This window comes from Aquarana catesbeiana, linkage group LG02 (genome assembly GCF_042186555.1).
Source record: "Aquarana catesbeiana isolate 2022-GZ linkage group LG02, ASM4218655v1, whole genome shotgun sequence".
Taxonomy (NCBI): domain Eukaryota; kingdom Metazoa; phylum Chordata; class Amphibia; order Anura; family Ranidae; genus Aquarana; species Aquarana catesbeiana.
Window position 1 is genome coordinate 161,687,976 of NC_133325.1, and position 144,179 is coordinate 161,832,154.

The following is a 144,179-nucleotide window of genomic DNA, read 5'->3' on the forward strand; positions in this document are numbered from 1 at the left end:
GGCGGAAATGCAGGACCTGGGATACCGAGTAGGGTGTGGGAACCAGAGACCAGAGCCAGCCAAGGTAGAGGCAGTAGCTAACTGGCCCACACCCCGTACTAAGACCCAGGTATTAGCCTTCTTGGGGACTGCAGGGTACCACCGGCGTTTTGTCCCTGATTATAGGGCTATCGCCAAGCCCCTGACTGACCTGACGAAAAATAATTCACCTAGGCAGGTCCTGTGATCTCCAGCTTGTGAAGCCGCGTTTCTAGCCCTCAAGCAAGCACTTGTAAATGCCCCTGTCTTGGCTGCCCCAGTACCCAACAAACGTTTCCTTGTCCACACAGACGCTTCCATGTTTGGACTGTGGGCTGTGCTGAGCCAAATCGGGGAGGATGGAAGAGAATACCCTGTCCCCTATCTGAGCAGAAAGCTATTACCCCGGGAAGTGAGCTATGCAGCAGTGGAGAAGGAGTGCTTGGCCCTGGTCTGGGTCCTTAAAAAGTTGAACCCTTATTTGTATGGACAGGAATTTTCATTAGTCACCGACCACAACCCATTGGTCTGGCTTATCCGGGTCTCAGGAGACAATGGCAGGTTGCTGTGGTGGAGCTTAGCCCTGCAACCTTACAATTTCACCATCAGCTACCGACCCGGTAAGCAAAATAGCAATGCTGATGGGTTGTCCCGGCAAACAGACGTCACTCCGGCCTCCTAGTTCCGGACATCCCCAAGTTGACCCGAGAAGGATCAAGCCGGGTCTGCCGGAGTGTTCCACAAGGAGGGAGGGAGCCATGTGACGGGAGTCACTAATAGGGGCACAGGGTGAATGAGAACCCCACTATGATCTGTGCTAGTCAGACTCATTGCTCTATATATGTATATATAGTGTGTGCTGTCTCATCCTGTTGTGGACTCTTTCCTGTGATGGTTGGGGTGTGACTGTATTCTAATGTCTATTGTGGCTGTCTGCCTCAACTATTATGGTCTTGCTGTGAGGAAAGAGAGAGGGGGGATTCCTCCAGCAGCCCCCCTGTTAAGACTGTTTACTGATGAGAAGTTAAGCACACCTGACCTGTGTGTCCATTGTTATTGGACAGTTTAACTCGCCCTGTTTTCCAAGGGTGGGGGGAAAATGTTTTGAAGTGGGATCTGTATAACGTGTTTGAATAAAGATTCATTCCTGCTTGAACCTGAAGACAGAGAATCTTGTCTCGTATTTGGGGTAGAATTATTTGTATGGGTTCCTTGTTCGGCTGATTGAAGTGTTCGGTAGCTGCGTTTGTGTTTGGGTATTGAATGTTCTAAACGACTTTAACCCCTTTCATACTCGGGGTGTCGTTACAAGTACCCTCTCTCTCTTTCTCTTCTCAAACTACTGCTTACTATCCCTTACCCTCTCACACCAACCCTCCCTTCCTCCACTTTCCCCCCTTCCCCCCTCTACCTTCCCCCCCCTATCTGCCTCTCCCCCAATCCTTAGTCTATATCTCCTTCTCAAGACAGGGCGATGGAATTTATAAAAATAGTGTCTCTGAACGCAAGAGGCCTAAACATTCCTGAAAAGAGGCGTGTGCTCTTGAATGATTTAAAGAGCTCACATGTGGACATAGCCTTTATTCAGAAAACTAACTTTAAACATGACAAACTACCTATTCTTAAAAATAGATTCTTCCCCTTGACATGCCACTCAACTAACCCAACAGCCAAATCTAAAGGGGTTTCCATACTGCTATCCAGCAAACTACCATAGAAATTTCAGGCGGAAGTCAAAGACCCAGGGTGATGTTTTGTATTCTTGAAAGGTCTCGTAGGTGACACACAACTCACTTTGGCGACAATGTATGCCCCAAATGACCATCGGGACAGATTTATTTCACAGACCCTAGATAAACTGACGGAATTCACGGAGGGCCGGCTAATCCTGGGGGGGATTTTAATATCCCTCTACTTCCATCAGTAGATTCTTCTTCTGGACACGCTGTAATCCCTCCATCCCAGAGGAAAAGGATAGCTAAATACCTACACAAAGCCCAATTGATTGATATATGGAGACTACAACACTCGGGAGAAGGAGACTATACCTTTTACTCCTCACCGCACAAACTATACACTAGGATAGATTTTTTCTTGATCCCCCATGCTGTACGCGACTCTGCGATCGGTCATATTACATGGTCGGACCATGCCCCCATTTCCCTCAAATACACACTAGATGGGGGACACTCGATTAAGCCCAATTTCTGGTGACTAAATGAGAGTCTCCTACAGACCCCCGAGGTCCTGGCAGATGTAATGAGAGGTCTAACCCTATATTCCCAGGAAAATGACACCCAAGACTGCGACCCCGGATCCCTCTGGGAGGTTCATAAAACAGTCCACAAGGGGATACTTATTAAACATGGTGCACGCATCAAGAGAAAACGTAACGCACAGCTTTCCAAACTCCTTGGCACACTTACCTCAGCAGAATCCCGACATAAACACACCCCCACGCTGGAAATAGTGAGGTAACTGTGATCCCTACGTAAACAAATCACAGACCTACTACACTACAAAGCTAAGGCAGCACTGCAATTCTGCCAAAAGATGAATTATGAGTCTGGAAACAAATGCAGGAAGTTATTAGCGGGATCAGTTAAGGAACAAAAATCAGCGACCTACATCCCCCAAATTATATACAATTTACTGAACAGAGACCCACCCCAAGTGGATTTTAAGGAATACATACTATCCTCCCAAATGCCATCTCTACCTTTAGAAGTCCAAGGGGACCTGGATGCTCAGATCACTTTAGAGGAACTCCAGCTTGCTGTTGGAGCCATGAAACCAGGCAATGCCCCAGGCCCAGACGCTTTGGTCAATCAGGAAACAGGTCTGCCGCCCTGCCTCCTGATTGGTGGGGAGGAAGGTTAGTGTGAAAATAGCGAAAATGTATTCACTATCGTCACACAATTGAGTGGGATCAGGGCACACTCTCAGCTCCCCGAGCCCACTCTAATTTGAAGCCTATTAGAGCCTCTGGCTCTAATCAGGTGCTTCTAAAAGTACCACCCCCTCCCACCCCACCATAATAATCCTGAAAGGGCCCGGGCGCATGGATGGATGGGGGGTGGCTCCCGTGCGCCCACAGTGCATGGACCGCCATTGATACTGGTTGCTGATCCCCACTTTAAAGTGACACTAAACCTTTGTTTTTTTCTAAATTTAAATAACAAACATCTTATACTTACCTGCTTTGTGTAATGATCTTGCACAAAGAAGCCCCGATTCTCCTTTCTGGTGATCCTCTTCGGTGAGTGCAACCATGGAAAGCCACTTTCCATGGGGGCACCCTTGTGGGCTCGCTCCTGAGCCATCCAGTCTGCATCTATTGACAAGGACTGGTGTCTCGGTCCTCCCCCTGCTTCTTCGTCACAGCATTTGATTGAAATCAGCTGGAGCCAATGGCCGCCACTGCTATTAATCTGCCCAATGAGGAGAGAGACAACGACAAGGGAAAATAAGGGGGGGGGGGGCTGGTGAACTCCTGCAGCACATATGGTTTATTACTTTAACCACTTGCTTACTGAGCACCTTAACCCCCCTCCTGCCCAGACCAATTTTCTGCTTTTAGCGCTGTCACTCTTTGAATGAAAATTATGCGGTCATACAACACTGTACCCAAATGAAATTTTTATCATTTTTTCCCACAATAGCGCTTTCTTTTGGTGGTATTTGAGCACCTCTGGGTTTTTTAATTTTTTGTTCGAAATTTACAAAAAAAAAAAGCAAAACCTTTTTATATTTTGCAAACAGTTTTTCTCCTTCATTGATGTACGCTGATGAGGCTGCACTGATGGGCATTGATCAGGCTCTACTGATGGGCACTGGCGAGGTTGCATTGATGGGCACTGATGAGGCTGCACTGATGGGCACCGATAGGCTGCATTGATGGGCACTGATAAGGCGGCACTGATGGGCACTAATAGGTGGCACTGGCGGGCACTGATAGGTGGCATTGATGGGTGGCACTGATGGGTGGCACTGATGGGCGGCACTGAAGGGCATTGATAGGTGGCACTGATGGGCACTGATGGGTAGCAGTGATGGGCACTGATGGGTGGAAGTGATGGGCACTGATCGGCACTGGTAGGTGACACTGATAGGCAGCACTGCTAGGTGGCACTGATGAGGCACTGATTGGCACCACTGGTGGACATTGATAGGTGGCACTCATGGGCATTTATAGGTGGCACTGATTGCTGGCACTTATGTACTGGTGGGCACTGATTCGTGGCACTGTGGGCACTGAATCATGGCACTGGCAGGTGGCACTGGCAGGCGGTAGTGGTGGGCACATATGAGGCGGCTTCACCTCTTTCTCTTCGGGACCAATGTCCCTTCAACAGAAGCCGGTGATAGGCTTTTTTTTTCCCCTCATGCTGTCAGAGTGAGAATAAAGAAAAACGATTACCGATCTTCTGTTTACATCACGTGATCAGCTGTGATTGGCTCACAGCTGATCACGTGGTAAGGGGTCGGGACCGACCCCTTACTCCGATCTGTGATCACCCGATTCTCATTGATTCAGTGATCACGGCGGCGGGGAACGTGCAAAGGGGAGGACGTCTATTGAATGCTTCCCGGCAAAGCGGATCCATGCTGTAGCTGTCATTCGGCTATAGCGTGGATCTGAAGGGGTTAATGCATAGAATTACATACAATTACAATACAATACAATACAGGAGGAATCAGAGAGCCCTGCTCATTAGATCAAGTGAACCTTCATTCATGACCACAGCCTCTGGAGATTTTTAAGTATCAAAGTTTGTTACCATTCCACAAGCGTGTGCATTTTTAAAGTGTGACATGTTAGGTAACTATTTACTCGGTGTAACATTACTTTTCATATTTTACAAAAAAATTGGGGTATATATTGTGCTTTTTTTTTTTTTTATTATTCATTAAAGTGTATTTTAATGAAGTGTATTTTTTTTTTTTTTAAATTGCGTTTGGAAAAACCTCTGCGCAAATACTGTGTGACATAAAAAAAATTGCAACGATTGCCATTTTATTCCCAACGGTGTCTGCTAAAAAAAATATATAATGTTTCGGAGTTATAAATATTTTTCTAGCCAAATATACCTATTTAAACTTGTAAACAAAAAGTGTCAGAAAAGGCCTGGTCTTCAATTAGTTAATATTTCTTAACGAGGAACCTCACTCTGGGAAATAAATGAATAAAAAATTAAAAATCAGTTACAAATCCTGTAACTGTTGACTTTTAGGCTCGGTTCACACCTGGGCGTTTTGAATCACGAGCACCGTGATTTTAAAATGCTCTGCTAAAATGACAAATCGCACAATGCGAATTTCAGATGCCATTCATTTTAATGGCACCTAAAAACACGGTGCGGTTCTGCCGCCATTGATTTGTGAGTGTATGGTGGTTGGTAGTATGTGCAGGAGAGGAGTGTGGAGTGTATGGCGGTGGATATTATGTGCAGGAGAGGAGTGCGGATTGTATGGCGGTGGGTAGTATGTACAGGAGAGGAGTGCGGAGTGTATGGCGGTGGGTAGTATATGCAGGAGAGGAGTGCGGAGTGTATGGCGGTGGGTAGTATGTGCAGGAGAGGAGTGCAGAGTGTATGGCGGTGGGTAGTATGTGCAGGAGAGGAGTACGGATGTATGGCGGTGGGTATTATGTGCAGAAAAAGGGTGCAGAATGTATGGTGGTGGGTAGTATGTGCAGGAGGGGAGTGAGGTGTGTATGGCGGTGGGTAATATGTGCAGAAGAAGAGTGCGGAGTGTATGGCTGTGGGTATTATGTGCAGAAGAAGACTGCGGAGTGTATAACGATGGGTATTAAGCAGGTGAGGAGTGGGGAGTGTATGGAGGTGGGTATTATATGCAGGAGAGGAGTGCGGAGTGTTTGGCAGTGGGTATTATGTGCAGGAGAGGAGTGCAGAGTGTATGGCGGTGGGTATTATGTGCAGGAGAGGAGTGTCGAGTGTATGGCGGTGGATAGTATGTGCACAAGAGAAGTGCGGAGTGTATGGTGGTGGGTAGTATGTGCAGGAGAGGAGTGCGGAGTGTATGGCGGTGGGTAGTATGTGCAGGAGAGGAGTACAGATGTATGGCGGTGAGTATTATGTGCAGAAAAAGGGTGCAGAATGTATGGTGGTGGGTATTATGTGCAGGAGAGGAGTGCGGAGTGTATGGCGGTGGTTGTTATGTTCAGAAGAGGAGTGCGGAGTGTATGGTGATGGGTATTATGTACAGGAGAGGAGTGCGGAGTATATGGCAGTAGGTATTATGTGTAGGAGAGGAGTGTAGAGTTTATGGCAGTGGATAATATGTGCAGGAGAGGAGTGCGGAGTGTATGGCAGTGGGTATTAAGTGCAGGAGAGGAGGGCAGAGGAGTGGACAGTGTCAGTAGGGCAGTGGACGGTGTCAGTAGAGCAGTGGATGGTGACAGTAGTTTTTTTTTAATTATTTTAGTTTTTAGGTTTTTTTACAATTTTTTTGTATAATTTTTTACAACTTATTTTTTTAATAATGTTTTTCACCATGCTTTGGGCATGGTTGGACGGATTCAGAAGAACAGTGCCGAGTATCAATAGTTTTTTGTTTTAATTTTTTTTTTCCTATTATTTTTTAAATGTAATATTGCTAATAATTTTTTTAACAGTGCTTCTGGGTAAGGGGGGCAGTGAATGGTGTCAGTGGGACACTGGACAGTGTCAGTATAGCAGTGGGTGGTGTCAGTAGTTTTTTTAAATTTTATTTATTAATTTTTTCCAAATTTTTATTATTTTTATTTTCAATGTATTTTGAATGTATGTTTTCATTTTTTTCCATTTTTTTCAAAATGCTATTTGGATGGGGAGGGGGTTGAGACCAGTGATTGTGTCCGTAGAGCAGTGTCCGGTGTCAGTAGAGCAGTAGAGTTTTTTTACATTTTATTTTTTTATTATTTTTTACTATTTTTTCGTATTTTTTTTTTTCTTTTTGGGGGGTGTCAATAGTTTTTTTTTTTTAAATATTCTTTTTTTACAATTTAATTTTTTATACTTTTTTTACAATTTAATTTTTTAATATTTGATTTAAAAAAGCATTTCTTTTTTAATGAGCCCTGTTGGGGGGGCTTTGGTAAGATTTTGTTATTAATGGACACAGTCAGTGATCAGTGACTTTGCTCATTCAGAAAAGAAAGGGACCGGTAGATGACATATTTACTGGCCCCTTCTTCCACTCTCCATCCTGACGCATTCCCCGCAGCAGCTAGCAGGAGAGGAGAGAAGGAAAGCCAGTAGAGCTTTTGGTGGGATAAGGGGGGCCGAGGAGCACACGGGGGGGCGGAGCACGCAGGAGGCCCCAGGAAGAAAGGGAAAACCAATGGGCAGTAGGGGATGATCGGTCAGATGGGGGGGGGCAGTTACATGCACTGATCTCCCTGTATGGCTTTCCTTGAAGCACCTAAAAGCCGCGGGAGGGAGAGGAGGAGAAGCAGCTTTTTAGCAGCTTTTTAGCTTCTTCATGGAAAGCCATACAGGGAGATCGGTGCTTGTAACTGCCAACACCGTCTCACCGTCATCCCTGACTGTCAACCAAGGTACAGAACAGCAACGGGTCATCCATGGGTGCAGTGTGGGTCAGAGCACAGTGGGCCCCCCCCCCCTCGGGGCCTGTGTGCAGTGAACACCTTGCACCCATGAATGATACGCCATTGCCTCAATGGCCTGTTTCTATAAATTGTCACCCATCTGAATCATTACCACTGGAGTTCCTCCTTCCACTGAGCCCCTCATTCAGGAGCAGCAGCAACTTTGGGCCCAGCTTACACTTCTGTAAAGCCCCATCCTATTCCAAAATGGCTGTAAAATGAGAGATCTTCATCACTCACCATCCCCCCATGAAGAAAGCCCCCCCCCCCCCCCCCCGCTGCAATGTCTTTATTATTTCTTAAAGAGGAACCTCACTCTGGGAAACAAATCATTAAAAATAAGCTACAAATTCTGTAACTGTTTGACTGTTAGGCTCTTTTCACAGCTCGCCATGATTCTGCCCCTCAATTTCAAAACGCTGTGATAAAATGACAAATCGCACAGCATGAATTTCAGATTCCATCCATTTAAAAATGCTGCGCGGATCTGCTGCCATATTCAGTGATAAATGGTGCTGAAATTGCGGCTAACTGCATCGCACAAAACCTGTCACCCAAAAGACGCTCCTGATGTTTTTTTGGGGCAAGCTTCACGCAATTCTGTTTTCCGTGGCCGTAGCGTGATTTATCCACCTAAAGCAGAGTTCCACCCAATAGTGGAACTTCAGCTTATCTGATTCTTCCCCCCTCCGGTGCCACATTTGGCACCTTTCAGGGGGAGGGGGGAGTGGACACATGTCTTTGACAGGTACCCTGTCCCCTTTTCCGGGAGAACAGGCCACGGCAAAGTACGTCAGCAGCTCTGTCCCCCTCCTCCTCCCCTTCTGCCGTGAGTGAGAGAGTGGACCCCCGCTTGCACATTTTTACCTACAAGTAAGCCTACAATAAGGCTTACCTGTAGGTAAAATTATATGGTTTAGGAGATAATCACCTTGCATGCAGCCACTGACGTCAGCGGTGCTATTCGCTCTGAAGGTCCGGCGATGCCGCCGGACCTTGAAGGAAAGAGCACTCCCACCCGAATGCACTGGAGTGATGTCATCGCGGCCACTCACAGCGCCGAAGCCACAAACCTGTAAGAAACGCAGAGGAAACATGTCAGCCCCCTCAGTGGTGACCGGTAGGCGGTGTGCTCATTATGCTTTTGCCTTATAGGTTTTTATTTTTTTCAGGTCATACAACCACTTTAAGGACCTGTATTTTTTGCTAGAAAACTTATTAGAAGCCCCAAACATTATATATTTTTTTTAGCAGAGACCCTAGAGAATAAAATGGCAGTCGTTGCAATCTTTTATGTCACATGGTTTTTGCGCAGCGGTTTTTCAAACGCCATTTTTTTTTATACATTTTAATCAATTAAAAAAACAAAACATAATATATACCCCAATTTTTAGACAGTAGAATATAAAAGATGACGTGACACCGAGTAAACAAATACCTAACATGTCAGGATTTAAAACTGTGTGTGCTTGTGGAATGGAGCTAAACTATGGTACTTAAAAATCTCTGTAGCCGATGCTTTAAAAATTTCTACAGGTTACCAGTTTTGAGTTACAGAGGAGGGCTAGTGCTGGAATTCTTGCTCTCGCTCAGACGTTCACGGCAATACCTCACATGTGTGGTGAAAACACCATTTACATATGTGGGTGTGATCTGCGTATATATTCACTACTGCACATGGGGAGGGGAGTACGTTTTTTTATTCATTTTATTACATTTTTTTTATTTTTACACTGTCCCTTTAAAAAAAAATGTATTGATCACTTTTATTGCTATTGCAAGGAATGTAAACATCCCTTCCAATAACAATACAGCATTACAGGTCCTCTTTATGGAGAGATCTGGGGTCTAAAAGACTGGACCCCTCCCCATCCACCCCGATCCTGCGATCACCCGCTGTGAGATATCAGGTCGACGCTTCACCGGTCAGGGGGTCTGAAATCCCTGCGGCTTAATCTCCAAAACGTACCTCGTAAAGTTACGTATAGGAGCCATTGTAATTGGTTATAAAACGCCCGCGGCCAATCTTTATATAACCAAAGGTGTAGTGTTATTTATTTTAAGTGTTACTGCTGCCTGCTGTCCCATGTTGAAAGTCAGTGATGACCTTGACCTCTTTTGCAATGTCATCCCTGTAACCAAAATGTTGAAACTGCATAGTTCACAACATATTACAATATATACGATAAATAATGAGACAGTACATTGCACTGAGCGGATTATTTGATCTTAGTATACGCGCGTGCATCGCAGCAATCGCGGGCGTGCTGTGCTACTGGGACACGGTGCGACCTCGGAAAAGAGCCGATGACGCAGCCCTTTACCCATGTGATCAGCTGTGTCCAATCACAGCCGATACAAACAAAAAAATGCCTGTTGTCGGCTCTCCTTGCCTCACACTGACAGAGTGTAAGGAGAGGAGAGCCGATCAGCAGCATCTCCTCACAATTGAGACCTGTACAGTGCAGCCCCAACAGTGCCCAGCAATGATGCCAGCCTGTGTACATTTTCCAACTAAATCCTTCTCTCCCTCTTTCTCCTCGGTTGTCTCTCGTTTTTTGGTCCAAAATGCAACTACCAAAATGTTATGTAGCCCCCTGTTCCCAAAAATGGGGCTATAGTGTAAATTTAGTTTTTAGCTGAGCTGTAAACAGCTCAGATTGATTGTGCATAGTTCATTGGTTCTGTTCTAAACTTGACTGTGTTGTGCATTTCCCACTGTTGCCAGTAGGTGTCACTGGTACCACTGGTACTATTTATAGAAAGGGATGGACTTTTAAGCTACATTCTAGGTTACTTTGCATTTAAAATGAGGAAGAAAGTTTAGTTTTCCTGGGAGTGAGGCTTAGCTCCTAGTCAATACTGTGATACTGTTATGTGTTTCTATGTGTGTAACTTTGTGTTTTTCCAGGTAACAAAGATCTCCTATCAAGCTGCTAGAAGGGGGGCAGTTAGATAGATAGTAATGTTCCTGTAACATGTCTGATGTGAGTATACTGTTGATTAATGTTTGAAACTGTAACATTCTTCTTTACTGTCTTTCTCTTCTCCCATCCAAGTTTTTGGTTCAGATACCTACTCTCAAGCTTGAGAGTTATATTTTGTTCCTTACAGACACTGAGGACATCGTCTCCTTTGGTGGGGGGAGTGTGTAGCCCCCTGTTCCCAAAAATGGGGCTATAGTGTAAATTTAGTTTTTGGCTGAGCTGTAAACAGCTCAGATTGATTGTACATAGTTTATTGGTTCTGTTCTAAACTTGACTGTGCTATGCATTTCCCACTGTTGCCAGTAGGTGTCACTGGTACCACGGGACAGTGTGAAAATAACAACTAGGTTGAGCTATAATGAATATTCTTTTTCCGGAAACAGCCCAGTAGGAGGTTTCTGGCTGCTGTGCATTCTGGAAAGGGGTATTTATTGGACAGAGGCCATGTGTTTTAGTCAGTTCTTACCTCGTGGCCCTCCAGGCCTGAGGCTAAGTTGCTGCAAGCTCTAAAAGTAGGCCCAGAAGCCTGTCTGGGGACTACTACTCCTGAGGTGGTACTTAGGCTGTCTTGCCTGAATGGAAGAAGCCGAGCCAAGCTGAGGAGATCCAGGGGAGGACCCTTGCTGGAGAGAGCCAGGATGAAGGCTGGTCTCTCAGAGTGTCTGGTGACTCGGTGGGAGGACACATCTACATCTAAACTACCCTCACAGTATCGCCAGGTGGCTTAAAGGTTCTGGTACGGTGAAGCTGCTCTACGATCTAATCAAGGTAATACGCTCCTGTCTGCTAAGTTTGTGAGAGACACTTATCCATGCATCTACTGGCTGCTAAGTCTGTGAGAGAGGCTTATCCAGGCACTTACTGGTTGCTAGGTTTGTGTGAGAGACCTACCCAGGTATTCAAGATCTGCTAGAAGAAAAGCTGTTTTGTCCTTCGATTCAAGGAGTCTGTAAGTGATATGCTAGAAAGGGTATCTGAAACCTCCCCTCAACCCCTTTCCTACAACCTTTATCAAGTTCTAATTAAAGCATTGAAAAATACCTAAAGTGACTGGGGCCCACATTTGTTCTAACTTCCCATTATAGCCATGGACTCAGCCCTGGGGCGAATGTAAGCCCGCTCCCTTTATCTGGAGGTACCCTCTTTGCTCCCAGTATACCCAGGGGGGTGCTACAGTTATGCTGCACTAAACCAATTTTCTAGCCTCTAAATTGAAAGAATGAAGCAAAACTAAAAGTATAAGAGTTGACGTCCCTATGACGAAACGCGTAGGGCGTGGCCTATTTTGACGCTTTTGCATCATCTCCCAGAGGATCACCAACTTAAATCTGACGCTCTCCTGTTTTGATGACATTTGGTTGCCTATTATAAACTGCTTAAATGTGAGTACCATTCTGTCATCTGCATTCAATAAAGAGTGTTTTATGGTTTTACCGTATGGAATCTCCTCTTTCTTCTCTTATGCCTAAAACGTCACCGTGACCCAGAAACAGCCTGTGGATTGCCGCACAGTGGCATACACTGTGACTGCGCATTACCCCCGCAGGGGTTAAAGAAGCTGCCTAAAACGTCACCGTGACCCAGAAACAGCCTGTGGATTGCCGCACAGTGGCATACACTGTGACTGCGCATTACCCCCGCAGGGGTTAAAGAAGCTGGTGAGTGTCCGCATGATCACAAGACACGAGCACCTGGTCACCAAGATTAATACAAATACCTGCCTTGTTTTACAAAGATGTCAAGTTTTTCACTTAAGTTGCACTGAGCACTAGTCACGATTTAATTATTCAGCAATGTTATGTTTGTCAAAGACTTTTAAATCAATCACTATATGGGGTTTTTATGCGGATGGAATAGTTTTGGCTAAAGTCATTTTTTGATTTCATCCCCTGTTCCCCTTCCCCCTCCCCCAATTCAAAGGGGGCCAACCTAGCCGTTAAATTTGCTATATGCGATTTTGTTTATATTTTGTTTATAATTTACATGCGACTTTACATGTGGGATTTGGCTACACACGACTTATAAAGTATTTTTTAAACTAGGACAACGTTACACCTACACACTCCAAAGGAGGTCACTTTGCTGTTTTATGTTTGGTTTTATTTTCGTTGAATTATTTATTTACAATTTTGGTCTATACTTTATATGCGACTTTACATATGGGATTTGGCTACACACGATTTACCAAGTATTTCTATGAATTAGGACAGCGCCACACTCACACACTAACCCTTCACATAAGAGAAAGTAGAAGTGAAAGAAAGAACTTGTAAGTCTGGTTATTTATTTTTGATGGTCCATGAAACTGGGGGTGTGGTAGAGTTAAGTGGTACGTGTTCCTTTTTCTAATCCCAGAAACTTAGGAGTTAAGGGCACAGCTTTGCATAGTCTTTGTATAAATCCAGTCCTAGCTAGGGTTACTTGTTCTATGAAGATGTAACATCTAAATAAATGAAACCTAGAGGAACATATAATATTATATTTTCTAGAGCTATTTACTTTGGTTTTTAACAGTTTGGGTTTTGATTTGAGTTTCTATTATAATTACTTGCAGATCTACAGTTTATTTTCATTAGTCTTTTATTGATCGTGGTTCTAATATGTTAAATAGTAAAACAAAGTTAGTACACATTCCACATTGTAGTTAAACTGGTAAGGTAAGAGCAAGGAAACGCCTTAAAATGAGTAAGCATTAACTTCTGTGTTTAAAATTGCCAGTAACCCCGGAACAGTCTGAGCTAGACATACACCGCCTTTGAACAATATATAAGGTACGTACTAGACCTTCAACTCAGTGTCTGCTATCAGCATCCAGAATTCTTTTGTATATGCTAAGTGAAGAACAAAACGCGTTATAATGAAAACTCTGGGAGTAAAAGAGTTTATGCTTCCACATAACCAGCAGTTAGCAAACAGTTCCTGGAATGATTATTCCGGTCGAGTAGTTGCAATACAAATATTTAAGCAATTGCAGTTCCTTGTTTCTTAAGAAACACAAAGGCAAATATAATAATTAGAGTAATATGAAAAAAGTTTCTGTTTATCAAATAATATACTTAACCACTTGAAGACCAGGCCTTTTCTGGCACTTTTTTTTACATGTAACAATCAGTATCTTTTGCTAGAAAATTACTTAGAACCCCCAAACATATATTTTTTAAAGCAGAGGCCCTAGAGAATAAATTGGTGAGTTTTACAATTTTCTATGTCAGACGGTATTTGCGTAGAAACGGTGACAAACAACGTAAATTTTATTATGTACAGGCGACGCTTTAAAATCCTTTTTTTATTACACTGTCTCATTTTTTTTATCATTTTTATTGCTGTCACAAGGAAGGTAAACATCCTCCTTATGGAGAGATCTGGGGTCTATAAGACCCCAGATCCCTCCTCTGCCCATAAAAGCATTTGATCACATCAAGATCAGTGTGTTTGAATGCTTTTGATTTTGGGAAATGGCGCTTTTTCAGGTAAACTGGAAGTGATGTCAGGTGTGACTTCTGCAAACAGCAGTGAGCTAATCACAAGAATTTTGAAAGTTTTAGAAAATTATGAATGTTATTATAGCTGTTTGCATCACCACTGAAAATTGTTTATTTCCTGTTCAGGTGACAATGCTGCAATTGAAAGATACCTGGCTCTGACTCTAATCCTTTCCTACACTATCTGGCTAGAGTTCTGCTTTGAATTACAACATGGCTGCAAATGCAGACATTTTAAATGTTGAATCATTTCATTGCAAAAAGTGGATTTTTTTTTAGTTATGTTAGAACCCAGTTAAATATATTTTAAAGTATGACTGCACTTTTATCAAACTCCAGCTACTTCAGCTAATACATATATGCTTATTAGCGGGGTGTCACTTACACAATTTGTTCGCTTACATCTTTATTACCAAATTGAGGACTTGAGGGGAGTTCAATAAACTGGAATGTAAGGGGATGTTAAGGTTCACACCTTTAGATGAACATGATAGCAGTGAGCAAGAATCTTCTCCGGAGAGGAAGAACATTGCCCCTTGATTGGGTGACTTTGGTTAACAGACTTTTGGCACATTTGACTCAATTGACCTCCAGGGACAGTGCATTCATACTGTATACAGTGGGAAATATACCTTGACATGTAAACCAGGTCTTGCATGATCCTTCATAGGGCAGACTTATGGAAGCACTGAAGAAACTGAGCCATCAGTGCTCTGTACTCCCTGCTATGAAATACAGAGACACCTGGAGGCACCTTTCATGCAGCAAAGTAAGCTTGAATATATACCTATGCCTGCTGTGTGATTAGCATTCAAAAGGAGACACTGGTGATTCAAGAGGGTTGACAGAGGCTGATTATTAGCTTAAATGTACAGACCTTGTCATAACGGAAAATGCTGATACATCAACTTTCCCATGAACAGTTCCATTCCTGATCTTCTTACCATATAGTAAGTGCAGCTTTTTTGGCTAATGTCTTTGATCTGGTTGTCCATCAAACAGGGCTTGCTACTAGAGTCCTAAAGAAGCATCTTGCACATTAACATTACAATCTGCTCTTAATATTTGTACATTTTGAAGCCGAAAACTGTCTCTGCTTCAGAAAATGCAATTTAAAACATAACCTTGCTACAATATCCCACAAAGGCACATACCAAAGAATCCAATTAAAATGTACAAAACCACTACCCTATATTTAGAAGCAGCATAGAATTCTGTTTGAGCATAAAACAATTACCCTCAATGCTCTAATCAATGTCTTTGTGGCCTTTAGCAATCACCCATAAAGAAAGGATTAAAATGGAAAGTCATCATATGAACTAATTGAGAATGACTTCCGTGAATATTTTGTTTCTGATTTGAAATTTTTGATGCACTTACTTTGCAAGGCTGTAAAATACATTAACCACTTATAAAAGTGACTTTTAAAGGAATGGTGCTAGGTAGATGCATAGTTTGTGTCCACACCCAAAGAAGAAAGCTTTATCTTCTGAGAAAGTACTCTGTAAACTTTATGTGTTGTGTTACGTACTGTAAAAATGTAAAAGGTCATGAAACAAAGTGCACAATTTTGGGCCACCCCACAATTAAAAAAAAAATCTGAACATATACAATACTTATGTCCACTTCCCTAAATGGTTTGCTTTTCCCATGCAGGGTACAGTAACAGATTCATTTAAATGGCCAACTTCCTTCTTCACCACCTATTGCTTATGTTCGCATTGCTTGGCTTACTGAAGCAAACTGAAATACTTGAGACTTCTGGATATGGTGGAGCATTGAACCGTCTCACCTTCCTCCCATAATGCAGCGTCAAGAGACTGACCAGGCTGAGAAAGTGAACCGATCGACCTTAACTTTGTATAGGGATTTTTTATTTGCTCTGCTAGGAAACAGGAAGTTGGTATAAGCAGCGTGTGTGTGTGTGTGTGTGTGTGTGTGTGTGTGCGGAAGGGGGCCTTTAAGTGAAGCTGTTACTTTACCCTGCATGTTTATTTTAACACGGGCCAGACCAGGCACAGACAACTAGATGTGGGTGTGTAGTTTTTGGAGATCAATGTATTCATATGTTAGTTCCATGTCAACTTTGAAGTTTGAGGCTAAATTGTGAATATTTTATATTCACAGGTCCAAACATATATACTATACATTTGGAAAAAAACAAAGTAGGGTGTTCAGATTAGTGCAGCACCAACCTCATATTTACATTCATCCTGTGCAAGCTAACAAACCTTTTAACTGTAGAACATTCACAATTCAAGACCTAATCCCTTCCAAGCTTTTTTATACAACTTCCACTGTTCTTCTCTACCCCATCACTGACCCTCTTTTTGGTATGATGTAAATATCTATATAAATAAATGTAGTATTTAACTTAGACGTGGGAAAATGATATTGCCCACAGCATTGATTCTATTTTCCAGGTTAATCCAGGAATAGGATTGACAATGATTATTATTGGCAGAAGGACTGATTTGTGGTTTTGCAGTTTCTATTTTTTTTTCAGATGGTGTCCAATGTAGGTGCCTGTAAAGGCATAAAATATGTATTTTTTTTAATATTAAGTATTGATGATCTGGCGTTTTTTTAATCTGAAATTTTGGACATAGCATAGACATGTCCTTTTTCATTAAATAGTATCCTTTCCAGTGGAGCTGGGGGGTATGCTTATTTTAATTCATTGCAGTACGATTCCCTACACATACCACAGACCTGCTATTAAAGGAAAACCTATTCTGGGAGAAATATAGGCTTCCACTGCTGACCTTCTGAAAATATGATTTGTCTGGTAGTCAGTGGCTTCAATACTGTCTTATCAAGAGACTTGATGATTTTAATTTTAATTTAGTCTACCTGGCTATCATTTTTATCCTATGGCTTCACTACTTGGTGAGCCACTGACTCAAAAAAAAAAGGATTTACCTAATGAATTCACAGCTTTTGATATGCATAATTGCTAAGGATAAGTGCTTTAGAAGGTACTGATACCACATTACTGTAATAGCTAGGTAAATAGAATTTCCAGAAGAGGCCAGTAATGGCAGCCTCCATTTTCCTCTCAATACAGACATCCTTTAAAAACCCATCATCTTTGGATTCCTTGTGAACAATTGACTATGCACCAACATCCTGGACACACATGTAGCATATAATAAAGAAAAAAATGTGCAGCTCTTAGATAATTATATACTGTATATAACACCAAACGTTTTATCATAAAGGGATGTAACTAAATAACAAAAAAATGTTCATATATACAGTATCTCACAAAAGTGAGTACACCCCTCACATTTTTGTAAATATTTTATTATATCGTTTTATGTGACAACACTAAAGTAATGATACTTTGCTACATTGTAAGGTAGTGAGTGTACAGCTTGTATAACAGTGTTAATTTGCTGTCTCCTCAAAATAACTCAACAGACAGCCATTAATGACTTAACCGCTGGCAACAAAAGTGAGTACACCCCTAAGTGAAAATGTCCAAATTTGGCACAATTAGCCATTTTCCCTCCCCGTTGTTATGTGATTTATTAGTGTTACAAAGTCTCAGGTGTGAATAGGGAGCAGGTGTGTTAAATTTGGTGTTATCGTGCTCACTCTCTCATACTGGTCACTAGAAGTTCAACATGGCACCTCATGGCAAAGAACTCTGAGCATCTGAAAACAAGAATTGCTGCTACATAAAGATGGCCAAGGCTATAAGAAGATTGCCAGGACCCTGAAACTGAGCTGCAGCACGGTAGCGAAGACCATACAGTGGTTTAACAGGACAGGTTCCACTCAGAACAGGCCTTGTCATTGTTGACCAAAGAAGTTGAGTGCACGTGCTCAGCATCATATCCAGAGGTTGTCTTTGAGAAATAGACGTATGAGTGCTGCCAGCATTGCTGCAGAGGTTGAAGGGGTGGGGGGTCAGCGTGTCAGTGCTCAGACCATACGCCGCACACTGCATCAAATTGGTCTGCATGGCTGTCGTCCCAGAAGGAAGCCTCTTTTAAAGATGATGCACAAGAAAGCCCGCAAACAGTTTGCTAAAGACAAGCAGACTAAGGACATGGATTACTGGAACCAAGTCCTGTGGTCTAATGAGACAAAGATGAACTTATTTGGTTCAGATGGTGTCAAGTGTGTGTGGTGGCAACCAGGTAAGAAGTACAAAGACAAGCGTATCTTGCCTACAGTCAAGCATGGTGGTGGGAGTGTCATGGTTTGGGGCTGCATGAGTGCTGCCAGCACTGGGGAGCTACAGTTCATTGAGGGAACCATGAATGCCAACATGTACTGTGAATACAGAATAAGAGCATGATCCCCTCCCTTCAGAGGCTGGGCAGCAGGGCAGTAATCCAACATGATAACGACCCCCAAACACACCTCTAAGATGACCACTGCCTTGCTAAGGGTAAGCTGAGGGTAAAGGTGATGGACTAGCCAAACATGTCTCCAGACCAAAACCCTATTGAGCATCTGTGGGGCATCCTCAAATGTAAGGTGGAGGAGCGCAAGGTCTCAACATCCACCAGCTTCGTGATGTCATCATGGAGAAGTGGAAGAGGACTCCAGTGGCAACCCGTGAAGCTCTGGTGAACTCCATGCCCAAGAGGGTTAAGGCAGTGCTGAAAAAACATGGTGGCCACACAAAATATTGACACTTTGGGCCCAATTTGGACATTTTCACTTAGGGGTGTACTCACTTTTGTTGCCAGCAGTTTAGACATTATTGGCATTGTGTTGAGTAATTTTGAGGGGGCAGCAAATTTACACTGTTATACAAGCTGTACACTCACTACTTTACATTGTAGCAAAGTGTTATTTCTTCAGTGTTGTCACATGAAAAGATATAATAAAATATTTACAAAAACGTGAGGGGTGTACTCACTTTTGTGAGATACTGTAAGTGGCACTCTTAACTAGTGATAGTCCTTAGTGATCTATAAGTCTCTCTGGACAACTCCAACAAAGTGCTTCAATGTGTCCCACCACTAATCCAATGCACTCACCAGAAAGTGATGCTGTACAAGTCATAGGCACAAAACTGGGCTCAAAGGTATCAACCAGATTTAATGATGTAACCCTGGGGACAGACTCCCAGGAGTGATGGCCTTCTGGAGATGAGAACCACCAGGTTAATAGCCTTTGAGAACAGCAGATGGATGGCAGGACTTTGTGGAATGCATACTCACCGAGGCAAAGAGACTGATAATAGTGTAGTATTTTTAAAAAGGGAATATTTGTGTACAAAGCGGATGTAAACCCTCACATTTTTTTTAAATTAAGACTCATATCTGTTACAGCAGAGGATGTCATTTCATCTGTGAAAAGTCTTGCCACAAAGAGTTAATCCAGCTCTCAGCAATCCTCTTATCTTTCTTTAGTAAGATAAAAACAGACACACAGAGAAATAGGTGTCCATTTCTTACCCCTTGCTGTGACTGACAGGTGATTTCCTTATCTCATGCACCAGTGTGAGAGAGGCATTCTGTGTACTTCACACCCCCCTTTCTTCTCCATCTCTCCCGGGATTGGGTGCTCCACACCTCAGCATGATTGGGCATGCTGAAGTCATGTGGTGACTTTCCTGGGTTTTGACTGGATGTTAGTGATCATGGGGCATAATCCACGAGACCAGCAGAAGTTCTGTGTAAGAAATATTGATGCCTGGCCAAGGGGAGTGTAGAGGTGAGCGGGGAGTCTACTGACATCACGACTTCACCCACCGAGCCCTGGACAACAGACCTGCCCACAGAATCCGGAGTATTGCAGGGCTCCAAACAGCTAAAGGGGAGATATTTGACAGGTAAGCATACATGCAGGAGACATGTATATCCTTATAGATCAGCACTATGGAAGCAATTTAGAAATTATGAGAGCGGGTTTACATCCACTTTAAAGTGTTACTAAACCCACAACAGTAAAATCAGGCTGTATATGCAGTAAAGCATGCTTGTTATACTCACTATGGAACCTACGAGGTTAATTCTCTGCATTGTGCAAAAAAGGCTGTTTGATCCTGTCATCTCTGAACCTCCCCTTCGTCCACTGTCCCCAATCCATCTCCTGATAAGACAAAGCTTTTGGAGTCACTCTGCACATGCTCAGTTTTGTGTGTATTACTAGAAAGTTTTTTCTTTCTTGGGAGGGTGCATGTGATCGGCACAGGGCCAGTCAGCACTGTCCAGACAGAGGGTCAGGGGCCATGCAGCCTCACAGGACAGTGAGAGTAAAATGAAAATGAATATATTGATCGAATGCTATATACCGCTGATGAAAAAATGTATTTAGCAGTATATATTTACTAAACTAATTGGATTTCCATGTTCTGAGTACTGTGGAAGACCAGATTTAGTGACTGCAGGGTCCTGGGTTTAGTAACACTTTAAATTAAATCTCAAAGGTAAAACACCACTGTGTGCTGAACCATTAAAATGGTGTAATGCCCAGATCAAATAGCTGTGCAAAGATTAAAGCAGCATATAGGCATAGTGAATAAGCACTAAAACACAGCAGTCCACACTAAAAGGACAATTTCCTATTAAGGGAGTATCCAGTGAAAAAAATCACCACAGGTGTATCCCACCATCAATATAATGTGCTCTTCAGATCAAATGGTTGCACAAAAATGTGAACAGCAAGTAAGCACCATACAAATCACCAGGTCCCCATGATGTGCACCAATACTAGTATAATGTGCTCACCAAATCAGATGGCTACACAAAAATTTGAACAGCAAGTAGGCATCAGCGATCCACACTTTTTAGGGATGGTCCCCTTTAAGGAAAAATCCTCACACGGTGGCACCAACCAGGTATGCAATATACAGCAGCATCAAAGGATAATGGGACTGTATGGGACAAATGCTCGCCAAAGACAGAGCCAAGATGAAGGTATATAGTGTAGTATTTAATGGGAATGTGGATAAAAACAGGTACAAACAACAATATCCAGAACTTACAGCTAAGGCAACTGCAAACAACACCATGGGGCAGCAATGACGTTAGCACTCTTTCTCCACCCAACTAGTTTCACGCTCTAGCACATCCTCCCTTGGTCAAAGGGTTCTGAATTGTAAGTATTGTATATATATATATATATATATATATATATATATATATATATATATATATATATATATATCTATTATACAGATCCCAATAAAGGTAATTGGAGCCATAAGCTGTGTCCATTTTGTTGAAGAACGGCAGCCATTTTTCATGAGATCTCATATAGTAAATAGTGGCCATTTTGTTGAAGTAAAGGTGGCCATTTCCCATGGATCAGCTCACAAAATGAAAGTTCTTATCTATAGATCTATAAATAAAGAGCATATTAAATAGGGCATTAGCTAGTGCACCCCAATGGGAAATACATTTAAAAGAGCTAATAAAAGTCCTGGGTGGCTTAACTCCAATGTAAAAATGCGTATAAAAGCAAAGGAGAAGGAAGGCTGAGGGATTATCATCAGCAGTCCAACTTTATAAAGAATGCAACAAGAAACTCAGTCAAGTAATTGCCAGACCATTGTTCCTAATGTAGCGGTACCCTTGTAAGGGCTGCTGATTTGGTTACTAGCATCCGCTAGTTATTCTTAAATAACGGGGGGCGGGGTCACCGGGTGACGCACGGTGACTTGACGGGACTTCCCTGTGACGTCACGGGGAATGCCACAGGGAAGTCCTGTCATGTCCCGTGCGTCAGAGGGGGCGGGGTCACCGGGTGGCCCGCCCCCCGTTATTTAAGAACCGTCAGACGAGGAAACGCCGTCACACAGCGGGAGCCTCCCTCCATGCCAGCATGGATGCGGAGCGGCCCGGAGAAGAAAATGAAGAAGAGAAGAAGAGAAGAAGGAAGAAGAGAAGAGGATGAAGAAGAAGATGAAGAGAAGAGAAGAGCGGGAGCCTCCCCCCATGCCATGGGTGCGGAGCGGCCCGAGGAGAAGAAGATAGAAGACGCCGCGGAGGAGATGCTGGACGAGAACGCCGGAGGAAGAACCAGAAGAGCCAGAAGAACCAGAAGAAGAAGAAGATGAAGGAAGATAGAAGAAAGAAGAAGCATTTAAATAAAGGAATTGTCAAAAACTGTCTCTTGTCATTTTTAACATTTTTGACAGTTTTTTAGTGAAATGGTAGGGGTAAGTACCCCCTTACCATTTCACACAGGGGGGGGCCGGGATCTGGGGGTCCCCTTGTTAAAGGGGGCTTCCAGATTCCGATAAGCCCCCCGCGCGCAGACCCCCACAACCACCGGCCAGGGTTGTGGGGATGAGGCCCTTGTCCTCATCAACATGGGGACAATGTGTTTTGGGGGGATACCCCAAAGCACCCTCCCAATGTTGAGGGCATGTGGCCTGGTACGGTTCAGGAGGGGGGGCCGCACTCTCGTCCCCCCTCTTTTCCTGCGGCCTGCCAGGTTGCATGCTCGGATAAGGGTCTGGTATGGATTTTTGGGGGGACCCCATGCCATTTTTTTTTTTGGTGCGGGGTTCCCCTTAAAATCCATACCAGACCTGAAGGGTCTGGTATGGAATTTAGGGGGAACCCCACGTCATTTTTTTTTTTTTAATTTTGGCCGGGGTTCCCCTTAATATCCATACCAGACCTGAAGGGCCGGGTATGGAATTTAGGGGGACTCCCATGTCATTTTTTTTTTTTAATTTTGGTTCGGGGTTTCCCTGTGGGGAATTCCCATGCCGTTTTTATCAATGAACTTCTATGTGTATTGTCGGCAATGCAATAGCCGCGGGTAGTTTTAAATGGGTTTTTTCCTTCGAAATGTCATTTTGCTGTCAGACTGTTCTAAACACGGGAAACATGCGCCCCTTTACAGGCATACTATAGACACTCCCCAGGTACGAAATTTAAAGGGATATTACACTTTTATTGTTTGACTTTAAGCATTATTAAAATCACTGCTCCTGAAAAAACGGCCGTTTTTAAAATTTTTTTTTGCATTGATCCATGTCCCCTGGGGCAGGACCCGGGTCCCCAAACACTTTTTATGACAATAACTTGCATATAAGCCTTTAAAATTAGCACTTTTGATTTCTCCCATAGACTTTTAAAGGGTGTTCTGCGGCATTCGAATTTGCCACGAACACCCCAAATAGTTAGCTGTTCGGCGAACTTGCGAACAGCTAATGTTCGAGTCGAACATGAGTTAGACTCGAACTCGAAGCTCATCCCTAGTCCTGAGTTAGAAAAATACTACTCTAGCACCTACCTTTAAGTAGAGGGTGCTACATTCACCCCCCACTAAAATCACAACTGTCCTCAGTTGTAGGAAAAAATACATTGAAAAACACCTCCTTAATTAAGGAGGAAAGGCATCTCATATCTAAACAGTTGGATGGGGAAAAGGAAACAAGGGATAACATTTGTATAAAAGTACAAAATGACACATATACACTGTTAATCATACATTTGCAGAAATTATACATCCTGACTGCAGATCCCTGCAACTATCAGTTACATACAAGCGGAACCAGAGCATTGCTCCCTTAAGAGCAATATTCTGCTTACCACAGGTCTTCATTTGTTCCAACGGTGAGGATAGACTGCCGTCACATCTCAGGGTTTTCCTAAAAGAAGACATAACAACACAACTAACTAAACAGACTAATTGAAAATCAAACACTTTACCAAACAGAGGGAGTTATCATCTTCTGTCTGGTAACAGAACAACTTAAAGGACCAAATTTGGCATGTGGTTACCTGCCAGGATTGTCACCCCCTCAAAAGGAGTCTAAGAGACCTCCTGCAGAGTGCAAACTGAGCAGACACGCCAGTAGTAAGACACATATGCCCGTAGGCCAATAAATATTCTGTTTGGCTCCTGAACAGAAGTCCTTTTTTTTTTTTTTTTTTAGAATAGAGGCTCCAATACAACTGAGTCCTTCTTTAAAGCAAATGTAGCAAAGGGATTGAGCAGTGACAGCACACCCTAGTGTCCATGACTTGGTCCATGTCAGGCACCCTGAGTGGCAAATCTCCTGCAAGGACAGTCATTAGGGGAAAGCCCACCCTAACCCAGCTGCCCTCTTGCAGTCAAATATGGGTAAAACATTAACACATCTGTGGCTACACAACAGTAGTCCTGGCTTTTGCTGCGTACACACGATCGGACTTCTCGTCGGAAAAAGATATGACGCCTTTTCCGACGGGATTCCGCTCAAGTTTTCCTTGCATACACACGGTCACGCAAAAGTTCGCTGAACTTACGACCATCAAGAACACGGTGACGTACAACACTACGACGAGCCGAGAAAATCAAGTTCAATGCTTCCAAGCATGCGTTGAATTGTTTCCGAGCATGCGTAGGAATTTTGCACGTCGGAATTGCCACAGACGATCGCATTTTCGGATAGGACCTTTTTCCGACCGAAAAATTGAGAGCATGCTCTCAATTTTTTGCTGGCTGTAATTCGGCCAGCAAAAGTCTAATGGAGCATACACACGATCGCATTTTCTGACGAAAAACTCTCATTGGTCCTTTGGGGGCCGAAATTCCGATCGTGTGTGCATTACAGATAAAACCTTGGGTACGGCAATCTCTTCCAACTGTCCCCGTTGCTTCTTACAGAAATAGAGTAGCTTCTGGTGTTCTGCCCTGCCGTCTGCACCAACACTTTGTCTTTATAGATGGCCCTCCCGAGCTTCCACTCTTTGAGAATGTCCTTAAACCGGACCCATACTTCACTGTCCGGTGTCTGCTTGGGTTTTGGAACATGTAGATAGGCCCAGACCATGTCCTTCTCCCACTGCTCCCGGGTGTTCTCCACTACCTCCATGACATGGTCTGGAACATAAGGATTAACCAGACCTCACTCCTGGGCAACTTGCCTCTGAACTTCCCCTTGGAATCGGGATAACCTAGGCAGTTCTTTAGGCCACCCACGGCCAGGAAGGACACAAGCATCAGGGGATCTGATGACCCATTGTTGATATGTTGAGCTTTTGGTAATAGCACTGGGCGAACTGGCAGAAAGTCTAAAGTGTGGTACTGGGAGTTTGGGTGAACTTAAAGATCCCTCCGGTGCTCCGTTGGAAGCTCCAGCTGAGATAGGGCTCTCTAAAATCCAGGCTTCCTCATCGCTTAATGAGATCTCTTCCGGGGATGACCACTCAAAGAGATTTTCCATGGACCCGTACTTTTCCAGTACTTCAGGTGACCCCCAGTCCACAGCCCGGCCCTTGTTCACCCTGTCCGGCTCACCCTAAGGGATCCCCCTCCTGCAACTTAGGCTCCTTCCGGACAGGCACGACTTACTCCTGGCCGGCTCCTCAGGGGTTTCTTCCAGAGACTGCCCACTGACACTGACAGCCTCTGGGTCCCTGTCCAGGCTACAGGCTTCCCCGACATTTCCTACCTTGTCCTCCAATATCTCCCATTCAACCGAATTAGACAGGAACTCCTTCACTGCTAAAGCATGGCCCTCTTCGGCCCTCCGGGTCACCTGGACTTGCGGCAGACAAAGTCCGGTAATGAGACTGGCGGAATAATATTGGACCTCCTGCTGTATTGGTCCCAGACGAGTCAACTGAGCTCCACAATATCCACAACGTGCCCAGGCACTAACTCTGACTGTAGGCCTGCGACATCCTGGACAAAGCATGAACAGTCTTTCCACCCCTCCGATTACTCCTAGCGCCAGGCCACCGGTGAGCTCCAGCTGGAAACCGGTGTCTATTAGTACCCGGTCCTGCACTTCAGGTAACCACTGCATGGCAGGTGCGCTCTGAACACCCTCCGCCATCCTTCTCCGCCTCGTGTCTGGGCATAGCATGCTGAAGACTTGTTAATTCTCTCCTCCAGGGCATGGTTCCACCCCCCACTTGTTGGTTCAGCGTGCGAGGAACTGTAACCATACATTTTCGAAGTGCTCCCCAGCGACTGCTGGCGGCAGGCACTGTTGAATTGCAGGCTAACTTGGCAGCAGTCACCATACACAGAAAAAAATGTCTCCATTGTGATGTCAAACTGTAAGAGACCAACTCCCTGCAGTCCCCGTCCACGACACCCCCTTGTGTCCATGTTACTAAGGGCAACAGCGACAACCACAATCTCTCTCCACACTTTCAACCATGTTAGCAGAATAATTAGGCAATTTGCAAACAATGTGCAGTGTCCACGCCGTACACACGCCAGACACATTTGTAATCCAAAAGGCACGATGCCCGCTGTGGTTGCCACATATGACAGCACATGATTACAGTCACTGAATTGCTGGATTCGTTACTGTTGTGAGTGTCCATTGGTCCAACTTAGTGCAGGAGGCGCGCAGGCTGCGCTGATCCTGGACGTTTTCCATGGGCAACAACACTTGGTAACAGACTGGTTTTGGTTGCTAGGGGTAACGGCCAGCAGGTTAACTGTGAAGGCAGATCTCGGTGGGACCTCCATTTGTAGCACTACCCTCGTAAGGGCTGCTGATTTGGTTAATAGCATCCGCTAATCACCCTGCTGCCAACCCCCCCATTCAGTACTTTGAAGACAATAAACAGTCATTTTGCTTCATTTTGTTGCTTTTATTGTGGGGTACAACTTGGATAGAAGAAAAAGGGAATATGAGATGCCCATGATACAGCACATTCTTGAAATTACTCGTGGCCTTGGCCTTGTAACTTTGTATTTCTGTGCATTAACTTCTTTACTGACTGTTGCTTCTTATCTTTGTACAAATCCTTTACTGTGTAGCTACTGAGTTACTAGCTACACTTCTAAAAGAACAAAAGGAACCACTCTGAATAATTCCCATTGGTAAACCGGAATGATATTGTCCTATGAGTCAAAGAACCAGAGGTGCACACAGCTTCCCTCTCCAGCTTCTATGAAACGGACAGTCACCCAGTCTTTGGAAGGTATCACCAATGTGCTAACCAGGCCAGAGACGACACGGCATCTCTCCCCGCTGACCTGACACATGGCAATAAACAGAATACGGTACTGATTCCAGCCAGTCCATCACTAACAATGCTGTGTTCCCCGACCACAGCATTCTACACTGCTCTGACAAATTTCTCTTCTTCTGTTACACTGACCTTCTCCTCCAGAACAGTTCTGTGTCCCCGGTCAAAGAACGCTGCTCCACTTCCTCCGCTTGACTGCTACTTCGTCTGCTTGATATTCTTTACAACAAAGTCCTGTGTTCCCCGGTCACAGCAGCGTGATGTATTCCACAAAGTTGAAGATCCTTATCTTTAGCTCTTTCCCAGCGGTTCCTCTATCCCTCCTCCACGCCCGCCGCAACCCCCTTGTGGGGATGCGCGGAACAGCACCTCAACACTCCATGCTGTCTTTTTGCTCCACAGAACTCCTCCTTGGAAGCATGTGTCCCCAGCTTATATGAGAGGCCTGCCGCCTGCCAATGCAAGTTAATGATTGGTCAGGGCTCCTAGCATGAGCTGCCTGCCACTCAGATCTCAAGTCCAACCTCTCTTACAGAACTATCCTTCTGAAAGCAAAGAAGGCTAGAAAAATACTACTCTAGCACCTACCTTTAGGTAGAGGGTGCTACACTAATTTTTACTACTGACTGGAATGGTACCAGCTGATTGGAGAAAAGGCAATGTAGCACCAATATTTAAAAAATTGCCAAGATACATCCCTAGGAATTACAGACCAGTTAGCCTAACATCAATTGTATGCAAGCTCTTGGAGGGGATGATAAAGGACGATATACAAGATTTTAGTAATGGCAACGGTATCATTAGCAGTAATCAGCATGGATTCATGTAGAAGTATTCTTGCCAAACCAATCTATTAACCTTCTATGAGGAGGTGAGCTGCCCTCTAGATAAAGGAAGGCCCATAGACGTGGTGTATCTAGGTTTTGCAAAAGCATTTCATACAGTTCCCCATAAACGTTTGGTGTAGAAAGTAAGGTCAGTTGGAATGGACCATAGGGTGAGTACATGGATTGAAAACTGGCTACAGAGGCAAGTTCAGAGGGTAGTGAAAAATAGGGAGTACTCGGAATGGGCAGGGGTGGAAAGTGGGGTCCCCCAGGGTTCTGTTCCGGGACCAATCCTATTTAATTTATTCATAAACGACCTAGAGGATGGGATAAACAGTTCAATCTCTGTATTTGTGGACGATACTAAGCTAAGCAGGGCAAAAACTTCTCCGCAGGATGTGGAAACCTTGCAAGAAGATCTGAACAAATTAATGGGGTGGGCAACTACATGGCAAATGAGGTTTAATGTGTAAAAATGTAAAATAATGCATTTGAGTGGCAAAAATATGAATGCAATCTACTCACTGGGGGGGGGGGGAGACTCTGGGGGAAATCTAGGATGGAAAAGAAAGGACCTGGGAGTCCTAGTAGATGACAGGCTCAGCAATGGCATGCAAGCTGCTGCAAGCAAAGCAAACATAATATTGGCATGCATTAAAAAGGGGATTAACTCCAGAGATAAAACGATAATTCTCCCACTCTACAAGACTTTGGTCAGGCCGCACCTGGAGTATGCCGTCCAATTCTGTGCACCAGTACTCAGGAAGGATGTGCTGGAACTGGAGAGGGTCCAGAGAAGGGCAACAAAACTAATAAATGGTCTGGAGGACATTAGTTATAAGGATAGGTTGGGAGCACTGAACTTGTTCTCTCCCTTGAGAGAGGATATGATTTCAATGTACAAATTCCGTACTGGTGACCCCACAATAGGGATAAAACTTTTCTGCATAAGGGAATATAATAAGACACGCGGCCATTCACTAAAATTAGAAGAGAAACGGTTTACCCTTAACCACTTGCCGCCTGCCCACTGTCAAATGATGGCGGGGTGGTGCGGCTCTCGTTCTGGGTGGACGTCATATGACGGCCCTCCAGAACGACTGCTCTTGCGCGCCCTGCCGTGATCGGTGGTGTGGTGTGTCAGTCTGTGCCGATCGGCTGCTCTCCTGACGGGGGGCTGTGCTGATTGTTTATTAGCGGAGCCCACCCTTGCATACCCACCCAGGACCACCGGGATGCCGCCAGGACCACCAGAGATTGCCGCCACATTGGACCACCAGGTATGCCACCCTAGACCACCAGGCAAATGCCAATCAGTGCCCATCCCCAATGCCTGCCAGTGCCATCAGTGATGCCCATCAATGCCATCTATTAGTGGCACATATCAGTGCCCATCAGTTCCACGTATCAGTGCCCAGCAGTGCCAATCAGTGCCGCCTATCAGTGCTCAGCAGTGCCGCCTATCCGTGCCACCCATAAGTACCCATCATGCAGCCTTTCAGTGCCCATCAGTGTCACCTATCAGTGCCCACCAGTGCCACCCATGAGTGCCCATCAGTGCCGCCTATCAATGCCAATCAGTGCTGCATATCAGTGCCACCCATCAGTGTCGCCTACCAGTGCCCATCAGTGCCGCCTTTCAGTGCCCATCGTCAGTGCCCATCAGTGCCACCTCATTGGTGCCACCTCATCGGTGCCACCTTATCAGTGCCCGTCAGTGCCGCCTTATTAGTGCCCATCAGTGAAGGAAAAAATTTACTTATTTACAAAATTTTATAACAGAAACAAAAGAAAAACTTTTTTTTTTTCAAAATTTTAGGTCTTTTTTTATTTGTTTAGCAAAAAATAAAAAACACAGAGGTGATCAAATACCACCAAAAGAAAGCTCTATTTGTGGTAACAAAATGATAAAAATTCTGTTTGGATACAGTGTAGCATGACCACGCAATTGTCATTCAAACAGCGACCACGCTGAAAATTGGCTTGGGCAGGAAGGGGGTGTAAGTGCCTGGTATTGAAGTAGTTAAACTGCGTAGAGGATTATTTACTGTAAGAGCGGTGAGGATGTGGAATTCCCTTCCACAGGCAGTGGTTTCAGCAGGGAGCATTGATAATTTCAAAAAACTATTAGATATGCACCTGAATGACCACAACATACAGGGATATACAATGTAATACTGACATAAAATCACACACATAGGTTGGACTTGATGCACTTGTGTCTTTTTTCAACCTCGCCTACTATGTAACTATGTAATTATAAATAGTGGCCATTTTCTTGTAGTCTTATTGGCCATTTTAACACAGATGCATTGATATCTCCTATATAGGAGATATAGCGGAAATCAAAGAACAAGTTCAAAGGTCATAATATAATGGGACTACATGGATCGATAGATAGACTCAGATATTGTTAAATTAAATATCGTTAAATTAAAGGTATACGTATTTTATTATAAGGTAAAAATGACAGTTAAAATCAATATCCATTTAATTGTACTTACACAACATTACCACCATCAGCCCTAAATAGGCGGCATATATGTGTGTGGGTCCCCACACACACTCTGTGTTGACATGTCATGTTAATCCAACAAAAACGAATCAAGATCTCATGGATCCGTCCAATAGCATATATATAATAATATAATAATAATAATATATATATATATATATATATATATATATATATATATATATATATATATATATATAATATAATAATAATATAATATATATATATAATAGAATCCACATATAAACATATATATTAAAAAAATCCTTTATAAAATTGGCTCCAAATACCAAAATGCATACCTTAAAACATCCCTACAAAAAATAGGAACATGAAATTATATATATAAAAAATGCATATAACACCTGAAAATGGAAATCTAAAATGAATATGAAATTAAATAAAAATGAATTGTTGTTGGATACCAAACAATCAAGATGTTAACCACTAGAATGGCATATGAATCTTAACTAGTATGTATAAAGCAGTTGATATCTAATTCAATGTCCCAGTGGTGCAGAGGTTTTCAATTGGTATATCCAGTATGTTTCTAGTCTGGAAACCTGCCTTGTCTTATTAGAACTTCTCCAGTGCGGATCTATTTTATCTATAGCACAAAAACTCGAACCTCTAGGATTCTTGTGGTGGCACCTTCTGAAGTGAGCTGAGAGGCTGTTCTTTAGAGTCGAATATGTTTTATTATCATTAACAAAATAAGATCACAGAAGTATTAGTCAGATGTCAATAACAAGAATAGTACAAGGCATGTCACATTTCCATTATATAACATAAAGTTACGTCAACCAGAATATAAATACCCAACCATCCAATAAAAGCAGATGGTAATAATCTGTTCAAGGAGACATGCAGCCTAATCTGGTCAAAGGATATAACATTGGACTGTGAAGTAAGAAATTATATTCATAATAAAGAAGGAGGGAAAAGAAAAGTAGGGGGAAGACAGGGAAATGGAAGAGAGGACAGGGGTAAAGGTAAGGGGGGATTGGGGCAGACCCTGGTGCAACAAAACCTGTAGGGAGTAGTTAGGATGGATGTCCGGGAGGACCTTGGGATGTCAACAAGGTTTTCAGGAAGTCCGATGCAGAGTAGTCAATCCATAGGAGCCATAAAATCTTAAATTTATCAAAAGTATCATTATCTAGGGCTATCATCTCCTCCATGCGCATGATGTCATTGACCGTAGAAACCCATAAGGCCAGGGGGGACTAGTGGTAGTTTTCCAAAATAGGGGTATAATCTGTCTGGCAGCCGTAATAAGGTATGTTTCTGTGAGGCTATGGAGCCAGGGAGCATGGATAGTAAAGCTATTTCTGGGGAGGGCTACAGAGGCCGGTCATATAGACTGCTATATACGGAGAAAACCTGGGACCATATGGGCTGAATGAATGTACAATCCCACCATATATGCAAATAACTTCCATCTGCTGATCCGCATCTCCAACATGAGGGAGGTACAGATGGAAATATTTTGTGGAGAGATTGAGGATCCCTGTACCATCAGGAAAGAAGTTTGAAGCTTTTCTCTTGGTTATAGCAAGATATTGAAGACTTGTGCGTGATATAGTATGACTTTTGCCAGTCCACTAAGCGAAGTTCCCTACCCAGATCTGTGGACCACTTCCTGGTGTAAGAGGGGGGTTGAGCATGTAATAGTGCGTGTAGCAACGTGTAAATGGTAGAGAGTAAGAGAGGCTGTTCTTTAAAACCACGTGAGATATTGTAAACATGCTCCTTAATGCTGACCATACATTATACTATTTTCCTTTAGATTTACCAAAACCACATAATAAGAGGTCAAACCTAAACACTTTCAATTTGTATGCTATCAGGCAGGCCCTTGCACTATATAGTTGAAGGTAAATCTAATGGAAAATGAATAAGAAAATTGTATAATGTAAAACTAGCTTAAATCTGTCTCTTAGTCTATGTGTTGTCTTCCCTATATATTGTTTCCCACAAGGACAAGTGAGTAAATATACAACATGTTTTGTATTACATGTAAGGAAATGGTTAATATCATAATCCTTTCCTATACTATTAGATTTAAATTTCTCCACTTTCTTGACCTTGGTACCTCCTACTTTACACATCAACTTTTTTTGGAGGAAATCTTACCACAGGAATCACTGATTGCAGGTAGCAAGGTACCATGGGATATGTAGTCCTTAGATCTACCCACTTGACCTCCAAAAAATGTTACCACCTCCATGATCAGGGCATTTTTTGCTATTCAGCTGTGTGCTCCTTTAACTGGTAATTGCTTAGTCATGCAACACTGTACGCAAATTAAAATGTTATCAGTTTTTTCACACAATTAGAGTTTTCTTTTGGTGGTATTTAATCACCACTGGGTTTTCTTATTTTTTGCTATATAAATGTAAAAATATCGAAAAAAACTATAAACTTTTCCTACTTTTCTGTTATAAAACATATTCAATAAAATCAAATTTCTTCATAAATGTAAGCCAAAATGTATTCTGCTACATGTAAACGCAAGGAAAGGGAAAGTGGCGCTGTTCATAGGTGCAAACTTAGATAAATCATATGATAAAAGATATATAATATATATATGGAAAGGGTATAGATATGACCTATTGTGATAGGCAATGTAAATACTCCTATTAAAGTGAAATGTGCATCCAAAAATAGAAAATAAATAATAAACAATTATGTGAAATTCCACTCATTTCTAAAAATTGTAAAAAAAAAATATCAAAAGTCCATAAACAATCGTGCAAAAATTATGTAAAAATGAACATACCATGTGTTGTATCCAAAAATACACCTAAAGTGACATGTGCTATTTCCAAGCATAAATTCGTCCCAAAAAATATCACGACTAATATATCAAAAAGAAAATAAATTCTGATAAGATGTGTCCAATCAAAAGCAAATAACAGTCTGTGAAAAAAGTGATCTGTGCAAAAAATTAAGGTGACTTTTGCAGGGAGAACAAGGTGCAAAAAATAAGGTGGCTTTTGCAGGAAGAATAAGGTGACTTTGCAGTGCTCCCCTCCTTCTTCAGTGTCCCCCTCTTATGTTTGCACTCACCAGAGCGCCTCACCCCTGCAGGGGTAACAGGCATAATAGTTGTATCCAGATGGTGGTGTCCCCCTTGGTGGGATTTTCCTCGGGTAACACACCTCTGTGATGATCTTCAGTCTCTTTCCACCTCAATAATGCGGTTTAAAATGGACATCCACCTATTTGCTCTCACAGGCCAGCGTTGTCTGTATTTCCCTGTGTTGGCTCTCTGCCTGGGAAACACAGACAACAGTGGTAAATTAGGGGCCTCGGCTTATATTCGGATCGACCTATACTCGAATATATGGTATATTATATGTATTCTGCTACATGTCTTTGATGCAAAATTGGTAAATTTTGGTTTGTGTAAAAGTTTTAGCGTCTACAAATTATGGTATGTACTGTATATATTTGAAAATTGATTACTCCTGATGTACTGAGGACCTTGTTTCTTAAGGCCCTAAAATGCCAGGACAGTACAAATGCTCAAATTACCCCTTTAAGGAAAGTAGACAGTCCAAGGTATTTAGTAAGAGCCATGGCGAGTTTTTTGAAGGTGTCATTTTTTGTCACAGTTTCTTGGAAAATGAAGAAATTAGATAACATTTGTCTTTTTTTCACAATTTTTTTTACATAGTGTCACCAGTGCAGTACAGCATCACCCTATGACTGGTGAAATACTTTTTTTTATTCAATTTAAAAATATATATTTATATTATTTTAAGAGTTTTTTCTTTTTTTTACATTTTTATATCCTGTCATCAGAGTAGTTTAGTGTCACCATAGCGACACTGTACTACTCTGGGGGGATGATTAGGGATTTTTCTTTTACACTAATATTGCTTATAACAGTGATGATAACTGTTATAAGCGATAGTTTTAGCTGCCATTCATGATAGCTTGTGATCTATGATTGGCTACAGCTAATCACATGATATAGGGTGCTGTGATTTGCCCGGATGCCTATTGTGCAGAGTATTTATTAAATTAAGCATTGGAAGCTTGTTGTATGCAGCAGTAGCTTTGTTTTTATGGAAGATTAGCAATAAATGTCTTAAAACATGAGAAACATGAACAGGAAACAGGAATATACAAGTACATGCACTGAGATAGAAAATACATCCTATTATATAATAGAAAACATGAACTATACACTATAATACTACAGCGCCACCTGCTGCATAGATAGGTATAATGCATACAGTGTTGTCAGTTTATTAACAACTTTACATTACATGTTGTTCTTCCAACAGCATCATGTAATAACTGTGGGCTAATCACAGAATCACAATAGCAAGCAAAACAGTCATAAATGGAAGCTGACATTCTAATCATGTGATCGCTATGATCAATCATAGCGATCACATGATACCCCAGCTGCTCGCAGTGGCTGTGTCTTGAGCACCATGATCTTCTGTGCCACAGGATCGAGCTGCTGTGCACCCCAGGTGCGCCAATGCACATGTGGTCAACGATGTACAAGTAGGTTGCTGAGCCTGCAGCAGGTGGGGCAACAAGTGGTTAAAAGTAAACAGCAGTGGAGAAGCTGCAAACCTTACAGGGAATCCAGGAAGTTGTGGAAAGAGATGGCCAGCAGACAGGCAGCACTCACAACAAGCGTATACAAGTTTGTCAAAAATAACTATTGTTTGTATTGTTATTACAATGCTGGTGTTCTAAAATGAAAGTGTATGCTGTAACCATTAATTCCCTTTAGTATTTATGTCAGCTTTTTAAATATGGGGACTTCCCATCTGCTGCTAGAACAAAATCAAATTGGGCTGAGCACTTTTCTGCTATTCTCAGCCTTCCTCAAAATGAGTGGAGATTGTGACATCGTCCTCTCACCTTTCCATGGCAGCCAATCATAGAATGCTTTGTATTCATTGATAAAAATACAAGGTTTCCTGTACACCCGACTTGATTTTCTTCTGGCAGCAGAAGGGAAGTCCCTGTACTGCTTCCAGAACAAAGAGTTGCATACCGTATGCAAACTGGTATATCAAATGTGTGGCACTAAAGAATAAAATAAATGAAATAACTATAAAACTAATATACATGTGTAGCACAAATACAATAAATAACCAGAAAATATATCCTGTGATGCAAAGGTAATTAATAAATGTCCAAAAAGATATATAAATAAAGTGCACATGCTCCGTGTATTGCAAACAAAACCTTAACCACTTAATCCCCGGACCATTTGGCTGGCCAAAAACCAGAGCACTTTTTGCGATTCGGCACTGCGTCGCTTTAACTGACATTGGTATTTGATCACCTCTGAGGTTTTTATTTTTTGCGCTATAAACAAAAAAAGCGACAATTTTGAAAAAAAGCAATATTTTTTTACTTTTTGCTATAATAAATATCCCCAAAAAATATATGAAAAAACATGTTTTTTCCTCAGTTTAGGCCGATACGTATTCTTCTACATATTTTTGGTAAAAAAACGTAATAAGCGTTTATTGATTGGTTTGCTCAAAAGTTATAGCGTCTACAAAATAGGGGATAGTTTTATGGCATTTTTATTAATATTTTTTTTTTTTGCTAGTAATGGCGGCGATCAACGATTTTTATTGTGACTGCGACATTATGGAGGACACATCGGACACTTTTGTCGCTATTTTGGGACCATTCAGATTTATACAGCGATCAGTGCAATTAAAAATGCATTGATAACTGTGTAAATGTGACTGACAGTGAAGGGGTTAACTAGGAGGGAGCGCTGCAGGGGTTAAGTGTGTCCTAGGGATGTGTTCTAACTGTGGGGGGGGTGGGCTATGTGTGACACAACACTGATCACCGATCCCAATTACAGGGAGAGGAAGAAAGGGGAAATGCTGATGTAAACAAACATTTCCCTGTTCTTCCTCTCCATGAGGCGATCGCGGGTATCCCGCAGACATCGAGTACGTGGGACCCGCGAGCACACTCACGGAGCTCACGGCAGGGTTGAACGCGTGCTGCCGGCGGTGCGCACATGACCACACGGTCGGCAAATTTAAAGGGATGTACCTGTACGCCCATTTGGCTGTCCATGCCATTCTGCCGACGTATATGTACATGTGGCGGTCGGCAAGTGGTTAATAATATAATATTTCAAAAGTCCATTATGAAAACATAAGACATAAAACGTGATGATGGTGATGATATCTTCATGCAATGTGCACATACCCTCCACCAGATGTGCCCTCACCTTAAGGGCTTTATATAAAAGCCTGTGATAAATATTATTATCAGCTTGAAAAGATCCTCCTATGATTCCTCTTTCCTGTGGTGACTAATTTTGGAATAAATGCTGATACTAGGATCACTCCTTTCTCCTGATTAAAATGCAGATCAACAGCCACTGCTTCCTTCTGGCTATCAGCAGTCTTCTCATATATAACACATGTAGAAAACAATAGAAGCTTGCAATAGTGTGATAACTTTTAAAACAGGTTTATTGCAACTTAAATTCCACATAGATTTACACTCACATTTTTCATAATAAAAACACTCCTTGATATACTTATAGACAGAGGGGTGATAACATCACCTAGAGACCAAATCTGCAGCCCCGGTTCCCGGCGTTCACCCTGTCCTAAGCCTGTGCTGCAAGAGACTCCTTGCTTAGTTCCTCGTCAGCCGATCAAGCTCCTCCTACCGGTTTCGTCACAATCTCGTGACTTCCCAGTCACGCTGGAAATAGCCTCTTCTAAGCGCCTGAAAGCCACCTCCCTTTCATTCAAGTGTGTCTTTTCACACTGGGGCGGTGCGTTTGCGGGACGCTCCGAAAAGTCCTGCAAGCAGCCTCTTTGGGGCGGTTTGGGATAGTTTGCGCTGTATTTAGCTCTCCCAAAATGCCCTGCCCATGGGAATGAATGGGCAGTGCTTTCAAATCACCTGAAAAGCGATTTGAAAGTGCTGCGAAACTGGAGTTTTCAACCCCTTCTTTGGGGTCCAGCAGCCAAAAAGTGCTGTTTAAACAGCGCTAAAGCGCCGCTAAAACGAGCAGCACTTTAACGCTAATGTGGCCGCGGCCCCAGCGTGAAAGGGGTCTAAGGAATCAGTACAGATTTGTATGAGTCCTTAGGGCACTTGCACACAGCCGTATATTAGGGAATGTAGCTGTACAGCGTAAATTACTCCTGTAATTGTGTCGCAAATATGTATGGATGTATTATTGTGAACGCAAAATTTTGTGCTCATGAAAAAACATTTATATGTGTAAACATAAGTACCGGCATTTATGAGCGTATAGCTGTGTACAGCGTACTCTGCAATACATGTCTATAAAAATAATTACGCAGGAGCTGTGGATCCAGGGTGCCGCAAATACAGATGTACAGTATCTCACAAAAGTGAATACACCCCTCACATTTTTGTAAATATTTTATTATATCGTTTCATGTGACAACACTGAAGAACTGACACTTTGATACAATGTAAAGTAGTGAGTGTACAGCTTGTATAACAGTGTAAATTTGCTGTCCCCCTACACCCCTAAGTGAAAATGTCCGAATTGGGCCCAATTAGCCATTTTCCCTCCCCGGGGTCATGTGACTTGTTAGTGTCACAAGGTCTCAGATGTGGGGAGCAGGTGTGCTAAATTTGGTGTTTTCGCTCACTCTCTCATACTGGTGACTGGAAGTTCAACATGGCACCTCATGGCAAAGAACTCCCTGAGGAGCTAAAAAAAGAATAGTTGCTCTACATAAAGATGGCCTAGGCTATAAGAAGATTGCCAAGACCCTGAAACTGAGCTGCAGCATGGTGGCCGAGACCATACAGTGGTTTAACAGGACAGGTCTCACTCAGAACAGGCCTCGCCCTGGTTCGAACAAAGAAGTTGAGTACACATGCTCAGCATCATATCCAGAGGTTGTCTTTGGGAAAAAGATGAGTGCTGCCAGCATTGCTGCAAAGGTTGAAGGGGTGAGGGGTCAGCCTGTCAGTACTCAGACCATAAACCACACACTGCATCAAATTTGTCTGCATGGCTGTCATGCCAGTAGGAAGCCTCTAAAGATGATACACAAGAAAGCCTGCAAACAGTTTGCTGAAGACAAGCAGACTAAGGACATGGATTACTGGAACCATGTCCTGTGGTCTGATGAGGCCAAGATAAACTTATTTGGTTCAGAGCATGATCCCCACCCTTCGGAGTCTGGGCCGCAGGGCAGTATTCCAACATGATAACCCCAAACACACCTCCAAGACGATCACTGCCTTGCTAAAGAAGCTGAGGGTAAAGGTGATGAACTGGCCAAGCATGTCTCCAGACCTAAACCCTATTGAGCATCTGTGGGGCATCCTCAAACAGAAGACGGAGGAGCGCAAGGTCTCTAACATCCACCAGCTCTGTGATGTCATCATGGAGGAGTGGAAGAGGACTCCAGTGGCGACCTGTGAAGCTCTGGTGAACTCCATGCCCAAAAGTGTTAAGGCAATTTTGGAAAATAATGGTGGCCACACAAAATATTGACACTTTGGGCCCAATTTGGACATTTTCACTTAGGGGTGTACTCACTTTTATTGCCAGCGGTTTAGACATTAACAGGGCTTTTTTTCAGCGGGAACGCAGGGGAACGCAGTTCCGGCACCTCCAGCACTGAATGTATGTAATAGCATGGGGTGTGGGGTGTGCTGGAGGATCAATTGATGCTGGCTGCTGAAAGATCTGTTGTTGCTGCTGGGGGGGGTCTAATGTTGCTTGGATGGATATTTTGTTACTGGGTGTGATACTTTGTTGTGGGTAGTTGCTGCAGGGAATCTATTGTTGTTGGGGTGGAGTCCATTGTTGCTGGGGGAGTCTATTGTTGTGTGGGGATCTATTGCTGGGATTCTATTTTTGCTGACTGCAGGGGATCTATTTTACTGCTTTTTAATCATCAACATGTTCCATATAAATGATTTAGCACCACAAAACAATACTTGGTTCTGTATTCTCTAAAAGGGGCAGTACTGGTAGGTGGGTAGGGGGGTGGAATCAAGGGACGGTGGTCAGAGGTGAGTAAGGGGCAGAGACAAGGGGTGACTCAGGCAGAGGGAGTTCCTGCACCTATTCTCTGAGAAAAAAAGCCCTGGACATTAATGGCTGTGTGTTGAGTTATTTTGAGGGGATAACAACTTTACACTGTTATACAAGCTGTACACTCACTACTTTACATTGTAGCAAAGTGTAATTTCTTCAGTGTTGTCACATGAAAAGATATAATAAAATATTTTCAAAAATGTGAGGGGTGTACTCACTTTTGTGAGATACTGTATTTTACTCTGTACAGCCTTATGCTCTAACATATGGCCATGTGCAAGAACCCAAAATGGTATAATTTGTACTTTGCATATGTGTGTTTAGGTGCATTCAGTTGGGGTACATTTACAGAAAACAGAATTCTGTGTGTCCAACAGCAGATTTGATATTCTGAGGACCCTTTCACACCGAACGCAGTTGGCTGTAGTTTGATACATTTGAACTGCACTCCAACTGCATAGACAGCCCAAAATCAAGGTAATCCTATGGGCACAGTTCACACCATTGTAGTGCAGTTCAGCGCATTTAAAAAAAAAGTAGGGCATGCTGCATTTTCCACATCTCAAATGCAGGGAACGCACTACAAACGCGCTTCAAACACACAGCACCCACACCGCACAGCGCCTCTTTAAGCCAAGAAAGCCAAGCCCAAAAATGAATAGAAAAATGCACTGCGAACACAGTGCTAATTGCAGCGCAAAATACATGCAAAACGTATTCAAGAGCACGTTAAGTGTGCTTCAAATGCATGTAAACATGCAGCCAAAGTAAGTTGTGGGCAGTTTCTGGAGTGAATGGGCCCTTAAGGTGTCTAAACACATGTAAACATATGTAAATGCAATTACATTTAAACACGAGAGAGCTGGATCTGGGAAGTACTGTTTCGCCAGTCGTTTCTCCTGCGTTTAAATAAACCAAACACCAGAAGTAGTGTGACTTAAGCATTTGAACATGAACATATGCAATTCTGCTGTCATAAGTGACCTGACAATGAGCTTTTAATGTGCACCAAGTTTAGGGAGCCTGTAATGATGTAATGTAAACACTTTGCTTTCCAGAATGATGTAATCCGGAAGCAGCCGGGCAGAGAAGGGTTACAGGTGGGTGTGGTGGAGGGAGGCTGATTAATGCCGCTCTGCACCTGTCCCATTATTGTGTGTTTGCTGCTCAACCTGTGCTGTGTGCTAGGAGGACTAGGAGATTGTGCTGTGTACTAGGGGGACATTGGCTGGTGAGTATCTGGAGGAACACTGACTGGCCCCCCAGGCTGGGCAATGTTTATGCTTAAAGTACCATGACTTGTGTGTGGGTGTGCGTCCAGGTATGTATGTGTGGATGTTATTATAGAACAATGGTGCTGCAGCTGTACTCCCTCCTGTGTGTAAGTTATATGATATGCAAAGAAGGTCTCATTTTACTAAACTACCTGATGTGATTAGCCGCAGCGAGCAACAACACCAGTTTTCTAGACTATGGAGATGGTGGTGACCTCTTTGAGGCTCCATTCTCACCAGCCTCCTGCGCTTGGTTTATTTAAAAACAGAAGAAACGATCTGGGAAGTATAAACACGTTCTGCTTCCCAGATCAAGTTCCCCTGCATTTGCATGTGTTTTGATGCGTTCAGAGTAGAGTATTTAAAGTGGAGTTCCACCCAAAAATGGAACTTCTGCTGACCCCCTAACATGCCACATTTGGCGTGTGTGTGTATGTGTGTATATATATATATATATATATATATATATATATATATATATATATATATATATATATATATATATATATATATATATATATATATATATATATATATATATATATATAAAATTTCTCTCTCATTAAATTTTTTTTATTTATTTGGAGGTGTTGGGAGCGGACACCCTCCCAGCTCCCACTTCCTCACGGCAACACCAGAAGGGAGATCACCTCTCCCTCCCTCCCCTCCTCTTGGCAATCATCTGGGACATGTTGCGGCTTGTGGGTGTGAAGCCACAGCCGGGCGCCCACACAGTTACAATGCCGGTGCCACAGAGAGGAGGGGTTTCATTCCCCCAACCCCCTTGGCGTGCATTGCTGGACCCTGGGACAGGTAAGTGTCCGATTTATTAGAAGTCGGCAGCTGCAGTATTTGTAGCTGCTGACTTTTTTTTTATTTTTGCAGAGCTCTGCTTTAACTTGTCTCTAGATGGACCGATTTCTGTTGTCTCAAAATGCAGCTAAACTGAATGCACCAAAAAAAAAAAAAAAATGTATACCACTAAAAACCTTTTAAATTTATGGATGTTTTCTTGCCAGTGTAAACAAGGCCTCAATTGATGATCTTGCCTGGTAAGTGTCCTATAGAGCAAAATTTAAAAGGGACTGTTTCTAAGTCTTTCAAATCCTTAAAGTGTTAATCCCAAAAGCAAACCCTTTCTATAGTGCAGCTTGTTAACTTAGATGTGATGGCCGCATTCATAATTTTTTTTTTTTTTTTTTTTTGTAAAACCTTGGATCGCAAGCATAATTCATTCCGGAAGCATGCTTGTAATCCAAAGCACTTGTATATCAAAGCGAATTTCCCCATAAGAAATGATGGACACTCAGATGATTCGTTCCACAACCATTTATTCATAGGTCCTTCAGTTTATAGTCCATCTAAAAAGATTATAGCAACGTGACCAGGTTGTGTAAAAATAACATGTCCACCCACAAGGGGATTAGAAGCAAAATTTCAGGAGTTACAGTGTAGAGGAGAGGCGCCTCTAAGACCCCTTTCACAATGAGGCGTTTTTCAGGTGCTACAGCGCTAAAAATAGCGCCTGTAAAAAGCCTCAGCAGCAAACCCAGTGTGAAAGCCTGAGTGCTGGCAGGGCGTCACAAAAAGTCCTGCCAGCAGCTTCTTTGCAGCTGTGGAGGAGCGATGAATACACTGCTCCTGCCCATTGAAAACAATGGGGCAGCGCCGTGAAAGCTCCGCTGCATTTTGTGGGCGGATTTAACCCCTTTTCGGCTGCTAGCAGGGGTTAAAACCGCCCCGCTAGCGGCCGAATAGCACCGGTAAAGCGGTGCTAAAAATAGCGCCGCTTTACCGCTAATGCCTGGGGCGGCTCAGAGTGAAAGGGGTCTTAGAGTAGCAATATGGTTTAATGAAGGTACAAAATTTAGCAACTCGCGTGGTTGATTAAAAGAGGCACATCTAAGTATGCAAACCTCTGGGGAAAATATGTCCACATAGACGGTCCTCCGCACCGCCGGCTCACCACTGTCGGTCTGCAATCATGACCGGGAAGACTACCCTGCAGTAGACCGATCTGAAAGTGTGGAAAAGATGACTGGGTGGAAAGTCTATGTGGACTGCTTTACCCCAGATGCCTGCATACTAATCGTCAAGCATGTGAGTTGCTAAATGTTGTACCTTCATTAAACGTAACCATAGTGCTACACTTGGAGGCACTTCTCTTTTATACTAAGTTGATGCTACTTGTATATCAAGTCAAAATGTTTTAAAAAAACATTTTTGCTTGTCTTGCAAAATGCTCTGAAACCAAGGTTTTACGATAGATCGATATTGCATACCTTTCTGTCACAGTGACAGGACACCAGAACAACTTGTGTGAATCCCAGCAGCAAAAGCATAGCAATAAAGACCAGGCAAAGGTTCTAACCCTTCTCAGTTCTATCTAAAGCAATCGAGGGGAAGAAGAGTTTAGATATGCTTTACATTAAACCAAACTTTTTCTCCTACATCTATTGTTTAAAAATAATTCTATTGGGTGGGTGAGGGGGGAAGAGAGACAAGTGGTGTGATATGGTTGTGATGTGTGTATGTCTAAATATTGTAGATGGACACTTACAGCAGAATTTCTAGTCAACATATGGAGACTGCATGACATTGTTTTGATCCTGGACACAGAATACCCTGCATTCAGGATCGCATCTGTGTACATTGCTTGTTGCTAAAAGGGGATGTGCGTATAATAACACAAATGGTATCGGGATGCCTGTCTTTACGCGCACATGAACTTTAATAGCATCCCAGACTTTTGGCCCGTACACACGATCCGAATATTGTATGAAAACTGTCGTCCGAGGAAGAATCGTATGATTTTTGGATCGTGTGTACACTACTTTCGACAGCCAATCACGACAGTTCATCCGATATTATTCGATCGGACATGCATGAAAATTTTCCTCGTACGATTTCAGATCATACGATTTTCATTCAGCCGGTATAATTGTCGCCCGAAAATACAATACAAATGCATTACAACACATGACATCACTTCTAAATATATATATATATTTTTTTTTTGTCATACGAGACTTTATTTACCTATTCAATTTCTACTTGTGACTATTAAGCGAAAAAGGTAATACGATCTGTCGTACGATATATGGATCATGTGTACGGGCCATTAGTCTATACGGTTTAATATTGAGTTGACCCACCCTTTGCAGCTTCAATTCTTCTGGGAAGGATGTCCACAAGGTTTAGGAGTGTCTATGGGACCATTTGACCATTCTTCCAGAAGCGCATTTGTGAGGTCAGGCACTGATGTTGGACGACAAGGCCTGGCTCACATTCTCTGCTCTAATTGATCCCAAAGGTGTTCTACCAGGTTGAGGTCAGGACTCTGTGCCAGTCAGTCAAGTTCCTTCACCCCAAACTTACTCCTCCATGTCTTTATGGACCTTGTTTTTGTGCACTGGTGCGCAGTCATGTTGGAACAGGAAGGGGCCATCCCCAAATTGTTCCCACAAAATTAGGAGCATGAAATTGTCAAAAATGTCTTGGTATGCTGACGCCTTAAGAGTTCCTTCACTGGAACTAAGGGACCAAGCCCAACCTCTGTAACACAACCTCACATCATAATCTCCCCCCCACACTTTTGGCAATATCATGTGGATGAGTGAGTTTGGGGTGGAGGAACTTGACTGGCCTGCACAGAGTCCTGAACTCAACCCGGTAGAACACCTTTGGGATGAATTAGCGCAGACACTGCGAGCCAGGCCTTCTCACTCAACATCAGTGTCTGACCAAACAAATGCACTTCTGTAAGAAACATTCCTGTGGGCAGTCTTTGAAAAGGAATTGAAGCTGTTATAGCAGTGAAGGGTGGGCCAACTCTATATTGAACCCTACAGACTTAAGACTGGCATGCCATTAAAGTTTGTGTGTAAAATGCAGGTGCCCCAATACTTTTGACAAATGTAATTGTCATTCTGTCAGTATAGAAGACATGGATCCTGTGTTCTGTAAAGCGGAAACGCTGCTCCATGACTTCTACTAGTAAAGGCACCTCCCCCCACTACACTGAAACATTAGCTAGGCACATGGTTTAACCCGATGTTAACCCCTTCCCTGCCAGTGTTAGTACAGTGACAGTGCATATTTTTAGCACTGATCACTGTAATATCACTATTCCCCAAAAAAGTGTCAAGTGTCTGATTTTTGTCTGCTGCAATATTGCAGTCCCGCTTTAAGTTGAGATTGCGGCCATTACTGGTTTAACCACTTGCTTACTGGGCACGTAAACCCTCCTGTCCAGACCAATTTTCAGCTTTCAATGCTCACACTTTGAATGACAATTACTCAGTCATGCAACACTCTACCCAAAAAATGATTTTTTTGTCCTTGTTTCCATATAAATAGAGCTTTCTTTTGGTGGTATTTGATCACCTCTGGGTTTTTTATTTTTTTGCGCTATAAATGAAAAAAGACCGAAAATTTTGAAATAAACACTTTTCTTAATTTCTGTAATAAAACTTAGCAAATTGTTAATTTTTCTTCATACATTTTGGCCACAATTTATACTGCTACACATCTTTGGTAAAAATAACCCAAAATTAGTGTATATTTGGTCTGTGTGAAAGTTTGAGTCTACAAGCTATGGTGCAAATCATAAAAAATGTATCACATCTGATGTACTGGTGGCCCATCTCATTTCTTGAGACCCTAACAAGCCAGGAAAGTACAAATGACCCCTTTTTGGAAAGTAGACCTTTCAAGGTATTAAGAGGCATGGTGAGTTATTTGAAGTTGTAATTTTTTCCCACAATTCTTTGCAATATTAAGATTTTTATTTTATTTTTTCACAAAATTGGCATTGTAATAGCTTATTTCTCTCACATGGCATGTGCATACCACAAATGACACCCCAAAATACATTCTGCTGCTCCTCCTGAGTATAACGATACCACATGTGTGGTATTTTTTCACTGCCTGGGCACATACAGAGGCCCAACATGCAGGGAGCGCCATCAGGTGTTCTAGGAGCATAAATTACACATCACATTTCTCAACCACCTATTACACTTTTGAAGGCCCTGGAGCACCAGGACAATAGAAACACCCACAAAATGAGTATGGCGATACCATGTGTGTCAGACTTCTACACAGCCTGACCACATACAGAGATCCAACATGCAAGGAACACCCTCAGGTGTTCCAGGGACACATAGCATGCACATACCAAGAATTACACCCCAAAATACATTATGCTGAGCAAAGTGTAAACAAAAGATTACCTGTGGTTTTAGCGCAGTTGTACACAGGAGGATAGTACTGGTCCAGGCAGCGGGCAGGGATACTGTCCATATACAGTCCAGGGTCAGTGCAGGCAGAGATATTGTCAGAAGTGTCATAAATATTGGTCCTGGTAGTAGGCATGAACATGTGGTGTGGTCAGCGCAACAGGCAGGGACATAATTGCAGTAAGTCCTACAGGCAGCAGTAGGGCCTCATTCAGGACAGAATGGGGACAGGGGTAGAGGCTTCTCCCACCCAAATCTCTTTGAAGCCTCCGAGTCTCCAGACCCTAATCTAGGAATGAGAAAACAAAAAATTGTTTTCTTCATCCAGAAAAACAATTCTGGAGCCCCTCACATATGTGAGACCCCTGTGTTGAATCCCACTAGTCCAGTTGCAGGGTACAAGATCAGTCAAAGAGGCAGGCAAATATCATGGTCAAACAGTCCAAGGTCAGCTCCAGATCAGGCAGAGGTATGTACAGAATTGTTTGGCAGAAGCATGGTCGAATAACAACCCAGGGTCAGTTACAGAGCAGGCAGTGGCATAAGGGTTGTGAAGGTGTGTGAAGGCAGGAACTGAGGATTACGTTACCATACTTTACTAATAATTTATTGACGTATGGTAACGGCGAAAACATTCACCTATGCAGAGGCCTGGTTCGGAAGGGCATTGGGCACAGTAATAAGAGGTCTCTTCTGACTCCTGCTCTGGTACACACCTTACTTTTTTTTTTTTTTGGTCTGGGAGGGAGTCTATCTGGAAAGTGGCGTTCGGAGAGTCGACTAAGAACATCTGATCGGATGGTTTCTGGGGGGCCGTTCGGGAATATAAGGGCAGTGTAAATTTCCTCCTGGTAGCCCAAGGAAGCGTTTGGAGTTTTGGGTAGAGTTGCGGTAAATTACATATGAGTTGTATATGGCCAATTGAAAAAAATAAATTGCGACTTTCTTATACCAATGGTATGTCCGTCTTGTGGCAAGGTATGGTTCCAACATTTGGTCATTGAAGTCGACTCCCCCCATGAACAAATTGTATTCATAAACTCATTTTGGTTTTTGGATGGGGCCATTTCTTCTAGGGATTTCCACGAAGGTGTCATTGTGGATTGAAGACAACATGTAGACATCTCTTCTGTCCCTCCACTTCACTGCCAAAATCTCCTTGTTCCGCAGACTTGCCATTTCTCCTTTCCTCAACCGCTTATTGACAAGACTTTGAGGAAAGCCCTTCCGGTTCCTTTTTACGGTGCCACATGCAGGCGTCTTCTTCCGGTGAAGGTTGTGGAACAGGGGCAGAGATGTGTAGAAGTTGTCTACATACAGGTGGTAGCCTTTTTCCAGTAGGGGGTATATCAGGTCCCAAACAATTTTCCCGCTTGATCCCAAGTAGTCTGGGCAATTAGGGGGTTGCAGCTGGGTGTCCTTCCCTTTGTACACTTTGAAGGCATACATGTACCCTGTGACTCGGTCACATAATTTGTATACCTTCACCCCATAGCGGGCCCTTTTGATGGGAATAAATTGTTTGATTTTAAGCCTGCCACTAAATTTAACAAGGGACTCACCCACACATATATCTTGGTCCGGGGTAAACAGCTGGGGGAATACTTAAGAAAAATTTAATATTGGCCGAATTTTGAGAAGCCTATCATAATTTGGGTCATTTTGGGGAGGGCACTGGGTGTTATCATTGAAATGAAGGAACCTCATTATCATTTGGTATCTGGTTCTGGACATTACCTTGGAGAAGATTGGCATGGGGTGGGTTGACCAATAGGAATTCAAGGTGTGTGTGTGTTTGTTTGTGGTTTTTTTTTTTTTTTTTTTTTTTTTTTTTTTTTTTTTTTTTTGTGAGGCCTAAAAAAACCTTCAACTCCTCCTCCACCGTTAGGTCTCTCCATTCGTAGGGACAGGCATAATAAGACGTTGGATTATTTAAAATAAATTGCTGTGCATAAAGGTTGCACTGGGCCACAATTGTTGATAGCATGTCCTCTGTAAAAATTAAATCAAAAAAATTGATTGGGGAAAAATTTTCCGTGTCCACCTGGACTCCTGGCTGGGCAGTGAAAGGGGGAATGTTGGCTTCTCCTGAATTAGGAGAAAGCCACAAGGGGTTTTGAAGGGCATAGGGAAGGCTGGCATGGGTCCTTGGCCTTTCTTGCGGAGGCACTGCGGTGCTGGTGGATGGCACTGCCTCCTCACTAGAACGCCTTCGTTTGGCGGGCCGAATATCTTCCTCCTCTGAGTCACTCAGTGTTCCACTACTGAGGACTGGCTCATAATTGACGTCCGACTCAGAATCGGAGTTTGAAATGGAATCCGAACAAGAGAGCTCCCCGTTGCTCTCGTCGGCCTGGGAAAGAATATGGTATGCCTCCTCGGAGGAAAAGACTCTCTTTTTGACATGCTTGCTGGTGATGATGCGACTTCACAGGTGTGTGCTAAGCCTGCTCTGATGAGGTGGCACTGATTGCACAGATGTGCACTGAGGTGGCACAGATGGGGACTGATTTATGGCAGATGGGCACTGATTGCACTGATGAGGCGGCACTGATGGGCACAGGTGGGCACCAATGAGGTGGCACAGGTGGGCACTGATTGCAGATGTGCACAGATGTCTGGACACTGATCACCAATGGCGCAGGTGGTCACCGATTGGCGCAGGTGGGCACTGATTGGCACAGATCCCACTGCACTGTTTGGGCACTATTTGATCACTTTTACCACACTAAAATATGATGTAAAACTCACTGAAGGCACAGATCACTGCAGCTATCCTCTCTCTCCTCACACACGGTCTCTCTGTGAGGAGAGAGAGAGACGGCAATGAGAGATGATCTCATATGTTTACATTTGAGATCATCTCTCATTGGCACCGGCGATCGCGCTGTAAATGGCCGCTGTGATTGGCCAGTTTACCGCAATCTGACTGGCTGTGTCCACATGAGCGCGCACGGGGAACGAGGAAAGGGGAGGACGTCCTATGACGGCCTCCCGGAGATTGAGGTCCGCGCTGTAGCCGTCATTCGGCTATGGCCCGGACCTCAAGTGGTTAAAAAAAATGAATAAAAATATCCCATAGTTTTGTAGATGCTATAACTTTTGGTTTAAAAGAAAGTAGCAGAATACATAATTGCCTACATTGAAGAAATTTGATTTTTCTACTTTTATTGGATGTATTTTTGAGCAGAAAGTAAAAAATTGTTGGTTGTACTTTTTCTAGTATAAAAGGTGATCAAATGGCATCAAAAGAAAAAAAAGGACATGCATTTTATTTGGGTACAGTTGTCAAAGTAACAGTGCTGTATTGCAAAAAAAGGGCCTAGGAATGAAGGGGGTAAATCTTCTGGAGGTGAAGTGGTTAAGGTGCACTCCACTAGTTGTTTGTGCCTCTTGGGCTTTTCAACTCCAGGTATAAAAAGGACCAGGGAGCAGAGGGTGGCTGGGAGAACATTCTGCCAGTTCTGATGGTACTATCAGAATAGATCCCAGAAGAACCAACTATCCCCAGGTTCCTCAGATTCATCCCTAGGGCAATAGTAAAGTTGTTCCAAGTGTTGTATGTCTGGCTCTGGAAAGCCATTGTGTGACAGCAGGTGAGGACTGTTTCCACACACTAGTGATACAGGCTCTAGCAATTTTTAGAAGATGTTAAAGAAGCAATTTTATGGTATAATTTCCTGGATAGAGGAGTCAGGTTCAAGAGGACAATAGCTGGGTTGTCCGAGAGATGGATGTGGAAGTAATTTGATTATTCCAAAGACCTGCTGCCAGAAAGGGTGTACAACCCAAGTGCTGCACCAGTTTTGTGGGCAGCATTAGGTTGTTCCTACTATCGCAACTTTTCCATGCAACAGATTTGTGTACTTGGTGCTAAAAGGTTACATGATTTTGTTGCCTGCACCAAAATTTGTTGTGCTGGGGAACGAGAGAATTCTAAAGTGTCTGCTAATGATTTGGGTATTTGAATTCATTTTTTTTCAGACCAAAAATGCATATACAGTATTGTCATGTGTTGTAAGAATGCAGTTTGAAAAAAAAAAAAAAAAAAAAAATTGTTTTTGTGCATTCTGTAGCCAGCAGTGGGTTGTAGTCAGCCAAACTTCTCAACAGAAGTATTCCTAATAGCAAAGTTGTTGTGGGGTGTTTTTTTTTTTTTTTTTTTTTTTTATTGTAAAGCTAGGTATGCAGGGGAAGTTTTTTGTGTGATATAGATAGAGCTATCTATCTATCTATCTATCTATCTCGTATTCCCTCCAGCCTAGGCTGTCCTATTTAGAAACCCCCCTGAAAAAACAGACCCTCCATTATCCAAGTGGAATTCAGTTGGTGCAGTAGTGTCTTCTTTTAGAGGTTATCAGGACAGCCCTGTCCAGCCATGGAATGGGTACTGCATGTCAATTGTTAGGCATGTGCTGTATAAAAGTCATGAGAAGGGCTTCTGAATTGAATTAGTCCAGTATGAAGACAAGCATTATTAAGGTGCAGCTATTCTATTAAATTACTTGGTAAACCTATTTAGAGTCCAAGTAGCTTTGAAGTGGCAATTCTGTCATCTAGGAAAAAAAATCTGTTTTTGCTGTGTTTTATTGGGTACTTGTCTTGATTAGCTAGTTTAAGTTAGAATTACAGTGGGTGTAACCATGCACACTCTAGCTTTTACAAAGACATTTTTAAGGGAAATAACACTCCTCCTCAGGACAACCATAAATCCAGGATACTACAGTTGGGCAAGAACTATTAAAAAAAAAAAAAAAAATACCCATGAGAATTAAGGGGGGTGGTTAATTGCTCACAGGTGCCTATATAACTGTGTGTAGGACTCATTCTGAGCCTGCTCAGTCTGAGGCTGTGGAACTTGGTCCAAGTGGTGAGTTAAAAACCAGAGTTTAAAACCGGAGGTTATAACAGGGGTCATAGTACCTGTGTAGTGTGAGTACCTGAGTGTTTTCTGAGTAGTGTGTGTGGATCGTTAGTACTTGTGTATTGTGTACTGTATACTTGAGTATTGCGAGTGCACGTAGGTCTGTGAGTACCTGGGTATTGTCTTGTTGTGTACCTGTGTATTGTCTTGAGTATTAGTGCCAGGAAGCTAGCTGTTAGGTAATTTGGACAGGGTAAAATCCCCAAATCCTCACTAAATTTAATAGGTACGATACCCGGCGGGTGTGGAGAAACGACTCTTTGTACATCTTGCTGCATGTATGCGTTCCTTGATCATCCGATCGAGGGCGAATACTGCTGTGCAAAATGTAAGCACATTGTTTCCCTGGAAGCCCAGGATCTGAATCTGGGGAAGCAACTGTCAGCACTGAGAAGTCCCTCCATACTAAAGGAGAGCCAGGAACGTACACGGCAGGGGCCAGCACAGAAGCGGGTGGAGACAAAGAGGTGCAGGCACTAGCAAAGAGTAGATTGGTGACAGTCAGGAGGGGTAGAGGGGGAAGTGCCAGGGAGGCCGATCCAGGACTGGAGCATCCCAATAAGTACACTCCATTGAGTAACGTTGGTGAAACCAGTCAGGGACCAGCACTGCTGGAGCTGAGGGACTCTCCTAGCTGCCGGGGGAAGAACTCCTCCAGTGAGAGTGGGGGGGCAGCAAAGGGAAAGGAAAGACAGATTCTGGTGGTAGGGGACTCAATTCTTAGAAGGACAGAGGGCAATCTGTAACCAAGACCTGAAGCGCCGAACAGTATGTTGTCTACCGGGCGCTCGGCTTCGGCACATCACGGATCTTGTGGACAGATTACTGGGAGGGGCTGGGGAAGACCCGGCTGTCATGGTGCACGTTGGCACCAATGACAAAGTCAGAGGCAGATGGAGTGTCCTAAAGAACGATTTTAGGGACTTGGGAGCTAAATTAAGGAAAAGGACCTCCAAGGTAGTATTCTCAGGAATACTACCGGTACATCGAGCCACACCAGAAAGGCAGAGGGAGATTAGGGAAGTAAACAAGTGGCTGAAGAGCTGGTGTAGTAAGGAGGGGTTTGGGTTCCTGGAGGACTGGGCTGACTTCTCAGTCGGTAACTGGTACTATAGAAGGGACGGACTGCACCTAAATGAGGAGGGTGCAGATCTGCTGGGAATGAAGATGGCCAAAAACTTAGAGGGGTTTTTAAACTAGGCGATTGGGGGGGTCCAGAGACAGAGATAGCCAACGCGGAAGATATTCCAGAGGGTAGTATTGGGGGCATTAGTGGTAGGTTAACCAAAGCACAAAAACACAAGGTGAGTATAGTAGCAAGTCCTAGTTGCAATCTCGAAACACCCAATACGAGGACAATATGCGACCGGTCTAAACTATGTGGCATGTTCACCAATGCCAGGCGCATGGCGGACAAGATGGGTGAACTAGAGATACTGTTGTACGAGGAGGATTTGGATTTTGTGGGAATTTCAGAGACCTGGTTCAACAGCTCTCATGATTGGCTGGCAAACATTCAAGGGTATACCTTATACCGCAAGGATAGAGAGGGTAAAAAAGGGGGAGGGGTATGCCTATATATCAAGAATAATGTACAAGCGAATGTGAGAGATGACATCACTGAGGGAGCTAGAGAGGAGGTGGAATCCTTATGGGTAGAGCTCCAAAGGGATGAAGCTAAGGGGAAAATAATACTGGGAGTATGCTATAGGCCCCCTAACCTGAGGGAGGAAGTGGAGACGGATCTCCTATCACAAATTGGATTAGCAGCAAGGATGGGAAGTGTTATCATATTGGGGGATTTTAATTATCCAGACATAGACTGGGCGGAGGGAACCGCACATTCATTTAAGGCTCGCCAGTTCCTTAATGTCTTGCAGGACAATTTTATGGGTCAGATGGTAGACGCACCAACTAGAAATAAAACATTACTGGATCTACTGATAACCAACAATACAGACCTGATCACGGATGTGGTAATACGGGTCAATTTAGGTAACAGCGATCACAGGTCAATTAGTTTCAGTATAAATCACACAAATGGGAAACGTGAAGGGAACACAGACACTGAATTTCAAAAGAGCCAACTTCCCTAAACTACAAACCTTGCTAAAAGGCATAAATTGGGATAAAATATTAGGAACAAAGAATACGGAGGAGAGATGGGTTTGCTTTAAGAGCATATTAAATAAGGGCATTAGCCAATGTATCCCATTGGGTAATTTAAAAGAGCGAACAAAAATCCTGGGTGGCTTAACTCCAATGTAAAAATGCATATAAAAGCAAAGGAGAAGGCCTTCAAAAAATACAAGGTTGAGGGATCATCCTCAGCATTCAGACTTTATAAAGAATGCAACAAGAAATGTAAGGGTGCAATTAGGACGGCTAAGATAGAACATGAAAGACACATAGCGGAGGAGAGCAAAAAAAATCCCAAGAAATTCTTTAAGTATGTAAACAGTAAAAAAGGGAGGACAGACCATATTGGGCCCCATAAAGAATGAGGAAGGACATCTGGTTACAAAGGATGGGGAGATGGTGAAGGTATTGAATTTATTCTTCTCCTCAGTCTTCACGAGTGAATCGGGGGGCTTCAGTAACCAAAACTGCAGTGTTTATCCTCATGACAAAACACAGGAAGCACCTCCATGGTTAACAGAGGACAGAATTAAAATTAGACTTGAGAAACTTAACATTAATAAATCACCGGGACCAGATGGCTTGCATCCGAGGGTACTTGGGCAACTCAGTCAAGTGATTGCCAGACCGTTGTTCCTAATTTTTACAGACAGTCTACTGACTGGAGTGGTATCAGCTGATTGGAGAAAAGCCAATGTAGCACCAATATTTAAAAAGGGCCCAAAATACATCCCTGGGAATTACAGACCAGTTAGCCCAACATCAACAGTATGTAAACTCTTGGAGGGGATAAGGGACTATATACAAGATTTTAGTAATAAGAACGGTATCATTAGCAGTAATCGGCATGGATTCATGAAGAATCGTTCTTGCCAAACCAAACTATTAACCTTCTATGAGGAGGTGAGTTGCCATCTAGATAAAGGAAGGCCCGTAGACGTGGTGTATCTGGATTTTGCAAAAGCATTTGACACAGTTCCCCATAAACGTTTACTGTACAAAATAAGGTCCGTTGGCATGGACCATAGGGTGAGTACATGGATTGAAAACTGGCTACAAGGGCGAGTTCAGAGGGTGGTGATAAATGGGGAGTACTCAGAATGGTCAGGGGTGGGTAGTGGGGTTCCCCAGGGTTCTGTGCTGGGACCAATCCTATTTAATTTGTTTATAAACGACCTGGAGGATGGGATAACCAGTTCAATCTCTGTATTTGCAGACGATACTAAGCTAAGCAGGGCAATGACTTCTCCGCAGGATGTGGAAACCTTGCAAAAAGACCTGAACAAATTAATGGGGTGGGCGACTACATGGCAAATGAGGTTCAATGTAGAAAAATGTAAAATAATGCATTTGGGTGGCAAAAATATGAATGCAATCTATACACTGGGGGGAGAACCTCCTGGGGGAATCTAGGATGGAAAAGGACCTGGGGGTCCTAGTAGATAGGCTCAGCAATGGCATGCAATGCCAAGCTGCTGCTAACAAAGCAAACAGAATATTGGCATGCATTAAAAGGGGGATCAATGCCAGAGATAAAACGATAATTCTCCCACTCTCTACAAGGCTCTGGTCCGGCCGCACCTGGAGTATGCTGTCCAGTTCTGGGCACCAGTCCTCAGGAAGGATGTACTGGAAATGGAGCGAGTACAAAGAAGGGCAACAAAGCTAATAAAGGGTCTGGTGGATCTTAGTTATGAGGAAAGGTTGCGAGCACTGAACTTATTCTCTCTGGAGAAGAGACGCTTGAGAGGGGATATGATTTCAATTTACAAATACTGTACCGGTGACCCCACAATAGGGATAAAACTTTTTCGCAGAAGAGAGTTTAGTAAGACTCGTGGCCACTCATTACAATTAGAAGAAAAGAGGTTTAACCTTAAACTACGTAGAGGGTTCTTTACTGTAAGAGCGGCAAGGATGTGGAATTCCCTTCCACAGGTGGTGGTCTCAGCGGGGAGCATTGATAGCTTCAAGAAACTATTAGATAATCACCTGAATGACCGCAACATACAGGGATATACAATGTAATACTGACACATAATCACACACATAGGTTGGACTTGATGGACTTGTGTCTTTTTTTTCAACCTCGCCTACTATGTAATTTTATCTGGATATCGATTTTTTTTTTTTTTTTTTTTAAAAAGCCGGGGAGGGGTTAGGTAATGGTATTGACACACAAGGTATCTCGATATAACTTGTACAGGCCAAAATTCAGTCCCTATAATAATTGTTTGGAGGGTTTTGAAGTGCTTGGTTATTGCTTTAATAAGATTTACCTTGAACTGGTGCCATCTTTTTCCAGCATCACATACAGTTGTGGCTAAAGGTTTTCATAAAATCACAGGAATTGGCATGGATATGGAAAATGACTAGGCCAAAAAACTACCCTGGAATGTTTGGATTTGGTACAGACAAACAAGGTGACCCATACAGGTTAAAATGTCAATTAAAGGTTAATTTTCCACATCTGTGGATTTTTAAATTGCAATTGATGTCTGTATAATATGTATAAATAGTCAATGAGTTTGTTAGCTCTCACATGGCTGCACTGAGCCATGGGGAGCAGAAAATGATTTTTAAAAGACCTGCGTAATAAGGTAATAAAGATGGCAATGTGTATAATAAAAAGATATCCAAAGTCTTGATAATGCCAGTTGGTACTGTTCAATCACAGTTTAGGAAGTGGGAAAATTCAGGGATCTCTTGATGCTAAGGTCAGGTAGACAAAGATTGCAGCTACAACTGCCAGGAGAATTGTTTGATGCAAAGAAAACCCCACAGGTAACCTCAGGAGAAATGAATGCTACTCTGGAAAAATGTGGCACAATACAACACTTGCTCAAAAATGAGCTGCATGGTCGTGTTGCCAGAAAGCAGCCTTTACTGCACCAATGCCACAAAAAACCTGGTTACAATATGCCCAACAACACCTTGACGTGCCTCACAGCTTCTGGCACACTATAATCTGGAATGGTAAAGGCACAGGGAATCTTGTGAAAATTAATGGCAAGATGAATGCAACATGTTAGAAAATACTGGCAGACAATTTGCATCCTCAAGGAAAGAGGTGGATGGGATACTCTTGGACTTTCTAGCATGACCATGACCCTAAGCACAGGGCCAAGTTGACCCTCCAGTGGTTACAGCAGAAAAAAAAAAAATGAGGCTCTGGAGTGGCTATCAGTCTTCTGACCTTAAGATCCACAAGCCACTTTGGGGAAGTCTCAAAGGTTCAATGTGAACTGTCCTTTAGTCACCTTGTCATTCTGTTGCACTTTTTTTGTTTCTTTGATTTGAACAAATGTGCATTTTGTGTGGGGGGGTTTTTTTTTTTTTTTTTTTTTTTTTTTTTTCCCCCTCATTCACATTGGGCCGATTTGACATACCAGATCGGGGCCTATTGCCGGCAACAGCACCGTCCAAATTGGTTTGACGCTGACTTTGCAGCGCCGCATCGATTCCCACAAGTAGTTACTGCACTACTTTTGGCAACTTTGGGGGCGATTTCAATATTCATCTGTGCATGAACCCCCACAGATGTCTGTCAAATTACCCCCGAAGTCAGACTAAAATGCCAGTTTGAAATTGTGCAAGTTCAGCAGTACCCGCATGATTTCAAACCCTCATTCAGTGTGAACCTAAGCTTATGCTCCTGTGTTTGAAAGATTTCATGTCTGAATTGTGAAAAATAAGACACTCCAACCATACTTGCGAAACACGAGCTGTTACGGAGGTAGAGGCATGTATCCATTGGCTGCCGGTCGTGTTAAAAAAGGAACCCCCAGCTACTGAAAGCATCATGTACATGCATACAAGAGGTAGTTTTGGTTTCAGGCACCACAAAGTGGTATTAAAGCAGACCTGCTTTGCCTTGTATGAACAAATCCCTGACTGCTTTAGCCATCTGATTCCCAACATGCGGCCTGCTAGCCCTCTGCATGTGCCCCATGGGTTTTAAGTACTGTAGAGAGAGAGAGAGTGGCAGCAGAGTGCCAGGTGCTGGTATGTCCTGTGTTCCAGCACTCGAGACTAAGAGCATGTACTGTGAGAGGATTAAAATCCTGGTGGAAAGGAAGCACAGTCCCAGTGTGTAATCGGATAAGTGATCAATATTTGGAGGTTGGTTAATGTTCATTGCCATGGCCATCAATGAGGGGTTATTTTACTCCAACATCTTTTATTTTAAATTGTGATACACTGCAAAAAAAAAGTGTAGCAGGGTCTTTGGTGCCACTAAGCTGGAACCAACATGCAGAGTAGGAGTTTAGATGCCAAAGGCTGCATGATCATTCCAGATTAAATTTTTTTTTTTTTTTTATTTCTTGGAGTTGAGAGGGATTAAAACTCCTGTCAGGGTTTTTATTGCTGTGTGTGCCTCTGTTATGGAGATTATCCCTCTCTAATTGTCCTGCTTACCATTATCCTTGAACATGAAAGTACCAAACTTTACGTTGTTCCCAGCAAAGCCATAGATTACAAATTTATTCCAATAGGGACACTAGTTCTGGTGATTCTGTTAATTTGCAGGGATTTCCTGTTTTGGCTGTGGGACAGGAAGTGAAGGAAAATCTCCCAATGGGACACGGTTAAAAATAAAAATAAAAAAAATCTGACTAGTTATAACCCTCCCTTACTCAATCCTAAATTGGGGGGATGCTTATAGTTCACAAATTCAAATCCTAAACTTTCTATAGTGGGGGGGGAAAAAAATCACTGATATTTTGTTTCTCTCCTAACCACTTCTTCATGTAGGTTAACCTCTGCAAAAGGACTGCCTTCCCTTCAACATGGCACTTGCAACTACAGCAGATTTTGCCACAGGTAAGGATGGCTTTCAGACTGAAAACCTTGTTCAGTTGTGTATATGGAGTGCATAACGGTATGCATTATGACATTTCATAGACCTTAGTAGGGGCCTGTACTAAGGAGCTTTTTGTTTTCTTCAAGTGGGCTTTGCATCCTGTACAATGTAAATTGAATGTAAAACTCAAAGTAGGTCAACTACACCTGTCGCATTTTGAATGATCTCTGAAGCATCTAAAACTGTCATTGACACAAGTCGAAAGCCCATTAGTACAGGCCCGAAGACTGTTCATAGTAGCATTGTATAAAAGCAGATTCTTAAATATTTAATTTTCCCCACTCAGACAATCCCCCACCAGTTGTGACAGCAACAGCAAGCTCTGCTGACATGGATGTTGATGCATCAGTAATTGCAGGTAATTGCAGACAGACTATCATTATAAGGTGTTTTATTTTTCCCAACACTGTTCTTTTCTGGTGTTCCAAAAGATGCACAAGAGGGAAATGTTAAATGCTTTTTTTAATATGAAAGGTAATCTGCATAGTGCCCACTTCAAACTTGTACAATGGTGACCTGACCAAAAAATGGGCCAAAAAAAATATGGCTTGCAGTACTTGGTTTTGACAGGTACCCAGCTCCCACTTCCACCCACGCTGCCTAGGCAGCTCCTCCTCTCCCCCTTGCAATCTTCTGGGACATGTCGCAGGTCCCAGAAGATTGCTCGGCCATTCAGGACAGCGCAATGCAACTGCTTGTGGCTTCACACACCTGGTGATGCCTGTGGAGAGGCTTTGGGCGGCTGGACCATGGGACAGAGGTGTGTGTTTTTTTTATTAAGTCAGCCGCTACACTTTTCTTCTCCTCTGCCCCCCCGTAGCTGCAGACTTTTTTAATAAACTGAAAAACAAGTGGAACTCCACTTTAGGGTAAAAGTATGTACACACAAAATAACTTAACAGTTAAGTCTACTGTTAGTTTAGTAGGTCCTTTTTTTTTCTGGGTGGATGTGTATTTGGCAAAGCTGAGGCCTTTCATAATGTGAACTCTGTAACTCCCACTTAATAAACACATTGCTGGTTTTATTTCGCATGTCCAATATTGTAAAGACTTGTTAATATGATGGTATATTATTTATTTATTTTTTTTATACAGGTGTGATAGCTGCTGTGTTCATAACCATCCTCGTGCTGCTGGCACTGATTGCAGTCTATTTGTACAAACACAAAGGCAGTTACCGTACCAATGAGACAGTAGAAGAGGGAGAAGCAGATAAGGCTTTACAAGAAAAGAGTGATCCCAGTGAGGAAAAGCAAGAATACTTTATGTGATTTGCACCAACTGCTGACTGTTACAAAAAAGAAAATGTGTAATTCTGTTCAAGAGACTAATGGCAAATTATTTATTTTGTGCACACCTACTTTTCTGGAAAATCCCAAAATCTTTTGCTACCTTTTCAGGAACTGATGCATCATTTGTAGCAAAAAAGGTCCTTTCAGTTAATCCTAGGACATATGCCTTTACCAAAACAAACGCTGCTATGGCATAACAGAAGAAATTTTTTTTTTTTTTCTCTGGCGCGCTCTGTAACCTTTACTGAAATAGGTGTTGGCCTTAGTTTAGTAGCAATATGTTGGGACAATTTATAGAATCTACAGTGATTATAGGTTTTAGTATGAATGACCTTTTGCTAAATAAACTTTTTTTTTAAGTGTGTGGTTTTTGTTTGGGGCAGATTAACACTTAGAGAAAATTTTAAATGTAATTGTTGGATGTAAACCTTTTTAGTATAGTAATTTTAGGGAGCATGGAATAGGTATAATCCTATGTATGTAGATGATAAAGTCCATAAAAAAAAAAAATGCCAACAGGATAAAGTGCTGGGTGCTTCACAACAGAAACATTCCAAAGGTGCTCCTGAAGATAAGCAAATGACTTCTTACCAAAACGAATGGATCTTGAGAGACAGAGCGTGTACTCAATCTCTAAGGTGGTAACTTCAGACAGTATGTCCCCATGCCGTGAATCGAATGGAATCCAGTCAAGTTAACCTCCTTGGATCCCAGTCTGTAAAACCATATGGCCACTTGCTGATTCAGCAGAATCCACAGCCAGCTTATCTGAACAATTTCCACCATCTGTACTGCACTTCTGCCTCTCTCCCAGAGCTGAAATGAAATTTAACTGTTTAGCACGAGATCACTCCAACCGATAACACGAGTGGGAACATACTGTCTGTGAAGTTACCATGGGTGCAGGCTGATTGTGATCTTTGTAATCGAGATTACAGAGGAGGCCATCTGCTTATATTCAAGAACACCTTTTTCCACTCTGGAGCACCGTTTTGGAATGCTTCCATTGTGAAGCACCCAGCACTTTATCCTGTTGGCATTTTTTTTTTTTTTTTTCTTTTCAATAGACTTTATATATCAATTGCATTTACACTTTTGATGTTTATTGCATGGTATTTTTAGCACTTGCGCTTAAATATATACTCACACTCCAAATTAGAATATCATCAAAGTTAATGTATTTCAGTTCAAAAAGTAAAACTTGAATATTTTATACAGCTATGATATCTACGGTGTGGCTCTCGTTTTGGGACGATGGCGTCCCAGAATGGCTGCTTGACCCCTGATCTCTGTAAAGAGCTGCATCTGCGGCTCTTTAACCATGTGATCGAAAGTGTCCAATCACAGCTGGTCCCATATAAACACGGAGATGGCGGTAGTCGGCCTGACAGTGTGTGGAGAGGAGAGCCGATCAGCGGCATCTCCATGCAGGGTGACATCTAGGAATGTAATCGGGGCACTGATGATCAGTGCCCTGATTACAATGTAGAAATACAGCGTCACCAATCAGTGCCCACCAATGATGCCAGTCAGTGCTACCTCATCAGCGCAGGCAAAAAATTACTTAGTTACAAAATTTACTGACAGAAAAAAGTAAAACGTATTATTTATTTATTTTTTTTACAAAAAAACCCAGCAGTGATTAAATACCACCAAAAGAAAGCTCTATTTTTGTGTGAAGAAAATGATAAATTTGTTTGGGTACAGTGTAGCACGACCACACAATTGTCATTCAAAGTGCAGCAGTGCAGAAACATGGCTTTGACAGGAAGGGGGTGTAAGTGCCCTGTAGGTAAGTGGTTAACTGCATGCCGATATACGTTGGCAGAATGGCGCTGGTGGGCAAAAGGGCGTACAGGTACATCCCCTTTAAGAAGCGGTGCTGCTGGTGCGTGCCCGCTTTGTTGACTGTGGGTCCCTCTATGTCCACCGGGTGAACAGAGAGGGACCTACGTTGACTGTGGGTCCCTCTATGTCCACCGGGTGCCCACGATCGTGTCACGGAGAGGTAGAACAGGGAGATGCCTTTGTAAACAAAGCATTTTGCCTAGTGAAAGGACAGCGTTCACTGCTCTGTCAGCGAGAGCAGTGATCGCTGTCGTGTGTTGTAGTCCCCCCCCCCACTTAGAATCACTCTCTAGGACACACTTAACCCCTTCATCGCCCCCCTAGTGGTTACTCCCTTCACTGCCAGTGTCATTTATGCTGGCCATATACTATACGAAAAATTGTCCGAACCCATTTTCGAAAAACGAACGTTCGGCCGTGACCGCAAACGATTGTGTCATCATGAAATGACCGATAAATCGTTCAGTGGACATGAATAATTTTTTTTGTTCTTTTTTTTTTTTTTTTTTAAACATATACCTAGTGCAGACAGTTCGGACGGGAAACACATTAACCTTTCAATTTATCAATCGTTCGGCATAAAATTTCCAACCTTGACCTTAGGTTTTTCGGCTCAAAAACGTCCCAGCGATTATCGATTTTGTGCCCATTAACTGGCCGAAAAAACGAACGGTCTAAATAACGGATTTTTGGCCAATTTTTCGTATAGTGTATGGCCGGCATTACACAGTAATCAATGCATTTTTATAGCACTGATCGCTGTATAAATGACAATGGTCTCAAAATAGTGTAAAAAAAAATGTCCAATGTGTCCACCATAATGTCGCAGTCCCGATAAAGATCGCCGTCATTACTAATAAAAAAATAATGAAAAATGCCATAAAACTATCCCCTATTTTGTAGACACTATAACTTTTGCGCAAACCAATCAATATACGCTTATAGGGAAAAAAATTTTTATATATAGTTTTGGGGGATATTTATTATAGCAAAAAGTAAAAAATAATGCTTTTTTTTTTTTTTTCAAAATTGTTGCTTTTTTTGTTTATAGCGCAAAAATTAAAAACTGCAGAAGTGATCAAATACCACCAAAAGAAAGCTCTATTTGTGGAGAAAAAAAGGATGTCAATTTTGTTTGGGTACAACATCGCACGCCCGCGCAATTGTCAGCTAAAGCGACGCAGTGCCAAATTGCAAAAAGTGCTCTGGTCAGGAAGGGGGTAAATCCTTCTGGGGCTGAAGTGGTTAAAGAATATTTAACCACTTGCAGGTACTGAAAACCTAAAATGCAGTATCTTGGAAAATTAAGCCCAAAAAATTTAAATACAGAAATGTTGGCTTACTGAAAAGTAAGTCTGTATACAGTATAGTATGCACTATACTAATACTTGGTCACCAACACCAGCAGATGACATGGCTCCCCAAATCATCATAGACTGTAGAAAATTTTGCATTTCATTTGGAAATCCAGGTCCCAGCGTGGAGAGGCACTGAATCCAAGTTGCGTGAGGTCCAGTATGAAGTTTCCACAGTCGGTGATGTTTTGGGGAACCATGTCATCTGCTGGTGTTGGTCCATTGTGTTTTATCAAGTCCAAAGTCAGCGTAGCCCTTTACCAGGAAATTTTAGAACACTTCATGCTGCCCTCTGCTGATCAGCTTTATGGAGAGGCTGATTTCATTTCCAGCAGGACTTGGCACCTGCCCACACTGCCAAAAGTACCAATACCTGGTTTATTGATCATGGTATCACTGTGCTTGACATAAACTCGCTTGACATAAACCCCAAAGAGAATCTGTGGGGTATCGTCAAGAGGATGAGACAACAGACCCAACAATGCAGATGAGCTGAAGGCCGCTTTTAAAGCAACCTGGGCTTTCATAAAACCTCAGCAGTGCCACAGGCTGATCACCTCCATGCTATGCCACATTGATGCAGTATTTCATGCAAAAGGAACCCTGATCAAGTATTGGTATAGTGCATACTATACCGTACACAGACTTACTGTTCAGTAAGACAACATGTCTGTATTAAATTTTAGGCTTATGTAATAGTCTACATTTTCTGAGATACTGAATTTTGGGTTTTCACTAACTGTAAACCATAATCATCAAAATTAAAAAGGAAAATTTAAAGGAATATTGCACGGTTTTCACATTATTTTATTGCTTTTCATAAATGATTATTGATGGGATTGATTCAGTGTTGACTGCCACATTTAAATGAACAGTGCACCATTTTATATTTGTATTGTTTTATCCCACATCCAGGATTTGAGTTGCAGCAGTTTCGCAGGGGCCTAGCCTGAATCATTTTTGGTTTTGAATTTGAGGAGCATGCCATTTTGGTGTCAAGAAATATCACACTCCCAAAGTGTTTAGCTGCACTGTTGTGTTTAAAATTCATTAGCCTACGTGTTACACTAAATGATAACCTTTATTCTTAAAAAGTTTAGCTGGACATACTGGTAACTCTATTTCTAGTGGTCTTTCAGGAGAGCCTATGAGCTATGGAGCTGCTCCCAGCAGGTCAGGAGATCCTCCAGGCCCTCTCCTCACACAAGAAATGAAAGGGGTTTTTTGGGGGGGTTTTTTGTGCAGTTCTGCCTAACAGGACAGGAACTTGGCTGTCCCAGAAGACTACCATAAATAGTTACTGACAGGGCTTTTTTCTTCTTCTTGGAAGAACCATGACCTCCCCCTGTGTAACAGTGGGAGGGTCTTAATGGGGAATTAATAAATACATGGAGTGTATTACACACGTGGTGCAGAGAGCAGCGTTTAGAAATGCATATTTCACAGGCCAGTTTGCAATCCCCCCCTACACACACACACACACTTTTCCAGTACAGGGCTCTCCCCTTGTCCCCAAATCCTCTTTCCCACCTACAGAGTATCAGAGAGAGGGACTGCTACAAAAGAGCAGATATGACCTAAAAGTAGGGGTACAATCATAAGTGGGGAGGGGGGGCATTAGTGCTAAGTTGGGTGACAATGTCCTAATTTAAGGAGATGAGTAATTGATGCTAAGAGTGGGAAGACATGAGATCTTTCTTCTAAATGAGGGGAGACCAGGAACCCTGGTGCTGAGGGGAGGGGGTATTGGTGCTAAGTGTGGGGAGAGGGGGACCATTGGTGCTACATGTGGAGAGTGGAGAGCCATTGGTGCAAAGTGGGGGACACTGGGGACAAGTGTGGAGAGAGAGAGGTGCTAAGTGTGTGTGTGTGTGTGTGTGGGGGGGTAATCTGTGTGTATCTATGCAGTGTACCCTATGTGACTGTACTGAACATGCTGAGTGTCACATACCACAGTGCACTTGGTCAGGTTGGAACTATTCTGGAGTTTACAGGCAGTACACCAGTCCCTGGAACAGCAGAGCTCTGAGCAGGAGCAGCATGCTGCACGGTCTGGAGGCAGCACAGTGTCCCAGGACCGACAGCCAATAGGAAACCAGGTAAGTGTGTCTGCACTTCTTGTGTGGATATGGAGAGAGACAAAGCTCACAGTGCTGACTTTGCAGTGCTGGAGATGAATAGTAGCAGTAGAATGCAGGGCTAGGACAGGCTGTATAGTATGCATTATGAGATAAAAGGGGTAAATCTGATATGAGACAGAAGTCCGTGTACTCAGAACAGCAACCACACTGAAGAATACATTACTACCTCGCTCTCTCCTCTGCTGTTATGTGCAGAGTAGGAGGGGTTTTGTGCGCCACCAGAAGAGGAGTGCTGTCACTGGTAAACAGAGAATTTGGGCTTCTCTGTTCATAAGTGACAGTACTGAGTGAGGGGCAAGAGGTGGTGGAAAGGAGTTCCGCCAAGTTCCAGTTGACAAAAAGTCCCGGTTATTGGAAAGTCTATCTATGGTTACCCCCAGTTGTCTTCCAGGACCACCTATGAGAGGACAAACAAGAGCTTACCAGACTGGGAGGGAGGAAAGGAAAACCACTGCCTGGAGGACTTCCTCCAAAATGCTTGATCTTGGCTAGACAAGAAGGCCAAATGCTATTGATGTGTAAACATGGAAAATTTTCTGCAGCCTTTTCTGCCCCGGAAGCTGCCAATGCTTGTGGAGTGAGCATTTACAATGCAGCTGAGTCACTGTACATGAACTTGCAGCTTCCATTATACTAATTTCAATGCATTGAGCCAGAAATAATTTGGAGTTTGCAGGCACTTGTGGCTGCCTGCAAACACAAACAAAGCATCCGATACAGGAAAGTTTCTTGGCGCTTCCAGGTAAGCTAACTGACATGATTTAATATCTAAAAATCTGAATATTTTCCTTCTATTTAGATAGTTTGAAGACAGAACTTTGATCCACCATGAACTGACAACCCCCAAAATGGTGAACTAAATAGCGGCGCTAAAATACATGAACTAAGTGCATCAAATGAATGATTACAATCTAATCAACATAAGAGATGTGAAACTAGTGAAAAATAGGTGATATATAACCTAAAACACAGTGCATAAAAATAAATATCCTGATAATTAAAAATGAAGTGAAAAACTGATCAAATATGTGAATACGTGATCCAAAAAAAATTTTTTTTAGAGTCCTTTAGAGTGAACAACCAAAAAGTATAAATATATGGACCAAGCCCATCAAAAGATCCAAAGATGGTTAAAGAAAATGTTGCTGTGTAAAGTCTGTGATATGATATAGTGAAGACCTTCGACTAAATAAATCTTCCACCACACCTCTGTGTCCGTGATTTCACTCCCCTTTAGAGGACAAACTCACCAGCTTCTTTGCCTTACACTCTCGTGTTCGGCTAGAACGCTTTAACCCACACAGAAGGGGGTAAATAATGACCTCTGATATTCCAGCACTAGCATCCAGGGTATTCACCAATAATACTCTCTCCACATGTAAAAAAGAAGTGCTCCAAATAGTGTGATACCGTAATAGGTTTATTATAAAATCATATAAAACTCTTCCACCATTAAACTCACATCTTAAAAGATCACATCAAGCAGAGAAAATAATCACAGCAAAATACCACATCAAGGAAACTTCAAACGGAAAAATCAGCTTGTTGCGCTCACGGCAGACCCAAGGAGTGCAATAGTCGGTGACAACCTCACCCGTTCCTCGGAGCCGACCCCCAACTTCCTAGTGTGGCGTGCCACGTCACAGCGTATTGCATCACACGTAATCGATTGCCGTACAGCCACGCCCCGACATGTTTCGTCACAAGGACTTAATCATGGGATTGGCTGTACGGTTAGGCAATCTCCCCCTTTATACGATCCGCTCTCATTACGGGCGGACGTAGCTCCATTGCGCTTGCGCCCTCATCCTGTCCTCGCTCGCGCAACACACGGACATTACATTGCAGCATAGCATTAGACACAAGCATGGAGAACTATCTAAATAAAAAATAACCATTGGTGTGAACTGATTATTTATCATATACTGTGAATATATTAAACTGTCATATCATCAAAGGTAAGGCGGACAATCAAATTATCCATTCGATAAAATCAAATAATTTAAAACAATTAAAACTGAGCATTACCTCACTCTTTAGATAAATGATTGGAAGTACAAGTAAAACTGAAAATATGGCAAACACCACTCAGAGTCTGCCTAAACACCCAAAACCTCAAAGTATATTTACCCCGAGCTGAGTGTCCCATACATAGCCTGAAAGGGAAAAGAGGAGAAGGGGCGTGAGCAATGGGAATCCAATAGGTATCCCAGGGTTGACGATCCCCCTATAGCATCCTCCCCCCTCCTTTCCTTATTGTGAGATGCCACACTTCATACAGGAGAGAGGGTAGGCTCTAGCTACAGACCAAAGTGTACACAAATCCAATATCCTGGCTGTGTCAGTCTCTTGGCTCCCCACTCATATATACTATACAGAGAAAATCCTAAAGAGGATCTCTAACTTCTAGAAGGGAAAAAGGTCAATAATTATTGATAAAGCAATTAAGGTCTAATTCTATATTTAGGCCTCTACGAAAAAGGCATTTCAAAAGGAAAATCCACCGAGTTTCTCGTTGGGATAAGTCCCTCACCCGGTTTGATCCCCTCCAAGCCAGGTAAACAACATCAATCCCACAAAACTGTAGCAGACTGGGGTGCTGGTTATGTTTTTCTTTGAAGTGAAGGGACACGCTATGATATTTATATCCATTTTTTATATTGGTTAAATGATCAGAGATGCGTACTTTTAAAAGTCTCTTAGTACGTCCCACGTAAAATAATCTGCAGGGACACCACATAAGATATACGACATACGATGAGTTGCAAGTAATGAATTCCCTTATTTCAAAGGTTTCATTTTCATGAGTAGTGATCTTCTTCATGCCCCTATTAATTGTCCTCACCGTTCTGCAGCAAATACACTCCAGCATGAGGATGCATCTCTATCGTTAAATTGGGCATTGAGTAGAAGGGATGATATCCCTGACATGCAGAAACGTTTCTTGGGACAGGCCTTGGACTTCTGCATGTCGCACAATTATTTTTGGTGGAATGACCATTTCTTTTCACAGCAGGTTGGCGTGGCTATGGGAGCGAAATAAGCTCCCAGCCTTGCCAACCTGTTTATGGCGGAATGGGAAGACAGATATGTCTTTAGCAGACAACTACCCCAACTGAAACTCTACCGCAGATTCATAGATGACCTCCTGCTCATTTGGGAGGGTTCTGAGGAATCTGTGGTTGAGTTTTTGGGGTATTTGAACACCAATAGAAATAATATCAAATTGGAGTTTCAGATTAGTGACAAATGCGTTAACTTTTTGGATGTGATGATTGAAAGGAGAGGTGATTCTTTAGGCACGTGTGTGTACTTCAAATCGTTGGATCGAAATATCTTCTTATCCATCAGGAGTGGTCACCACCCTGCTTGGATTAAGAACATCCCTAAGGGACAGATGCTAAGTGTCCGTCGAAATTGCACTGAACAGGAGGATTATTTCTCTCAGGCAAATGTATTGAAGGAAAGGTTCCTACAAAAGGGGTACCAGGAAAACACCTTAAATGAGGTTATAGAACAAGTTGCCAATATCCCAAGGGAACAATGCTTGAAGAATAGAGAGTGTGTCACATCTAATGAGCAACACCAGTGGGGGGTTATATCGAGTTTCCATTGTCAATATGAAGAAATTGACATGATCTTGGTACATTCTATGTAGAGATCGACATCTGGGTGAGGTCTTACCAGAACAACCCAAATTTATTTATAGACGTGCCCCCAGTTTTGGAGACAGGGTAGTGAAAAAGATTCTGGATCCACCTAGCCAACCCTCAATAAAAATAGATTTAAAGGGATTTTTTCCTGTGCAGGAAGTGTATTTGCTGTAGAACGGTGAGGACAATTAATAGGGGCATGAAGAAGATCACTACTCATCAAAATGAAACCTTTGAAATAAGGGAATTCATTACTTGCAACTCATCGTATGTCGTGTATCTTTTGTGGTGTCCCTGAGGATTATTTTACGTGGGACGTACTGAGAGACTTTTAAAAGTACGCATCTCTGAACATTTAACCAATATAAAAAATGGATATAAATATCATAGCGTGTCCCTTCACTTCAAAGAAAAACATAACCAGGACACCAGTCTGCTACAGTTTTGTGGGATTGATGTTGTTTACCCAGCTTGAAGGGGATTAAACCGGGTGAGGGACTTATCCCAACAAGAAACTCGGTGGATTTTCCTTTTGAAATGCCTTTTTCCTAGAGGCCTAAATATAGAATTAGACCTTAATTGCTTTATCAATAATTATTGACCTTTAGGAGTTTCTCTGTATAGTATATATGAGTGGGGAGCCAAGAGACTGACACAGCCAGGATATTGGATTTGTGTACACTTTGATCTGTAGCTAGAGCCTACCCTCTCTCCTATATGAAGTGTGGCATCTCACAATAAGGAATGGAGGGGGGAGGATGCTATAGGGGGATTGTCAACCCTGGGATACCTTTTGGATTCCCATTGCTCACGCCTCTTCTCCCCTTTTCCCTTTCAGGCTATGTATGGGACACTCAGCTTGGGGTAAATATACTTTGAGTTTTTGGGTGTTTAGGCAGACTCTGAGTGGTGTTTGCCATATTTTCAGTTTTACTTGTATTTCCAATCATTTATCTAAAGAGTGAGGTAATGCTCAGTTTTAATTGTTTTAAATGATTTGATTTTATCGAATGGATAATTTGATTGTCCGCCTTACCTTTGATGATATGACAGATTAATATATTCAGAGTATATGATAAATAATCAGTTCACACCAATGGTTATTTTTTATTTAGATAGTTCTCCATGCTTGTGTCTAATGCTATGCTGCAATGTAATGTCCGTGTGTTGCACGAGCGAGGACACGGTGAGTGCACAAGCGCAATGGAGCTACGTCCACCCGTAATGAGAGTGGATCGTATAAAGGGGGAGATTACCTAGCCGTACAGCCAATCCCATGATTAAGTCCTTGTGACGAAACATGTCGGGGCGTGGCTGTACGGCAATCGATTACGTGTGACGCAATACGCTGTGACGTGGCACGCCGCACTAGGAAATTGGGGGTCGGCTCCGAGGAACGGGTGAGGTTGTCACCGACTATTGCACTCCTTGGGTCCGCCTTGACCGCAACACGCTGATTTTTCCGTTTGAAGTTTCCTTGATGTGGTATTTTGCTGTGATTATTTTCTCTGCCTGATGTAATCTTTTAAGATGTGAGTTTAATGGTGGAAGAGTTTTATATGATTTTATAATAAACCTATTACGGTATCACACTATTTGGAGCACTTCTTTTTTACATGTGGAGAGAGTATTATTGGTGAATACCCTGGTTGCTAGTGCTGTAATATCGGAGGTCATTATTTACCCCCTTCTTTGTGGGTTAAAGCGATCTAGCTGAACACGAGAGTGTAAGGCAAAGACAGCTGGTGAGTTTGTCCTCTAAAGGGGAGGGAAATCACGAACACAGAGGTGTGGTGGAAGATTTATTTAGTCGAAGGTCTTCACTATATCACGTCACGGACTTTACACAGCAACATTTTCTTTAACCATCTTTGGATCTTTTGATGGGCTTGGTCCATATATTTATACTTTTTGGTTGTTCACGCTAAAGGACTCTAAAAAAAATTTTTTTATGGATCACGTATTCACATATTTGATCAGTTTTTCACTTCATTTTTAATTATCAGGATATTTATTTTTATGCACTGTGTTTTAGGTTAAATATCACCTATTTTTCACTAGTTTCACATCTCTTATGTTGATTAAATTGCAATCATTCATTTGATGCACTTAGTTCATGTATTTTAGTGCCGCTATTTGCTTCACCATTTTGGGGGTTGTCAGTTCATGGTGGATCAAATTTCTGTCTTCATACTCACTCACACTAAGTGGCTGCTTTATTTATGCAGGTTTGATAGTTCCATGAGCGCAGTGTTGGGAATATAGGAGTGGGCGGTTTTCCTGTATACCCAATTTTGTATTTTTATTTAGATAGTTTGTTACAGAAGGTAATACAAGGTCATGTGGAACATGGATGCAACCTTGCCACAATCCCCAGGGTCCGCCTTCAGAATTACCTCATCCTCTAAGACTTTACAAAAAAGATTCTTGTAATTCAAGGATTCTACAAGTTGATGTAATCGCTACCAGAAAGACTGTTTTCAGTGTTAGATACCTTAAGGAGACTTCAGCTAGTGGCTTGAAGGGGGATTCAATGACACCTCTCAAGACTAGTGACACGTCCCACCTCAGACATCCTATACATTTGATCGGCCTGGATAAAGCTTTTGAAAAATATGAACCAAGTGGATCTTACACCATCAATCTTTTGAAAAAACACACTAATGGCTGCTACCTGTACTTCTATAGTGCTTAGGAAAAGGCTCTTGTCTGCCCAGTCTGGAAGAGTATCAAGGGAAAACTTGTCCTCTTTAGATTTCCACAAATTGAACTTCTTCCACACTTTACCATATATAGTTCTTGTCACTAGTTTACGACTATCAATCAGGGTCTTTACAAATTGGCTTTCAGGATCTCTTCCTCAGAAACCAGTATAGTAATGCCGCGTACACACGGGCGGACTTTTCGACGGACTGGGTCCAGGGGACTTTTCAACGGACATTCTGATGGATTTTCGAATGAACGGACTTGTCCACACATGATCAACCAAAGTCTGACAGATTCGTACGTGATGACGTACGACCGGACTAAAATAAGGAAGTTCATAGCCAGTAGCCAATAGCTGTCCTAGCGTCGGTTTTAGTCCGTTGGACTAGCATACAGACGAGTGGATTTTTCAACCGGACTTGAGTCCGTCGGAAAGATTTGAAACATGTTTTATTTCTAGGTCCGTCAGACTTTTGGGGAAAAAAAGTCAGCTGGAGCCCACACACGGTCGAATTGTCCGACGGAGTCCGGTCCGCCGGACCTAGTCCCTCGAAAAGTCCACTCGTGTGTACGCGGAATAAGTGTATACTAGTCCTTGTGAAATTGGGTTCTTGCTGGGCATTTCCTGTATCCATGGAGGAACATTTACCAGTGATGGAAGAAACAAAAACCATGCTCTCTTTGGCCAAAAGGGAGCAATCAAGATCAAACCTATGGACAAGTCAAGATAGAAGCTTGATGGGAGGAAATGCATAGCTTAAATTGCCATTAATTCATCAGTGTCATCATCAGTGTCCACTGAGAGGGTCTGAATCATACCAGTTCAGAGAAAAGTATGACCCTCAGGGCCATCTTTAAGGCAGGGCAAAAGGGGCAGCTGCCCTGGGCCCTGTCATTGTTGTGGGGCCCAAAGCAACTACCCCAGTTTAAATTCCCTTGTCCCATGCTGTGTCCTGATATCTCAGTTTGAAGTGCAGCTACTAATGCTGCCCAGCTCTGCTTTATTGTTGTGTACAAATGACTCACCTGCAGACCCTGTGTTTACATGTAAATAACCGGCATTCATATGTAAATAGCAGCATTCATATATAAATAGCTGCATCCGGCAGCATAGATATGTTAATAAAGGCGGCATTCATATGTATATCATGCCCCCTGCAGTGAGGTGATGATGTGCTATAACCTCTAATCAGTGAGCAGTATTACTGTACAGTAGTCTCTAGCAACCAATCAACAAGCAGAAATCATGTGCTGTAACCTCTAGCAACCAGTAAGTAAGTGGTAATGATACACTGTAAACTCTGGCAACTAAACGCAATCACTGCCTGATCTGATACAGTAAACTGATTTTAAGTCTAGCTTCTATTTATTATATATCTCAGAGCAGGTGGAGAGCGAAATTCTATGGGAGGGCCCAAGAAAACTTTTGCCCAGGGTCCAATCAATATTAAAGATGGCCCTGATGACCCTGTATTACTTATCAAGTGAGGTAAAATACCTTGCCCCTGGGCCCGTTTAAGGCCCCTGCAAGGCGTAGGAATAATCAAAAATCAAAAAAGCCAAGAAAAGGAGAAGGATAAAATCCAATCTGTTTCTTCTACGATGAGGGGATAAAATGGCAGTGCTATCCCAACGCATTCTGATGTGTTTCAGCCCATGCAGGCCTTAGTCATAACCATGGTTATGACTAAGGCCTGCTTTGCCTTTTCCTGACAGGCAAACTTCCCCCTTTGGGAACCCCCACAATCCACCAGACTGGAAAGTAATTCTGGACTTAGGGCCCATTCTCCCTGACAAATTTATTGGCAACTCAAGAAATATGTTAAATAGTTTTGACCTCCTTTAAAATGTATCACTGACAGAGGCCAGATTTCTCTCTGTCCAAGAAAAGAAATGTTTCTGCTACTGACATCAGGGAGGGACTCCTTATGCTTCCTTATTTGTTTGTAATTGTAAGTAATTGGTGGCATTATCCAATTAGGATCTGATGATCTCTGGTTCTCAAAACACTAAAAGTTGCTCTTGCCACTGTTCTTGCTCAGTTCTCTTCAGTTGGAGGATGTTCTCAGCTCTGTTCAGGACCACTCCCCCTGGGCTACCCTGGACCCCAGATGGGCCCTCCAGCCCCCAGTGCTAACATCTGGCATAAGCTTCAGGTCTAAAGAAGACATTTTGAAAGATTTGAACTATTTGAGGGCTGTACCTGCTTGTCCAGAGAATTCTGCTCCCTTTCTCAGGAGAAACCACTGAAAAAAATCTGTTGCAGGCATGCCCACAGGACTGCAGGAATGCCTGTGCCCATGATTCTGAGAGCTGACATAATGCTACTTCTAGAAAGAAAGTTTGTGCTAGATCGATTTTCCCATTCTTCTCTTCTGGAAGAAAAAAAATATTTTCCAAGGAATGCTGAACAAAACCCAGAAATTGAATCCCTTGAGAGGGATTTAGATCCAAATTTTTCAAGGTTTACCAACCATTCCAAGTTCTTTAACTGGTGCTGGATGTACTGAGTATCCTTGTTCAGCTGAGTCTTCGAGAAGGCTGTCAACTGGAGTTTGTCTAAGTAAGGCATCATTGTGATGGAATATAAACTTAGTGGAGTAAGGGCTTCCTACAGAATTTTGGCATAAATCCTTGCTGCTGAATATAGGCCAAATGGAAGAGCCCTGCATTGAAAATGGTGCACTACGCCAACAAATTTCTGAGAACAGTCCCTGATTGGAACATGAAGGTAGGTGTCCCTTAAAGTGGTTGTAAACCTGCCGGCATCCTGTATAAAAGTATTAACCACTTCAGCCCCGGAAGGCTTTACCCACTTCCTGAACAGGCCATTTTTTGCGATACAGCACTGCATCACTTTAACTGACAATTGCGCGGTCGTTGGATGCTGTACCCAAATAAAATTGATGTCCTTTTTTTTCCCCACAAATAGAGCTTTCTGGTGGTATTTGATCATCTCTGCGTTTTTTATTTTTTGCACTATAAACAAAAAAAGACCCACAATTTTGAAAAAAAAAATCTATATTTTTTACTTTCTGCTATAATACATATCCAGAAAATTAAAAAAAAAGAATTCTTCATCAATTTAGGCCAACAATATGTATTCTTCTACATTTTTTTGGTAATGAAAATCCCAATAAGCGTATATTGATTGGTTTGTACAAAAGTTATAGCGTCCAGTGGCGGCTGGTGCTCAAATTTTTTTTTTTGGGGGGGGGGGGGGGGGCGAAAACAAACTGAAAAATTAAACTGTTAGTAGCGTAGGACTGTAAATAGCCATTTATCAGGTGATTATGTATCATTACTTTTGGATAAAACTGTGCCAATCAATTGCAGCCTCACTGTGCCCCTCACAGTAGGCCAATCACATCCACATTTCTAGTGAAAGAAAATGATTAAAGGTGTGCTCATCAGAGCCTCCTTTTACATCAGCTGTCCCAGAGTCCCCCTTTACAGCAGGTGCCCCCCTTTATATCAGGTGTCCCAATCAGAGTCCCCCTTTACAACAGGTGTACCCATCAGCATCTCCCTATAAATCAGGTGTCCCCCATCAGAGTCTTCCTTTACATTAATGTCACCATCAGAGCCCCCCTTTACATTAGATGTTACCATCAGAGTCCTCCTTTACATTAGATGTCCTCATCAGAGTCCCCTTTTACATTAGGTGTCCCCATCAGAGTTTTCCTTTACATTAGATGTCACCATCAGAGCCCAACTTTACATTAGATGTCACCATCAGAGTCCTCCTTTACATTAGATGTCCCCATCAGAGTCCTCCTTTACATTAGATGTTACCATCAGAGTCCCCCTTTACATTAGATGTTCCGATCAGAGTGCTCCTTTACATTAGATATCACCATCGGAGTCCCCCTTACATTAGATGTCCCCACTGGAGTCCCCCTTTACATTAGATGTCCTCATCAGATGCTCCCTTTACATAAGATGTCCCCATCAGTCCCCCTTTACAGCAGATATCATCATCAGAGTCCCCTTTACATTAGATGTCCCCATCAGAGTCCTCCTTTACATTAGATGTCCCCATCAGAGTCCCCCTTTACATTAGATGTTCTGATCAGAGTCTTCCTTCACATTAGATATCACCATCGGAGTCCCTCTTACATTAGATGTCCCCATTGGCGTCCCCCTTTACATTAGATGTGCCCATTGGCGTCCCCCTTTACATTAGATGTCCCCATCAGATGCTCCCTTTACATTAGATGTCCCCATCAGTCCCCCTTTACAGCAGATATCACCATCAGAGTCCCCTTTACATTAAATGTCCCTATCAGAGTCCTCTTTTACATCAGATGTCCCCATCAGAGTCCCTCTTTACATTAGATGTCCCCATCAGAGTCCTCCTTTACATTAAATGTCCCCATCAGAGTCCTCCTTTACATCAGATGTCACCATCAGAGTCCCCCTTTACATTATATGTCACCAAAAGAGTCCCCCTTTATATGTCCCCATCAGAGTCCTCCTTTACATCAGATGTCCCCATCAGAGTCCCCCTTTACATTAGATGTCCCCATCAGAGTCCTCCTTTACATTAGATGTCCCCTTTAGAGTCCTCCTTTACATTAAATGTCCCCATCAGAGTCCTCCTTTACATCAGATGTCACCATCAGAGTCCCCCTTTACATTATATGTCACCATCAAAGTCCCCCTTTATATGTCCCCATCAGAGTCATCCTTTACATTAGATGATTCCCCATCAGAGTCCCCCTTTACATTAGATATCTCCATCAGAGTCCTCCTTTACATTAGATGTCCCCATCAGAGTCCTCATTTACATTAGATGTCACCATTAGAGTCCTCCTTTACAGTAGATGTCCCCATCAGAGTCCCCCTTTACATTAGATGTCCCCATCAGAGTCCTCCTTTACATTAGATGTCACAATCAGAGCCCCCTTTACATTAGATGTCATCATCAAAGTCCTCCTTTACATCACATGTCACCATCAGAGCCCCCCTTTACATCACATGTCCCCATCAGAGCCCCCCTTTACGTTAGATGTCATCATCAGAGACCTCCTTTACATCACATGTCACCATCAGAGCCCCTCTTTACATCACATCACTATCAGAGTCCTCCTTTGCAGCAGATGTCACCAACAGAGCCCCCTTTTCATTAGATGTCCCCATCAGAGTCCCCCTTTACAGCAGATGTCACCAACAGAGCCCCCTTTACATTAAATGTCCCCATCAGAGCCCCCCTTTACATCCCCCCTCTCCCCCCTCGTACTCACAGTTCTCACACAAGTCACCTGTCTTCCACCTTTGGACCTGCCTGCAGGGATGAGTCAGAGAAACCGGAAGTGAAGGCACAGGATCCACCAATCACACAACACAGCAGGGAACAATGCTATAGAGGGAGTGTTCAGGGCGCAGACCTCAGCCCCCTCGAGGACTTTCTAAAGGAAGCCAATAGAGTTTCTTGTTTGCAACCACGTGATTGCAAACACGTCATGCTTCCCAAAGCAGCTGTGTGTCCGGCGCCCTGCACACACTTAAAGGGCCATTTTTTTTTTTTTCAGTGATTGCAGCACATCATGCTTCCCATACACCTGTGTGTCCAGCATCTCACACACACTTAAAGGGCCAGTATTTTTTTATTATTATTTACTTTATTTATTTATTTATTTTATGATGAGTCGCTTTGGGGGGGCGGTGCCCCTGCGCCCCCCATGGGTGGGCCTGCCACTGATAGCGTCTACAAAATAGGGGTTAGATTTATGGCAATTTTATTATTACTATTTTTTTTACTAGTAATGGCGTGATCAGCGATTTTTAGTGGGACTGCGACATGTGAAATGAACATGTGAAAGACATAAGAAAAATACATCAGATGTCAGTCACAGCAGTAGGGGTGTGGTAACACAAATGTGTCGGCTTTTAAACCAGCAAGAGAGTGGAGCGGATTTCTCAGGGCTGGATTAACTGTTCGTGTCAAGACTGGGCACAGATGACTTGACATCCCTTACTATACCAGGTAGAAGGCTTAATTTTTTTTTAATTTAATTTTTTCAGGTTTACAAACACTTTAAATCTAGAATCCCTATGAAGCAATTTCGCTGAAGAATGTTCCTGACTGTAAAAACAGATTACATGTGAAGTTTCTTGTATCTGATGGACTTGTTTAGGGACTTGAGATTGAGAATTAGGCAGAAATTCACAGATGGTTTCTTTACCACACACACATGCAAAAAAAAACTTCTTCCTTGTTTTTCCTCGAGGACCAGAATCAAAAAGTTTTGATCTACTAAATCCCTCAACAAAAGGGTCAGGGATCTGGCTTTTCCAGGGTCTCTAGGCATATTCATCACTAAAACCTGAAGGGTGGCTGGCTGCTGAATTCCAACCTACACCTCTTCTCTATTTCTCTATAACCCCCTGGATGATCTCCAACCTGAACCCCTTCTCTATAACACCCAGGATGAATTTGTAATCATTTCCCACTCTGGGAGAAACACTCCTAACCCTCTTCCCGCTGGGCCCTGCATTTCACTGCGATTTGGAGGTCTTAATTAGGGGGTTAGAAGATATACATCCCTTTCTTTTGCCATTGTGGCCTGACCAGTGCTTCTTCGGCCTGACTTCCTTGTTCTGAGTCTCCACCCTTTGGCCATAAAATAACATCCAATTGACTGGCTTTTTCTTGTCTCAGAACGCTTTTTTTTTTTCTTCTGTGGTGTGCTGAAGGGCGGCTTCAAACTCTGGACCAAAACGTAAGTCTCCTAAAAAAGGTAAGTTGCACAAACGCAACTGGACCACATCAGCAACAAAAAAGCCCTTCTAGCTGACTGATTGAGTGCAGGCTTTGGTCAACATTTTAATTGACTCCACTAAGGCACCAGAATTCTGGCTTCACAGGTTGTTGCTAAAGTAGGTTTCACATTTGACACAATAGAATCACATGCCCATTTAAGAACCTTGCCTGTTCTATGTATGGTATTTTTAAGTACCTTTGTGTCCTAAAATATGTGATCTGTTTTATTTTATTTCTTTGCAGCAGCAAATTTGGGCATTTGTTCCAGACCACAGCTGGATCCTCATCAAAAGGAAACTGATGTTTAAGATTATTTGAGAAAAAATACTGAGTTAGCCCATTCAGTGAGTATGGAATTTGACAAGACCTTGTAGACCAGAGAACTTTTTCTTCTGTATACCTTGTTACATCTGGTTGTGTCAGGAAAGTTGTACTTTCTCTTCCTACATATCAAGTCAATTGCTCTTAGCAGATCTACATCTTCTAAGGATATTTACAATTTTTAGCAGAATCCACCTCTTCTTTACTGGTTGAGAAGTATTGCGGTCATTAACCTCTAACATGACAAATGAGGACATAATATGTTGGGACTTTAAGTATACCTCCAATGGTAAAGTGCAAAGACACAGAATCAATAAAAATGTACACCTTTATTATGACAAACACTAAAATATACAGGTTAAAAAACCTTAAAATAAGAATGATTTCAAAGTATCATGACCTAAAGTCTTTTGCCAATTACACCCCTTATCCTCAGACAAAAATTGGCAGAAAGGTTAGTATATGAAGGTCCAATGAGATCACTATCTGTAGGCTGACATGTTTTGCGGGGCCACCCGTTTCATCAGGACCTTGGATCTCATATATAAACAAAATTGACAGTGAAATCAAATTAAAGAAAATACATATTAGGAAACACAGAACACAAACATCAATGATCAATTAAGACTTCCTCTTAGGGGCTGTGGTCTTGGTCTTTTCTAGGATTTTGCCTGCAAAAAAACAGCATAAAAAGGGGATGGAACCCCATTCCTCCCTTAATGCCTAATTCAGCATCCAGAAAAGGAATAAAATCCACTCTGTGCTCTGTCAGCCTACAGCCCATCACCTAGGGACCCTAGGTGACTAAAACCACAAAAAACATACGGAGAATCAGCAGTAGAGAAAGAATATCTGCCTATCAGTGAAGTGCTGGAGCCTGCAAAGAAGCATCCATTCTGCCACACGCTCCTCTCACGCTCCGCTCCTCTCCTGGCAGCCTGTGCTGTGTGTGCCAGAGAAAGAGTATCAGCAATCCCTCCCTATCCCCTCTGTGCTGGAAGGAGGCTTGAAACAAAGCCTCCAGCACCTAGAGATGTCACCCCGCATGGGAAAGACACCAAATGTTTTTTGTGAAAGTGGGGAACCGCCAACCAGTCAAATGGAAGAGCGTTCCTCTTCCTTCCACGGTGACACCATCCTGCCAAGGGGGCCCATCATCCCCAGTAAAGTCCTCACTGGTCATGGAAGAGGGGAAGGGACCAGATCTCCTTCTGCCCATAAAGAAGAGGGATCGACAGGTAACTGACATGAGGGAAGCTTCCTTCAGCAGTGATCTTCCAGGGCATCCTAAAACGGTATAGGCCTCTCCCACCAGGTGCCAAAACAGCATATCCCCTCTGGATAGACAACACACAAAAACTGACCTTGTGGGAGGAGCTCCATATTTCATAGGCTGTACTGGAAGATGACTGGGGAAAATAATCCTAGGTGTTCCAGAGTACGAACCGCGAGAGCCACATTTTGTCTTAAGCCAAGAACAGATTGATCTCTGAGCAGTAAATCGTCCAGATAACCAAAGACTGATACTCCCCAAGTTCTGAGCAGCCCCAACACTGAAACCAGAACCTTTGTAAATACTCAGGGGGCTGTGGCCAGCCAAAACGATAGAGCCACGAACTGAAAACATTGAGTTTCTACTGAAAAATTGCAGAAACTTTTGATGAGAAAGAAAAATCGGAACATGCAGTTATGCGTATGTCTATGGACGCTAGCAAATCTCCCTCTTGTAATGACGCTACTACTTACCGGACTCATTCCATCCGAAAAGAATGAACATTTCAAAATTGGTTCAGTCCCTTGAGATCAAGAATAGGTCTCACATCCTTGTTCGATCTTGGAACCATGAACAGGTTTGAATAGAAACCCCTGGAATCTTTCATCCGCCAGGACTTCCATAATCACTCCCTAGGGCAACAGCCGGTCCAGTGCCTGAAATAAAGACTTTATTTTCAATGGATTAGTGGGTACATTTGTCCTTAAAAAAGAAGGGGGAAGACCTGAAAGTCCAGTCTGTACCCCTGAGAAACCGTTGAAACGACCCACTTGTCCTCAATCAGCTCCTTCCAGGCTCTTGAAAAATTCAAAAGCCCCCCACCCACATGAGATGGGGCACCCCTTCATATGGAAGCAGATTTTGAGTCTGTCTTGGAGGACTGCAATGCGGGCGCGGCCGGGAATTCAGAAATAAAAAAGGCCAACCTGCCAATCACTCCCCATAGTAGCACACAAAAAAGGAGACACAGGCAGGCAGAGAACCAAGCACTCCCCTTGGTGGTCAGTAGCTGCCAACAGGCTCATCGACAAACAAAATACCTCCTTTTTTTCCTTTTAAAGAAAAAGGAGGCAAGCTTACCAATCCCGCTGCAGGGCCATGACTTCAGGCAATTTTTACCCAGCACGGCAGGCCCACTCTTTCAGACCTTTAAGGACTTTGTCCCCTCCTGGAATGGGGCCACTGCCTTGGACCTGTACAGCACCCTGTCGGAAAGCGCCTTGGTCAGATATTTACTGCACAGGGCTCCGGCATGCAGGGACCAGCGCCAGAAGGCTGCATTAGAGGCAAAACCTCAAGAATTGTTCTCTGTATCCAATGAGGCTCAGGTACCATCCACTTAGATAATACCTTTCCAATGGATCAGATTTCAGTCCTTGATTCACAGCAGAACTGTTCCGGACCTCCAAGTATGCTCCAATAGCACATGCATCACATTAGTGACCATCCACCTTACAGACACTGGTGAAAAAAACTGAAGTACTTCCTGTGTAGCAGTGGTTATATAAGGGAGGACCAACCTGTTCGGTTGGTCAGCCAGTGTCCATTCACCTATTGGTGGCATATAACCCATGTACAGTGCCCTGCAAAAGTATTCATACCCCTTGAAATTTTCCACATTTTGTCATGTTACAACCAAAAACGTAAATGTGTTTTATTGGGATTTTATGTGATAGACCAACACAAAGTGGCACATAATTGTGAAGTCGAAGGAAAGTGATAAATGATTTTCAAAATTTTTTACAAATAAATATCTGAAAAGTGTGGCGTGCATTTGTATTTAGTCAAGACTTTGTAGAACCACCTTTTACTGCAATTACAGCTGCAAGTCTGTTTGGGTATGTCTCTACCAGCTTTGTACATCTAGAGAGTAACATTTTTGCCCATTCTTCTTTGCAAAATAGCTCAAGCTCTGTCAGATTGGATAGAGAGCATCTGCGAACAGCAATTTTAAAATCTTGACACAGATTCTCAATTGGATTTAGGTCTGGACTTTGACTGGGCAATTCTAACACATGATGATGCTATCATCTAAACAATTCCATTGTAGCTCTGCCTGTATGTTTAGGGTCACTGTCCTGCTGGAAGGTGAACCTCTGCTCCAGTCTCAAGTCTTTTGCAGACTCTAACAGGTTTTCTTCTAAGATTGCCCTGTATTTGGCTTCATCCATCTTCCCATCAACTCTGATCAGCTTCCCTGTCCCTGCTGAAGAAAAGCATCCTCCTCACAATATGATGGTGCCACCACCATGTTTCACAGTGGAAATGGTGTGTTCAGGGTGGTGTGCAGTGTTAGTTTTTTGCCACACAGTGTTTTGCGTTTAGGCCAAAAAGTTCAATTTTGGTCTCATCTGACCAGAGTACCTTCTTTCACATGTTTGCAGTGTCCCCCACATGACTTCTGGCAAATTGTAAACCGGACTTATGGCTTTCTCTCAACAATGGCTTTCTTTCAACAATGGCTTTCTTCTTGCCACTCTTCCATAAAGTTTGTGGTGTGCATGACTAATAGTTGTCCTGTTGACAGATTCTCCCACCTGAGCTGTGCATCTCTGCAGCACCTCCGGAATTACCATGGGCCTCTTGGCTGCTTCTCTGATTAATGCTCTCATTGCCCAGTCTGTCAGTTTAGATGGACAGCCATGACTTTGTAGGTGCAGTTGTGCCATACTCTTTCCATTTTCGGATGATGGATTGAACAGTGCTGTGAGATATTCAAAGCTTGGGATATTTTTTCATAACCTAACCCTGCTTTAAACTTCTCCACAACTTTATCCCTGACCTGACTGGTGTGTTCTTTGGCTTCCATGATGCTGTTTGTTCACTAAGGTTCTCTAACAAACCTCTGAGGGCTTCACAGGACAGCTGTATTTATACTGAGGTTAAATTGCACACAGGTGCACTCTATTTACCAATTAAGTGACTTCTGAAGGCAATTGGTTCCACTAGATCTTAGTTAGGGGTATCTGAGTAAAGGGGGCTGAATACAAATGCACACCACACTTTTCAGATGTTTGTAAAAAATTTTGAAAACCATTTATCATTTTCCTTCCATTTCACAATTATGTGCCACTTTGTGTTGGTCTATCACATAAAATCCCCCCCAAAAAATTTACATTTTTGGTTGTAACATGACAAAATGTGGAACATTTCAAGGTATACTTTTTCAAGGCACTGTAGTCATGATTATAGCCTGCTCTGTGTCCCGTGATGTATGAAAAAGAAAACCGAGGACTTACAGAGGAATGCCCCGTACACACGGTCGGATTTTCCGATGGAAAATGATCGATGGGAGCTTGTTGTCAGAAATTCAGACCCTGTGTAGGCTCCATCGGACATTTTCCATCTGAATTTTCGTCACACAAAATTTGAGATCTGGATCTCAAATTTTCCGACAACAAAATCCGTTGTCAGAAATTCCGATCGTATGTACACAATTCCGACGCACAAAGTTCCACGCATGCTCAGAATCAAGCAGAAGAGCCGCACTGGCTGTTGAACTTCCTTTTTCTCGTCTCATCGTACATGTTGTACGTCACTGCGTTCTTGACGTTCGGAATTTCCGTCAAGATTTCTGTGACCATGTGTATGCAAGACAAGTTTGAGCCAACATCCGTCGGAAAAAATCCATGGATTTTGTTGTCGGAATGTTCCGATCGTGTGTACGTGGCATAAGGTGGTGTTGTAGGGAGGACGTGCACAAGGTACCAGTCTATAACCCAAGATCTATTAATATCAAGCTTGTGTCCTGTACTGTACAATTAAGATAAGAGATTTGGAGGAGGTTGAAAGCAATAGAAGGTACTTTTTTGAGTTAAGAATACATACTTGAATAGAATATTTTTCAAACCAGAGTTTAGTGTCAGTTTAAGGCATCCCCTGTATTTATATATAGGCTGCCCAATGCAGAACATGCATGCACAATTGTGTGCAATGCTGTGCATCACAATTAGTGTTGGGCGGACGGTTCTGGTCGAGCATAAGTTCGGCTCCAACACTGGCTGTTCACCTGTTCGGCAAACACCCAAATTGTAGGGTGTTCGACCATTTGTTTGGCCCACCGAACATCCCACAATGCACTGTGCGTGACACAGAGCATTGGAAGCCATGATTGGCTGAAGCAATGGGAGCTTTGCCCAATCAGGGCAGAGAACACTGTCAGAGTCATGATTGGAGATGACTGTGCCCAATCATGGCTCATTGTCAAAGACCCACCCCACACTATAAAAAGTTCCTTCACAGAGCAGCCATTTGCAGTGTGATATTGGAATGGAGATAGATAGAACAAGGATCTGTTCATTGCTACTAGCGAGTTAGTGTGCTATAGTGTGCTATTGTGATTGTAAAGTGTCAGTGTAGTGTGAGTATAGTGATAGTGCAGCATGAGTGTAGTGCAACCTTCCTTCTTTACTTTAGTTTATTGTGTCAGGGCAGGTTTACTGCAGTATATTGAAGTGTGTCAGTGTAGAATGTCAGGGCAGTTTTACTGCGCACTATATTTAAGTGTGTCAGTGTAGAGTGTCAGGGTACATTGAATTGCGTTAGTGCACTTTAACTGCAGTATATTGAAGTGCATCAGGGCACTTTTACAGCAATATATTGAAGTGCATTAGTGCACTTTAACTGTAGTATTTTCACGTACCAGGTGTGAGGCTGAGATGCTGAGAGGGCTCCCCTTGCGGCTAAGTGCAGCGCTTCCCTGAAAGTGGTACAGGGACAGCAGTGCCCAGAGAAGCACGGTTTGCCAGGTACTGAGATGAGATGAGCTGGTCACTGTAATGTAGCAGGAACAGGTTGGATGAACTGTAAAGCTGGTGTGCTTGTGGAGTACCAGGTAAACTTGACAGATTAGCAACCGGAGACAGCCAGGGATCATACACGGTAAGATCAGTTCAGATGATGAGATTGGATAGCTGTGGTCTTGCACAGGAAGATGGATCTGTAGCAGAGTCGATAAGCCAAGCCAAGGTCAGACACGGTGGTGCAAGTCAGAGAGAAGTCAGAAGTACAAGCCAAGAGTAAATCAGGAGATCAGGATCACAGGTCAGAGCAAGCCGGGTCAATAACAGAAGTTCATTTAGGATATACAGAAACATAGGATCAAGAAAAAGCTAAAGATAATCCAGCAATGAGCAGCTCCAGCAGTAGGCTTAAAGCGGGGTTCCACTCAAATTTTTAACTTAATCTTACCCCCTTCAGTTAATTGCATAGATGTTCAAATGCCACACCAAAAAAATTTTTGTCGCTGTAATTACCTTTATATTGTACTTTATTGTGGCACTTCCTGTCTCTCCTCCCATGGGAGTAGGTGTGTTTATTGCCTTTCCCCGACGCCGCACTGTATCCTGGGAGCTTAGTGTCAGGCTTCCACAAGCTGTGAATGAACAGCATTCACCACATCCAGGAAATCAATGCTTGTGGGCTTCACATGCCCACAAGCAAGATGGAAACAGCCAGCATCACATTTTTTAAGTTATTTTTCAGTACGAAAACAGACAGAGGCGGAAATATTACACCCAAACTGTGAGTATTATTTTGGGATTAGCAAAGTGTCTCAATGATCTAAAAAAAAAAAAAAAGATTGGTCGCCGGACTCCCGCTTTAAATTGACCAGGAAGCAAGTCATGTGATCTGTTCAGGTTACAAGGAGGAAGTACTGCCCACATTAGTCACACTGTGCACCATGGCAGCCATGATTGTCTTGGGTGGAATTGCCAGTCCTTCTTCGGCCATTTCCCTGACAGTGCCCCCCCAAGGGGCAGCCTCCGGATGCCTAAACAAGCCCATTTTTCAGGATGTCTATCCCAGAACTCCTGTAGTAGTCTAGAGGCATGTATGTTACCCACAGGTTCCCAAGAGTTCTCCTCTGCTGAATACCCTTTCCATTTAATAAGAAATTGGTTTTGCCTACATCTCTTCTGACAGTCCAGGATAGCTTCTACCTCAAATTCTGGTTCATCATCCACAGAGACTGGAGGAGGTGGCACTTCATCTCCCCCAGGAAAAGGGCTTGGCGTGACTGGTTCAAGCAGTGAGACATGAAACACCAGATGATTCTGATACGATGTTGGCAGTGCCAGTTCAAAAGCCACAGGATTAACTTCCCTCTTGACTTCAAATGGCCTGACAAACTTTGGCCCCAATTTCCTGGAAGGACAAGACCATTTGAGGTTAACAGAAGAGAGCCATACCTTGTCCCCGACCTGGAAGCTAGGACTGCTTCTTCTCCTTCTATCAGATTGTCTCTTGAAGTGCTTTTGAGCTTTCTGCATAGTTTATCGATTTATATTTTATTTATAATTTATAAATAGTCTGGATAAATGTTATGTGATCCTGAACTACTGGTACCAAGGCTTCGGGTATGGTGTTTGGCAGGAATGAAGGATGAAATTCATAGTTTGCCCAAAAGGGTGACTGGTTGCTGCATGCACAAAGTTATTGTACGCAAATGCAGCACATGACAGTAAGGAAAGAACAATCATCTTGGAAAAAAGAACAAAAGCACGTTAGATACTGTTCTAGAGTTTGGTTGGTTCTCTCAGTTTGCCCATTACTTTGTGGGTGATAGGCGGATCTATTGCCAAACTTCTGCAAAGACTTCTCCAAAATCTTGAGGTAAACTGGACTCCTCTATTGGAAACAATGCTATCAGGAAGGCCGTGTAGTCTGAGTACTTCTCTAATGAAGATATTTACGTATCCATAGCTGAAGGTGTGCCTATCATAGGCAGGAAGTGAGCCATTATAGACAGTTGATAGACTACTACAAAAATAGTTGTCTACCCTACTGATGGGGGTAAAGTCCATTAAAATTTTCTTCCATGGCTGCTCCAGGACTGGTAATGGCCTCAACAAACCCCAAGCCTTGGCGTTGGACCCCTTGTTGCACTGAGAGATGACTTCACATACCTCCTACAATCCAATTTCAAGGTGGGCCACCAAAAGGACTGCTGAATGAGTTCTGTTGTCTTTTGAACCCCGAAATGCCCAGCAAGTTGATGATCGTGGAGGGTCTTCAAAACCTGTAACCTGGTTTGTTGAGGCACAAAGATCTTATCCTGATGCCATAAGAACCCTTCTTGACTTCTTAGAGAGGAAGCCTCTGATTTTGTGCATTGGACGGAGGCTTGTTCAATTGATGCTCTTAAATCATGTTGAAGTAAAAAGAAGTTCTGGCTTAGCAGAATTGTGTCAGGTATTGCTTTTCTGTTCTTTGACCCTGGCCGATAGGTAATGTGGAAATTGAATCTGGAAAAAAAACAATGCCCAATGAGCCTGTCAGGATCTTAGACGTTTGGTCGTTCGAAGTTATTCCTGATTTTTATGGTCAGTGAAAATCATAATAGGGTGTGCGGCTCCTTCCAAAAGATACCTCCACTCCTCTAGGGATGTCTTTATTGCCAGGAGATCTCGGTCCCCAACGTCATAGTTCCTTTCCGGCTGACTCATTTTGCGTGAAGAAAAGGCAACAGGGTGGAGTAATGCTTTAAAACCCTGACTTGTGACAGGACTGCCCCTGTGGCTACTTCTGAAGCGTCAACCTCCGAAACGTAGGGTAAAGCAGGATCAGGGTGTTGGAGAACTGGACCAGAAGTAAACAGGGATTTTAGTTTGTCAAAGGCAGCTTGGGCTTCAGACGACCACTGAAATCAGGTATGCTGGCGGGTGACTTGGGTGACTGGTGAGATGATGGAATAAAAGTTCTTTATGAATCTTCTGTAGAAGTTTATGAATCCAACAAACCTTTGTACCCCCTTTTTATATACAGGAGCGGGCCATTCCAGAATAGCCTTGACTTTTTGTGGATCCATGTCGATTACTTCTGTAGAAATGATAAGCCCCAAGAACTGAATTGACATCTTTTCAAAGATACACTTTTTTGGCTTTTACATATGGTCCATGTTTCCTTAAAGTTGACAACACTTTCTCCACATGTGACCTATGAAGCTCTAGGGTAGCTGATGAGAAAGTCATCAAGGTAGACAATGGCGGTGGGGGCATGGCCTGGATATGGCAGAGTAAAGGCACGCTTTCCAGGAGCTCCAGGTCTTCCGTGCTTACCCTGACCATTAAGCCGACATCTACAGCTTGTCACTGCGGCATAAGCGCTGGAAGAAAGTACAGGACCAGATCCGCAACCCATAGAGCCCGACCCAGCAACCCACATGGAGTTATCCATCAGTACTTTCAATCTCCCCGCCGGACCTCCCCGGGAGCCATAATGGTGGCGCCGCGTATCATGGGTCGCGCCACTCACACCATGCCGGACCCTGCTGTGTCTCCTGCCTCCTCCTCTAGATCGGAGTCGCTGTCGGGGACCCCGGCACTAATCCGTCCTGAACCGTCAGGCACAGGGGCCATACTGCAGGGAGAGGAGGCAGACAGGCTGGATGGAGACATCCGGATGCTGCTGAAAGCACTGCCAACACGCCAGGACATAGAGGCCCTGATCCTCTGTGTGGAGTAGACACACTGCTGGAACATTCAGGAGGTAAGAGCGGAGGTTAACACACTCACAGAAAGGGTAGATGCAGGAGAAGCGGCTGTGTCCTCCCTGGAACCATGCCTCCCACGCTTACACGGCAGTGGAACTTCAGGTTCACCTGGAGGACCTCGAGGGCTGAAGCCATCGGAACAATTTGCGGCTCCGCGGCTTTCCTGAGGCGACGGGTACAGAGGACCTCCAGGCAACTGTGAGTGCCATCTTCCAGGCGGTACTAAATTCCCCCCAGGTGACAGTGGAGATAGATGGGGTCCACAGAGCCCTAGGCCCCAGATCAAATGACCGAGAGAGACCCCAGGACGTAGTATGCCACCTCCACCGCTATCCATTGAAAGAGCAAATACTTAGAGCGGCCTGGGAAGCAGGCGAGACAGACTTTGATGGTGCCCCTATCAAGATCCTGCAAGATCTGTTCTGGGCAGCGCTCCAACGCAGGGCCCGCCTGCGCCCAGTCTGGGATCCAGCTAGAGAACAGGGCTGCACGTATGGGTGGGGATACCCACTTGCGGTGACATTTTGGAGGGCTTCATCTTCATTTACCCTCCGCACCCCTGCTGACATCCCGGGACTGTTTGCTTTCCTGGATGTGGAACCTATCCAAATACCAAACTGGCTCATGATCATCTCACGCACGGGAGGACGTCCTGGCCCCCGGAATCGCTCACAGGCACGTCAACAGAGGCCCCGGCACAGATCCCAGGGCCCCCCTGTGAACCGGAATCAGGAGTCATAATTGATTAATACCTGCACCTACCCACCATGAAACGGGCTTCATGGTGAACGTTCATAGTAGTCTCCGCCATCCTCAGATGACTAAGGGAGGAACCACCTCTTGCTACCATTTTACATGGAGAAGGATCACCTGCCCATCTTAAGCGCCCATCTTAGGCGCCCATCTTAAGTTTGCAGGATCATATAAGGATGGGCTGAACACCCCCCTGTTTGGTTCCCAGCAGAACATGCGAACAGGCAAAAAATTTGTTCAAACACGCAAACACCGTTAAAGTCTATGGGACACAAACATGAAAAATCAAAAGTGCTAATTTTAAGGGTTAATATGAAGTTATTGTCATAAAAAGTATTTGAGGACCTGGGTCCTGCCCCAGGGGACATGTATCAATGCAAAAAAAAGTTTTAAAAACTGATGTTTTTTCGGGAGCAGTGATTTTAATAATGCTTCAAGTGAAACAATAAAAGTGAAATATTCCTTTAAATTTCATACCTGGGGGGTGTCTATAGTATGCCTGCAAATTGGTGCATGTTTCCCGTGTGTACAACAGTCCGAGAGCAAAATGACATTTCTAGAGGAAAGTAATTTAAAAATACTAGCGGTAGCGCCGGCAGCTATAATGAATTGTCGGGTCTCTGCAATACTCATCAAAGTCATTGAAAAAAACGGCAAGGGGTTCCCCCACAGTGCATTACCAGGCGCTTTGAGTCTGGTATGAATATTAAGGGGAACCCCGAACCAAACTTGAAAAAAAATGTGTGGGGTCCCCCAAATTCCATACCAGGCCCTTCAGGTCTGGTATGGATATTAAGGGGAACCCCACGCCAAAATAAAAAAAAAAATGCTTGGGGGCAGTTCCAGATACTGTAATCTTCAGTATGACCACGTGGACTCTGCTTCTCATGCCTTCGCAAACCAGCGGTGCATGGCCTCTCTCATTCTTCAAAGCCTGCGAAAGGACCCGAGAATCTGTGGCATCACAGATGTGGAATCTGTGCAAGAATGTCTAGGCTGCCTAGCTTTGTGGATGTTGATTATATGGTTAATACATTCTTTGGTATAGGTTTCACTCTGACGAAACGCGCAGGGCGGGGTTTTAAGTGTCATCACGTCACTTCCGGGTCTTCGGTCCGTGGAACGCTGGGTGTCCCAAACATAGTGTTTATTACATGCGCATTTACTGCTACATGATTGTACATTTTTGGCTTTTTAATAATAAAACTATCATACGGAATCACACTACGAGATGCTTTTTGTCCACCCATCTCCATATGAGCATATCCACTAACTATATTCGGTAAAGAGAGACCAGACATTTTCTTCCAAGGTATTAGAAGCATTCACATACAGTGCCTCTTGCCCCTGCAGGGGTGCAGCCATCTGGTGAGTGTGAGTCTGAGGGGGGAACACGAGTGTTTTTCCACCCATTCATCAGTTGGATATTGTTGCACGCATATTCAAACACAAATCAGTTTGGAATGGGACAGTTTTTATGGACCTATGATATTATTTACTTGACTGCGCAGTGAATCCTTCTTTTGCACATACAGTATGTGTATTTGATTTAAGCACCACTGCACTTTAGAACCATACAAAGTGAATTAAGGGACAGTACATATGAAATGGTTCATTTTATTTGTTATTTCTATTTATTGCACTTTGTTACATAGTGTATTTTGCACATATGAATTTCTATTTATTGAGTACTATTGCACTTTATGATCACAATAGGAAAATTTGGAAGGTTTGATTAATTTAGTGAATGGATGTACCCTTTCTATAGCACTCTTTAAAGGGGATAATACACAATTATTGATTTTAGCTGCTTAGTGCTACACTCAAATTTTTACACACAATTCTTCTTAGCCCTTTATTTAAAGGGCACAATACTATCACACACCTATATTGGGCAGTGCCACCCATAACTCTCCCTATTCCTTTTTGTACATTCCACCTTTGGTGGGGAATTTGGGTAAAGCAGCAGCCACATTTCAGGTCCTCAGCGCAGAATCTAATACTCATTATTGTATTACTGTGTGTTGTTGTGCACGCCAACACAGGTGTGTTTAAGTACCATTTAAAATTAAGGGTACCACAGCACTACAGTGTGAACCTGACCTGAAAAAAAAAAACATGGTTTAACTGGCTAGAAACATCAGCTGTCTCCTAGGGGAAGTTCTTCAGTTTCTTCTTTATTTAGAATGGCAGATTCTATTTGGTGAACACAAATTGGCCTTGGGCTTCAGCTTTTATAAAGACCAGTGTATACAGCAACATTTTCACTGACCTAGAGAAAGCATGCAACAGATAAAGATGAGCTGTGCATACTTGTTCTTTTTTAATGTAGTTGTAAACCTCAGACATGAAATCTGAACCAAGCGTATCCTTTTTTACCATGTACTTGTCTCTATCCAAAGCACTGAGTATGATTTCTCTGTTGCCTGCATGATTCACATCAGACAGATCTTCCCCTACACCAAGAGACAAAAGATGGTAGAGCAGGAGAGCTCCAGCACACAGCCTGTGATTGACATCCACAGCTGTTGTGGTTCTCTGTGTAGTGTGAGAAGAGGTGTGTCCCTTCCCTCCAAACAAGATTCAAGTTTGTGTGAATTCAGATTCCTGCCCCTTGCTTTGTGCGGTTGAGATATGCCGACAGATTCTGTGTTGTAGAATGCTGAAGATTTGCTTCATCTATATCAGTGACGGTCAACCTTGGCACCCCAGATGTTTTGGAACTACATTTCCCATGATGCTCATGCACTCTGCAGTGTAATTGAACATCATGGGAAATTTAGTTCCTGAAGGGAAAATGCCCCAAGAACAAGCAGGAACTGAAGACAGTTGCAGTAGAGGCCTGGCAGGGATGCAATCCATCGTCTGGTGATGTCTATGCGTTCCAGACTTCAGGCTGTAATTGACTGCAAAGGATTTGCAACCAAGTATTAAAAAGTGAAAGTCTGATGGATGATTGTTAATCTGTCCCATTACTTTTGGTCCCTTAAAAAGTGGGAGGCACATATACAAACTGTTGTAATTCCTACACCGTTCACCTGATTTGGATGTAAATACTCTCAAAGTAAAGCTGAAAGACTGCAGTTAAAGCACATATTGTTTGTTTAATTTCAAATCCATTGTGGTGGTGTATAGAGCCAAAAAGATTAGAATTGTGTCGATGTCCCAATATTTATGGACCTGACTGTATGTAAGGGTTTCACCCACTTTAAGTGGAGATGATGCATGGAACCAGGCAACTAGTAGGTTTGGAGGGATCTGCAAGGGCAGCCTACATCTTCCTCAGTACTTGTTTCCTTTAAAGCACAGCTCCTTTTATCAATACACTACTAAAGTTCAAATTAATGTCTACAAGATTTGACCTCATTAAAGCAATAGTAAGGTCACCTAAACAAACCTTAAAAAATGGACCCCCTGCAGCATTAAATCATAATGCACTGCATACTAGCACATTATGACAGACTTATCTGCAAACAAAACCTTAAAGCACTGCGTTGTCTCGGCTCCTCTAGTCCCTTCCAGCTTCCATCTTCACCTGGTTTTACTTCTGGGTTCTGTATCTTTGGCCACTTGCATGGCCAGGTCACAGGTGACGTCACTCCTGCACACGCGCACAGAAGTAACATCGCCACGGCACAAAAAGCAGGCTGTAAATGTGGCCTGAGCTGTTCTAACAAGACCACTTCGGTTATAAAAAACCCTATTTTTCAGCAGTTTTTTTTTATTTTACTACCACTTTAACAATTAGAGAATCATTCTTTAACCTGAGTAAATATAGTAACGGAAGGAGGTTAATGCGCTAAACCTTAAAACTCAAAAAAGAGCTGCTACAAACAATGTGACAAACATAAATATATAAAATGGGTAAATTGTAACGCTAATAGAAAACACAACATAAACACCATGTGAAGTGATCTGTAAATGTCTATCAAAACATGTGACAGTACACCACAGAAAAGGGCGTACTCCAAAAAGTCTAAGGAAAAGTCTGTGAAAATGGTGATAAAGTAAAGTGGGTCAGGGATGAAGCTCCATCAACAATCTGAACATCCAATATGGGGTCATCAAAACACTGGATAGGTGTGGGTACCCTTTTCTGTGGTGTACTGTCACATGTTTTGATAGACATTTACACATCACTTCACATGGTGTTTATGTTGTGTTTTCTATTAGCGCTACAATTTACCCATTTTATATTCTTTAACCTGATCTCACCAGTGTTATGCATATAGGCGCTAGTCAACAGATATAGTTTTTTTCAGGGTCGATACAGATTTTTCAGCTACCTTTCAGGCCGATATTGTGTAAATTTAACTTTTTAATTTTTACATTGTCCTTTTAACTTTTTTTAATCACATTTATTGCTGTCACAAGGAATGTTAACATCCCTTGTGACAGTAATAGGCAGTGGCAGGTACTCTTTATGGAGGGATCTGGGGTCTATGCTACCCCAAACCCCTCCTTTGCACTTGAAAGCATTCCAAACGTTAAGATCTGCATTTTTTGAATACTTTCTATTTTTAAAATCTGGCGCCTTTAGATTGCCAGTAATGCAGAGGTGCTTCCGGGTTACTAGATCCTCTGCTTTGTTCAGGTCTTCAGCCAGCCGGTGGATGTGCTGGCTGGTCGCTCTGGACACCCGGTGGGACAGGAGACCCAGACGGAAGGGGGGCGTCCCCTCTCGCTGTTTGTAATAACAGGCGAGAGGCTGCTGAGACGCATCGGTTGTTATTACAAGAAAGCTGACCATCCGCTGTAAAGAACAGCAGCTGGGTGATGCCTACAGCTGCAGGCATCACCCCGGTGCAACCCCTTGAAGCAAAAATCGGTAAGTTTGTGACCGATGCTTAAAAAAAAAAAAAAAAAGTAAATATCGGTCGACCCCTAACACCACATGTTTACTAAAAGTCTTAATTCACTATTATAAAATGTAATGCTTCTAGTTTAATGGTAACGTATATTAATTACTGGAGCAGATTTAAAAACTTCATCCTTCTAATGACATCCAATCAGATCTTATCCTTTAATTTCTAACATTCACTATGAAAATGTAATGGGTAACAGACTCTTCTGCTTCAGTTTTTACAAACAGGCTATTAGATTTAGTGAGTCTTCCCATGATGGTGCTGCTGTTTCATGAAAAATACAAAAAGAATAGTAACACATATTGCAGATTTTCATCCATGAGGTTTATTTCAGCTCATCAGTTTATTCAAATCTTCAAAATATTTTTTACACTCTACATTTGTTTTGAGTAAATATATAAAAAAAAAAATCCACATGTGCACCACAGTGTATTAAAGACACAGACTGTTAAATGCCCTTTAGCACATCAGTCAAAACAACAGCTAAACACAAGGTATAGAGTGACTAAGTCTTTCTTGAAGACAGGTGCAGCCTGTAGTATGGAAGAATGCAAGCTTCATTCATGTACATGGAGAATGAACAAAAGCAAAAAATCTGTGCGTTGCTTTTGAGCAGCAAAAAAATATAAACCATTCCTTAGATCTTTGGAACAATAGGGACCTGTATGAGAATAAAGGGCTTGAACGATCAACACATATTTACAAGAAACTGAAAGTAAGTTTTCTAATTTATACAACCACCGACTAGATTGAACTCTATTGTAAAGTTAATCATATTGGTGACTTGAGGGTAAGATCTCCATTTCCTCTTAAAGCATGTGTTAATACATCCAGCCTAAGGTGGCTTTGCAAGCAGATAAACAGTCATATGTGCAAAGCTTGTAGATGAACTGGATCCCTAAAGGGTCTCTTTATGTAAAGGGGCACAAACATCACAGATTTTTAAGTATATACAATATTTACGGTCCAAAAGGAGGTAATATCAAAAACGGCGGAGGTGCATCATACAGGCTGACGTGTAACAGACCCTATTTTTAATCACAACCATTAAAAAGGGGGTATTATACATTATGTATCATCGCTGGAGAAATGTCTATAGCAAATAGGCCTGCATTCAATGCAAAAGACGAATGCAGTCTAAGCAATTGATAAATCCAGGTGCTATGCTTGGGTATACCTCCAAAAGGGGTGCATTTCAGGTCTCGATTGCTTTTTAAACTTGCTTTCTCTATGTACATAAAAGATTTAATCCTAACTTCTCTGAGCACCAGACAGAAAACTTTGTCAGTTATAAAGATTCATGACTGGTATTTGAGCAGGTTTACACTGGCAGGTAATGCTATGTAATGAAATCAAGGGGGGGGGGCATAAACTTCTACCTATAGTGACAAAGGCTGGCGCCCACTTTGGTCAAGCCACGGATTTCTTACATATAAAGCTGCAGTAATCTCACCTCAAAATAAGCGCTTGTGTGATTTTACATGCAAGTTCACTTTTTACACTAACAAAAATAGTGATAGACTTTTTTTTTAACTACCAATTTATAATTCTGTTTAATTACTTGCGTAATTTACTAGCCTCTGCTAGACAGCACAGCTACAGCGACCTCTGTGTACCTGTGTTCACCTGCCTGGCTGTGCAATGTGGGAGGGGAATGTAAATCATATGACTAATTGCACTGAAGTACTAATCCTTTGACACATTAAGCTATAAACATACTGTATGCACTTCAACTTTTTATTCATCTGCTTGCCTAGAAATTAAATATTTTAAAGTGAGATTAATCCTTGGTTCCCTGATCCCTTAAGTAGCAGGATTTCAAAGCCGACAAGTTTACTATAAGGCTTAATGTACACGGGAAGTTTTTACAACCTCTCCTGAATGATTTAACTTGACAGATAGTAACCCACGTTTAAGACGTCCGTTTTGCCGCATTTACACTCTGCGTTTAGAAAGAAAAAAAAAAAATGAAAAATTATATATTATATATATATTATATATATATATTATAATATTTATATTATATATAAACGCCTGTAACCGAAACGCAGCTAAACGTGAGTTACCACGTTTAGAAGCATTTGGCGCTTGAAATGCCTCTAAACTCAGCGTCTGAACTCATCTTTTTGCTTTCCAAAAAAGGCCTCTAAACTCAACTGCCTAGAAACAACCCTGTGTACATGTACTGATAAAGATAACAGAGGAGGGCTCAGGAGCAGTTGAAAAAAAATGCCCAACTGCTCCTAAATGTCAGTTTAGCAGCAGCAGTGTACAGGAGGCCTTAGTGAGCTTATTCTTTAAGAAATCCCCCCAAGTGCCATGTTTAATACCTATCTTCTTTCCCATTCCAGTGACCTGCATTGTCTGACTCTGCCCATTACCACGTAGTATTTCTTACAAAAACATCCCCACCAGCGCTTTTTGCATGCCAGGGCCCCTATTCATTCCTTTGGGAGCATGGTATTCCAGCTATCCCATGGAATATGTTTATTTAGCAGGATGGAGAGGTTTTCCTCATGGTGGCTGGAATAAGGATCACCCATAGTACTGAATAGGGCCATGGAGCACATACACACAGGGATGTTTTTGGGAAAAGGCTGTGTGGTGCTGGGCAGGGCAGGGCTGAAAAGGATACAGCAATAGGTGGAGAGGTAGGTATTTCACATGGCACTCTGCACTCAGAGGTGGTGGGGGGGATTTATTGAAGGACAAGGGCGTATGAACTTGTCCTTTAGGTTTCGGATGGAGTGGGCAAATAGGTCAGATTTACATTACTGCAAGCAACATTGGTAATTGGACAGCTGTAGCCTTGACTGAAAGTGAGAAGAAATACATAATTTGACAGTTGTTACTATAACATAAGGCAGGGAAGGGGCTTGTCTCCAAATGTGTTTTTTTTGTTGTTGTTTCACTTAAAACATTTTATTTGCTCTCACTGCCTGTTGTGTCTCCAGGACCAGAAGAAATTTTCTACATAGCCCAACTATGTAAAATGGAAAATCCCACCCTTGCAATGCAAAAGTTTTGGGGGGCTAAGTGTTATATTGATTAAGGTTATATTTAAGGTACCTAGGTTAGACTAAAAATTAAAGTTTGGGTCAGGTTAAATGTTAATAGACAACATCATGTTTAATAAAGATGTCCTTTAATAAATCTCCCCCCACACCAATAAATGCAAACCATTTGGGAAAAATACTTACCTTCCTCACAGATTATTTTACTTAACAAGGTTCTGGCTGGCTCCTCCTACAACACATGCCCCTCAAAACTTAATTGTTCCCCATTGGTGAGCAATACTCCACTGGATTCATGGAGGCCACCGAGTATGGCTACCCAGAAAAATTAATGGTAGCCAAAGAGCAAATTTGCAGTGTAAAGAGGAGCCTCCCAAGACCTTTTCAGAAGGCCTCATTCACACGAGGCGGACTCAGTTTCCACAGAGCCCGCCTCAGTCTGCCGGCTCAGCGGGTGATCTCTCCGTTGATCTCCGCTGAGCTGGCGGATGACAGGTCCCTCTCTGCTCACTGAGCGGGGAGGGGCTTGTCAGGCGCCGCTGCTGTCTATGGAGGGATCGGATGAAAATGGACAGCATGTCCGTTTTCGTCAGATCACACCCGATCCGATAGCGACGGATCTGGACGTAGGGCCATCCGTCTGCTTTTAGCGGATCGGAGGGGGTCAGATGTCAGCGGACATGTCTCCGCTGACATCCGTCGCTCCATAGGGATGGAGCGCCCGTTCAGGTCCCCCGTCAAAACTGACAGGCGGACTTGAATGGTCCAATCGTGTGAAAGGGGCCTAAAGATCGCTGAATCAGGGAGGAAGATATCCCAGGTGAGCTGCATTCACCAGGATGGGTGGATATGACAAAAAACAACTTCACCAAAAGGTAAAGTTATTACTCAGTTTTCAAACAGGTTGAGGGTTGTCAGGTGTTAAGAGCTGATTTTAGGAGCTAAGGATTACGGTGAGGTAGTGGGCTTTAAAGTGCCACTAAACTCACATTTTTGTGTAAAATAAATCTGACATGTTCAAATATAAGTAGAATGCACCTTCTATTTCTTCCTCTCTATTTCAACTCTGAAATGCAAGCTTCTTGTGCCATTCTCAGACTTCCTGTTGTAGGGTGGTTACGTTCATTCTCCATGTCCTTGTTGTGTATGTGACTGTAGTCACCCTTTCCTTTTTGCCCACGAAGTATCTACATGCAGACACATTCAGCTCTATGGGAACTGTAGTATGCAAAGAGCGGAGCATGTGTCCAGACACTGTTCGCTCTCTCTACACCAGTAGCTGTGAAGGATAGGGAGCTCAGGGCAAAAAAGAAAAGCCTGAAAACAATAGTTAGAGACTTTATTCTTTAGAAACTGGACCATGGTACGCTTGATGTTTTAGATCAATTTATGTAAAAAAAACAATATTTAATGTCCTAAATGACGTGTTCAACATCTGCAGCACATGGTCCTGCAGTTCAACTGGATGCCAAAGACTACATTAAAGGCTTGTTCACACATTGTGCAGAGACCTATGTTTTTCTGCACTGAAGTCACTGCTGTGGTGTGTTGTGGCGAGCGTCTGTAAAATGCAGACAAGTAGCAATTTTACTGCAGCACACTGGAAGGTGCCCCATATCACTGCACCATGCTACCATGAGAAGACTATGAATGAAAAGTCACTTTGTGTGAAGAAAAAAAAAAAAAAAAAGTAAAAAATATGGTGCACTGAAAACATATCGCACTGAAGCCTCACTGGCCCTAAAAACTTACAGCATGCGGTTCTGTGTGAACAAGCCCTAAATCTCCCTCATGAACACAGCAGGAGTGGCATGCAAACAAACTAAAGTCAAGGAAAAGAGGCACAGAGAGAGAAGTGTCTTTACAGATCACATTCATTCAAACCCCTTTACACATATAGTATTCCTATTCATATAAAGGAAGTGATTTTTACTGTAATTTAAAGCACACCTCTTATATGGTCATAATAAGCAAGGTAAAACTGCAGCAGTATATTCCACATTCTCTTCGGCCACATGCTGACTTCCGACTGCTTTCCCTACTCACTAGTGCAGCATTGGAGCCTCCTGAATAGCAAACATGAGTACCAGTCACATACACGCAAATACTATCACATACAAGTATTTACAAAAGGACAGACTTCCCCCACGTGTGACAGTTCTCGACTCTGGCTATTGGTAGCTCAGACATCTAGCACTGCATTGTGGGGTGAAAAGCAAGCAAGCTTGCCCCTTATTCAGGAATTTGGGCTTTTCAAGGTGCTACCTTGGCATGCTGAGAAGGTCATATAGTCTAAAGCCAAGATGTGGCACCAGAGGATGTATTTGTTGGGTTATTATTTTGTACTTTAATGAAAAAAAAAAAAATGTACAGAGTCCCTTTTATGATCAACTTTTTGGAAATACAGTACAAATTTTTTGAGGCCCTTTTAAAAGTTGATAAACTCTCACGTTACAAGCATTCAATATGCCTTAAAAAGTACAACACGTTAAACACAAGCACATTCATCAAAACTACATACATTTAACTTTATTGCATTCAGAGTGTAATGCTTATGCTGACCCATCCAGGCAATGAAAAAGTAACATTGGAAAGACAGGAAAGCATATGTAAATGTATATGGAGCAGGAGTTATGTATTGCAAATTAATTAAAATAACTGCTAAACAAAAATCTTTCTGCAGTCATTTTATTCCTTCATAGTACACACAGATTTATTAAATTAAGGTAGTCTACATGAATACTCTGAAATGTTTTTTGCTCCTTGAACTCAGAATCTGCTTTACGTTAATGAACAAATCACATTTTATAAAGCAAAGTAGGTGTGGTTAATCTGTGGCTGCCTGGTAGCTGTGGAACTGCAAGTCTTGCAGACATGCACATAAGCATACAATGAAATAAGGTAAATATATGAAAATAATCTTTTTTGCTCTTTACTTAACCAACCTGATATTTCCTGTTCCGAAAAAAAAAAAAAAAATACACATTAGAGAATCACTTAGTTTGACACCTTCAAAACGTGAGCAGACACCTCCAGCTGAATAATCTCTGGGAGAAAAATTGATTGGCCAAGCTGAACTTTCCTGCTGATTGCTATTACTGTATTTCCCCTAGAATTAAAGGATAAGTTCACTTAAAAAAAATGCATATTTTTTGCATGTAAAAAAAAAAGTGCATTTACTATTTTTAGTTTTTTTAAAAGGTGCATGTAGAGCATGTTACCAGCGATTAGCAGATTGTTGATGCCAAGCTGGTCTCCTGCAGACTGTCAGCGTGCGCTGTCTGCCCATACATCGTACAGGCAGGCAGTTTTACACTGATAAGAAGAATCAATGAACTACAAGCCAGCAACTGCAAAGGCTGTTGGTAGTTGTAGTTCATTCATTTGCAGAAAACTGTGAATGAATGACGTGGCCGGGCAGGAAGAGCCCTGCACGTCCATGTTTTCTTTAGATTGTGGCAGCGAACAGGGGGAGAATATCACCCGCTCGATGCCAAAACAGGGGATCACCCTGAATATGGTGTAACATGTTACAAAAGATGAACTTATCCTTTAAGCATTTGCTTGGTAAATGAAAGCAGTGCTAACTGTAAATGATACATGTGTGCATACATTGATTAGGGGAATGCCTGTTTGATGATCATTAAATGACCTAAGCATACGCTATACACGTGTATTCTAAAGTGGCTTTGGGTATCGGCGCTCACTGACATTTTGTTTATTGCCAAATATAACAAAACCCTAGCATGCAGCATCCTGCACTGAACTGTTTGAGTATAGATACAATATGCTTGACACATGCGAATGGACATTTCACACATTGTGTATGACAGCGCAGCAGCAAAGGGTGCCTGAAAGGTGTTAGTACTAAAAAGCGGTATTACTTCCTCACAACAACCAGATTCAAACCTGCCTGACTAGTGACTGTAGGCAGATTATGCCAATTCTTAGCACTGACATTTGATATGTAAGGCGGTGTTCCCATAACTTTTTTTTACAGCTTTGACTGGGAAAATAAGTTAAAGAACCCCAGTTATTAAGTGACAGTGCAAATTCTCAGAAACCAGTAGTCTGCTGGCAAAAAACCATTCCAAATAATAATTTATTCTCAAATTACCTTTTTATTATTTAAAAATCGAATAAAGGATTAAAGCACCTCTTTGCATTTTTTATTGATCATCCTTCAACTCTTCACATATGAAACATGCAGCATTACATTACTCTTGCTTTGACGCATACAAATGTTTCCAAAAGGTAGTTTTCTCCTTGGCAACCAGTACAGAAATGTACTTTAAACAGTGACATTAACTTTGTCAAAAAAAAAAACACTGTGCCAGTGCGAACAATTACACCCAGAGACTACATCTGGTCATCACATCTTCTATAAAGGAATACTGAGACCTGACTCAGATACATATTGTATGCGGACAGTTAACCACAAGTTCCTTTTGAAAAGATGCTCTAACATGTACTAAGTGAAGTACTACTGCAAAATATCAGTATCCTCAAAAGTTCAATATCTGTGATGATGCTGTACTGGATTACTGTCCGTTCTTGTCAGCACTAGCACAAGGAATTTAGATTTAACAAAAATGTTTACAGAATTTAAAATAGATGTACCAGTATTAAAGAACACTCTTCATATATGTGCACAATATTTACTTTTTGCCCTTTATGTAGCTATTATGTCCCATTAACAGTAATCTTCCAGCCCGAGTCAACAATCTGCCAAGACCTCAGGTTATCTTGAAGAACGCCTGTTCACTTACAATAAAAAGATGAAGGTATGTGCAGGAGGTAGGAAGTGGTATAAAGGGGATGCTAAGCTTTAACTGTATATATATATTTTGTATTTTATTTTACTTTAATGGACCTCCTTTTCCTATAACAGGAGTACAGAAAGCACCGAGCAGACATCCCACTTCAACTTGTGTCTAAACATCCTGTATTCTATCTTGGGTTAATATTCTAAAGCAGAACGTTGTGGGAAGTGCTCACGCAGTGAGATGTCATTCGTTGTATAAAAGAGTTAGCCCGCTTTATTTAGATTTTTTTTTTTTTTATGCCGCTTCTTTATGCCCCCCTTCCGTGCCTCAGAATCCTTCTCACCACATGGTGTAACCTCCGTCCGAGCCACCCATGAAGTAATTGCCTTTTCTTTGTGTAACCACAACATTGGCACCTTGCATGGCTGCCAGCTGGGCTGCATTTGGAGGACAGCCAGGTGGTGGTGGCTAAAAAAGAAAGAGAAAAAAAACATGAAAAATGCTTCTGAACAGGTTTACAGCGAATGTGATTTACAAAGGAATAAGAACAGCACAACTGTCTCTTCTGCTGTTATCTAATATGTAATTTACACACTACAGCATCTCTTGGTGAAAGGGCCACACTTTTTTAGTGAAAACTCTAGGAAGAAAAACATACAACTCTGTTTTCGCGAAACCCTCAAGCATTGGGACATGACCCCCACAGAAATCTATGTGGCACTACTGCACAGGCACGGAAATGGAAAACTTGCAGTACTGGATGTAAATAGCGGAACCGTGGCTGTTGGATCAAAGTAAATATGCATCTGCTGAGGGGGTGGGGTAAGTTAGGTTAGGTCAAGGGAAGGAGGCAAAAGGGTTCTTAAAGTGCACTTGTCTTTAAAATGGTTTTTAACCACTTGACAACCAGAGACATACCGATAGGTCACTGGAGTTTGAGTAGTTACACCGGGATAATGCCTGCAGCCGTACGTATCATCACGATATCGTTTTTTTCAGCCGGCGGTCAGCTTTCTTACAAAAGCAATCCTAGTGGCCAATTAGCAGCTGGATTGCTTTTAAAAGAAGAGGGAAGGGAGACCCGAGTGTTCAGTTGTTCAATTTGTAACGGCTCCGATCAGCTCTATGGCCTAGGAAACTGGAAGCAATAAGCATTTCATCACTTCCGGTTTCACTGGATGTACACAAAGCCTTAGTGGTTTGAAAAAGGCATCGGATCATACCGATCTTGGTATGATCTGAAGCTTTGAAGGGTAGAGGAGAGATCTGGGGACTGATTGAGTACCCGCCGATGCCTATTGCTATCACAGGGGATATTTTTATTCCCTGTGTTAACAATGAAAGTGATTAAAAAAAAAAAAAATTAAAAAGGGACAGTGTAAAAACAACATTTGAAAGCGCCCTTGTGCTCACGCGCAAAGGCAAACATACGCATCAGTCCCACACACGCACAGTGATCACACCACACGTGAGGTATCACTGTGAATTTTCCGATCAGTGTGACATGTTTGGTATCTATTTACTTGGGATAATATCATATTTTTTGTTACCATGGGGTTTTACATTGTGTTTTTGTGCATTAAAATAAAAAAAGTGTAAAAATTGCATTTAAAAAAGAAAATCACTGCGCAAATACCATGTGACATAAAAACGGCAACACACACCATTTTATTATTTAAGGCCTTGGTCTTAAAGTAATTTGCTAGCAAAAAATAGATTTTTACATGTAAATAAAAAGTGTAACAAAAGGCCTGGTCTTAACCACTTGCCTACCGGACCAATTCTGACATTTCTCTCCTACATGTAAAAATAATTTTTATTGCTGGAAAATTCGACAGAACAAAATGACGGCCATTGCAATTTATTATCTTGCACGGTATTTGCGCAGCAATTTTTCAAACGTGTTTTATTTGTAAAAAAAAAAAAAAAAAAGATGTTTACAGATTACATGTTTTGAGTTACAGAGGAGGTCTTGGGCTAGAATTACTGCTCTTGCTCTAACATCGCGACGATGCCTCACATGTGTGGTTTGAATGGCGTTTACATATGTGGGTGCGACTAACATATGCATTCGCTTCTGCGAGCGACCACTTGGGGACAGGGGCACTTTAATTTTTTTTTTTATTGTCATTTTACTTTTATTTTTCTAGTTTGATGCTTTCTTTTTAACACTTTTATTTATATTACAAGGAATGTTAACACCCCATGTAATAGGAATAGTGTGTGACAGGTCCTCTTCACAGTGAGATCTGGGGTCAACAAGTCTCCAGGATCCCACCTGTAGGCTGGGAAGCCTGAAATACATTTTTTTTAAAAAAAACACACAATTCTGGCTTCCCAGCCAAAGCGGCAGCATTTTTTCAAATACAGAGGCTGGGCGCAACGTCATAACATAACGCCCGGCCTTCGAACAATCATAGAGATTTCGGGGACCTTCTGGCCCGCCGGAAATCTCTACAGTCATCATCCAGGGCCAGTTGGTTCCTTCTCCGGCTTGCCGATCGCAGGGGCGAGCCAGGAGAAGCCCCGGAGGGCAGCGGAAGGGGGGGGGGGGTGTTTGACGACGTCCCCTCCCGCCGGCTGTAAGAACAATCAAGCGGCTGAATAGCTGCTATGATTGTTCTTATGGTGAAGGGAATCACCAGCTGTAAAAGAAAATATCTGAATGATACCTGTAGCTGCAGGCATCATTCAGATATCACTGCTCAAAGTCGACGACGTCATACGACATTACAAACACCCAGTGAAGTGACTGGCCTTAGGCGAGACACAGAGATGAAGCAAATCCGTCTACATTAGTTGTACCCGTTTATCAGAAGCCAAAGTACAGAATTTATAAAGATTGTCAGCTGTCAGAAAAAAAAAAAAAAAAAAGAGGCAGAGAATTAAAATTACACTCTGCCCAGCTCAGTGAAGAGAGCTCTGAGAGGAAAGGAACACTCCTTTACACAGCACACAGGAACAGAGCGGAGGCTATCAATCATAGGTTGTGTTCTGGAGCTCCCTCCCGTGTCACTTTTTTTTTCCTTGCTGTCAGGAAAGCTCATACAGATAGCAGAGGAATGAGGCAGCAGACAAAAATGACACTCTGTGCCCTGGATTGAGAAAAGTACACACTATAGAGAGATAGGCTTTGTTTTATTTCATGTCTGAGGTTTACAACCACTTTAAATAAAAGACAATAAAATACCAGTCAAGTGATCACTATGTCAGTCATGACATAAGTGATCACATGGTGAATGGAGGCTTCACAGCAGATGGCAATCCAACCTATTTAATGTAAGTAAGGTCCTTTGCTCTATCAAAGTGAATGTATAATTATAGTACTCTGATAAATTGCAGCTAGATCTTAAGTGTATGAGTGCACTAAATTGGTATAAAATAAATAAGTGACCAGCGCAACTTAATATTATAAATATAGATGATTTAGCACTGTGCAATAATCTGTGCAAAAAAACGCTGTGCAAATACGAGCTTGTGCTCAAATAAAACAATGCCAATGAACGCTCATACTATAAATATATGTAGATGATTTAGCACTGTGCGATAATCTGTGCAAAAATTGCTAAAAAATATGCAAAAAAACCCACTAAAGATGCTGTGCAAAATTGCTAAGCGCCATGAGCATTCATTGGTATGGATTTATTTGAACACAAGCTCATATTTGCACTTAGCAATTTTGCACAGCATCTTTAGCATTTTTTTTTTTTTTTTTGCGCAGTCGCAATTTTTGCACAGATTATCGCACAGTGTTAAATCATCTACATATATTTATAGTATGAGCGTTCATTAGCATTTTTTATTTGAGCACAAGCTCATATTTGCACCTAGCAATTTTGCACAGCATCTTTAGCGTTTTTTTGCAATGTCGCATTTTTTAGCAATTTTTGCACAGATTATTGCACAGTGCTAAATCATCTATATTTATAATATTAAGCTGCGCTGATCACTTTTTTATTTCAATCCAGCCTTTTTTAAAGTGACCCTGTAATTTGCTTAAATAAATCCAGCTGGGATATCCTTGCAACAAAAGAGCTACAGTATCTCACAAAAGGGAGTCTATTCCTCACATTTTTGTAAATATTTTATTATATCTTTTCATGTGACAACACTGAAGAAATAACACTTTGCTACAATGTAAAGTAGTGAGTGTACAGCTTGTATAACAGTGTAAATTTTCTGTCACCTCAAAATAACTCAACATATAGCCATTAATGTCCGCTGGCAACAAAAGTGAGTACACCCCTAAGTGAAAATGTGTCAACATTGTGTGTGGCCACCATTATTTTCCAGCACTGCCATAACCCTCTTGGGCATGGAGTTCCCCAGAGCTTCACAGGTTGCCACTGGAGTCCTCTTCCACATCTCCATGACGACACCACGGAGCTGGTGGATGTTAGAGACCTTGCGCTCCTCCACCTTTCGTTTGAGGATGCCCCACAGATGCTCAATAGGGTTTAGGTCTGGAGATATGCCTGGTCATCACCTTTACCCTGAGCTTCTTTAGCAAGGCAGTGGTCGTCTTAGAGGTTTGTTTGGGGTCTTTATGTGGGAAAACTGCCCTGCGGCCCAGTCTCAGAAGGGAGGGGATCATGCTCTGCTTCACTATATCACAGTACATGTTGGCATTCATGGTTCCCTCAATGAACTGTAGCTCCCCAGTGCCAGCAGCACTCATGCAACCACATGACACTCCCACCACCATGCTTGACTGTAGACAAGACACACTTGTATTTGTACTCCTCACTAAGGATGAGCTCAGGCGTGTTCACAACCCGCACGTGCAGAGCCTGCCAGGAAGTCAGCACTGCACAGCGCTAATCAAAGGTACTTTTTGGTCTACAGACTTTTTTGCACATATTTTTTGTTCACCATATTGTATTGAAGGACTTGTGTCTTCATGGACTTTATTATGTTACAACATTAATATTTTTCCTTATCATGCGCTACATTTTTTCCTATTTTAGGCAGTGAGACATTTCTCGATCTCTGCAGCTGCAGATCAGGAAAATGTCTCACTGCCTGCGATTAGCACTGTGCAGTGCCGACTTCCTGGCAGCTCTGCACGTGCGGGTTGAGAACACGCCTGAGCTCATCCTTACTCCTCACCTGGCTGCTGCCACACACGCTTGACACCATTTGAACCAAATAAGGTTATATTGGTCTCATCAGACCACAGGACATGGTTCCAGTAATCCATGTCCTTAGTCTGCATGTCTTCAGCAAACTGCAGGCTTTCTTGTGCATCATCTTAAACCGCTTCCAGACCAGCCGCCGCAGTTTTACTGCAGCAGATTGGCTCCACTGGGCAAAACGACGTTACCTTGCGTCACTTTGCCTTTTGGCCACTATGGAGCGCGCCTTCGGCTCGCTACCGATGCGAGTGCCTGGTGAGCGTGATGACCGCCGGGCACCCGCGATCGCTTAGGGGAGAAGAGACTGATCGTGTGTTCATACTGATTATGAACACCGGTCTGTCATCTCTCCTAGTCAGTCCTATCCCCCCAGTTAGAACACAGTGAGGGAACATATTTAACCCCTTGATCGCCCCTTAGTGTTAACCCCTTCACTGCCAGTGACATTTATACAGTAAATCAGTGCATTTTTATAGCACTGATTGCTGTATAATTGTCACTAGTCCCAAAAATGTGTCAAAAGTGTGTACCCACCGCAATATCGCAGTCCCGATAAAAATCGTTGATCACCGCCATTACTAGTAAAAAAAAAAAAAAAAAATAATAAAAATGCCATAAATCTTATCCCATATTTTGTAGGTGCTATAACTTTTGCGCAAACCAATCAATATAGGCTTATTGCAATTATTTTACCAAAAATATGTCGAAGAATACATATTGGCCTAAACTGACTAAATCGGGATATTTATTATAGCAAAAAGTAAAAAAGATAGCGTTTTTTTCAAAATTGTCGCTCTTCGCAAAAAATAAAAACCACAGAAATGATCAAATACCACCAAAAGAAAGCTCTATTTGTGGGGAAAAAGGACGTTGATTTTGTTTGGGTAACTGTGTTAACTGCAACTGTCAGTTAAATCGATGCAGTGCCAAATCGCAAAAAATGGCCTGGTCATTGAGCAGCCAAATCTTCCGGGGCTGAAGTGGTTAAAAGAGGCTTCCTACTAAGACAACAGCAATGCAGACCAATTTGATGCAGTATGCAGCGTATGGTCTGAGCACTGAGAAGCTGACCCCCCCCCCCCCCCCCCACTCCTTCAACCTCTGAAGCAATGCTGGCAGGACTCATACGTCTATTTCCCAAAGACAACCTCTGGATATGACGCTGAGCACGTGCGCTCAACTTCTTTGGTCGAGGCCTGTTCTGAGTGGAACCTGTCCTGTTAAACCACTGTATGGTCTTGGCCACCGTGCTGCAGCTCAGTTTCAGGGTCTTGGCAATCTTCTTATAGCCTAGGCTACCTTTATGTAGAATAATTATTTTTTCCAGATCCTCAGAGTTCTTTGCCATGAGGTGCCATGTTGAACTTCCAGTGATCAGTATGAGAGAGTGAGAGCGATAACACCAAATTTAAACACACCGGTGACCTTGTAACACTAACGAGTCACATGACATCGGGGAGGGAAAATGGCTAATTGGGCCCAATTCGAACATTTTCACTTAGGGGTGTACTCACTTTTGTTGCCAGCGGTTTAGACATGAATGGCTGTTTTTTTAGTTATTTTGAGGGGACAGCAAATTTACACTGTTATACAAGCTGTACACTCACTTTTGTGAGATACTGTATATTCACCTTTCTGGCAGTCCATGTTTAAACCTTCATTGCTGGACTCCCCACAAAAAAATGTTAAATTCTCCCACTCCTGATGTGAATAGGGATACCACATGTGTGCATTACTTGCTGTTTTTACCCACAGGAGGTCCCTGAAACAATAGTGCGCGTTTAGTGGTCAATTTGTCATATTGCAGGAGCACTGCAAGAACAGTCCTGCTACCAGATGTAGAAAATTAAAAATTCCAAAGGATTATTTATTAAATGAAGATAAATTTGAGGGACACAGTGTTTTTATTAAAATTAAATTCAGTAAAAAAATTCTCATGTACACTTTAAACACTTTTATGACTATGTTAAAAGGGGTTGTAAAGTCAAAAGGTTTTTTATCTTAATGCATTAGGATACAAAGCCTTCTGTGTGCAGCAGCCCCCCTCGGCCCCCCTAATACTTATCTGAGTCCCATCTTTGTCCACGTGTGTCTCGGCAATCGGAGACGCTCCCTCCTGATTGGCAGAGCCACAGTAGTGGTGCCAGTGGCTCCTACTGCTGTCAAAGTCGGCTAGCCAATTAGGAGAGAAAGGAGCCGGGCTGCAGCTCTGTGTCTGAATGGACACAGGGAGCTGTGACTCGACTCAGGTGCCCCCATAACAATCTGCGTGCTGTGGGGGCACTCAACAGGAGGGGCCAGGAGCACAGAAGAAGGACCCAACAAGAGGAAGATCTGGGCTGCTCTATGCAAATCCACTGCACAGAGCAGGTAATTATAACTTTTTTTTTTTCAATAAAAATAACAAACGAGAATTTACAATCACTTTAAATAGTAAGAAGTCCCATGGATCCCAATGCTAGTTCACAGAGCAGGAGTAGCAGCCTATTTGCCCCAGAAGGACTATTTACAATTAGTTACAGTACATGCAAGACATATGCCCCTCAATTTTCAGAAATTTGAAGCTTTCGGTGGTAACCACAGGCATAAAAAAAAAAAAAAAAAAACTGGTTTAATTTCTGTGCTAATGAGACTTTTTTGCTTTGGTTAAGAGAAGGATTGTAGCATTCTTCTAGCAGTTTTGGCAACATAAAAGTAAACAGTAAAAGAGAATACTTACTGGCACAGATGCACTACTTCCAGCACCGAACCTTGCGCCTGCATCAAACCCACCTTCCACAAGGACTGTAGAGCCATGGGGATACATAGGTCCAATTGGGTAGTAAGCCAGGGGAACAGAGGAAGCCATTTGTGCTACTGGCATTGTTTGAGGCATTGGCACATACATGGAGGTTCCAGGGTAGGGGGCAGAGAGAGTTGGCATATTAGGAGCAGGTTGGTGAACATACCCTTGGCGATAAAGCTGCAGAAAAGCAGAAAAATAGAATTGGAAAAAAAAAAATGGCAATTACAATGACAAAATGTATTTTCGGAACCCCTTAACCCAAGTAAGTATTTCACAGATTTCCTGGAAATATGAGAAAGACAAACATTTTATACAGTAATTTCATTCACAATCATTTCTCCACCTACAAAATACATCTGTGGTCCCTGTAAAGTGATGTGCTACGTTACCTCAGAATAGGCAGGAGGAGCATCTGTGTAGGGAGGAGCTTGTGGAAGATGCATGGCTTGTGGATAGACAGACTGTGGATTGGGAGTCTGGGTTGGATAGGCTGGGGCTGAAGGGTACTGGCCTGTAGAGGAAAAGCAAGGACAGATATATAGGTAAACATGATGTTATGACTGGTGTTAGTGAACTTTCAGTCACATATTAAAACATGCCATCGGGTATTTCCATATATCAAGCACCTTACACAATTCAAAAATTTGCACAATTAGCCCATCAGTCTTCTGAAACAAGTACCGGAGCCTTCCTCTAATTCCCATATGCTGGGACAAGGATCAAACACAAAAAAAAAAAAAAAAAAAAACACACAACTTGAAGCCAGCAAATATGTTCTTCCTTTAAATGCAGGTTAAAAAAAAAAATAATAAAAAGGTTAAAGCCAGTGTAGGCCTCATTTATTTACCGGTTTCCCAAAATTGTCAATAAATGGTATTGAATCCTCAAACATATCAATGTTGTCTCCCAGTGTTTTCATTTACATTCTGCCTACTAACACATGTGCAGTGAATGCTGCATTAAAGGTATGCTTCCATTGCCAGTGTGCTTATGCCATCTCCCAACTGAACTTTCAAGCCCTCAAATGACTGGCATCATGGGTTTATCACATGTTCAGCATCATGGCAATTATAAATCTAAAATAGAGGCTATGATGATGCTATCTTTGGCTGCAAAAGTATAGGAGGGTTGAGTTCCACCTAAGGATACAGTGGTCACTGTATAGGTATGTTGGCTACATGACTCATGAGAACTGTTCTTCCCTGCATCAGGGTTGCCCATGAAGAAACTCAGCCTTCACAAAATGTATAAAAAGCAGAGCCGACCATGTCTTAAAAATGTTATCCACTGGTTTAGATTAGGGGTCTCTAAAACTATGCTCCGTGGGACAATATGCTCTTGCGGCCCACTGAAAGATTTTATCTGGTTCTCTAATGTAAAGGGTGACTCTGATAGGGAACTTTGATGGGGACTCTTTTGTTCGGTGTCATATAAAGTGAATTATACAAAAAATACCACAATTAAAATATTCATTTAAATTTGAACTGTTCATGTATAAAAACAGATTTTTTTTTGGCCCGCAAATATTTTTTAAACAAATACAATGGGACCCTTGTACTGAACAGTTTGGAGACCCCCTGGCTTCAAATATGGTCATGGTAATGAAAAGTAGAAGTATAATGTATTGTTACCAGTGAGCACTTCTATTGAGTAATGACTGCTGCACAACTTTGCTGCCACCTTCAAGTGAATGGACGCTGCCAAAAGAAAGATGGGAATCCTTGCTCAGGCATAATCCACCCATAACCCACCCTAGCTCTACACATCTTCAGTTTTCTAGCAAGCCATGAACAACAAAGGAAAAAAGGGTGGGATCCCTATCTCCTGTGATGTACTTAGAGAAAAAGATTTTGCAGATGAGCCATTTTCTCTATTGTACATCACAGTACAACAGGGTATCTCCATATTCATTACAATAGGGATGTCTCAAAGCACTGAAAATGAGGGGATGGCAACAAGACAACAGACCCAATGAACCAAAACAGAACAGGTGAGAATCTCACACAGCTGCCTGCAAGGACCAGGTAGCAGCCTTACAAGCTTGAGCTGCAGAAGCCCGATGTTAGAGTTACTAGATTTGGGAGCTGAGTGATCCATCCTAAATTGAGGTTCCACCGAGTCAATGACCGGTGGAATATGCATGAAACCTTGTATGAATGCACATACCAGGGTATGAGAAACAATGGGTCTTTGTAAAAAGAACCACCAGGACCAAAAACTGTCCTTTGATACTTGGAACCCAGGGCCAGACTCTGGTCAAGACTGTTTGAAGAAAAGCCAGGATGCTGCCCACAGTGTGCTTACAAGGGTGAAGCCTCATGCCTCATACTATGCAAAAGAAGACTTCCAAGTTAATCACCTTCCTATTTTTCAGAAGGGTGGGAATAACCCAGTCAAAGACACCCTTGTCTCTCAAGACCCTGGCTTCAAACAGCCATGCAATTAAAGCCAACGATCGTAAAGAAAACTGGAAAAAAAAAAAAATCGGACACCGTGATCGAAGGTCTGGTTCATCTGCCAGCCTCCATGGATCGCCCACTGACAAGTTTATGATGTCAGAGTACCATGTTCTACTGGGCCAGGTCAGTGCAATCAAAATCACTGAAATCCTTTCTAAGTGTATCCTGTAAAGCAGACAAGGTAGAAGCTATTGCAGAAGAAAGGCATAAATTAAATAGAACTGTCCCCATGGTGTCACCAGAGCACCCACCACAAATGCTTGAGAATGCCTTGTCCTGGATATGTATCTATCCAGCTTTACATTGAATCTAAACGCTAGACGATCCACATCCAGCATTCCCTATCTCCAACAGAGTACCATGAACCAGTGTTAATTTTGGCAGCAAATTTCGATTTAGTCTTAGGACTAAAATGGCATTTTAGTTTTCGTCCCATGTTAGTCTTTTGCAAGTGTTTTAGTCACAGTCTTTGACTAAAATGCCATTTTTAGTTTTAGCCCCATTTTACTCATCATATTTTATTCGACTAAAATCTCCAGTACATTTTAGTCAAATAAAATCGAATGTGTTTAGTTAAATTGTAATGCATTATTTAAAGCAGAGCTCCGCCATTTATTTATTTTTTTTTTTTTTAAGTCAGCAGCTACAAATACTGCAGCTGCTGACTTTTAAAATATCTACCTACCTTACCTGTCCAGGGCGCCAGTGATGTCAGCATCCAAAGCCGATCTGTCCCTCGGCTGTCGGGTGCTGCTGCCACCATCCTCGCTAGGGGAATCAGGAAGTGATCAGGAAGCCTTGCGGCTTCACTTCCTGGTTCCCTACTGTGCATGCGCGACTCGCGCTGCGCTATCCCACTGGTCCCTGCTGTTTTCTGGGACCCACGTGTATCCCTGAATACAGCGGGGGGGGTAAGTGGCGTAGATACCCGCGGGTGGCATAGGTATATGCCCAGAAGTGGGAGCAAAATACTTGTATTAGACAGGTATTTGCTCCCCCCTTCCCGGAGGGGAGGAGGAACCGGAAAGGCAGAAGTTCCATTTTTGGGTGGAACTTCGCTTTAAGCATTAACTTCTAGAACTTCCAAACCTATTAAATACTTCTGGAGTAAACAAAAAAAAAAATCTATCATTTTATTATTTATGGTATTAAGGTTTTAACAAACTCACAGACACAGATTTAGCCACTCTGGATGGTCTGAGGAGGCCAATAATGCTGCACAGTGCTTTGATCGGTGGTCTGTAAAGCTGCAGAGTGCTCTGGACGGTGTTCTGAGGGATGGCCTGTAATCCACAGTGCCCTGGATGCCACTGGCAGTGGTCAGAGGAGGCCTGTAAGTTGCACAGTGTGCTCTTGACAGATGGTGGTCTGAGAGGAGAGGAGGCCTCCTGTCATTGTAATATACCACAATTGTTATTAGTGTACACTCACAGTCTGCTCTGGGTGCCTGGTGGTGCTATCATCTCCTCAGGAGTCAGGACTCGGGAGGCCTGGCTGGCCTGTGCTGCACAGTAATGCTCTCACTTTCAGGTCTCTGGCAGTCAACTCGTCACAGTGCACTTGCTTGCTGGGAGCGGATTGCAGAAGCAGGTGGAGCTCCGTGAAAACCGGAAGTTAGTTCACGAGGGTAAACATCCTCGTCTTATTTTTTCGATCTGAATTTCGTCATAGTATTTGTCAATGGACGAAAATGTGCTGTACTTTCGTCACTGTAAAAATGCCACTGACTAAATCTTTGACTAAACGTTTTTGTTGACGAAATTCACACCACTTGAACACCCCTTTGTAAAGAACCTATTGCCCTGGATTCAGTCATTGACAGCCGAGGAACTCTGCTTGCAACACGGTACACCGTGAATGTGTATAGGGACAGGATGGGAATAAGCAGTGCGACTTCCAGTTCCGCCTGATAGTTGTATGCCACTGCTGTGACATTTTGCCACTGGACTCTCATCCATAGACCCACCTCAAGTGTGCCAACCAATGCGTCAGAGCCAAATTTCCCTTAGTTCAGGGAAGTTGCAACTGTATTTTTTTGTCCCATGCTGCCAAGACATTCCGTTGAAGGTTCCTGGACAGAAATTGGGCAAAGGGTATTTGAAGTAGGCAACCATCCTCCCCAGAACCCCCATGCGGACACGTATCGAGGAATGTGATAAAGCTCAAATTGATTCCATGTGACCTTACAGCGATAGATATTTGTCTTGAGGGTAGGAGTACTTTCCACTGGACTGCGTTCAAGATCAGGCCCAAATATTCCAGTCACTTAGATGGAACTAAGGCCGATTTTTGGAAGTTCAGGATCCACCTCAACTCAATCTCTAACAGTCTGCACTGTTTGATTCACATTGAATTTCAGGAGTAAAAGCAGACTGCTCCCTTAAAAGAAGGCTGTCCAGGTATCCCACAACCAGAATACCCTGGGTACGCCGGAGACACAAGACCAGGTAACTGGAGAATACTTTGGGAGTCATGGAGGGGGGGCGGGGGGTGCAGGGCTACAAATTGAACATTTTAGCCCTCCGCTGCAGGAATCGTTGAGGAGATCAGGAAATTGTGATATATAAACAACCTGGACATTTATGCCAGAAAGTTCCTTGGGATAAAGGCGACCCCCGAATGTACAGATTCCATGCAGAACTGCCGAGTCCTTTGAGAGCCAAAATGAGACGAACATCTCCATTTGGCAAGGGAATCGTGAACAGGTGTGAATAGAAATCATTACACTTTTCTCTGTCTGAAACCAGAGCAAGTCCTCCCTGTGAGAGCAGGCAACTGAATGCCAGAAAAAAAGGCTGTCATCTTTTGCAGATTTAAAGGAACATTTGAGAGCATAAAGGGTGTGTGGGGTGGCGTTTTGAAATTCCAGCTTGTAACCCTGAGCCACCCAATTGTCTTCAATCACCCTGTTCCATACGTCCACGAAGGCCAGCAATTGTACCCCCACCCAAGTAAGTGGGGGCACTCCATTGAGAGGAGGACTTCTCCCCAGGCTTTGAGGGTTTTTAAGTTTAGGGCTTTTTTGGAATTGGGATTGGAGCTTAGACTTAAAACCTGAGGCCTGTGGCTGACGAAAGGAATGCTTCTAGGAAGAAGATGACGACAGGTTTTTGCACAATAGATTTTGCCTTCTTAAGGGGTAACAAAGTATTCTTACCCACAGTTACTTTTTAGATGCAATCATTCAAGGAAGAGTTGAAAAAACATCCTCCCTGAAAGAGTAATCACTCAACTTTTTTCTTGAAAGGCAGTTTAATCATAGTATCCCTTGCATGTGCACACACTTTAATCATAGTATTCCTTGCATGTGCACACACTTTAATCATAGTATTCCTTGCATGTGCACCGATAAAATGTCCAAACGATAAAGATGTTGAATGGAGTCCTTTAAACTAAATTCACACATATATAGGTCCAGGAATATGTGTAAAATTGCACACATTCCGTCCCCACAGCCAAAACGTGCTGCACTTTACCCGATGCGCTGGGGTGCCATCTTCTTTTCAAAAAAAATTTCAAAAATCACGTATTGCAGAGTTAATAATCATATGGGATGACTGAAAGCTGACTGCATCACGAGAGAGGAGCTCCTCCTTCGTAGCTGGATGCAGACATCATCCTGGCAAAGCGTTCTGAAGATTTTGGCGTGGCAAAGATGCCAGAATTAAAGGACAAACTAGGCATGCATAGATAGAGGTCATCAGCTTAGATAATGAAAAGGTAAAAGCTTTTTTAGAACTATACTATTATGGATTTAATGTATGTATGATGCTCTTTCATATGTGGAAAAGTTTGCAGAAACTTTAACTGCCAGTGCAATTACTAATGGCAACTAAGACGTTTAAAGCCATCTCTGGGCACAACTTATACTTAAACTAAGGTTTCAAATATTGGCAGATTCTGGTGGACTGAAGTCTTGATTTATGCATCTGATACTCAAGAGACACCAAGAAAATTCAGATAGTATTTGGACAGGGAGACTGGACAAGGCAAAATTTAAAGCGGTTGTAAAGTTTACATTTTGTTTTGTTTATTAAAATAAACTGGTTTATACTTACCCACTCTATGCAAGGGTATTGCACAGAACAGTCCCTTACCTCCTCTTTTAGGGGTTCCCCGGCAGGGGCCCTCTGCTCCTCCCCTTGTGTGTGTGCCCCTGTTGCAAGCCACGTGCTATGGGAGCACAAGTGTGGGGGCACTCCCAAGCTGGGCTGTGAGCATCTATAGACACATAGAATGCAGCTCGGCACCACCCCCTCTTCACATGATCAGACTGACAGCAGTAATAACCAAAGGCTCCCTGTGCTCTCAGTAAAGCCTGAGAGAGTAGGAAGAGGGGAGAGAAGACCTGCAGCCAGGCACTGTGCTGGATCGATAGAGGAGTCAGGTGTTAGGAAGGGGGAGGGAGCAAACAGTGTAAGTTTTTTTTGTTCTAAGAGCCCTTGCACACTGGGGCGGTTTGCAGGCGCTATTGGGCTAATAATAGCGCCTGCAAACCGCCCCGAAAGTGCCGCTGCTGTCATCCCAGTGTGCAAGCCCCGAGGGCTTGCACACTGGAGCGGTGCACTGGCAGGACGGTAAAAAAAGTCCTGTCAGCAGCATCTTCGGAGCGGTGAAGGAGCGGTGTGTATACCGCTCCTTTACCGCTCCTGCCCATTGAAATCAATGGGACGGCGCGGCTATACCGCCGGCAATGCGCCTCTGCAGAGGCGCTTTGCGGTGGTATTTAACCCTTTCTCGGCCGCTAGCGGGGGGTAAAACCGCCCCGCTAGCGGCCGCATACCGACGGTAAAACGCCGCTAATAATAGCGGCGTTTTACCGCCGACACCGCCCCCCGCCCCAGTGTGCAAGGGCTCTTAATGTCGAGAATGCATTAAAGAGAAACTATACTCAATTTGGCTGCAGCATCCTGGAGCTCCCCGCCCAGCCCCTGAGATCTTCAGGCAGCTTGTCGCAGATGAATTCAGTTACATTCAGCCGTTCCTTCAGAGCACATGCCCTGGTGACACCACCGACTGCTGCTCACTAGAATATCTCCTAAACGGTGCACATTTTGGAGATATTAATTTAACAGGTAAGCTTTATTATAGGCTAACCTATAGGTAAAAAAAAAAAAAGTTTACTACCACTTTAAGGTGAAAAACTTTTAACGTTTAGAATCACTTTAAAGATTGGGGTGGTGGGGGTTGAGTTCCATCTCACAGCAACTAGGTTATATACGCTTTGTACAGGTTTTCTAGCTCAGTTAATGAGCAACTAGCTTCTTATATTTTCTTCTTTTCTATTTCTGGAAAACACACTCTTTTTTTACTTTTTAATATGGGGGGATAAAAATAACCATCTTTATTTTCTTTTCAAAATATCTAGGAAGAAACACTTTGTTTATTACGCAACAATGGGAGGTAGCTGTTTACTTCTTGTTCATTTTGCCTGCGACACCTGTACAGCATATTAATCCAAGCCAGTTGTTGAGAGTAGCGTGCATAGAAACTTGATCAATCCCCCAAGGCTTCCCTTCAGGCAGCACAGAGGGCCTATGTGCTGCTTGGCAAAGAACCATCCAGCAAGGAATCCACATCTCAGGTCAGAAACACAGCACAGAATTTATTAGAAAATGCTGCGTCAGCCTTTCTGCCATGGAATAGAACTGATATATACACTCATTTTTCACTGTTTAAAACCTATGGTGCTAAAGAAACCAGTAGTCAGAGATGTTTCTGCAGTATGACGTAGCACAGTCACGCCGTTCTGCAATCTCAGCACTTCCTAATGCTGTACAAACCTAACCAACACAAGATGTATGGAGCTCTGGAAGGGAATTAAATGACTGAACTGGGCAAACACTTGACTGGCATTCTGCCTGCTTTTTTTTCTGCCTGTGTTAACTAAGGACAAGCACGTTGCAAATACAAGAAAGAAAACCCAGCAAGTTAAAGCAAGAAAACTTGAATGATTTTTGCAGCAAGGTGTTCATATAACAAGTTGAAAGAAGGTTTGTGAATTCTTATAGGCTACAATTCAAAAAACAAAATCTATTGCCTCGAATAGGCTCAGTTCACACCAGTACGTTACGTTGACGTGCACTTTGTGAAAATGGAACATGCTGCATTTAAACAGTGCAACACATTATGAAACATCACAGTTCCCTGCAATGCACATTCTTCAGTCTGTTTGGAAAAAAATAAAATAAAAGTTGATTTTTAATAAAAAGACACTGATCTGTCCAGGGATCCAGCACTGTCCTCACCCAGGCCATTTTTTTCGCCAGGGTTTGAGTCCCCCAGCACCATGTTTACTGTGAGAAGCTGGCTGTGACTGCCTGCGGCTTCACACGGAACACGTGAGAGAGTCATGCTCCCCTTTGTGAATGGACCCACAAGCCTCCAGGGACCCAACGTGTTCTAGAAGATTGCTGACAGAGAAGAATAGGGTATGAACTTCTGCTCAGATAGGCGATCTGAACAGAAGTGGGAGCGGGTACCTGCCGAAACTAGTTACTGCTCCAAAAAAAAACAAAAACAAAAAAAACCACACCCCTCCAAAACAGAGATGATGGGTTAAGGTGGAACTATACAGGTGAAGTTCTGCTTTAAAAAGGAAGAAAAAAAAATAAAATAAATGTAATACATTTTGGCTCCTGCTGTGAACAAAAAATCCTGTACATCAAGGAAACATTAAAAAATACCCGCCAACGCAATACACTACAAAACAGATGTCAACTGTGTATTTAATGTCAAAAGGTTGTGACCTGTCCACACAATTTTAAAAGGATGCACCAACATGCCCCCATCCCAATAGGTACAAAAAAATGAGAGGATAGAAACGAGACTTTGCATGAGGCATGTTGGTGGATGTGTCAACTCAATGGTATATGCTATGATATGATATTTGGGGTAGGTCCAGTACATAATTATATCCACAGAGAGTTTACAAAGTAAAATGGTAGAAAAGTTTAATAACATAGATCCTTGAGCCAAATACAATCAAGAATGGACACATCTTAGGCCACAATTGAGCATGTTATAAACAGTATATTGAAAAGCATAATTCAAATACTAATTATACAGTTGCAAGAAAGAATACATTGTACAGAAAAAAGATATGTGCATCAGTAGTTGTTAACTCAACGGGTTTCTTGGCTTATAACCAATTATCAGGAGTCTGATGCAAATTGACTGCATTGAAACAATGAAACATCTGTTAGTATACGGACAAATATATAGAGAAAAGATATAATGAAACTGTAAATTTCTATAATACTCACAAGTAATGCATTGGTCAGTATTGACCTATAAACTAGAATGCAGCATTGGTCTGGGTCTACAAAGCCTCCCCCGGGGTTGAGGCAGAGAGTACGCCCCAAGGAACCGTCGGCTGCGGCTAGCCAAATTGACCAAAGCGCCCATAAGGGCCGCCCGGGGAGGAAAACAACGAGGCCGTGAAACACTGGAATGACTGTGGAGAAAATGAGAAGAGGTGTGTGGGCTTAGGACTGAATGTGAAGGGTAAAAGTAAATTGGAAAGGTGAAAGCCTCAGCAGATAATCAAGAGGTGAGTAGGTGTGTGTGTGTGGAGAGAGAAACCAGAAACCAAGGAGGAGTGTTAAAGTATGAGTGGGATAGAGTGTGTGAGCAACTATGAGGCCACTACTGATGTATATAAACCAGAGTGGAAGTGTGCAGGAGAGTTACCTGTATGGTGAGAGTGCCGGGCCGGGCCAGATGCCCCAAATCCATGGCGAGACCTCAAGGCAACCGGCCAAAGACCGCCGTTAAATGCCGCGGACCAGGGGCGTGCTCACGCCAACGTCATGTGTGGGCGTGAAGACGCGACGGGGGGGACGTATGCGGCCGCCTCCCATCTCCGCAGCACTTTAGCCCAGGGATGGTAAACCACTGAGGATCCCGCAAAGCCGCGGCCAATGGCGCCGCAAACGGGACGTGGAAACATGATGCCGATGCGCCAAGGTCAGGGCCCGTCCCCGTCATATGACCGGACGGGTGACAGGTCAAAAACTGGGCGCATCGCAACCCCGGGAAATAGACTCGATTGATCCCAGCACCAACTGCATGTTGGAAGTGACTAGACAGAAATACATGAACTACAATGAAAAATGATAATTCGTAAAGAACGAAAATAGGAAAGCAAAAAAAGGAAAAGAAAAACTAAACGAGAAACACAACAGCAAAGTGTTCTTTGCCTTAAATAAGATCAATGTTTAGCAAAGAAAGTAACAAAATAAACACTCCCTTTTTGCACTGAATTTAATCAATATGCAAAAAAGTGTGAAATATAAAAAAAACTTTAGCCCTGAATTAAATCAGTATTTGTCTGACTAAAGGGAAACATCAAAAAAACAAAAACTTTAGCCCTGAATTGAATCAGTGTTTGTTTGACTAAAGGGAAACAGCAAAAACAAAAAACAATTCAATTCAGGGCTAAAGTTTTTGAAGTTTCCCTTTAGTCAGACAAACACTGATTTAATGCAGGGCTAAAGTTTTTTATATTTCACACTTTTTTGCATATTGATTAAATTCAGTGCAAAAAGTGAGTGTTTATTTTGTTACTTTCTTTGCTAAACATTGATCTTATTTAAAGCGGGGGTCCACCTATCTATCTTTTTTTTTTGAGTTCATTCACAAACTTTTCTTCTCAGCATTACATACTCACATATTGTGTGTAATATGTCCGCCTGTGTCAGATTTCGTCGGAAAGATGCTCAGTGGCATCCTGGGAAGCCTGAGACTAGCTCCCAGGAGTCTGGGAGAGGCTATAAACACGCCTACTCCCACGGGAGGAGAACCAGGAAGTGCAAAGAAGAATAGAAAAATAAAAGGTAATTACGGCGATTTACATTTTTTTAAACGGCATGTCAGCATCTAGGCAAGGAAGAGAATACATACAGATATTGTTCAAAATTTGGGTGGAACCCCGCTTTAAGGCAAAGAACACTTGCTGTTGTGTTTCTCGTTTAGTTTTTCCTTTTCTTTTTTTTGCTTTCCTATTTTCGTTCTTTACGAATTATCATTTTTCATTGTAGTTCATGTATTTCTGTCTAGTCACTTCCAACATGCAGTTGGTGCTGGGATCAATCGAGTCTATTTCCCGGGGTTGCGATGCACCCAGTTTATGACCCGTCCGGTCATATGACGGGGACGGACCCTGACCTCGGCGTCATGTTTCCACGTCCCGTTTGCGGCGCCATTGGCCGCCGCTTTGCGGGATCTTCAGTGGTTTACCATCCCTGGGCTAAAGCGCTGCAGAGATGGGAGGCGGCCGCATACGTGCCTTGGCTGTCCTTTCCCCCCCGTCATCACGCCCACACATGACGTTGGCGTGAGCACGCCCCTGGTCTGCGGCATTTAACGGTGGTCTTTGGCCGGTTGCCTTGTGGTCTCGCCATGGATTTGGGGCATCTGGCCTGGCCCTCTCACCATACAGGTAACTCTCCTGCACACTTCCACTCTGGTTTATATACATCAGTAGTGGCCTCATAGTTGCTCACACACTCTATCCCAATCATACTTTAACACTCCTCCTTGGTTTCTCTCTTCACACACACACACCTACTCACCTCTTGATTATCTTCTGAGGCTTTCACCTTTCCTATTTACTTTTACCCTTCACATTCAGTCCTAAGCCCACACATCTCTTCTCATTTTCTCCACAGTCATTCCAGTGTTTCATGGCCTCGTTGTTTGTCCCCGCCAGGCGGCCCTTATGGTCAATTTGGCTAGCCGTGGCCGACGGTTCCTTGGGGCATGCTCTCTGCCTCAACCCCGGGGGAGGCTTTGTAGACCCAGACCAATGCTGCATTCTAGTTTATAGGTCAATACTGACCAATGCATTACTTGTATTATAGAAATTTAAAGTTTCATTTTCTCTATATATCTGTCCGTATACTAACAGATGTTTCATTGTTTCAATGCAGTCAATTTGCATCGGACTCCTGATGATTGGTTATAAGCCAAGAAACGCGTTGAGTTAACAACTACTGATGCACATATCTTTTTTCTGTACAATGTATTCTTTCTTGCAACTGTATAATTAGTATTTGAATTATGCTTTTCAATATACTGTTTATAACATGCTCAATGGTGGCCTAAGATGTGTCCATTCTTGATTGTATTTGGCTCAAGGATCTATGTTATTAAACTTTTCTACCATTTTACTTTGTAAACTCTCTGTAGATATAATTATGTACTGGACCTACCCCAAATATCATATCATAGCATATACCATTGAGTTGACGCATCCACCAACATGCCTCATGCAAAGTCACGTTTCTATCCTCTCATTTTTTTGTGTATTTAATGTGCATCAGTGTGCTAAATGTAGTTTCTGCAATGCAAATCTAGCCTTACAGGTAATTCCTAGATTCTGAGATTAAAGCATCAGGAAACGTACAAGATCAAAAGTGGAGTACCATCCAGATCTATCAGGTCTAGCATTGTCAAAGGGAGCAATTAGTCATGTTACAAGTTCTGTATAAGGCTTATTCAAATCTGCCTTCTTTGGTCATTCTTTAGATGCTTTCTAAAGCTATAGAAAGCAGACATGACATATCACTGCTATTCTTAGCGTACACTGGTTTCAACAAGTAAACACTAGAGCAAGGTATAGAGCGAGAACTTCCAGCAAACTCTGAGAACCTTACTTCAAGCTGTTGTATCACATTTCAGCCCCAGTTTGGAAATGTTAAGCACTGTTCTAAAAGTTCATTTAATTTACTTTAAACTGAACCTGATTTGGCCTATACCAAATTAAAGGTGACAAATGTGATAAAATGCAGATCCCTAGATATGCCTAAAACTCTTTGTTATTCTTCAGATCAATTCATCTGCCTGCATGGAACCCTTTAGACCAAGTTGGAAAAGGGGTCTGCTCAAACGGTCATCAAACCCTGCACTGTCCCTGGCATAAGCTATGCCCCTGTCATTGAACTGTCAAATGCCAGCACTTCAGTGTGAAGAGATTTTGGCCTTTATCAGCTGAATGATAGGAGGTGGGGCATAGCAACAGGTGGGGTTGTGGATTATTTAAACTTTGGAATAAGGGGCCCAAGGACAGCCTTAGCCTAGGTTCCGATAATCTTCAGAATGATCCCTGTAGAGCAGTGGTTCTCAACCTTCCTAGTGCCGTGGCTCCTTAATAAAATTTCCCAAGTTGTGGGGACCCCTAACAGTAAAATCACCTTGCCTTGGGTTGTGAGCACCCAAGGCAAGACAAGTAATTAGCGCCCCTAACCCATGGACATTTAGCGCTCCCTGAGTCCCTTCCACTCATACAGTATTAAATCCCCTTATGGTACATTTTAGGATGTACCACTCTCTCTTTGTTCTCCTTTCTTTCCCTTTTATCCCTCTCTATCCTAATTTCTTGGGGATTTTTTTCTTTTCTCTCCCCTTTTTTTCTTCCTTCACTTACTCCTTGGAGGGGGGGTGGGGGGAATGGGATGAGTGGCAGTGCTGGTGGGGAGTAGGGATGAGTGGCAATGCTGGGGGGAGTTCTGATCAGCCAACTTAGGTGCTCTTGATCAAGGTCATCTGCTGATCTGAGAACTGTAGTGGGGACTTTTAATGGCAACTCTAATCACAGGTAGTGTTACTCACTGTGTCTCCAGATTCACTGTGTCTCTAGCTCTGTGGCAGTGACACTTATGCCAAAATCAGGAGATGGGGTCTCCTCCAGCCCCTCCCACTTCACATTCCTCACCAGTCAGCTGACCTCTAGTCTCTGCCCCCCACCCATTCTGTGAACTGAATAGGCGGCTGCGAAGAGGCTGAGTGGGCAGCCGTGGGCTCCAGGAACATCCCAGCTGGGCGGTCACGGGCTCCAGGAACAGCCCAGCTTGGCAGCCATAGGCTCCAGGGACAGCCCTGCTGGACGGCCGGGAAAAAGCTGGGAGAGCTTCAGGAACAGCACAGGATTTGGTGACCCCTGGCAAATTGCCATTTGACCCCCAGGTTGAGAACCACTGCTCTAGAGATTAACATAAGTGCCTGAATGAAGAAAAAGCCCAAGGGCAGCCTATGCCTAGGTTCCAAGAAGCTCTACAGAGATCATTCTGAAGGCTAACAAGTGTCTGAAGGCAAAAAGGGTCCAAGGGCAGCCTTGGCCTAGGATCCAATAAGCTCTACTCTAATTTCTGGATGAAAAGCTGAACTACTACTTAGCAGGCAGGTCTTGCCCCTTCTATTTATCCGATACAATTCCCACTGGATGACCGCTATACTGGCTGGCACTTGAGGAAAAAAAAACCTTCAAGCAGTGTTTTTGTTTGCTTGAAGGGACTTTCTTATGGGGAAGGGTGCACACTGCTGCAGGTGGAGCCTAGAAGTGCCTGCACATACCTGAAGCAGTCACCCTGCCATGGTCATTCTTTCAAGCAAAGCTTTGACACTTCTGTGTTACATGTTTTGGGGCAGGGACTCAAAAATATTGACGTCAGACAGTCAAATAACTAGCATTACAGATTTACCTGCCAACATACTCAAGTTTCTGTTAAGCCAATCTTATCATTTCAAAGCTTTGCCAAGATTGGCATGAAATTTGTATATCCTCCCTGTGCGGGTTTTCCTCACGCACTCCATAGACATACTTGGTAGGTTAAATATCTCCTATATAAACTGGCCCTAGTAGGTGCATATGTGCACGTGAGATGGGGACTTTAGATTGTAAGCTCCTTGAGGCAGTGACCGATTTGAACATAATATACATAATGTAAAATAATGCGTAAATTGCCAGTGCTTCATAAATGCCCGCAATAAATAAATATAAAACTACTAAATGGAAAACAAAAGTAACATAACACTGCTGATAAGTTGTGCAGCTAAAACAGTAGGGGTGCAACGGATCAAAAAACTCACGGTTCGGATCGCTCCTCGGATCAGGAGTCACGGTTCGGATCATTTTCGGATCAACAAAAAAAAAAATCTCCCCCACTAATATCCACGTCATCTCCCCCACTGTAATAATATCCACAATCTCCCCCACTGTAATAATATATTAGCAGGGTATGGCAGAGTATTGCAGGGTATGGCAGAGTATGGCAGAGTATGGCAGGGTATGGCAAAGTATTGGCACTGCTGCCATCCGATCTCTACCCTCCACTGTACAGATCAGCACACAGAGGGGAAAGAGGAACCAGCGTCATGACATCACGTGGTAAATGGCTGCTGGGTGTACCAAGATGTCCGCTACTCCAGAGCTAGGCCGAAGCCGCTGCCTTTCCTAAGGCCGAGGCAGCGGCGCGCTTTGCAGAGCGCATGTGTGCCGATCCGAACAGGCTGAACCATTCGGATCACGTAACAGTCACGATCCGTTGCACCCCTATAAAACAGATAAGCTTTATCACCAGTGTAGTTATGTAGTCTGTTTGTAGGGAAGGCTTGATTCATACTAGTATGATTTCAGATGCGAGTTGAGCCAAACAGAATCACATGACAAGGAATAATAAAAAAAAAAAAATATCACATGGTTTTCAATGGTGCCCATTCACATCAATGTGACTCCATGCAGTACAATTTTGGAAAAGTAGTATTTTGGTGTAATTTACAGTGGGATTTGGCCCCGTAAAATATGCACACCACATCCAAAATGCAACATTGCATCAAAGTCACTCCACATAACCACACTGAATATCATGTGAAAAATAGATCACATGATGCCATTTCAGTGTTTTTAGCCATTTGGGCTTGAGGAGGACTTCTGAGCTTTCTGCTTGAAAATACTATATACTGCATGTTGCCATAGTCAAAGTAAAAAAGTGAAAGCAAATGACTACATTAAAATGTTGAAAAGCTGTCTTACCTGGAAATATAAATACATACATTAGGGTTGCACCGATATCACTTTAAGACAAAGTACCGATATTTTTTTCAAGTATTTGTCGATACCGATTTTTTTTTTTTTTTTTATTTCATGCGACAGTGGCACCAATAAGCACTGAAGAGGCATAGACTGTGTCAGTAGTTTTAATTTCTTTTTCTTCACAAACTTTTTTACAATGCTTTTTTTTTTTGGGGGGGGGTGTGTTTGTATTTTTACAATTTAACCTTTAAATATTACTTTTTTTTAATCAGCCCTGTTTGGGGGGGGGGGGGGGGGGAGGGGGGGATATCAGGGGAAAGGGACTGAGGGCAGAAATTCCCCAGTCCCCTTCTCTGCAGCCTCAGCTACACTAATGAATGGACAGGAGACAGCGGCTCCTGTACATTCATAAACTGAAGCATCATAAACCACGATGCTCAGTTATAAATGGACAGTCAGTGATCACCGACTGTTCATTCAAAAAAGGAAAGAGCCAGCTCCTTCCTTCGCTCTCCATCCTGACATATCTGGGGGGGAGGACGACACAGGGAGCCAGAAGAGGACACAGGGACAGTCGGGACAATCAGTGCAGGCAGTTACAAGCGCCGATGTCCTTGTATAACTTTCAATAAAGCAGCTGAATGCTGCGGGAGGGAGAGAAGAAGTTGCTGTCAGCTGCTTTATTGCAAGCTATGCAGGGAGATCGGTGCTTGTAACTGCCCCCACCGCAGCACCTATCACCTGTGAGGCTGCCCAAGTATCAGGTTAGGCATTGGAGCATATGCACGAGTATGAGTACTCATGCAAATGCTCGGTACCGGCACCGATACTAGAATCGATGCAACCCTAATTAAAATAAATATATACACACACACACACACACACACGTGTGTATATATCTATCCATCTATTTATTATATTATATATACACACACACAGTGCCTTGAAAAAGTATTCATAACCCTTGAAATTTTCCACATTGTCATGTTACAAACCAAAAATGTAAATGTATTTTATTGGCATTTTATGGGATAGACCAACACAAATGTGATGTGAAAGGAAAATGATAAATGGTTTTCAAAATATTTTACAAATAAATATCTGAAATGTGGCGTACATTTGTATTCAAGCCCCCGAGTCAATACTTTGAAAGAAACACCTTTCGCTGCATGCTTTTTTTTGTAGGTCTCTACCAGATTTGCACATCTAGAGTGAAATTTTTACCCATTCTTCTTTGCAAAATAGCTCAGATTGGATGGAGAGTGCATGTGAACAGCAATTTAAGTCTTGCCACAGATTCTCAATTGGATTTAGGTCTGGACTTTGACTGGGCCATGATAAATGAATAAGCTTTGATCTAAACCATCCCATTGTAGCTCTGGCTGTATGTTTAGGGACATTGTTCTGCTGGAAAGTGAACCTCTGCCCCAGTCTCAAGTCTTTCAGACTAACGGGTTTTCTTCTAAGATTGCTCTGTATTTGGCTCCATCCATCTTCCCATCAACTCTGGCCAACTTTACTGTTTCTGCTGAAAAAAAGCATCCCCACAACATGATGCTGCCACCACCATGTTTCAATGTGGGTATGGTGTGTTCAGAGTGATGTGCAGTACTTTTCCACCACACATAGCGTTTTGCTTTTTAGGCCAAAAAGTTAAATGTTGGTCTCATCTGACCAGAGCACCTTCTTCCACATGTTTGTGTGTCCCCCACATGGCTTCTTGCAAACTGCAAATGGGACTTTTGGCTTTCTTTCAATGGTTTCATTCATGCCACTCTTCCATAAAGCCCATATTTGAGGAGTGCGCAACTAAAGCCCCGTATACGCGATAAGCAAAAAGGAAGTAAAATTTGGCTCCGACAAACAACCTGTCGATTTTCGGATCGTTAGTACAGTGCTTTCGACAGCCGATTCCGGTTTTTCATCAGACAAAAGCTGGATGTGCAAACTATAAAATTTTTGTCATACGTGAACTCAACATCCAATTTTCGGACGAAAAAAATCGTAAGCGGAAGACTCAGAAACGAAAGAATACATACAAAACTAGTCAACACATTACGTCACTTCTGAAGTTGTATTCTGTCAAAGAGAATTTTCGTATGGGGAGTAACCTCTTCACTTTTGACATGAGACTAGCATGCAACAAAAGATGGACATTCAGTAGTCCGAAAATCTGATCGTGTGTACGAGACTTTACAGTTGTCCTGTGGATCTCTGCAGCTCCTCCAGAGTTACCATGGGTCTCTTGGCTGCTTCTCCGATTAATGCTCTCCTTGCCCGGCCTGTCAGTTTAGGTAGACGGCCATGTCTTGGTAGTTTGTAGTTGTGCCATACTCTTTCCATTTTAAGATGATGGATTGAACAGTGCTCCATGAGAAGTTCAAAGCTTGGGATATTTTTTTCATAACCTAACCCTGCTTTAAAACTTCCACTAGCCTGTATGGTGTATTCCTTGGCATGCATGATGCGGTTTGTTCACCAATGTTCTCTAACAAACCTCTGAGGGCTTCACAGAACAGCTGTATTTATTACTGCGATTAAATTACACACAGGTGGACTCTATTTACTAATTAGGTGACTTCTGAAGGCAACTGGTTCCACTAGATTTTAGTTAGTGGTATCAGAGTAAAAGGGGCTGAATACAAATGCACACCACACTTTTCAAACATTTGTAAAAAAATTTGAAAACCATTTAATCATTTTCCTTCCACTTCAGAATTATGTGCCACTTTGTGTTGGTCCATCCCATAAAATACCAATAAAAACCATGACAAAATATGAATACTTTTTCAAGGCACTGCAATATACACACATACATTTGTTCAGCTATTTTTCTACCCATACCAGACAACGCTATCCAGATCTGACTTCATTTTAATCTTCTGCAGTTAAAGTAGCTCAGTGAAGAGCCGCCCCAACCTATGACTGCATATTGAAAGAGCAGCAACACACTGAAGAGGACAAGCCCAGTTCTCTCTCTCCTCATATCAGCCAGTGTCCTGTGTATTGTGCAATGTAGTTGAGCCACGTTCTTAGAGCTCCCTACCCAAGCTGCAAAGGCAGCAGTATGGAGGTGCATGTGATGCTGTGTTGCTTTGCATTAGAACCTACCAAAAACTATCCCTTGCTGCATTTTGCAAGCAAACACGACCCTTCGGGGGAATGGGGTTGTGTCACCACAGCCCTTGTTGCACAGAAGTCTGTTATTTTGGGGGTTAAAACAGGCAGTGAAAAGGTGACAAAGCTCCTCCTTACTGCCTGTCAACTGCCCACCAAAAGGCAATACACCACAGATAACTCTTCAGAGGAAATGATTGTGTAAATGAGCCCTTAAGAATATTTTAAGGAATACATGACCGCAGTTATTTAAATCTGTATACAATGTCAATTTAAAGTAGATGTTACCATAACAGAATATTAGGTTTGCTAAAGCACTGTGTATCAAATTTTCAACTGGCTTGCTATGGGGGCACGCAGAAGGAGGTTGGAGCCAGGAGCACCAGCAGGGACCGAAGAAGGTACATTGCACAGATAAGTAGGACATGGTTTGTTATTTAAAAAAAAAATACCTTTTTGGTACTTTGGCACTGTCAATAGACAGTTCATATGTGAAATAAAAACCTAATGGAATGTTAACCTTGGCCCACTCTATCCAAAACCAAGGAAGAAAATTGTCCAACATCTATTAACCACTTACCAACCGGCCCATAGCCGAATGACGGCTGCAGGGCGGTTGGATAACTCTGGGAGGATGTACTATGACGTCCTCCCAGAATTCCCCTCTCGTGCGCCCCCTGGGGCACACATCCGTGACGGCCGGGTCCAGAGGACCCGGCGCATCACGAATCCCGGTAAATGGACGCTGATCGCGGCCGTTTACCATGTGATCGCGCCGTCAAATGACGGCGCGATCACATGTAAACAGACCAGCGTCATCTGATGACGCCGGTTCCTCTCCTCCCCTCCTGTGTACCGATCGGTACACAGTGAGCGGGGAGGGGGATGGATGGATGTCTGCAGCGCTGTGGGCTGTATGTGTAGTGCCCACAGCGCTGCACAGAGACATCCAGCCATCCATGCTCAGCAATACTCTGCCATGGCCCCGCCATACTCTGCCATGGCCCCGCCATACCCCACCATGCTGAGCCATGCTCAGCTGTACTCGGCTTCTGTATGTGGCCAGGCTGTTGAAGTCTCACACATGTGGTATCGCCGTACTCAGGAGGAGCAGGAGAATCTATTTTGGGGTGTCATTTTTGGTATGTACATGTTATGTGGTAGAAATATTGTATAAATGGACAACTTTGTGTTAAAAAAAAAAAAAGCGTTTTAACCACTTCCCGCCCGCCGGCCGTCATACAACGTCCTTGACTTTGTGCGGGGATATCTGAATGATGGTTGCAGCTACAGGCATCATTCAGATATCAGCTTTTTCAGCCGGCGATTCCCTACACCATGAGAATGATCATAGCAGCTGTTCCACTGCTTGATCGTTCTTACGGGAGGCTAGAGGGGATGTCCCCCCCTCCCGCGCTTCTACCGACTCACTGCTACGATCGAAGCCAGGATCGTTTTTTTTTTTTTATTTCAGGCTTCCCAGCCTAGAGGTGAGATGTGAGGTCTTATTGACCCCATATCTCACTGTAAAGAGGACCTGTCATGCCATATTCCTATTACAAGGATGTTTATATTCCTTGTAATAGGAATAAAAGTGGTCAAAATTTTTTTTTTTGGAAAAAAGCATCAAACTAAAATAAAGTAAAATGAACAATAAAAAAAAAAATTTTTTTAAAGCGCCCCTGTCCCTGTGTGCTCGCATGCAGAAGCGAACGCATACGTAAGTCCCGCCCACATATGAAAACGGTGTTCAAACCACACATGTGAGGTATCGCTGCGATCGGTAGAGCGAGAGCAATAATTTTGGCCCTAGACCTCCTCTGTAACTCAAAACATGTAACCAGTAAAAAATTTTAAAGCGTCGCCCATGGGGATTTTTGAGTAGCAAAGTTTGGCGCCATTCCACAAGCGCGTGCAATTTTGAAAGGTGACATGTTGGGTATCTATTTACTCGGCGTAACTTCATCTTTCACATTATGCAAAAACATTGGGCTAACTTTACTGTTTTGGTTTTTGTAAAGCACAAAACAGTTTTTTATCCCAAAAAAAACACGTTAAAAAAATCGCTGCGCAAATACCGTGCGAGATAAAAAGTTGCAACGACCGCCATTGTATTCTCTAGGGTCTTTGCTAAAAAAACATATATAATGTTTTGGGGTTCTATGTAATTTTCTAGCTAATAAATGATGATTTTTACATGTAGGAGAGAAATGTCAGAATTGGCCTGGGTGCTCCAGAACGCCTGAAGGTGCTCCCCTGCATGTTGGGCCTCTGTATGTGGCCACGCTGTGTAAAAGTCTCACACATGTGGTATCGCCATACTCGGGAGTAATAGCAGAATGTGTTTTGGGGTGTAATTTGTGGTATGCATATGCGGTGTGTGAGAAATAACCTGCTAATATGACAATTTTGTGGGAAAAAAAAAAAAAGTAAAAAAAAAACCTTGATTTTGCAAAGAATTGTGGGAAAAAATGACAACTTCAAAAAACTCACCATGCATCTTTCTAAATACCTTGGAATGTCTTCTTTCCAAAAAGGGGTCATTTGGGGGGTATTTGTACTTTTCTGGAATGTTAGGGTCTCAAGAAATTAGATAGGCCGTCAGTACTTCAGGTGTGATCAATTTTCAGATATTCGCACCATAGCTTTTGGACTCTATAACTTTCACAAAGACCAAATAATATCCACCGATTTGGGTTAATTTTAACAAAGATATGTAGCGGTATAAATTTTGGCCAAAATATATGAAGGAAAATTACTAATTTGCAAAATATTATAACAGAAATGAAGAAAAATGTATTTTTTTTACAGATTTTTCGGTCTTTTTTCTTTTACGGCGCAAAAAATAAAGAACCCAGCGGTGATTAAATACCACCAAAAGAAAGCTCTATTTGTGTGAAAAAAAGGACAAAAATTTCATATAGATACAGTGTTGCATGACTGAGTAATTGTCATTCAAAATGTGAGAGCACCAAAAGCTGAAAATTGGTCTGGTTAGGAAGGGGGTTTAAGTGCCCAGTTGTCAAGTGGTTAAAGAAACATTTTACAGGTTAGCAGAGTTCTGTAATTCCCAAGAACAGAAAGACATTTCAGTCTATTTATGTATTAATACAATATTATATTAACATTTTTATATAAAACTGATTATTTGCTGTCACTAACACAACCTATTGTTCCACTTATTAGAATGTAAAGAATATTGTGCCTTAAGTAAAAGGACTTCACTTATGTTACCAGGAAAGCAGCCAAGAATAAAGAGTATCCAATTAGTACATATGTATCCTTTCAGTTCTACAGATCTGGCTGAGTCATGGGCACTATGACTTCACAAGGGATCAGTGAATTTTCCATTTCTTAATTAAGAGATACGGTCCTTAGTGAGATATATTGAGAGGCTTAAAGCAACATGCATATCTGCGGTCAACGAATATTTACATTGAATATTACAGATTCTCCAAAATTATTCACAAGGTAATGATTATCCTCCAGATTCCTTGGGTCCCAAAACAAAATGAAGTGTTTAATATACAATTAAAGGCAAAACTCTTTATTTTTTCGACAGAGAGGAGAGGGATTAGAACACCTGTCTGGTTTTATTGTTGTCTGTGCCCTCGTTAGGGAGATTCACTCTCTCTATTTTTCCCCTTTAACGTTATCACTGAAACTAAAAAAGTGAAAGAAATCCCACATTCTGGATTGCCCCCAGAACAGTAATAGAGGGGAAATGTTCCAATGAAGATTAGTTCTGGTGACAACCAGGGATTTGCTCAGTTCCCGTGTTAGCTATGGGACAGGACGTGAAGGGAAACCAATGGGACAAAGATGGTAAAACAAATCCGATGGATGTTATAACCCTTCCAAACTTTATCTGGAAAAAAAAAAAAAAAAAAGCCCTTTAAAAATTCTACTTTAATTTTTTTTAAAAGTCTGAAAAACTGCTCCAGAAAGGTCCACCGCATATAATTTTGGAAAAACCGTAAGATGCCTTGACACATATGCGATTCCCCCAGTGCACTTCCAGAAAACCACAGTTCTTTCTTAGTAAAAACAAACATTTGATCTCTTAGGTTATGGTAAGTCTGTTATAATCATGTGGAAAAAAATATGAATCAGTCTCGATTACACAAAAGTTGGGGGTGGGCACATACAGAGCTCCCGCTTACTGACAGTGATCACAACTTTTTTTTAAGCCCTACCCAAGTCTTCACAAGATGCCTATAATTACATTACCCAGTAAAGCTTAGCTACAGCTTAGCCATCGGGTCCAGAAACAAAGTTAAAGTAAAGAGTAACTCCACTTCTGTTGAGCGAAGGGAGGGGTGAGAAGAGAAAAAGAAAAAGAAAACAAAAAAAGAAAACAAACCCCCCCCCAGGAATGTTGTACATTTCAAGGATTTTAACAAACTTTGTTGCAGATTTCTACCTTTTGTTATTCTGAAGAAATAGCTGTTTGTGTCTTGTATCTTAGTGTAAACTTCTGTAAAAATCTGTGAGCCAATCACATAAGCAGGAAATTATGTTCTGTATACCATCAGTGTACAGAACGCCTCCAGATTGCCATATTGCATTTTACAGAAAATTACAGTTCTGCCAATTTAATGTTATTAATATAACCTTTTTTTCCCCCAAATACAAAATTTTATTTGCAATGTTCTTTCCCATGAAAGTGGAGTTACCCTTTAAACTAAATTCAAGCAAGGCCCAAAAGTGGCATTTCTGACAAATGGACTTACTGTGCATCTTCCAGTGTTTACTCTCCAAGTAAAAGTTTAAAACGAAGTATAGGTTTACTTTAAAACCGACTCTAGCCTTACCTTCCCCAGTGTACAGGCTCTTTTACTTTACTCAAATTGCTCACATCAATTTCACTGCACACTGTGAGCTTTTCTTAGTATGCATTAACATTGCAGCAAGTCAGAGCCTGCCTTTAAAGCTGAAGATTAGTCATATAAAAAAAAAAATCTCTAAAGTTTTAGTGACCCAACTTACCTATAATGACATTTGCCCCCCATTATGCAAGCGGTTTGAACCTGCAGAAATCTTCATGCCGGGATGCCCCCTCCTCTTCCTGTCTCTGAACTTCCAAAGCTGTAGGGGGTTAATAGCTTCAGGTCTTAGGTGAAGCTGCTGTGAAAAAGTTCCAAACTGGGATCCTCCCCCTTTCTTCTTTGAGAAATGTTCCTGCTTTGCTATCAATGCATGCAACACAATCTGTGAATGGAGGAAATGCTGGTGGAACACAGAATACTCTTACTCATTCACAGATCACATTACAGGCAGTGAAAGTAACAAAAGAATGTTTCTCAATGAAGAAGGGGGAGGATCTCTGTAGGGAACTTTTTCACAGCAGCTTCACAAAAGACCTGAAACTATTAACCCCTCACAGCATCAGAAGTTCAGCAGCAGGAAGAGGACAGGGCATCCCTGCAGTGAAGATTTCTACAGAATCCAAGAGAGCTTGCATCACGTTTTGTATGGCTAAACTTCAGCTTTTAAGCAAGGCAGAGATTAGTTATTCTGCATAACAGATAAACGCCCATCTTCAGAATCTGAGGCAAAACAGGTTTAAGTGGTAGTAAACTTGGAGGGGGGGAGAACTTTCCCTGCAAAGTAAAGGCATAATGTGCTGGTATGCATCATATACTAGCACATTATGAAAGATTTGCCTTGAAACCAAGTCTTCAAGCAGCATGCTGTCACCACTGCAGAGGCTTCCATCTTCACTCAGTCTTCCCAGGCTGTGGCCAGAAGAATGGCTGAGCCACGGGAGTCACAGCTGCAGCACAGCACTCTGAAGGAATGGCACAGGTATGCTATTCCTTCGGAGCTCATGCGCCGGTGACGCCACCGGCTGTTGCTCACTAGAATATCTCCTAAACGGTGCAAGTTTAGGAGATATTAATTTTACCTACAGGTAAGCTTTAGTATAGGCTTACCTGTAGGTAAAAATGAAAAAAAAGTGTTTACTACCACTTTTTAGATTTGAGATCTAAACAGTTCTGCTATAAAACACTATAGAGATACTTTTACTTAAACACAGCAGCAATAACTTGGGGCACTGCAATTTTATATAGCTCTCAGCTACGTTCCATACATTTCCAAGTGCTAAAATAAGAGCTGAATGGGAGTCTATACAATGCAAGCCTGAAAAATCAGTGTGTTTGTCAGTCTGCAAGCCTTGTCACATGCTTTAAACTTGAACTGCTTCTGAAATTCCTGCTGTCCGTGCTGCAATTTACATGCCGTCAACCCCTACCCTGAAAGCAGAGGCACTCTGTTTAGCACTTATAACTGTATATTTGACACAGGCTGCCATTTCAGACACTGTCACCCCGTAAGCGAATTAAATTTTGATTATAAGCAATATTCGATGGACATTTGGGAGTTTAAAGGAAAATATACCATGGGGAATCTTACCTTGTTACATGTAATCGCTGAATGTGAACTAAACGTAAAATTTAACATCTACATACAAGGCATAATAATTAATGAAAAGATTATGGCGATTCTTAATGATATCCATGACAAAGTGTTACGTACCTGGCATCCTTGGCTCAATCACTTCCCACCCTTTCAATTGACTATGCGCTTTCTGGAGCTTTGATTATACGCGCCACGTCTCCTGCCACAGTCAGCACAGGCCTCTGGTGTCTCTCCCTTTCCTTTTTCTCTCCTACCCATCTTTTATTCCTCTTCCGTTTCCCCCTCCTGCCTTGTTTTCCTCTTTCCTCTCCTTTTGTCTCCTTTTACCTTTAAGTTAAGCTCCCTCTGCGCCTTCTTCTCTTTCCTTATTTTCACTTACATATAGGTGACCACAAGACAGTGATTATTTCTCGCAGTCAATTATACATTACCAACCTGATCCATGCTACAGCTCCTACTGTAGCTTTGTTTGCTACTATGTCCATGGTCTTTCTTGTGATAGCTTCCCAACTGTTCCTATTGGTTACCATGCCTTAGGACTAAGATGATTCTGTTGAATTTTACTATCCAATGAGTTATTTATTCAAAGTTGCCTGTTTTAAAAGTCCCTGACAACTTTACTGGCGAGTAGTCCAGGTTATAATTTAACACTAAGGGCCCTTTCACGCTGGGGTGGTTTGCAGGCACTATTGCGCTAATAATAGCGCCTGTAAACCGACCCGAAAGTGCCGCTGCTTTGTCTCCAGTGTGGAAGCCCCGAGGGCTTTCACACTGGAGCGGTGTGCTAGCAGGAGCGGTGAAAGAGCGAAGTGTATACCGCTCCTGCCCATTGAAATCAATGGGACAGCACGGCTATACCGCCGGCAAAGCGCTTCTGCAGAGGCGCTTTGCGGTGGTTTTTAACCCTTTCTCGGCCGCTAGCGGGGGGGGGGGTAAAACCGCTCCGCTATCGGCCGAATACCAACGGTAAAGCGCCGTTTACAATAGCGGCGCTTTACCGCCGATGCCGCCCCTGCCCCAGTGTGAAACAGCCCAAACGGTACTTTGTACAATGGTCATCTACATTAGCTAAATTTTGTACAAAAAAAAAAAAAAAAAAAAAATGTATATTGGTTGTATGTTTAGTCTGCTTTTTCAATAAAGAAAAAGTAAAAAAAAACAAAAATGTAAAATCTATAAAGAAATATAGCAAACTGGATGTATATAACAGAATCAGCCAAGTACTTTGCACTGTAAAGTATCCTGAAAAAAATAAAAAATACTGTATTTCCAGGAAAACTTAAGAAAACATATGACACTGGTTATTAATCTGGTCTAGCCAAAATACTAAAGGGGTAAGAAGCTGGCTAAAATTGCATGACATGAAATCTCTTTTTAGATTGTAAGTTCCCTTAGCAAGCCCTCCTAATCCTTCTGTACTGGAACATACTGTCTCCCTTTATACTGTAAGGTGCTTTGCTGACTCTTGGTGCTATATAAATCCTGTATAAGAATAGTATCAGTGCCTCACACATTGGCAGGGGTCCAATTCCTTACCACAGGACAGCAATAAAAGTGTAAGTATAACCAAAACTTTTTTTTTTTTTTCTTGAGGGATGTGAACGCACAAAACCCCTGCCAATAAATAATTTTGCTGTCTCCATTCAGGGAGCTTTTCTTACCACGTCTTGTTCTCCTAGACATAAGATATAGGGGAGGAGATTTTTATTGGAAGATTTGTCCTCGTGGCAGCTATAACTTTTCCCACCACGTTCTGTGATACTACCTAGCAGGGACACAGACAGCAATAAAAACTCAACAGGGGTTCTCATCCTTACGTTATCCAAAACTAGAAAGAAAAGTTTGGCTATATTTTACAGTAGAGCCAGATTAATAAAAGTGCTTTGGTCGCCACATTCCTAATTATGAAGAATAATGTGTAGAAAAAGGATGGGATTTTTTAGGCACCCCAAAAAAACAAGCATATAAAATTAAAATTTTATTCAGCAAAGTACTTTTAAAAAAATGCATATATAAAATGACTGGCATGGTCTGATGCAATATACCAACATCATCCCAAACTGTTAAAAAATAGCAGTTAACACCAACGCATTTGGCTATACTACACTGAGTCAAATAATAGCCTATTAATCTATAATCATACTACTTGAAACCAAGAGGAATGGAAACCTAGCCAGAAACATCCAAATGGTGAAAAAAAAAAAAAAAAAACAATACTTACCCTATTCCTCACTCTGACTTGGGGGCAGAGTGAGTCCTCTATCCCTAGACTTTATGGAATTTATGGACACTTAACCCTTGCCGTGGGTGGAGAAGCACAGAACGGGCACATAAAATTACCCTGAGTTGTTTTCGTGATTTTGTACCACCAAGTACAATTGTCAAAAAGATTGTACCAACTTTCATTTTTGCCCATAACCAGTTTGGATTGAACCCGTCTGGAAACAAAACTGCCATTGCCAACCTCTTTTTAACCACTTCAATACCAGGCACTTACCCCCCTTCCTGCCCAAGCCAATTTTCAGCTTTCTGCGCTGTCGCTGTTTAAATGACAATTTCGCGGTCAGGCTAACACTGTACCCAAACAAAATTTTTATCATTTTGTTCCCACAAATAGAGCTTTCTTTTGGTGGTATCTGATCACCTCTGCGGTTTTTATTTTTTGCTAAACAAATAAAAAAAGACCGAAAATTTTGACAAAAATAAAAGTTTTGCTTTTGTTATAAAATTTTGTAAGTTTTCTCCTTCACGGACGGGCACTGATAAGGCAGCACTGATAAGGTGGCACCAATGAGCGGGCACTGACGATGGGTACTGATGGCCACTCATGGGTGGCACTGGTGGGCAACACTGATGGGCACTGAAAGGCTGCAAAGACGGATACTTATGGGTGGCACTGATAGGCAGCACTGATGGGCATTGATACGTGGCACTGATAGGCATCCCTGGTGGTAGTGGTAGGCATTGTGAGTGGGCACTGAGTGGCAGCTGCCTTGGCACAGATTTGCATTTCCCTGGTGGTCTAAGGGTGGCATACCTGGCGGTCCAGTGTGGATGGCCATCCTGGTGGTCCTGGGCGGCATGATGGTGGTCCTGGGCAGGATCCAAGGGGAGGCTGCGCTAATAAACAATCAGCACAGCCCCCCCTGTCAGGAGAGCAGCCGATCGGCTCTCGCATACTCACGTCTGTCAGACACGAGTGAGGAAAAGCCGATCAACTCCTCTTCCTGTTCACATCATGATCAGCCGTGATTGGACACAGCTGATCACGTGGTAGAGAGCCTCCGTCGGAGGCTCTTTACCGAGATCGGTGTAGCGATGTGTCAGACTGACACACCGCACCACCAATCGTCGCGATGCATGCCCCCCCCACGGGCGCATGGCGGCTGTTATCCTGCTGGACATCATATGACGCCCAGTCAGGATAACGCAACCACCGCCCAGCCGTCATTTTGCTATAGGCCGGCCAGGAAGTGGTTAAAGGCCCTAGTTTCCCGGCAGCAATGCTCATCCTCCCACCAGAAGTCTCAACCTTTATACTTTTTCTGAGTCAGTGATGCAAAAAGGATTATCCTGACACTTAGAACTGTCTCTAGGAACTTCCTAGGGGAAGCACCCATATTTCTAAGATGAATATGATGTGTCACCAGCAGACCAACAAGCTGGTTTCAAAGTCCAAATCTCTTTTTATGACACTTTACCATGTGATCATGCAAAAAAAAAGCTTTACTTTTTTGCATGTTCATAAAAATAAATTCAACCCTTAGCTCAGGCTTACCTCCTCCTAAATATTTTGGCCTACCCACTGTGACTCAGTTTCCATAATTTTTATGTGTGAGCACCTGGCCATAAAGCATAAGGGCCTAGTCTCACCAGTCGCATGCTTAAACACGCCTCTGGGGGAATTTACTAAATTTGGAGCAGACAGAATCTGGAGAAGCTGTGCCTGGTAGAATAAGGCTTACCTATAGGTAGTGGAAATATCTCCTAAACGTACAACGTTTAGGAGATATTTCACTTGCAGTGCGCCGATGTCGTCATTGGCGCATGCGCTGTGAAGAAACAGACCACCGTGCCGTTTCTTCCCCCAGCGTTTGCCGGGAGTGACGTCGCGCAACTCCAGCCAGTCACAGAGCTGGAGTCCGCCGTGGCCCCGGAAGGAAGAGGGGCAAAGATGGACATTGCCTACACAGGGGACAGCACGGGCTTCGTTTGCAGGTAAGTGTCATATAATGGGCTAGTATGCGATGCATACTAGCCCATTATGCTTTTAAATTTGCAGGCCTTGCGAGGAGCAAAAGAGGAAGTAAAACTCATTGGGGTTTACTTCCTCTTAAAATAAAATAAACAATTCACTTCTAAACTTTAGGTAAATTTTGGTAAATTCACGGTTGGTAAGAGGAAGGGGCTTGCGTTTTGTTTTGTTTTTTGGGAAAGGAGGTGGCGGTTGTTGGATGATGAAGAGAGAAGCGAACTTTAGAATTTAAGAAATGTTAACTTATCTGGGAGGATTTTTAAAATGCTGTATAAATATGCATATTCTAGGAATGATACGTTTGTGAATGTTATGCCTTTTTTACATACAAAATTTCCTTTAAAAAAAAAAAAAAAAGAATTAAAACAATGTTTAGGCATTTTGCCAGGCACCCTGAAGAAACCTCAAGGTTGAAAAAGGCTGGGCTAGACGACCTGGTCAGAGCAACTCCAAACTGCAGTTCTTGTGGGATGTTCCCAGTCTACAATGGTCAAAGCTAGAGATGCGCCAAAACATTTTTGGCCAAAAATGGTACAGAAAACGCACGGTTTTACCACAAATTCACTGTGATTTTACAGCAAATTTGCCATGATTACTGTGCTTATGGTGTTTTTCATAGGTCACGTGTCTCAAAAAACCACATCAAAAACTTAACACAGTGCGTTAATGATGTGTTCTTGCTGTGTTTTCAATGCATTTGAACTGGGACGTGCGTTTTTTGTGCATTTTTTTTTAACTGACCAAATCTGCACCAAGCTGGATTTCCAACACCACAAAAGAAGCCCAACGGACCAGTGTGCAGACATACATAGAATTTAAAGGGATACATTTTTCTTGAGCTAAAAGGTGCCAATAATGGCCAAACATAAATTTTCATGTGCGGCTGCGGAGATTGGGAAATGTCTCACTGCCTGTGATTAGCGCAGCGCCGACTTCCTGGCGGGCTCTGCACACACACCAGAGCTCATCCTTATGGAAGAGCTACTGTAGCTCAAATTGCTGAAAATTCGCAATTCTGGTTGTGACAGAAAGGTGTCAGAACACACAGGACATTGCAGTATTTTTTGTTGTGCATGGGGCAGACCGGTCAATGTGTTGTGTATGGGAAGGACCAGCTAAGGTGTCCATGGTGACCCTTGTCCACAGCCAAAATGCCCTACAATGGGCATGTGACCATCAGAACTGAACCACAGGCCCAAAAGAAGGTGACCCAGTCTGGTGAACTCAAGAATGGAATACAATAGGGTTTTAGGTGTTGACTAGGCCTTCGGATCTCAAGCCAATCGAGCATCTGTGGGAAGTGCTGGAAAAAAGCCCAATCCATGAAGGGCCCAACCTCACAACTTACAGGATTTAAAGTATCTGTTACTGACGGCCTGGTGTCAGATACCACAGCCTTCCTCTATAGGTCTAGGGGAGTTCATGTCTCGCAGGGTTATCATTGTGTTATGGCTGATTGGTGTATAATGTACAGACATGGAGACACACCATTCTACTCCAATGGCAGCAGAGCTGACATGTCATCCTGATGTAGGACAGGCTGGGGGGAGGGGAGGGGTATCCATAGCCCGCACTGTGCAGCACCCGGGACAGCTCGCCTTCCCTGCAGGTGGACGTAGTGAGCGGTGCGGGGGCGGATTGCCGCAAGGCATGCTGGGAGCCGCCTCCGGGCTGTACAGCCTGATCTCCTCGTACCTCGGTATATTGTCGGGTCACCAATGAGCCCCGCGCAGCCTATGCCGATCCCGCCCCCACCTTCCTACCGTCTATAAGTGCCCCTTCCCAAACCCGCATTCCCGACTCACCCCTCCCGCCCTGCACACCGGTCACGGTGAGCCCCCAACCTCCACTCCCTCCGTATTCCTCACACCGGAGCCCCCCGGGCCCATACTCGCCTTTATTATTCATGTCTGTCTGAGATTGCAGCGTCTCTGTGTTTTTCCGTGTTGTTGTTGGTGATGATTCTATTTCCGTTTCTGTCCACTTCCTGGTTATGCGCTCTACTCACTACAGAGGCAAGGTAACAAGCGGCGGCGACGGGTATCGCCCCCTGCAGGCCGTGCGTGGAACAACGCGAATCCCTCCTCACGTACACGTGCACGCTGCTTCCTTACCACGCCGAGCGCGCGCATTTCTTCGTTTGCGCGTCCTCGTTCTCCTGCTCCAGTGGCCATGAAGGGGCAGAGCTGGTGACATAGCACGAATGAACTCTTCTTCCATTATCGCTAGAACCTCATTCTATACTAGCAGCTTCTCACACGAAAATGCACAGGGTTTTCCCTGGGGGTGTTGGAGTGCGTGTGAGAATTTCTGCACCCACATATGTGTGAGCCTAGAATTACTGCGAATATGTACCATAGCTCCCAACTGTCCCTGATTTTGAGGGACTGTCCCTGATTTGGAACAACGTCCCTCTTTCCCCCTCATTTGTCTCATTTTGGTCTGATCTACATAATTGTGTATAAAATGCACTTTTTATCTGTGCTAAACCTTTCGTCCAATTTCTAATGTGCTGCATTTGTAATATAATATATATAAATAGTAGTGGTTAAAAAAAAGCACTTGTGGGTTTGTCTAATATTTTTTTTATATAATCCTTTTTATATAATCCCCCTTTCACACGACTTGTCCCATGATTTTGTACTGCAAAATCGTATGACAAGTCATTCTCCATGATTTTCAATGACTACCATTCATATTGGCACAACTTTAAGTCGTGCCGACTTCAAAATAGTCCCTTCACTACTTTGGTCCAACTTCCATACGATTTGTACTCCGTAGACCTCAATGTTAAACCCTCAAGTAGCATGCAAATCGTACCTGAATGATATAGACATGATTTCAGCACTACTTTGTAAGCACAAGCTGAGAGGTTAATGCCAAAGTTGTGGCAAAGTCGTACAAAGTAGTACTTTCCCAAATCGCAGCAAAATAGCGTCCGCGAAATTGTGGTAAAATCGCGCGGCTTTATAGTCGTATAAGTGTGAAAGGGGCCTTAGGCCCCTTTCACACTTATACGACTTGTCCCACGATTTTGTACTGCAAAATCGTATGACAAGTCATTATCCATGATTTTCAATGACTACCATTCATATTGGCACGACTTCAAAGTAGTCCCTGCACTACTTTGGTCCAAATCATACCTGAAGTTGTAATTCAGTACAACTTTGTAAGCACAAGTCTCACACCATGTATGTTTTCATTTGTTAATGCCAAAGTTGTGGCAAAGTCCTACAAAGTAGTACTGATCCCAAATCGCGTCAAATTCGCGATAAAATCGTGCCTGCGAAATCGCGGTAAAATCGCACGACTTTGAAGTCGTACAAGTGTGAAAGGGACCTTATCTGCTTGCTGACCGCCGGCTGTCAATTGACGGCCAGGCGGCGCAGCTCTCGTTGCGGGCGGGCGTCATATGACGGCCTCGCTTTCCCGGCCCACCAGAGAGCGCGCGCCCCCTGGTGGCCGCGATGTCCACCGGGCACCCACGATTGCCGGTAACACAGCAAGACCGTGGATCTGTGTGTGTAAACACACAGATCCACGGTCCTGTCAGAGGAGAGGAGACCAATGGTATGTTCCCAGTACAGAGGAACACCGATCGGTCTCCTCCCCTAGTGAGTCCCCACCCCCTACAGTTAGAAACACTCCCTAGCAACACAGTTAACCCCTCGATCACCCCCTAGTGTTAACCCCTTCCCTGCCAGTCACATTTATACAGTAATCAGTGCATTTTTATAGCACGGATCGCTGTATAAATGTCAATGGTCCCAAAAATGTGTCAAAAGTGTCCGATGTGTCTGCCGCAATATCGCAGTCACGATAAAAATCGCAGATCGCCGCCATTACTAGTAAAAAATAAATAAATAAATAAAAATGTTATAAATCTATCCCCTATTTTGTAAATGCTATAACTTTTGCGCAAACCAATCGCTATACGCTTATTGCGATTTTTTTTTACCAAAAATATGTAGAAGAATACATATTGGCCTAAACTGAGGAAAACATTTGTTTTAAAGAAAAAAAAAATGGATATTTATTATCGCAAAAAGTAAAAAATATTGTGTTTTTTTCAAACGTGTCGCTCTTCTTTTGTTTATATGGCAAAAAATAAAAACCGCAGAGGTGATCAAATACCACCAAAAGAAAGCTCTATTTGTGGGGAAAAAATGATAACAATTTCATCTGGGTACAGTGTTGTACGACCGTGCAATTGTCATTTAAAAATGCGACAGCGCTGAAAGTTGAAAAATTGCTTGGGCAGGAAGGGGGTGAAAATGCACTGTATTGAGGTGGTTAAGGGTGCGTGGCAGGGGGGTGTTTCCTATGCCTACATATTTTGGCTAATAGGTGTCCGTCGTTCCCATCTCAGAAAGTTGGGAGGTATGTAGTGCTATATGGGTGCAACATTCATAAGGTTTCTATTTTCTATGGGGCCAAATAGCACTGGAATCACACCAAAGTAACACAAGAACCTTCTACAAAATTGTTCCGTGCTGAGTTACATTGACATGAATTCACACTATTGTAAATAATGAGATTTACCTTGTCATGCTATTCTGTGTGACTCAACTGGTCACAACTGAGGTGAAACAGTGCAACCAGTTATCTTGCATTCCTGTGCTTCACGTGCTTTCCTGTGGGTCCCATTATGCATTCTCTTGCAGTGTGTTTTTTGGAAGAGGTGCAGGGACTTTTTTCATACAGGAAGGTAAATTCACCTTTGAGTCCATAGACTTCAATGAAAGCACATGAAAAACGCATGTGTATGTATTTTTGGTAGGGTTTTGCTTTAACAACTAGTCTCCTTCTCCTACAAATAAAACACATGAAGCATGAAAATGCTCGAAAAACGCATTAAAAAGCACACATACAGATGTGAACCTACGGCTAGGGCTTGTTCACATTGACACCACGTCACAGCAAAAGTTAAATGCATTGTTGCTTTCAGTGGCAGTGTGGGCAATTCATTAATTCAAAGTTACTGTGTAGTAATGTAAGGGTTAAAGCGAAACTAAACCCTTTTTGGCTTTTCAGCCAAGGAAGCTGCCATCTTAGGCTGGCCATACATGTGTTGAATTTCAAAAAAGAATTTTCTTTTGA

General features: G+C 42.7%; 2 protein-coding genes across 3 annotated transcripts; one reads left to right on the forward strand and one right to left on the reverse strand.

Moving 5' to 3' along the window:
- Positions 1 to 13,260: 13,260 nt before the first annotated feature.
- SMAGP (small cell adhesion glycoprotein) lies at positions 13,261 to 59,496 on the forward strand. Of its 2 annotated transcripts, none has more exons than XM_073613709.1 (4): positions 13,261 to 13,388; positions 57,737 to 57,805; positions 58,132 to 58,203; positions 58,941 to 59,496. In XM_073613709.1, the coding sequence occupies exons 2-4, from the start codon at positions 57,772 to 57,774 to the stop codon at positions 59,114 to 59,116; spliced, it is 282 nt and encodes a 93-aa protein (XP_073469810.1). In that variant the 5' UTR covers positions 13,261 to 13,388; positions 57,737 to 57,771; the 3' UTR covers positions 59,117 to 59,496. The 2 variants fall into 2 exon arrangements, with proteins under 2 accessions (XP_073469810.1, XP_073469809.1); XM_073613708.1 differs by lacking the exon at positions 13,261 to 13,388 and adding an exon at positions 40,482 to 40,635.
- A 41,487-nt stretch (positions 59,497 to 100,983) lies between these two features.
- DAZAP2 (DAZ associated protein 2) lies at positions 100,984 to 141,129 on the reverse strand. The gene is made up of 4 exons (XM_073613710.1): positions 140,975 to 141,129; positions 109,402 to 109,523; positions 108,947 to 109,189; positions 100,984 to 101,560 (listed from the first exon to the last, which is right to left on the reverse strand). Exons 1-4 carry the CDS (start codon positions 140,985 to 140,987, stop codon positions 101,432 to 101,434), a joined length of 507 nt encoding a protein of 168 aa, XP_073469811.1. The 5' UTR covers positions 140,988 to 141,129; the 3' UTR covers positions 100,984 to 101,431.
- Between the last annotated feature and the right edge of the window lie 3,050 nt (positions 141,130 to 144,179).

Coding starts and splice junctions, on each gene's coding strand:
- SMAGP (XM_073613709.1), top strand. CDS start 57,772: ATGGCACTTGCAACTACAGCAGATTTTGCCACAG. Junction 57,806..58,131: donor TACAGCAGATTTTGCCACAG/GTAAGGATGGCT, acceptor TTCCCCACTCAG/ACAATCCCCCACCAGTTGTG. Junction 58,204..58,940: donor TGATGCATCAGTAATTGCAG/GTAATTGCAGAC, acceptor TTTTTTATACAG/GTGTGATAGCTGCTGTGTTC.
- DAZAP2 (XM_073613710.1), bottom strand. Junction 109,190..109,401: donor CTCCTCCTGCCTATTCTGAG/GTAACGTAGCAC, acceptor GCTTTTCTGCAG/CTTTATCGCCAAGGGTATGT. Junction 101,561..108,946: donor GAAGTAGTGCATCTGTGCCA/GTAAGTATTCTC, acceptor TTTCTTTTTTAG/CCACCACCACCTGGCTGTCC.